Source organism: Scyliorhinus canicula, chromosome 3 (genome assembly GCF_902713615.1).
Source record: "Scyliorhinus canicula chromosome 3, sScyCan1.1, whole genome shotgun sequence".
NCBI lineage: Eukaryota > Metazoa > Chordata > Chondrichthyes > Carcharhiniformes > Scyliorhinidae > Scyliorhinus > Scyliorhinus canicula.
This window is the reverse complement of record NC_052148.1, coordinates 51525862-51670040: the sequence shown is the minus strand read 5'-3', so window position 1 is coordinate 51670040 and position 144179 is coordinate 51525862. Positions and strand designations below refer to the sequence as shown.

At 47.5% G+C, this 144179-nt stretch overlaps 1 long non-coding RNA gene across 1 annotated transcript; it reads right to left on the bottom strand.

The window, feature by feature from the left end:
• Positions 1-53209: 53209 nt before the first annotated feature.
• LOC119962651 lies at positions 53210-135442 on the bottom strand. The gene is made up of 3 exons (XR_005459923.1): positions 133453-135442; positions 65562-65830; positions 53210-55347 (listed from the first exon to the last, which is right to left on the bottom strand). It is a non-coding gene; the product is annotated as an uncharacterized LOC119962651 (long non-coding RNA).
• Between the last annotated feature and the right edge of the window lie 8737 nt (positions 135443-144179).

Genomic DNA, 144179 nt, shown 5'->3' with positions numbered 1-144179 from the left:
CCTGCAGAACTTGGCCTTTAATTTCGGTGGCCCTCGCGTCCCTCAAAGTGGACCCCCCTTCCTTGTTTGCGAACCTCACCCCGGATTGCAAACCCGTCGCCACTAGGAGCAGACGATACAGTGCCCAGGACCGGACCTTCATCAGGTCCGAGGTCCAGAGGCTACTAAAGGAAGGAGTCATCCCTGGCGAGCCCAAGTGCTGGTAGTTCGGACTGGGGAGAAAAACCGAATGGTCATTGACTACAGTCAGACCATCAAAAGGTTTACGCAGCTGGACGCGAAGCCTCTCTCTCGTATTTCCGACCTAGTTAACAGGATCGCAAAGTACAAAGTCTTCTCCATGGTGGACCTTAAGTCCGCCTATCACCAGCTTCCCATCTGCGCGGGTGACCGCAAGTACACCGCGTTCGAGGCAGATGGCCGCCTCTATCACTTTCTCAGGGTTCCATTCCGTGTCACAAATGGGGTCTCGGTCTTCCAACGGGAGATGGACCAAATGGTTGACAAATACGGTTTACGGGCGACCTTCCCGTATCTTGATAACGTCACCATCTGCGGCCACGACTAGCAGGACCATGACATCAACCTCCAAAAATTCCTCCGTACCGCAATACTCCTTAACCTCACATATAATAAGGATAAGTGCGTGTTTCGCACCGACCGTCTAGCCATCCTACGTAGTGCATAACGGAGTGATAGGCCCCGATCCCGAATGCATGCGCCCCCTGATGGAACTCCCTCTCCCCAACTCCCTCAAATCCCTTAAACGCTGTCTGGGCTTCTCTTATTACGCCCAGTGGGTCCCGAACTACGCCGACAAAGCCCGCCCCCTCATCCAATCCAACACTTTTCCACTGTCGATGGAGGCCCGCCAGGCCTTTAGCCGCATCAAAGCAGATATCGCAAAGGCCACGATGCGTGCTATCGATGAGTCCCTCCCATTCCAGGTCGAGAGCGATGCGTCTGACGTAGCTCTGGCGGCCACCCTCAACCAAGCGGGCAGACCCGTGGCCTTCTTCTCCCGGACCCTCCATGCTTCCGAACTCTGCCATTCCTCGGTGGAAAAGGAGGCACAGGCCATAGTAGAAGCTGTGCGATACTGGAGGCACTATCTGGCCGGCAAGAGGTTCACCCTCCTCACAGACCAACGGTCAGTGGCCTTCATGTTTGATAATGCACAGAGGGGCAAGATCAAGAACGACAAGATCTTGCGATGGCGGATCGAGTTGTCCACGTACAACTACGATATCTTGTATCGTCCTGGGAAGCTCAATGAGCCTCCTGATACCCTGTCCCGCGGTACCTGCGCCAGCGTGCAGATTGACCTCCTCCGCACCCTCCACGCGAACCTCTGCCATCCAGGGGTAGCCTGCTTCTATCACTATATCAAGACCCGCAACCTGCCCTACTCCATTGAGGAGGTCAGGACCGTGACCAGGGATTGCCACATTTGCGCAGAGTGCAAACCGCAAGCGCATCTGGTAAAGGCGTCCCGCCCTTTTGAACGTCTCAGTATGGACTTCAAGGGTCCCCTCCCCTCCAACAACCACAACACCTACTTCTTAAGTGTGATTGACGAGTACTCCCGCTTCCCTTTCGCCATCCCCTGCCCCGACATGAACACGACAACCGTCATCAAGGCCCTCCTCTCCATTTTCTCCCTGTTCGGTTACCCCGCGTACATCCACAGCGACCGGGGGTCCTCCTTTATGAGTGACGAACTGCGTCAATTCCTGCTCAGCAGGGGCATCGCCACTAGCAGGACGACCAGTTATAACCCTCGGGGTAACGGGCAGGTCGAGCGGGAGAATGGCACAGTCTGGAAGACCATCCTACTGGCCCTATGGTACAGAGATCTCCCTATGTCCCACTGACAAGAGGTCATCCCCGATGCCCTCCGTTCAATTCGGTCTCTCCTATGCACTGCCACAAACCAAACGCCTCATGAACGTCTTCTTGTTTTCCCTAGGAAGTCGTCCTTCGGATCCCCACTCCCGACTTGACTGGCCACACCCGGGCCCATCCTGCTCCGGAAGCACGTGCAGGTGCACAAGTCCGACCCATTGGTGGAACGAGTCCAGTTACTCCACGCTAACCCGCAGTACGCGTACGTGGAGTATCCCGACGGTCAGCAGGACACGGTCTCCCTTCGAGACCTGGCACCCGCTGGCGTGCGGCCCCAACCCCCCATATCAACACCCTCCGCCCAGTCCCAACCCCCCCCCCCGGCGCCCCCGCAACCCAGCGCACAGGAACCCCCTCCCCCGGCCAGAGCTTCGCTAGCACCGACCAGGGGTATGGACACAGGATCACGACCGCCGCTCCCGGAGCCAAGGACGGCCACCGGCCCGACGTCACCGGCACCGCTGCGACGGTCCAGCAGAACATCGAAGGTGCCCGACAGACTGATCGCGTCGATCTGATGCTCCACTGGACTTTTATCGGACTCCTTGTGTCATTCAGAGTTCCAATGTACAAGTTGCACATATTTATTTTCGTTTCTTTTCTATTTGTGTACTGTTTATTACCGTTCATTGTACCTGCACAGTCGTCGTGAGCCAGTGGGCAGCCGCCATTTACCTCAGTACACCTCGTTCTCTCTAGTCATACTACCAGTTCAACAGCTCACCCCCCCCCCTTCTTACTCCTGCCCCCCCCCCCCCCCGGCTTCTTTCTCCACAAAAGGTAAATGTGTGGTATAACTAGGAGGTTTACGGTACCTATCTGCCATTGGTGCAGAGCACTCGCTGCCCATTGGCTCAGGTCGGTCATGTGCCTCTCTGCTGATTGGTTGAGGCTAGTCATGTGACTGCTCACCCATTGGCCGAGAGGCAAGTAGTCCCACCTACGAGGTGGGGTATAAGAACCCGTAGGACCCGGCAGTAGGCCTTTTTCTGTAAGTCGACTGCCGGGCACACAGTTAGTTGATTAAAGGCTGATATATGGAACTTCTTCACGACTCGAGTCCAATTGATGGTACATCAATAGCACTTGAGGCGAATGGGATCAAAGGCTATGGGGAGAAAGAAGGATTAGCCATTGAGTTGGATGATCAGCCATAATCGTGATAAATGGTGGTGCAGGCTCGAAGGGCCAAAAGGCCTCCTCCTGCTCCTATCTTCTATGTAGCTATGTATCTATATGAGGTACAACACTGCATAGCCGCAGTGTGATGTTGTACGAATTAACTAATGGCATGATGGGAAAACTGGTCAACTACTTGGTACAATGTAAGAAAAGCTGACCTAGCCATTCCAATATACCAGACCCTATTTTAAGAAAAGCTGACCTAGTCATTCCAATATGTCAGACCCCTGTAAGACTGTTAAGGCCGACTCCGCATAACTTAAAACATGAATAAGATCAGAGAAGGTCAAGATATTCCAAAATGCCTGACCTCTGTACATTCTAATAAAGTTAACTCATCATGACCCAGGGCTGTATGAGTAAGACAAGATAAGGTCCGGGAACAAGGAGTAACCAACCTTTTCATGTTCTATCAAAGGACAAGATAATGGTATGAGTGATGAGACAAAGAGTCCTAGGAGGTCAGCAGGTTGTGCCATGTTTTAGGACATTGCTTATGTTTCCACCTCTGATCAAATTCCTGACAAAGCTGTAGTCACGCAATCTTGATAATGATAATGTATAAATATTGAACTGATTCTCTGTGTAAGCGCGGACTTGAGGAGGAATAAGCAGTGGGTACCAACTGCTCTCTGAACTCAAGTTACAGCCATTACTGCATGCAGTCTTTTCGTAAATAAAGACTCCTTATTTTGTCGAAACTAACTTTGTTGAGACTTTCTACCACAGTCCAGAAGCAGGAGAAATATTGCCTTCTTCAGCAGATTGTAGAGACTTTCATGAAGCTGCTGAGTTGTATAAACTGCTCAGCACAAATCTTGCCATGAAGTGCTGATATCAAGCTGTAAAAGATCATTATTACACAAATGTTCAACAAGGGGAGTTTGCCCTCTTCCTCTCGGGGAGAAGGAGAATTGTGTTGTGATGGGACAGTGAGAGACTGAGAAGAGAGCACTAGAAGGCGGGCATATTTCCAGTGCCCGGGGCCAGCATGTGGGCAGAAAGTGTCTCGAGCTACAACTCCTGGAAACCCAGGTTTCAGAGCTGGAGCAGCGTCAGGGGGACACTGGAGCATTCACAAAATGGAGAGTGTCATGGAAAGCACGTACAGAGAGGTGGTCACACCGCAGGCTAAGACTCCACAGACAGGGAGGGAACGGGTGGCCACTAGACAGAACAAGAGGACTAGACAGGCTGTGTAGGAATCTTCTGTGGCCTTTTCACTGTAACACAGATATACCACTTTGTATATTGTAGAGGGGAATTACCTTTTAGGGGAAAGCAGCAACAGCCAAATTCATTGCACCACGTTTGGTCCTGCTGCATAGGGAAGGAGTGTGGAAATGTAATAGTGGATTCAATTGTAAAGGGAATTGATAGATGTTTCTGTGGTTGCAAACTGGATGGTATGTTTCCTCCCTGGTGCTGGTGACGAGGTTGTCTTGGAGCAGCTGCAGGCCATTCTGGAGGTGGAGGGTGAATAGCCAGAGGTTGTGTTACACATTCGCACAAACATCATAATAATAATCGTTCTTAGTGTCACAAGTAGGCTTACATTAACATTGCGATGAAGTAACTGTGAAAATCAACCGGTCACCACACTCCGGCGCCTGTTCGGGTACACTGAGGGAGAATTCAGAATGTCCAATTCACCGAACAACACGTCTTTCAGGACTTGTGGGAGGAAACCAGAGCACCCGGAGGAAACCCACGTAGACGCAGGGAGAATGTGCAGATTCTGCACAGATAGTGACCGAAGACGGGAATCAAACCCAGATCCCTGGCGCTGTGAAGCAACAATATGCAGCTACTGTGCTGCATAGGTAAAAAAGGGATGAGGTCCTAAAAGCAGAATATAAGAACATAAGAACTAGGTGCAGGAGTAGGCCATCTGGCCCCCCGAGCCTGCTCCGCCACTCAATGAGATCATAGCTGATCTTTTGTGGATTCAGCTCCACTTTCCCCGCCCGAACACCATAACTCTTTCTTCCTTTACTCTTAAAAAAACAATCTATCTTTATCTTGAAAACATTTAATGAAGGAGCCTTAACTTTTTCACTGGGCAGGGAATTCCATAGATTCACCTTTGGGTGAAGAAGTTCTTCCTAAGCTCACTCCGAAAACTACTTCCCTTTATTTTGAGGCTATGCCCCCTAGTTTGCTTTCACCCGCTAGTGGAAGCATCTATCCTATCTATTCCCTTCATCAGTTCGGAAGTAAGTTGAAAGTAAGACCTTAAAGGTAGCGATGTCAGGGTTACTACCAGTGCCATGTGCTAGTCAGAGATTGTTCGAAGGGGAAGGTTTCAGATTCCTGGGACATTGTAATCAGTTCTAGGAGGGATTTGACCAGTCCAAATTGGATGGGTTATACTTGGGCAGGACCAGGACTGATGTCCTCAGGGGGCTTTTTTCTAGAGAGATTGAGGAGGGTTTAAAGTAAAATGGCAGGGGGATGGAAACCTATGCAAGGAGTCACAGGAGGGGGAAACACGGACAGGAACAAAGGGCAGAAATGGAAATAAGAAAAACGATAGCACGGTAGCATGGTGGTTAGCATAAATGCTTCACAGCTCCAGGGTCCCAGGTTCGGTTCCCGGCTGGGTCACTGTCTGTGCGGAGTCTGCACGTCCTCCCCGTGTGTACGTGGGTTTCCTCCGGGTGCTCCGGTTTCCTCCCACAGTCCAAAGATGTGCGGGTTAGGTGGATTGGCCATGCTAAATTGCCCGTAGTGTCCTAAAAAGTAAGGTTAAGGGTTGTTGGGTTACGGGTATGGGGTGGATACGTGGGTTTGAGTAGGGTGATCATTGCTCGGCACAACATCGAGGGCCGAAGGGCCTGTTCTGTGCTGTACTGTTCTATGTTCTATGATAGGCCGAGAAATCAAGATTGGCACCAAATCAAACAGGACCACAATGAAAAATAAAGGAACAGGACAAGTAATGTTAAAAAGTGTTATGGGCCAGGGCTTTGAAAACTCCAAAGTATATCATGGAGCTCACCTGACCTACAACTGGCAGCACGATAGCACAGTGGTTAGCACTGTGGCTTCACAGCACCAGAGTCCCAGGTTCGATTCCCCGCTGGGTCACTGTCTGTGCAGAGTCTGCACGTTCTCCCTGTGTCTGCGTGGGTTTCTTCCGGGTGCTCCAGTTTCCTCCCACAGTCCAAAGACGTGTCCAAAGGTTAGGTGAATTGGCCACGCTAAATTGCCCTTAGTGTCCCAAAAGGTTAGGAGGGGTTATTGGGTTACGGGGATAAGTTGGAAGTGAGGGCTTAAGTGGGTCGGTGCAGACTCGATTGGCTGAATGGCCTCCTTCTGCACTGTATGTTCTATGTTCTGTATGTTCTGTGTTCTATCTTTATTGATTTTGGTTACAATGAGCACAAGGGCCTGCCTTTTAGGTGTTCTTCAATAGAGGCCTTAAGGATTTTAAATCAAAAACAAAGTTTGTTCTACGAGTTTAGATAACATATTTATAAATACACACAGTAAGCATTTTTATCAACTACCAACATAAATACTCCACACAGCTGCAGTACTCTATGTATAACCCTTAATAAATTCCACCTTTAGCTGTTCCAATTTAATAATAAGATCCAATAAACCAGAAAACCCTTTTCAAAGGTGTGGCCCAGCACACAGCACTCAAGACCTGGTATGGGTGCTCCTGTTTCCTTTCCAAAACAGCTTTAAATTTGTTCCAGAAAACTGTTATTTCTTTTCAAGTTATCAATCAGTCTGGAAATAGTTTTTAATATGCAGATAGAGAAAAAAACCTTCTTTCAACCTGTGCAGAACAAAACCAGTTCAAACTCAAAGCAAAAGTAAACTCCCAGAGCCACAGCCGAACCCCACCCATACAATGACATCACTGAAGACACGAGATAAGACAAAAACATTTCTAAAGGCACACTCCCATGACACAAGCCTAAAGCCTTTATAACTTAATGCACGGAGCATTTTCAATAAGGTGGATGAACTAATTGCCCAAATAGATGTAAACAGCTGTGATATGGTGGGGATTACAGAGATATGGCTATGGGGTGACTGGGAAGAGAACTGAATACCCTGGGGTATTCAATATTTAGGAACAACAGACAAAAAGGAAAAGGCAGTGGAGTTTCAAAGCTGGTTAAAGAGGAAACTAACGCAATAGTGAGGAAGGATATTAGCTCTGACAATCTGGAATCTGTATGGGTAGAGCTTAGAAACACCAAGTGGCAAAATACCTTAGTGGGGGCTATATATAGACCCCAAACTGTCGTGGAGATGTTGGAAATGGCATTAAACAGGAAATTAGAAATGTATGCGATAAAGGAACAAGGGTAATTATGGGTGACTTTAATTTGGATTTGGATTTGTTTATTGTCACACGCACCAAGGTACAGTGAAAAGTATTATTCTGCTTGCAGTCCAGACAAATCATTCCATACATGAAAAATACTATAGGACGTACATAAATACACAATGTAAAGACATAGACACAAGACATCGGGTGAAGCATACAGAACTGTAGTAATCTGCATATAGATGGGACAAATCAAAATAGTAACAATGCTGGAGAGGAGGAATTCCTAATGTGTAGCCAAGATGGTATTCTGGATCAATATGTTGAGGAACCAACTAGAGAACACTGTAGATTAAGTATTGCATAATGAAAAAGCAATCATTGGCGATTGAGTTGTCCGCAGGCCATTCTGGATGAGCACCATAATATAATAGAATTTTTAATTGTGATGGAAAGTGACATGGTTGATTCTGAGATGAGGTGTTCGACGATCGGCCAGAGAATCAAAGTTCCTGACCAAATTGGGGCGGCACCGCTCTTGCATTGCTCCGCCCCTCCAAAGCGCTGTATCGACGGCCTGAGGACATTGCCTAAAGCCCACCATCCGATGCTCAGCCCCCGACTGGCCGAGTTCCCGACGGCATGGGTCTCTCATGGTCTCACCCGTCGGTAACTCGGTATGGCGGCTGCGGACTCGCGGGCAGGGGGGACTTTATCAGAGGCTGGGGAGCACTGTTGGGGAGAGGTCCGGGGCATGTGAGCCGGCCAAAGGGGGGGCACTATTTCACAGGCCGGGTCCGCAAGTGGCCGGCGCCATGTTGCATGCGCGGCCATGGATCCGGAAATTCTCTGGGCCGTATCGGCAGCGAGAGCTGGGTGCTCTATTCTGCCAGCATGCTATCACTCAGCTACCCGGAGGATCATTGGCCGTTTTGCTCCAATTTTCCAGGCGTAAAATGCCACCGTTCACACGCCATCGTGAGGGGATTGTCAAGGAATGGGTTAAGACACATTCCAATTAGATGTCTCATTGATCCAATAATTGGCACTGATATGGAAAGAGGCTACAGTTGGCCTTGGGAGCATGTGATGTGATGATAGAGATTGGTGCTGAGTGTGTTCAAAGGAAAAATAAAGGTGTTTGGGAAAAGGAGCAGAACTCTTGACTCTTTACTCAACGCAGCCAGAGGCGAACAGACATAGGCCCAGAATCGGAGAATCCAACCCGAGGTGCCTGAATCTAAATAAAGGAAGCTATGATGATATACAGCGCGGGTGGCTGTGATAGATTGCGAAACGTTACTTAAAGGGATGACTGTGGATAGGCAATGCCAAACATTCAAAGAACATACCTGAGACTAAGGGCTGAATTCTCCGATTGCTGATGCTGAAATCGCTTTCGACGATTGGTTGAAGAATCCGTTTTTATGCTGAAATCGGGGGCGACGCCGTTTTGCAGATCCTCCGCCCCCTCAAAAATGGTGTAATCGTTGAGTACATCGCACGCGGTTGGGACAGCCTCAGGGTATCACCTGAGGCCCTTCCACGATGCTCCGGCCCGATGGGCCGCCTTCCCGACTGTGTCGGTCGCATGTGCTCAAAGTTTGTCGAAACCACGCGTGGCATCTGCGGACTGTGTCCAGTGGCGCCACAATCAGGCGGGGGGGGGGGGGGGGGTGCGGGGGGAGCCATTTGGTTGGCCTGGGAGCTTCAGCGGGGGCTGAGGGGACTGGTAGGGGGTGGTCCGGGTATGGAGAGGGGGGGATACAGGGGGGTAACTATCTGGCAGGCCAGGTCCACGTTAGCTGGCGCCATGTTGTACGCCATGGTTCTGGCAATTCTCCATCTGTATACGCAGGTGAATCAGGGGCTTTATGTGGCGCGGCTGCTAGCCCCCCACCGGGCAGAGCATCGGTGCGGGGGCAGCGCCAACGTTTTGGTAGTAAGACTAGATACATGCTCTGGACTAAGCCTCCAAATTAGAGAATCCAGCCCTAAGTGCTCACGCTGGGGCAGGATTTGCTGACTTCTATGACAGCAAAACTGCCGCCACACCTGGGCCAATTTCGCTATTGTTAAGGGGCCAGTGCCATGTGGAACACAGTCAGACTCGCCGGATACACGATTGACACTCAGGAGGCTGACAAGCTGCAGCTGCCTACACACACTTCACTCCCCGCACACACCATCCCGGCCAACAAGATGGCAGTGCTGCAGTGTAGGGGTTCGGACGCCCTCCATGTGGTGGTGGGGAGGGGGTAGTAAGGAGAGCAGCTCCACACCACAGATGCCGAGCTGGAGACCCTCCTGAACACTGTGGAGGAGCGGAGGTTGATCCTGTGCCCCGGCCTGGGAAGGAGTCTGCCAGCCGCAACCATTCGCCGTGTCTGTGGCAGGTCCCAGAGGCCGTCAGCACCACCAGCAACACCGTCCGGACCAGCCAGCAGTGCCAGAAGAAACTGCACAACCTCCTCAGCGTGGCCAGGGTGAGTAGGCAGCACTGTGCCCCTGACACCAACCCCATCCCACACACCCGTAACCCTACCCGCCCCACCACCACCTGGAGGGTGGCCGAACGCTATACTGCGCCATGTGCCGGCACCTATACCAGCCGCATGGCCAGGTGTCCTGGCCACTGAGGCCACCAGCTATCCACCTCCTGGGCTGCATGCGTAGGACTGTCTCACACTGTTGTCCTGTTTCCCCCCTCCCCCGCTCTCAGGAGAAGGCAGCACACAACCGCCAGGCATGTCCAAAGACTGAGGGGGACTGCCAGAGCTGCGGCCCCTCACTGTGGCCGAGCAGAGGGCTCTGGACATGGGCAGCAGTGCGGAAAAAAGGGAGATCGCCAAGATGGAGCTCGGCCCCGGGCGAAGAAGTGAGACTCCTCTTTAGTTGTGGTTTCCCATGAAGCGTGCGTCATACACCACCCCCCCAAAACCACCCACACACCACCCTCACTCGCACATCACCCTCCCTTGACACCGCACGATCCCTACCCTCACCCCCATATCACCACGTGAGCCAGGCACCAACGCTGAGAGCAGCTCGCCCACCAGCCCTCCACCCGAGACTCAGGAGTCCCAAGAGCTCGGGTCGGAGGATGACAGTCATTTCCCATCACAGCTGTTGCCAACACCCTCCACCATCCCAGAGAGGGTCACCTCGGTTAGGCAATGTTCATGAAGAGGCTCCTGGGACACTCTCTGGTGCTCACCACGCAGCTGCTCCGGTACAGCAGGTGGAGGTAAGAACACCTGAGGGGGCAGATGGTCGGAGGGCAGGCTGACCCGAGGAACTAACTGCCGTCCAAATGGGTCTCAAGTTTCTGGATCAGACAGTCCCATCTATAGTGTAGATGCAGTCGCAGAGCGAGGGGCTACTTGGGTGGTTGTCGGCGGGTATCCAGCACTTGCAGGTGCAGTTGGAGGAGTCCAACCACGTACAGTAGCAGGAGGTGGTGCCGACCATGAATGCCACCAAAAGCCAACATCTCACGGGTGGAGTCCGTTGGTGCGACGGTTTTGGCAATAAATCAACATGTCTAAGGCCTGGGGCATTCTGTGCAGGCATTGGCTGAGGCCCAGGACAGGGCTCCCACTTCACCGGGAGCCCTGTGCCAGAGGCACCTAGAAATTGCAGCGGCCCTCCTGAGCATGTCCCAGTCACAGCAGGCCCTGGCTGAGAACGTTGGCGGCATTGCCCAGGCAGGGCCGGCTCAAGGTACCGGCAACTCGGGCAGTCACCCGGGGCGCCATGTGCTCGGGGGCGCCATCAAGGAGTGCGTGACCGGCGTCAGAGACCTGCCGACAGAGAGACCGGCCCGCCGATCGGTGAGCCCCAATCATATACCAGGTCACTCCGGCCCCCCACCCGACCCGACCCACCCCCCCGACCCGACCCCCCCCCTGACCCGACCCCCCCCCCGCCCCGACCCGACCCCCCCCCCCCGCCCCGACCCGACCCCCCCCGCCCCCGACCCCCCCCCGACCCGACTCCCCCGACCCGCCCCCCCCCCCGCCCCGACCCGACCCCCCCCCGACCCGACCCGACCCCCCCCCCCCCGAAGGGCGCCGGAGTTCAGCTTGCCCGGGGCGCCAGCAACCCTAAGGCTGGCGCTGTGCCCAGGCACTGGCCGACGTGGCGCAGACACAGAGGGAGGTTGTCCAGTCCCAGAGGGAGATGGCACAGTCACTGGCTGATGTGACACAAACCTAGACGGTGGTTGCAAAGTCAATGGATAGTGTGGTGCAACCTCAGATGGAAATAGTCCACTCCCTGTGCTCCATGACCACGAGCGTGCCGACCCTGGTTGAGACAAGAGCTGGCCTCCAGGTCTGGCAGCGGCATGTGGCGGAGGAGCCTCAGGGGAAAGATCCGCTCACACCCCCATCCCATGGAGTAGCCCGGAGGCCATCAGGCATCCTGAGGGAGGAGGAGATGATGGGGTCCACGCTATTGACTCCCTCAGGGGAGGTGCTGGAACACTGCAGTATCTCGGAATCCAACACCCCCCCCCCCCCCCCCCCCCCCCCCCCCCCCCTGTCCCTAGTGCATCTAGCGGGCAGCGGGCAGAATTGGGCAGCACTATGACACCCGGGACATCCAAGAAGCACCCGGGCCCATCCAGGCCCAATCGTCCCAGAAGACGTCCACCAACTGGGTCCCAGGTCGCAGGGCAGGAATCACAGCAGGCAGCCTCCACTCTTGCTGTACCATCTGGGGATCCACCTAAGTGTAGCGCTAGGGCCCGTAAGGCCAGAAAGTTAGATACCAGTTAATTTGGCACGGGTTAAGGGAACAGTTTAGTTATAGGGGCTGGGGCTCAAAACTGTAAATATGTGTTCACAGTAAACACCTGTTACCACCGTTACAACCTGCCTCAGTGCTTTGTCTGATGCAAGTGAGAGGTGGGCTGGTCTGGGCTGGTTGGGGGGGCGGGGTGGAATGGACAGACATTTGGGGAATGGGGGTGGAGCATGTGGGTGGCTTGGGCCCCACACCTCCCTGACCGTCCCCACCACTGCCACCCCTGGGAATTCTGTGGGACGTGTGATGAAATGGCAGCTCGCATACAGGAATCACCCAGGTGGACGGTGGAAAGTGCTACCCTGGGCAGGAGTCAATGTTGTCAAATGTTGTCAAATGATATGGAGAGCTGGAGCTCATTGCAAAGCGGTTACCATCATCCTCCATCCCATCGGCCAGTTCTGCTGTTGCTGCTAACCCAAGGCCCCCACCCCATAGTGTAGCAGGTTGTATCACGGAGGGAGTTGCAGGCGAGGGGTGGTCGGCGGGGGGAAGAAGGTGGTGCGAGGATGAGAAGCGGCGTCCATGTCCCTGACCTGTCTGTCCCCCCACCACCACTCTCCAAGTCAGTTGACCTGGAGGCGATCAGAGCGCCCCATGCGCGCTGCCACTGGTGCACATGTCCTGCAGCCTCCCGTGCCTGCCTGGGCTCCATGTCCTGCCCATCCTCCCCTGCATTGTCCTCGCGGACGAGGCCTGGCGTTCCACCCCCTCCACCGGCACATCACCCCTCTGCTGCGCAATGTTATGGAGGAAGCAGCAGGCCCCCATGATGCGGGCGACCCTCTTAGAACCATACTGGAGGGTGTGGTGTTCTTTGTGTTGCTTATTTCAGAATGGTTGGCGTAGTGTTCACAAGACCACAAAGTAGCTTAACTTAAACAAAGTTTTAAATTTATTAACACTACTAACTTGCATTCGACATAAACTCCTGAAGAATATACAGTTGATTATTAACATCTAAACTACACTCTCTACAGTTAATTTAACTCCTGGTTTAAACTATGATCTGCACTCACATACACTATCTGCTCTTCCGACCTTCATTAGCTAGCTCCTGCACACACTGTCCCCCACAAGGCTTAGCATCATTGCCTTATATAGTTGTAACTGTAGCTTCCTCAAGTGGCTACTCTCAACACTATATTAACCCTTACAGTGATGATAGTTATGATAATACCACATCCCCTTTCTCTGTAAAATATAATTATTATAACATTGGTTGTGATTTTTTTCTTTAACCATTACATTTCAGATGTAACTCTGACTTGTAGCTAGTAACTATCATAAACTCACTTTAATCCTGTACATTAATTTGTAAATAACTGTTGTATCCCTTAAATGAGCAAGTGTTTCATTCTACAGTCATCACAAATTAAGCCTTTAGATCATAGAACATAGAACAGTACAGCACAGAACAGGCCCTTCGGCCCTCGATGTTGTGCCGAGCAATGATCACCCTACTCAAACCCACGTATCCACACTATACCCGCAACTCAACAACCCCACCCGCCTTAACCTTACTTTTAAGGACACTATGGGCAATTTAGCATGGCCAATCCACCTAACCCGCACATCTTTGGACTGTGGGAGGAAACCGGAGCACCCGGAGGAAACCCACGCACACACGGGGAGGACGTGCAGACTCCGCACAGACAGTGACCCAGCCGGGAACCAAACCTGGGACCCTGGAGCTGTGAAGCATTTATGCTAACCACTATGCTACCGTGCTGCCCCGTGCTTCACTTTCTGGTGGTCTTCTTGACTCACTTAGTGCTAAAGGTTTGGATGGGGCAGAGTTTGTAAGGTATACCCAGGCAGCCTTCTTGATGCAATATATAGATAGTCCAACTAGGGTAGGGGCAGTACTGTATCTGGTATTGGGGAATGAGCCTGGACAGATTGTTGAGGGAGCAGTGACCCCAATTCCATATGTTTTTGAGTACTTTAGGTCAGGGATGAGGGTAACCCTCGCGTTAAGGTGCTAAACTGGGGAAAGGCAAATTACGATAACATTAGACAGGTATTGAAAATTTGAATTGGGTACAGCTGTTGGATAATGAACATAGAACATAGAACAGTACAGCACAGAACAGGCCCTTTGGCCATGATGTTGTGCCGAGCCTTGTCCGAAACCAATAGCGGCGATTGAGCAGGCCTGGCACACTGCAGCGAAATGTCCCTTCTTGGGGCTGCCGGGGGTGTTTTGTCTGTCCGCAGAAGTATCATTTTGGTCCCCCGGGGTTGGTTGGCTGCCGCATGGCCCAGGCGTGGGGTTGGCTGGGGCGGTCTCTGATGGGGTCCACGATGGGGTGGCTGCCAGTGGTCCACGATGCACGGGGGGGGGGGGCGTGCGGTCGGGGGGCTTAAGCCTGTACGTTGCTTGAAGCGACCGTAAGCGAGAGTGCTAGTTTCTTGGTCGCCGCGAGGTCAAGCGTGGCCCAAGAGGCGCTGGCGGATGTAGTCAGACCCTATGCCCATAACGAACATGTCTCTCATCAGCAGGTTTGAATGTTCAGTGGCCGAAATGGCCTGGCAGTCACAGTCTCTCACCAGGGTGAGCAGGGTACACCAGAAATCTTCCACTGACTCACCGAGAAGTTGGTGCCACATGGACAGGAGGTGCCTGGCGTAGATCTTGTTGGCCCGCTGAGTGTAATTCTCCTTCAGTAGCGCCATGGCCTCTGCGTAGGTCGGCAGAAGCAGAATCTGGAGCTTCTGTGCTTCTGGGATTGGGTCTGGCGCAGACCCGATGTAAGCTTCAAAGCAAGCTAGCCAATGTTCGAAGTCTTTTTTGGCGTTGTCTGCTTGAGGATGCAGCTGCAGTCGATCGGCTTGATGCGGAGGTCCATCTCTGAGAAATCTCTGTGTAATAAATTGATGCACTATCAACTATGACGAGACGAGAGTCGAATGTAATCGAGGCTTTATTACACAGAGCTGCGTGGCCTCCTACAGCAGCTGATGAAATGGCTGCTGTTCGGAGAGCACACATATTTATACTCCGCCTACTGGGCGGAGCCAGCAGGCAGGGATCTACCCCTGTACCTGTAGTACAGGAGCCTTACCGTAAATCCCATATATACAATATAATACAAAAGTGGTGACTACCAGTCTCTGAAAAGAAGCTGCTATAATACCTTGTATTTAATTGGTCTTCCTAGAAGCCACTCTTACTCAGTGTTCAATTCATGACCTGGAGAGGGCCAATCTGATAGTCCCTCTTCGAAAATATTGCATCGATTAACTGTAAAAATGTGGGCCAGTTATTCACAATTCACCTGCTGGTAAACTACTGAAATCATAGATAGGAAGAAGCTACCAAAAACTTGGAAAAAAATAAGACAATAAGGACTAGTTGGCATGGAGTTCTTAAAGAAAATGGTTGTGCTTAACCGCTCTTATAGGATTCTGAAGAAATAAGGGATGATAGAGAAATGAAATGCAATCAATGTGGCCATCAAATGTTTTCAAAGGCATTTGTTAAGCTATGAAAGAAGAGATTATTAAAAGCAAATGGCAATGACAAGGGGAAGTTCCCAGGCTGTAAAAATATAGCATGTGAGATTTGAAAGGATCTGTGTTAGGCTCACTTGTATTGCTATGTTGTGGGAAAATCAACCACTTCGGGAGTCAGACTTGCTGTGTTCAATCAGTGTAGTTTATTGTTACACGAAGCTTCGGGAGAAGTACGTACCCCGCGGTACGGTAGCCAACTGTTCTCGTGGTTTGAATGGCAGTCATTCATTTTATACTTTGAGTTCACAATGAGTCCAGATACAAAACAATTATCACCTTGTTATCTTTAAACATTTTATAGATTGTACATCGCTATTTGTAAGCGTTTTGCCATTTACACATGATTATAGTTAAAGAGGTTTTACAGGTACTTTGGGTTCACAATGAGTCCAGATACAAAACAATTCTCACCTTGTTATCTTTAAACATTTTATAGATTGTACATCGCTATTTGTAAGCGTTTTGCTATTTACACATGGTTATAGTTAAAGAGGTCAAACAGGTTACAGGTAGCAGCAGGAAAAGCAGTATCGATTGTCCCTTTGTTTTAGGAAATGGCCCAAGACATTCGTATTAGCATATCATTGTGTACACCTTGGCTGAAGTCAGCTTTATTCAAGTGGCGTCCTGCATTTATGTATTTCTTAATCTTCCTGTCTGGCTCCCTTTGTCCTGGATCTGGCCCTATCTATCCCACTGGCACCCCGCTGGGCTCCAGGTATCAGTTATGTCTGCTTTATTCTCTGTGTCTCCATCCTGTGTGTCAGGCAGCAATCATCTGTGCCAAGTGCCCTTCTGAACCATGTTCCACCAGCTACATACAAAAATGATCTGCACCTAGGATTTGGGGACCCATGGTCTTGGAATTGACTGATGGCACCAAATTGAGGTACATGACAAATTACAGGACACAGCTTGGCAGAGGGGGCCAGTGTCAGACACGGTTAAATGTAGGTAAAATGTGAAGCAATACATTTTGAAAGAACAAGGAAAGCCAATAAACCTTCAGCTGTGAAGTTAAGTAGATCAGAAGAACGGAGAAGTCCGTGTGTGCAGTACTATAGGTATATTTATACCCAATGGAATACAATGACTCAAGACAGCAGCTCACCACCACCGGCACAAGAGCAATTAAGGATGGGCAACAAATGCTGGCCTTGCTAGCAATATCCAGATCCCAATAAAAAATATAAAAATGCCAGCCATTAAAAGATGTCAGGGCAAGTAGATATGCCATTAAAAAAGGAAATTAAATCAATGTTTCGTATTTAAGAGTACAGAATATTTTTAAAAATTCATTCATAGGTTGTGGGTATCGCAGGCTGTACCAGCATTTATTGCCCATCCCTAATTACCCTTGAAGTGTAGTTAAGAGTCAGCCACATTGCAGTGGAGTCACATATAGGCCAGACCAGGTAAGGTTGGCAGATTTCATTCCCTAAAGGACATTAGTGAACCAGGTGGGTTTTTACGACAATACTTTCATGGTTATCACCAGATGTTTTTTTAAATAGAATTCAAATTTCACCATTTGTGGGATTTGAACCTGGGACCCTAGTTCAATACCACTACGCCACCGCCTCCCCAGTTAGAACTGGAGTTGGTAAACCTGTACAAGACCACCTCTTGTATCTGCATCTGGAGCATGATGTGCGATTTTGTCACATTACAGTAAGGGGATAAATGTAGTGTCATACATTCTTTATCAGTAAAAGCTGTCATATGATCTTCATCACTCCCCCACATATTGATTGCAGATACTCTGAAATCAGCAACTATCCCAGTATTTTCACCATTGAAGGGTGGAAAAGTAAAAATGTGAACTCATCACCTCTGGGGATTATAGACCATCTAAGACCACAAAGTATAATCTCTTTAATGAGACGTCAAGTTAGAGAAAGTGATGTCATGTAGCATATATATTCATTTGTAGAATGACCACGACAAATGAAATGAATTGAAAATCTCTTTGTCACGAGTAGGCTTCACTGAAGTTACTGTGAAAAGCCCCTAGTCGCCACATTCCGGTGCCTGTTCGGGGAGGCTGGTACGGGAATTGAACTGTGCTGCTGGCCTGCTTGGTCCGCTTTAAAAGCCAGCGATTTAGCTCAGTGGGAATCGATGTGGCTATATCACAGCTAACTTGGGTCAAAAGGAGAATGTTTACTGTATTTTGCTTTGGATAAGGACAAAAACAATGAAATGCAAATTGCTTTGTCTGAATAAACAGTTAGAAATCCATCAAGCCTGCTCCTTTCACACCTCTTGTACAAGCTTTCCTGACAATGATTCTGCACTTGCAGTTTAATCTTTTCCAAAATGAATCAAATAAGAATCAGCAAATATATCCCCATCTTCCATATTTAACTTTGGAACTTTGCCCTCCAAATCAACAAACAACAACTCACATTTATACGATGCCTGCAAAATAGAAAAGCACTGCAAGGTGCTCGACAGCAATGTGGGGAGGAGAAAAAGAGACAGGGGAGGGAGAGACAGGGTGGCAATATTAGGTAATGATTAACTTCTTGGTCAAAGAGATAGATTTTAAGGATGGTCTCAATGGACAAGAGAGATGGAGAAGTTGGAATGTTTACCTAAACAATTCCAGAGGAAAGAAGTCAGGATTGTCGTGCTTTTATAATGATATAAAGACACCGATCACTCATAAGGAATTGTGTAAACATGTTGTGGGTTTATTTAAACTCAGTAAGTGAGAACATATGTAGATGTATAGAAAGCTTGAAGACATTAGCAGCAGAGCTCTGTGTGCTGGTTCTGCTCACAGGCCAAAGTAAAACTGAGACTGGATCACATTACATACTTCTCTTCTCATGATCGCATGCTGCTATCCTTTAAAGTATGTTTCAACAAGGGTTTCTTAAACAGTCAAAGTTGGAGGAACAATCTCTTCAAGTTTTATAGGCTACAGAAATAGTGAGGGGTGAAACTATGGAGCATTTGAACATGGGGTTCAAGATATTAAATTTGAAGTGTTGGTACACGGGGAATTAATCTCAATCAGAAAGCACGGGGTTGGTGTATAGTTGCGACTTGGCCCTGGTTAGGATCTAAGTTTCAGGTGAGTTCAATTTGATGATGAATGAAAGATGGGAGAATTGGAATTGTCAAGTCTGGAGGTAGCATAGGACAGAAGAGGGCTGAGACAGGTGCAGAGACAGTGGAAGTAAAGGCTTCTTTCATATTTGTAATGGAGAGGATATGGAATCAACAGTTCAGCTCAAGGTCAAATCAGATACTGAGGAACAAAGTTTGGGTCAATCAGAAACAGGAGAGGGATGGAATCAATGGGAAGGGAAGTTTGTGTCTGGAATCGAGGTCAATTGCATTGATGTTTAATTAGAGAAAATTGCACCTCATTCAGGAACATATATTTGCCCAGTGAGTTGACAACCCAAATGCAATGGAAGGTTGAGAAATGTGCTGGTGAGGTAGAGCTGAGTGTAATCAATGTGCATGTGGAGTATGTTCTGATGTCTTCAGATGATGTGCCTCAGTGACAGCATATACATAGAACCATAGAATGTACAGTGCAGGAGGAGGCCATTCAGCCCAATGAGTCTGCACCAGCCCTTGGAAAGAGCATCCTATTTAAGCCCATGCCTCCACCCTATCCCAGGAACCCGACCTAAGCTTTTGGACACTAAGGGACAATTTAGCATGGCCTATCTACCTAACTTGCACATCTTTGGACTGTGGGAGGAAACTGAGGACCTGGAGGAAACCCACGCAGGCAAGGGGAGAACGTGCAGGCTCCGCACAAACAGTGACCCGAGGCCGGATTTGAACCTGGATCCCTGGATGAGAAAGATGGCGTGATCAGATGAGAAAGATGGCATGATCAGATGGGAAAGATGGCGTGATCAGATGAGAAAGATGGCGTGATCAGATGAGAAAGGTGGCGTGATCAGATGAGAAAGATGGCGTGATCAGATGGGAAAGATGGCGTGATCAGATGGAAAAGATGGTGTGATCAGATGGGAAAGATGATATGATCGGATGTATCAGGGACTGATAATCCACCACAGTCACAGGCCAGTCACAAAGGATGTAATTTGTGACCTTGAATACGTCAGTTTCAGTGCAATGGCAGGGACTGAAAACTGACAGAAGAGATTCAGACATGGAATTACAGGAAAAATCTGGGAGACGATTACAAGTTCAAGAACTTCGGAGAGGAACAGGAGTTTATAGATGGATGATAGTTTGTAGGAGCAGAAGGATCAAGGTTGTAATTTTGAGGAGCGGCTGATAAAGGTTGCTTTGAATGGGAGAGAGACATTCCCTGCAAAAAGGGAGCAATTTTCAATATCAGCTGGCGGAATTGGATGGTCAGCAGTTGTGTGAAAATAAGGTTGAGAGAGCAACAAATGGGTCTTAAGAACAAGGTGAACATGAAAAGAGTGTGAAGGAATACCACTGTCAATCCTATCACATCCACCACTCACAGTATCACACAAACATAAGAACATAACAAGAACTAGGAGCAGGAGTAGGCCATCTGCCCCCTCGAGCCTGCCATTCAATGAGATCATGGCTGATCTTTTGTGGACTCAGCTCCACTTTCCGGCCCAAACACCATAACCCTAATCCCTTTATTCTTCAAAAAACTATCTATCTTTACCTTAAAAACATGTAATGAAGGAGCCTCAACTGCTTCACTGGGCAAGGAATTCCATAGATTCACAACCTTTTGGGTAAAGAAGTTCCTCCTAAACTCAGTCCTAAATCTACTTCCCCTTATTTTGAGGCTATGTCCCCTAGTTCTGCTTTCACCCGCCAGTGGAAACAACCTGCCCGCATCTATCCTATCTATTCCCTTCATAATTTTAAATGTTTCTATAAGATCCCCCCTCATCCTTCTAAATTCCAACGAGTACAGTCCCAGTCTACTCAACCTCTCCTCATAATCCAACCCCTGGCGGAGCAGGCTCGAGGGGCCAGATGGCCTACTCCTGCACACCCTCCAGTGCCAGTATGTCCTTTCTCAAGTAAGGAGACCAGAACTGTACACAATACTCCAGGTGTGGCCTCACTAACACCTTATACAATTGCAACATAACCTCCCTAGTCTTAAACTCCATCCCTCTAGCAATGAAGGACAAAATTCCATTTGCCTTCTTAATCACCTGTTGCACCTGTAAACCAACTTTCTGTGACTCATGCACTAGCACACCCAGGTCTCTCTGCACAGCGGCATGCTTTAATATTTTATCGTTTAAATAATAATCCTGTTTGCTGTTATTCCTACCAAAATGGATAACCTCACATTTGTCAACATTGTATTCCATCTGCCAGACCCTAGCCCATTCACTTAACCTATCCAAATCCCTCTGCAGACTTCCAGTATCCTCTGCACTTTTCGCTTTACCACTCATCTTAGTGTCATCTGCAAACTTGACACATTGCCCTTGGTCCCCAACTCCAAATCATCTATGTAAATTGTGAACAATTGTGGGCCCAACACGGATCCCTGAGGGACACCACTAGCTACTGATTGCCAACCAGAGAAACACCCATTAATCCCCACTCTTTGCTTTCTATTAATTAACCAATCCTCTATCCATGCTACTACTTTACCCTTAATGCCATGCATCTTTATCTTATGCAGCAACCTTTTGTGTGGCACCTTGTCAAAGGCTTTCTGGAAATCCAGATATACCACATCCATTGGCTCCCCGTTATCTACTGCACTGGTAATGTCCTCAAAAAATTCCACTAAATTAGTTAGGCACGACCTGCCCTTTATGAACCCATGCTGCGTCTGCCCAATGGGACAATTTCTATCCAGATGCCTTGCTATTTCTTCCTTGATGATAGATTCCAGCATCTTCCCTACTACCGAAGTTAAGCTCACTGGCCTATAATTTCCTGCTCTCTGCCTACCTCCTTTTTTAAACAGTGGTGTCACGTTTGCTAATTTCCAATCCACCGGGGCCACCCCAGAGTCTAGTGAATTTTGGTAAATCATCATTAGTAAATCAACATATTATGTCTTGTTGGGCTCTTTGGTTGTCTCAGTTTGTACCCAGCCTCATATTGTTTGATCCTGCTCACAAACTATCCTTAACCTAGTTCTTGTTTGAAGGATTTCACCCACAAAATACAGAACAATTTTGATGAACATTTGCTCTACATTCCTTCTACTTATAAGAAAAAAAATACTTGAATCTCTCTTGCTTGAGATTGGCTAAGTTTGAACTTGTGTCCTCTAGATTTGAATGATGGTAGCCAAAAAGAGAGAAGAAATCCCCAATTGCAAACCATTTTAAAGATTGAGTGAAGTTCCAGAATTGCTTTGGTAATTGAGGTTGACCGTAAACAGAGAAACAGCTCCCCAATTGCAGAACTCATCAACTCAGAGAGAACTTTTCATTCAACACAAATCAGCCAGCAAAAACATTACAGAAGTCTGAAGTTCATCACTGAAGTGCAAGGTAATTTCACAACCTCCCGATGCTGGATAATCCTTTATTTAGTATGTGTAGTGTAAGTATTTCCTTATCTCTGACATGCTGTCTTCTGCATTGCTATTGGGGAAGAACAAATACAGGTGCACAGCGTGATTTATCCTGACAACTGTGAGCAAATTCTTATTCCCTATTCTGCAAAATGTGACACATCAATACCTTCAAGACTTTGGACAGTGGATAAGATTATTCATAGAAAATTGCTTTTCACCAATATTTCAAAGGGAAATATAACCAAAGAGGAACTGAAGGAACAAGTCACACAGGTACCCATCATCAGGTTTTGAGTTGAATGCAAGCACCTACTTGAAGGGGAAAAAAACTATCACCACCACCTCCCCCCTCCCCCCAGCCCCGGCCCACCTCCCCTGTCCATACAACAACCACCCCTCCCCACCCATCACACAAACATAGTGGAAACCTGGAACTGAATGATGCAACAGTCTCAGAGGTGAATGGTCTATTTCTACATTTGTATCAGTATATATTTATGATATAGTATTCAGGAAATCAGTAAAAAAAAGGTGCTGAACTAAACATAATTCAACATCTGAAATGCACTATCAATAATACTGAATGAAATTGTATAAACATTCCCCTACATTTGTAAGTGTCTTGTTTTGCACAGCCTGGTGGTTTGTCAGATAAACAGGAACATGATAAGCTGAAATTCCTCTGCCACGTTTTTGGGCAAATTTCTGCAATATGTGACTTGCCCACGCCAGTTCCATTGGAGGTGGGCAGCATACAGATTTAATGCTTCTACCTCATTGCCATGATGATAACATGAGCCCAAATGTGTTCCTCTTCACACTCAGCTGGAGGCCCTGATACCGTTGAGTGTTGATGAAGCTAGCCTACTCTTTCTTTATTCTTTCACGGGGTGTTAGCATTGCTGGCCAAACCAACTTCTCTTGCTCATTCACTAACTGCCGCAGAGAAAGTTGTGGTGAGTCACCTTATTGAACCACTGCACCCATGTGGGGCAGATACACCTGCAGTGCTGTTGGGAAAGAAGTTCCAGCATTGTGACCCACTGGCAGAGAAGTAACAGTGATATAGTTCCAAGACGTGGAGAGGATGTTTCCACGAGTAGGAAAAACTGGAACCCGAGTGCACAGCCTGAGACTGAAGGGATGATCTTTAAAACAGAGATGAGGAAGAATTTCTTCAGCCAGAAGGTGGTGAATCTGTGGAACTCTTTGCTGCAGAAGACTGTGGAGGCCTAATCACTGAATGTCTTTAAGACAGAGACAGATAGGTTCTTGACTAACAAGGGGTTCAGGGGTTATGGGGAGAAGGCAGCAGAATGGGGATGAGAAACATATCAGCCATGATTGAATGGCGGAGCAGGCTCAATGGGCCAAATGGCCTAATTCTGCTCCGATGTCTTATGATCTTAAGTAAGCATGGGGTCTGGATTCTTTGGTCGCCGGCGGCGAAATCGCATTCGGCAATCGGCCGGAGAACCAAAGTTCCCGACCGATTCGAGGACGGTGCCACTTTCATGATGCTCCTCCCCGTCCAAAGTTGACCAACCTTTGCCTGTGGCCCACTCCCGATGCTCCGCCCCCGACCGGCCGAATTCCCGATGGGATGGGTTTCTCATGGTCTCATCCGTTGGGAACTCGGCGTGGCGGCTGCGGACTCAGTCCAGCGCTGCCACAGTCGGGGAAGGGCCGATCCGCGGGCAGGGGGGAACTTTATCAGGGGCTGGGGACACTGTGCGGCTGGTTTGGGGTGCACTAGCCGGCCAAAGAGGGCGTACTATTTTGTGCCGGGTCTGCAAGTGGCCTCCGCCATGTTGCACGGCGCAGCAGCTGCAGGCCGCCATCATGCGCATGTGCGGCCACGGACGCGGCAATTCTAGGTGGTCATGGTCACGAGTTTAGAAGAGACTGTTGTAGGAGCCTTGGAAAGTTTTAAAATTCTTTCATGGGGCTAGGACGTCGCTGGCTGGGCCAGCACCTATTGCCCATTTCTTAATTGCCCTTGAGGGGGCAGTTAAGAGTCAACTACATTGGTGTGGATCTGGAGTCACATGTAGGCTAGGTCAGATAAGGATGGCACTTTAGTGAATGATATGGGTTTTTACACCAATCGATGATTGTGATGGGATTAGCCTGGGCCTTTGCACTACTAGTCCAGTGATATTACCACCATGCCACTGTCTTCCCTGCTGCAACAGGTGACATGAGCAATATCAGTTCATTTTTCTGTCCTTGTGGCATTCAGTCAAATGATTTATGTCCTCTTTGAAAGAAACAACACCTTCCCAAGGTAGACTGCTGATCTGGAGAAGTGAACGGTCAAGTTGGATCACAGGCTTCCTTCAGGTGCACGGCCTGACTGACTACGCACACATTTCCCACTGTTGTGCCTGTCAAGAGCTGGTTACATTTTCTGACCGGAAGGGGTTCCACTTGCTGAATGTTCGATGTGGCCATAAGTGAATAATATAGCTCTGTTACCCCAGTTTCCAGGCAGGAGTCCTGATGCCTTCAACAGTCCCGAACCAATGGTTGCCAAGCTGGCTCTTTGAAGAATTGGATCTCCCCTTTACGTCTGGCTCATGATTCCTGTCAGGAACACGGGTACTGTGGTGAATGTGATTCACACGGTATTATAATTTGTATATATATGTGTCTATATTGTAAGTGCAGTTGCACTACCTGACCACCAGGAGTAGTAGCTGTGGGAATACTCGAGAGTTGTACTGGGCTTCTCCCTTGGCTCCGCCCAGGACTCCTCCCCCGAGAGCTGCTGTTTAAAGATCAGTGCCACAGGGTCAGCCGGCCAGTTCACCGAAAGTTCAACGGCTAACAGGCTGGCTCTGTTGTAAATATATTAAAACCACTATTCTAATCCTACAAGCACGTGTCCGTAGAATTGTTGGTTCCAACAGGTACAATTTCAGATACCAATGCAGTGGAGCCCACAAGAATAAGAACATTAATTGAACAAACCTAAACACCCTCAAGAAAACTTACATGGACTAAACCAAAGGAGTACCATGGTTATAGCCCTGAATCAATGTTGCAATTTGTAGTGGTTCCGCATTCTAAACATCTATACTATAATGTTTCCTGGGCTCTCCTCCTGTGCACTTGTGCTCAGTGAGTCTTCCAGTGCAGACATCTCTATCTTCTTCATCTAAGTACATAAAATAAAATATTTGTGGCAGCTTAATGAGATACTCTGGGAATATGCATGTCCGGATGAATCGTGTTGTTGGTGTGCAAACGGTGACGTATGTGTGAGCAGTTGAAGTCAGGAATAGTGGAGAAAGTAGGAGGTGCAGTGTACAGCAGAAAGATGTGGAGTTAAGTGTACTGCAGTGACTGAAGGAGAATGTCTGATAATTGGGGAAGAGAAGGTTTCAGTGTGCTGGCACTTTAATGCTGCAGGTTCATAGTGTCGGATGAAGCATGTATAGGAGTGAGGAAATTTAAGGCAGCACCCTGGCCAGGTGATTAATTATGTTCCTGCATTTTAGGTATGTCAGGGTGATGTAGGTGATACTTTTGTCACCGACTAACTCTGCCACATATGTCAACTTGGTACCTTCTCTGGCTGTATTCTGCATCTTGACATTTCTCCATGGCATGTTAGAAAAGAAGGTTGCCTGCAGCCAAAGTGCATCTCTCCTTTTAAATATTCAGTGTGGATTTATATTGTCAGGAATCCCTGATAATCACATCTCCAATTAGGCAAGCAAGTCAGGATGGCATATTTTCTCCCTGAAAGAACATTAGTGAATCAGATGGGTTTTTAAGACAATTGACAACGATGATCGTCATCAGACTTTTAATCCTAGATTTTGATTCAGTCCAAATTTCACCATCTTCCGTTGTGGGATTTGAATCCTGCATCTCTGGGCTACTAGTCCAGTGACACTATCACTATACCACCATCACCGCCTTCCCAAAGTTGCTGTGGTGCCTCTTGTATATAGAACACACTGCTGTCACTGTGCACCAGTGGTGGAGGAAATGAATCTTTAAGGTGCCAGTGAATTTTTAAAGGCTATCTGCACTGTTTAAAGGGAGGCTGCATTACTGGAATCTAAAGCATAGAAAATGGAACACAGGGACAAAGAGAGGGTGCCAGGGTGACAGATGTGGCAATGAACACATTAGTATTGGAGGTGGGACAGAAGACCCTGAAGGACCACCTTCAGAAGGGAGTAGGATATGGAGCCAAGGAGGTCAGCTCCCAAACCCAAGGACCTGGCTGCAGTGCCTTAAATAGGGCAGCTTTGCAATAAAATGTCACAAGAATCTCACTTGGATGGCGAAGATCAGTGAATATATTTTGAAGTAACACCTCTGGCCCACCACATCTCCTCACACTACTCAATGAACCAAACCCCAACCAGTCACCCAGCAGTACTCCTTGGCACTCAGGTTTCACGCCTAACGTACAGACGCTCCATCCCATCCATTTTCCAATGCTGCCCGGGGGCCAATTAGCTCGGTTTGCTAAGAGAATGGTGCAGCATAATATTGAGAGCATGTCTTGTACTCTGTGAACTGTGACATTATGTGAACTTTTCAGAATACAAAGGGTCATATCATAATTATCCACTACCCATGGAGCTAGATGTGGAACTATATAGAGCTCTGACTCAAAGGCTTCTGGGAGAAGGCTAGAGAGGGTTGGAGTACGTGTAGAGTATAGTTAAAGATAGAGTGTAGAGACTAGTGTTAGTAGAGTGTAGATTGTAGATTACTAGATTATTATTTGCTATAGGTCAAGGTTTAACAAGTAGTGTATATGAAAGTTGGCTTCGTTAATAAACTTTGTGTTTTTGTGAACACTATGACATCCATCCTGATAACAGAATCACAAAAGAACACCATATGGTACCAGAAGTGTGTTCCTAAAAGTAAGCAGTTAGTTTAGAAAGTGAGTTCAGCTTCTAAGAAGAAAAGAAGAACAATCACGCCGCTACACAGATCTCGAAGACAGCACCAAGCTACTAATCGTAAGATGGAAAGTCTGAAAAAGCCAGAACACTTCAGGACGACCAGTAAACTATATTTAAACTGGAAAAATGTCAAACAGCAATTTTAAGTTTTTTTTATCTGCCTCCGCGTTAGAATTAACTCCTGGTCAGTGAAAAATCACGTTCCTCCTTAATTTGGCTAGGCCGGAGGCATTTAAATTATTTAATTCCTTTGAATTCCGAGAGAGTGATGATAAGAAAACATTTGAATGGGTCATGGATAAATTTGATGTTCATTGCAAAGTGCAGGTGAATGAAATGTACGAGTGCTTCATGTTCAGAAAAAGGCTGCAGCTAAAAGGAGAACCGATAGATTTGTTTATAATGAATTTAAGACTGAGAGCACAATCTTGTAGGGCGCAATTCTCCGGACTTACGAAAAATCGGAGAATAGCGGGCGGCGTAAATTTTTACGGACACGCTGGTCCGACGCCCTCCCGCTATTCTTGCCCCCCCCCCCCCCATGGCCGCCCCCCGACACGAATCGTTGCTCGCCGTTTTTTTACGGCGAGCAGCGATTCTCCCCTGGCCGATGGGCCGATTTCCAAGGCCTTTACGGCCGTTTTTATGAACGTAAAACACACCTGGTCTGACCGTTCATAAAAACGGCCGGAAAGTCCCGATCTGGGGAACCATGGCACCGATTGGCACGGCAGTACCACGGCCGTGCCAAGGGTGCCATGGGCCCGCGATCGGTGGGCACCGATCGCGGGCAGCGGGTACTTACCCCGCGCACTCTTTCTCCCTCCGCCGCCCCGCTGGATCCATTCAAGGGGCGGTTGAGGGGCATACCGGCCCGCGCATGCGTGGGTTTCACACATATGCGTGATGATGTCGCGTCAGCCGTCGCTAACTTTGGCTAGCGGGCTTAACGAAATTCGTTAAGCCCGCGATGCCGGAGTTCACGGCCGCGCGATGCTAGCCCCGACCGGGGAGCAGATTCGATTCCTGGTCGGGGGGGGCGGAGGCTGGCGTCAAACGCGCCCGTTTTTGACGCCAGCTTCCCGATTTTTCGTAACTCGGGAGTATCGCGCCCGTAATTTTCCCTCCATTGCGGATTCAATGTTGCGGGATGAAATAATGTTGGGAGGCATGATGAGAGAATGCGAGCAAGATTACTAAGAAGACCGATTTTGCCGTTAGAAGAAAGCATAAATCTTTGCAAGGCCAGTAAGCAAGCCACTGTTACTATATTTATCTGGTTATAAATACAGCGGTCAATATGGTCACCTTCCTTAATCCTAATTATGTTTGCTCTAGAGTCGGCAGGTATCTTTCGATACTGCCACAAGGTTCAAACCCGAATACTGATCAAAGAACCAATTCACCAGTTAGTTACTTCAAAGTCAATACTATTGATTTACACACACAGTAATATCTACTCATGCACAAAACACTACAGACTAAACTATCTCTAACGCTAATGCCTATACTTAACTTCGGGTGCCCACTCAGTCAGAGGAACAATGACCGTTGTTCGGATCTGATGCTGTTGGGTTTGAAGAGGTGACAGGGGACAGCTAAGGCCGTCCGTCTGATAGAGAGCGTTGACCTTGGACTTATTTGCTTCTGGTGCAGCTGGTGGACGGGTCTCTCCGCTTCGAGAGCCGAGTCCAAGAGAGTGATTCTCTCTCGGGGCCTTCTTCTTATACCCGAAGGGGCTTCGCGCGCTCTTGGGCGGGCCTTGAACTTGGCCCTGCTTAATTGGGCCGCATCTTGATCACTGGTATTGATCTTGACCAATAAAGGGGTGGGTGCCCTGATGGCCGGGCATGTCCTAGGCGGCCGTTGGCCTTGCTTTGTTTACACTTTCGGTTTGGGGAACTGGCGCCGGGGTGTCTGGAGCTAGATCGGTTGCTTGAGTGTCTTTCCTTTGTTCCCGGAGATGGGCCATCAATATGTTAATTGACCTATAGTTTCAGTCTCGTCAGTGAGCTGCCTTCTCCAATATGCATACAGGCTCTGTGTCTGCTTGCTTTCTTAACATTGTTCATATTTCCCTACAGTCATTGCGATCATCCATTTTGTATTCTGGAAGTGGCCATCCCAGATGGCTACACCACAAACAAATATACAAAGTTCAGGGCTAAAGAAAACTCGGGAAATGTGTTGTAAACTCTGTCGCGCAGTTCAGAAGACAGCCCGCCACTGATGATGGTCATTTTGAAATCAGTGTGATGACGTGCACATGCTGTGGCCCCACCCATTATTGAAAGAATTGTCCTGCGAAAGGAAAAGAATGCTTGCGATGCAGCATGCTCAATCATTTGGCCTCACAAAGCCGTTTTACTTCAGCGATACCGGCAAACAATTCTAAAAAATAGTTCCATAGATATAAAAAGTGAATACATGAAGGACATGAAGAAAAAATGTTAACTTCAAATAATGATTCGTCTAAGTTTACACTGCAGGATAATTTCATGGTAGAAGCGATAACCAAAACGAATGCACTGGACACTGATCATAGAACAATATTTCAACTCTCCGATTTAATTAAAGATTGGACTGTAACATTTAATATTAATGGGTCTGATGTTCCATTCCCCGAACAGGCGCCGGAATGTGGTGACTAGGGGCTTTTCACAGTAACTTCATTTGAAGCCTACTTGTGACAATAAGCAATTTTCATTTCATTTCATTTCATTTCAAGCTGGATACGGGTGCACATGCAAACCTAATCACAGAGGCAGATCTAAAACAAGTGAACAAGATTCCAAGAATTAACAAATCAACCTGTAGGTTGACAGACTACAATGGGAATCCAATAGTGACAAAAGGATGCTGCTGCCTCACGGTAAAGAGCAGTAACATATGTGTGCCATTGGAATTTGAAATTGTGGATGACACAAAGTCATCACTAATTGGGGTAGATGCATGCATTAAATTAAATTTGGTGCAAAGAAATCGGACTGCCAACACATGAAGCATGAAGCTGAGGGCAAAGAACTCGTCGTAATAACTGCATTGTCAAGAGCTACAAGTTACAATGATGAGAAAGCATCAAAAATAGTACTCGATGTGAAAGCACATGCTACATTTATCGCAGACATGTTGCCTGTGTCTGATGCAAAGCTAAGTTTAATACAGGGTGAAACTGAAAAAGACATAATACTTCAACGGGTCATCAAAAACCTAAGAGAAGAATGGCCAAATGGGAATTGCAACAGTTTTCAAAGTATCAAGGATGACCTGACTGTTATAAATGGATTCGTGTTGAAAGGACACAGAATTATAATACCATCTTGCCTACGAAGAAGTATTCTGGAAAAGATACCCGGAACCCAGTAACCCCAACTAACCTTTTTGGTCACTAAGGGCAATTTAGCATGGCCATTCTACCTAACCTGCACATCTTTAGACTGTTGGAGGAAACTGGAGCACCCGGAGGAAACCCACACATGCAAGGGAGAATGTGCAGACTCCGCACAGAGTGACCCAAGCCGGGAATCAAGCCTGGGATCCTGGAGCTGCGAAGCTACATTTCTAACCACTGTGCTACCGTGCCGTTCAACCTTATGACATTGTCTGCCATTACAATTCCAAACACAGATGAGCAGTAAATACATGAAAAAATAAAGCAACACCAATGCAAGCAAAAAGCATACAATGACAGGCACGCAAAGCAATTACCACCACTGAAAGGAGGAGATATCGTCAGGATACGAAATCCAGCTAGTGGTTGGTCAGACATTGCAAAGATGTTAAATAAGTTTGCATTATGATTGTATGTGGTACAAACTGCGGCTGGACTGATGTTTTGTAGAAATCGATGAGCATTGTTAAAAGTGAAGAATTCGCAGAAGTTTCTAGAACTAACTATAACAAACCCAGGCACCATGTTTAGTAACATTGGCTTACCAACAGCGTTGTTATCAGATAGAATAAGGAACAGACAAGAGACAATTCCAGTGACACTGCAAGTGCATTGAGAAGGTCAAATAGGACAAGAAAACCACCTAATCGACTAAACGTGTAAGTGGATAGCACTGTGGCTTCACAGCGCCAGGGTCGCAGGTTTGATTCCTCGCTGGGTCACTGTCTGTGCGGAGTCTGCACATTCTCCCTGTGTCTATGTGGATTTCCTCCGGAAGCTCCGGTTTCCTCCCACAGTCCAAAGAAGTGCAGGTTAGGTGGATTGGCCATGATAAATTGCCCTTAGTGACCAAAAAGGTTCGGAGGGGCTGTTGGGTTATGGGATGGGGTGGAAGTGAGGGTTTAAGTGGGTCGGTGCAGACTCGATGCGCCAAATGGCCTCCTTCTGCACTGTATGTTCTATGTTTTATGATTCAGTGATAAAACAAGTTGCTAAATTGTGACATTTCTTTTTTTTATATAATTTTTATTGGAATTTTTTACAGAAAATATAAAACATAACGACAAACAATGAAATGCAACAAAATAACCCATAATAACTGTGACACCCCCAGACCGTATCGGCGCATGTATCACATCCCCCCACCCCCCCAACCCTAATGAACAACAAAAGAACTTAAAAAATATTAAAATTAAATAAACAAGCATAGTCATTGTCGGCCCCCCCCCCCCTTTTCCCTCCCCTTTTCCCTCCCCTTTTCCCTCCCCGGGTTGCTGCTGCTGCTGTCCCCGTACCCTATCGTTGAGCCAGAAAGTCGAGAAAAGGCTGCCACCGCCTAAAGAACCCTTGTACCGACCCTCTCAGGGCGAATTTGACCTTCTCTAGCTTAATGAAACCCGCCATGTCATTGATCCAGGTCTCCACGCTTGGGGGCCTCGCATCCTTCCATTGTAGCAAGATCCTTCGCCGGGCTACTAGGGACGCAAAGGCCAGCACACCGGCCTCAAATTGTGACATTTCTGACTTACATTTACATTCATCACTAAAAGACTGAAAAATAAACACTGTGAGAAGTTTGCTGCTCTGGATCCACTTTAGGGTGACACAGTGGCACAATGGTTAGTACTGCTGCCTCACAGCGCCAGGGACCCCTGGCACTGTGAGGTGCAGACTCGATTGGCCAAATGGCCTTCTTCTGCACTGTATGTTCTATGTTCTATGACTGCAACTCTGTAATTGCAATTATGATATGTAATATAACATTATGCATGAAGTGCATGAACGCACTCTCGTCAATTCATAGAATATACAGTGCAGAAGGAGGCCATTTGGCCCATCGAGTCTGCACCGACCACTTAAGCCTCACTTCCGCCCTAATCCCATAAGCCAATAACCCCTCCTATCCTTTTTGGTCGCAAAGGGCAATTTAGCATGGCCAATCCACCTAACCTGCATGTCTTTGGACTGTGGGAGGAAACCGGAACTCCCGGAGGAAACCCACACAGACGCGGGGAGAACATGCAGACTCCGCACAGACAGTGACCCAGCGGGAAATCAAACTTGGGACCCTGGCGCAGTGAAGCCACAGTGCTATTCACTTGTGCTATTTGTCAATGTTTCTAAAAAATGTTAGAAATAATTTCAAACAATTTTCTCAAAGAAAGGGGGACATGACATTATGTGAAATGTTCAGAATACAAAGGGTTAATTTCAAATCATGATTAAGCACTAGTTAGAGCGAACTGAAGAACTATATGAAACACTGACTCACAGGCTCCTGGGAGAAGGCTGGAGAGAATGCAAAGGAGAGGTCTAGAGAGTGTACATTTATAGATAGAATGTAGAGACTCGTGTTGGTAGAGTGTAGATTATAGATTACTAGATTATTGTTTACTACAGGAGTAAGTGGTCGAGCTTTAATAAGTAATGTAAATACAAGTTAGCTTAGTTAATGAACTTAGCTTCTGGAGGATTGGCATGGTAGCACAGTTGCTTCACAGCTCCAGGGTCCCAGGTTCGATTCCCGGCTTGAGTCACTGTATGTGCGGAGTCTGCATGTTCTCCCTGTGTCTGCGTGGGTTTCCTCCGGGTTCTCCAGTTTCCTCCCACAAGTCCCGAAAGACGTGCTGTCAGGTAATTAAGACATTCTGAATTCTCCCTCTGTGTACCCGACCAGGTGCTGAAGTGTGGCGACTAGGGGCTTTTCACAGTAACTTCATTGCGGTGTTAATGTCGGCCTACTTGTGACAATAAAGATTATTGAAAAATTGGTCTTTGTGAACACTACGACATCCATCCTGATCACAGAATCACAAAGTACACCACATGAACTACCCCTTGTTTGTTATGCTCTTGACGTGGCATAAGCTGCTTCCTTGATGTGCACTCTGACAAAGGAAGGTTCAGACTTGGAGATAGTTTTAACACATTTATTTAAACTGTTAACAATTCTCCTACTTGGATTCGACTCTCCCGTTAATCCTGTTATAGCTACTCAGAACCAGTCTGCTACAATCCAGGTGGTGGGTATGACGTGTTTCAAGTCAAACCTGTGTACTCACTGAGAGTCTCCACTGGAAAGAGGAAGATCATGTGTGCTGTGTCCTTTTTATATGGGTTGGTGTAATGCCCTCATGTGGTGGTGTCACCTCTGTGTGTATCGTGAATGCCCATTGGTCGTATCCTATCTTACTGACCTATTGGTTGAGTGTCTGTGTGTCATGTCTCTGGTGTTCCCTCTAGTGTCTAGCTAGTCTACGTGTATTTACATTAACCCCTTGTGTATCTACAATGATGCATATCACCACACCCCTTGGGGCTTACTGCTTCACCCAGCTTTCCCCATAATAATATTGTGGTATGAGCAGAGGGCTGCAGCACACACCCTCCCTCCACTGTAAATCAATTCCTTAGTGTAGGTTTAGCTGTAAAGAGTGTGACTTTTAAATTCGCTGACACCTTTGACAGCCTCACACCCAACTCCCTCCACCTCCACACATATCAACTAAACACTGTGCGAGAGAATCACTGATATTTTGCCTTTGCTTGCAAGATAAAATAATGTACAACAGAAGGGAACAGAACTGGTGGGAGACAAGAACAGCTAAATTTACAGATTTCACAGAGGAGATGTTGATGTGTCCCTGACCCTTCTCCGCTCCCTGTTCACCCTGACGCTGCAATCTGGCATTATAAGTAAGCTGCAGATAGTGAAGTCGTCTGACTTTTCCCATCCCAACCCCCCTTCCTTCACCGCAACTGATTTCCTGCATTCAGAGCACAAGTACTGCTGTCTGCCAAGGAAAGGAAGGAAGAGAGGGAGGGAGAACCACTAATGTACAAGCCCGAGTCTGATACCCACAGCTCAAATACTGGCACTGGACCCATTTCAAAGGCTATTATAGAGCTGGGATTAGCATGTGCTGAGTAAGCTGGGTGTGAGTGAATTTCAGCCAAGCCAATGTAAAAGAATAGTTCATTTGCTAACCCATCAGTGGGTGAAGTCACAGATCGGTTCTGCAGCAGAGGTCTCAGATGAGGACTTTGATGGGATGGTACACAGGAGGCTGATGGGTATGCACACCTGGATTCTGAGTGCATTAGTCTGGCCCCTTCCCACTGTCAAGAAACATGGTGGGGGGGGGGGGGGGGGTCCGCTACAATTTGATAGAGACCATCGCACAAAGCTTGCCCTCTCCATATATTCTTCTTCTTCTTATAAGCCACAGATCCAGAGGCACTGTAACTGGTGGCACCATTTTGGCTGTATTCTTTGTGTGAAAAGGTCGCCAACTCCTCCACCCTCCCTCTGGGGATGCAGCAAGGCATCTGGCCAAATCCAGCAAGTCTATACAACACTTCCAAAATCACTCAAGAGTACTTCCAAATAGTTTGCAACAGCAAAAATTCTTAAAATTAGAGGGCACCACCAGTTCCCAGTAAAAATATCAAAGCTCAGGGAATCTTGGGTCGTGTTAGCGGAGGAGAGAGATAGCTCACAACTTAAGGACTAGTTTAGATTAGAGAGAAGTAGCACGTGGACTTCATTAGTTAATATTAATCATAGATTATTGTTTAACAGAGTCAGTCATACTTTATTAATAGTTATAGCTCTGTAGAGTGTACAAACTCTATTTAATTTAATCATTATTCAATAAATCAGTTTTGCTTCAAATTAAAGATTGGTGCTTTCTTCTCATCACACCATCAGACCATTCTGGATCATGAGGCAAGGAGTAATGATATATTACCACAAAGTGTAATGTAACAGGTTGGCTCAATAGAGTGTAATGTCTGACCAGATGAGGGAGATTTGAGAATCATCATATCAGTGAAAAGAGGCTGGCTATCAATGCCCACCATGTGTCCAAGCTTGGTGGGATCTTCCAGTCCCACCCGCCAGTGAGATTTACCAAAGTCAACGGACTTTTAGCTGACTCGCCTTTTCCACTACGACGGGGCTGGAAATAATGAATGAGATGTTCCAGGATTTAGATGTTGCACGCGGGATAGAGGGGATGTATGAGGGGTGGCGGAGTTGCGCTACTGGTTAGGGAGAATATCACAGCTGTACTATGGGAGGACACCTCAGAGGGCAGCGAGGCTATATGGGTAGATATCAGAAATAAGAAGGGTGCAGTCACAATGTTGGGGGTTTACTACATGACACCCAACAGCCAGCGGGAGATAGAGGCGGGAGATAGAGGAGCAGATAGTTAGACAGATTTTGGAAAGGAGTAAAAGCAACAGGGTTGTTGTGATGGGAGACTTCAACTTCCCCAATATTAACTGGGACTAACTTAGTGCTAGGGGCTTGGATGGGGCAGAGTTTGTAAGGAGCATCCAGGAGGGCTTCTTAAAACAATATGTAGATAGTCCAACTAGGGAAGGGGCTGTACTGGACCTGGTATTGGGGAATGAGCCCGGCCAGGTGGTAGAAGTTTCAGTAGGAGAGCATTTCGGTAAAGTGACCACAATTCAGTAAGTTTTAAAGTGCTGGAGCAGCACGGTGCCTAGTGGTTAGCATAGCTGCCTCATGGCGTCGAGGTCACAGGTTCGATCCTGGCTGTGGGTCACTGTCCGTGTGGAGTTTGCACATTCTCCCCGTGTCTGCGTGGGTTTCGCCCCCACAACCCAAAAATGTGCAGAGTCGGTGGATTGGCCACACTAAATTGCCCCTTAATTGGAAAACATAATTGGGTAACCTAAAGTTATAAAAAGTAGTTTTAAAGTGCTGGTGGACAAGGATAAGAGTGGTCCGAGGGTGAATGTGCTAAATCGGGGAAGGCTAATTATAACAATATTAGGCGGGAACTGAAGAACCTAGATTGGGGGCGGATGTTTGAGGGTAAATAGACAACTGACATGTGGGTGGCTTTCAAATGTCAGTTGAAAGGAATTCAGGACTGGCATGTTCCTGTGCGGAAGAAGGATAAATACGGCAAATTTTGGGAACCTTGGATAACGAGAGATATTATAGGCCTCATCAAAAAGAAAAAGGAGGCATTTGTCAGGGCTAGAAGGTTGGGATCATGAGGAAAGTAGAAAGGAACTTAAGCAAGGAGTCAGGAGGGCTGAAAGGGTCACGAAAAGTCATTGTCAAATAGGGTTAAGAAAAATTCCAAGGCTTTTTACACGTACATAAAAAGCAAGAGGGTAGCCAGGGAATGGGTTGGCCCACTGAAGGACAGGCAAGGGAATCTATGTGTGGAGCCAGAGGAAATGGGCAAGGTACTAAATTAATACTTTGCTTCAGTATTCACCAAAGAGAAGGAATTGGTGGATGTTGAGTCTGGAGAAGGGTGTGTAGATAGCCTGGGTCACATTTAGATCAAAAAAAGATGAGGTGTTGGGCGTCTTGAAAAATATTAAGGTAGATAAGTCCCCAGGGCCTGATGGGATCTACCCCAGAATATTGAAGGAGGCTAGAGAGGAAATTGCTGAGGCCTTGACAGAAATCTTTGGATCCTTACTGTCTTCAGGTGATGTCCCGGAGGACTGGAGAATAGCCAATGTTGTTTCTTTGTTTAAGAAGAGTAGCAAGGATAATCCAGGGAACTACAGGCCGGTGAGCCTTACACCATTGGTAGGGAAATTACTGGAGAGAATTCTTCGAGACAGGATCTACTCCCATTTGGAAGCAAATGAATGTATTAGCGAGAGGCAGCACGGTTTTGTGAAGAGAAGTCGTGTCTCACTAACTTGATAAAGTTTTTCGAAGAGGTCACAAAGATGATTGATGCAAGTAGGGCAGTGGATGTTGTCTATATGGATTTCAGTAAGGCTTTTGACAAGGTCCCTTATGGTAGACTGGTACAAAAGGTGAAGTCACACGGGATCAGGTGTGATCTGGCAAGGTGGATACAGAACTGGCTAGGTCATAGAAGGCAGAGAGTAGCAATGGAAGGGTGCTTTTCTGATTGGAGGGCTGTGACTAGTGGTGTTCCACAGAGATCAGTACTGGGACATTTGCTGTTCGTAGTATATATAAATGATTTGGAGGGAAATGCAACTGGTCATATTAGTAAGTTTACAGACGGTAGGTGGAATTGCGGATAGCGATGAGGACTGTCAGAGGATAAAGCAGGATTTAAATCGCTTGGAGACTTGGGCTGAGAGATGACAGATGGAGTTTAATCCACACAAATGTGAGGTAATGCATTTTGGAAGGGCTAATGCAGGTACGAATGTACAGTGAATGGTCGAACCCTCAAGCGCATTAACAGTCAGAGAGATCTAGGTGTACAGGTCCACAGGTCACTGAAAGGGGCAACACAGGTGGAGAAGGTAGTCAAGAAGGCATATGGCATGCTTGCCTTCATTGGCCGTGGCATTGAGTATAAGAATTTAAAATTGTTTTTAGAGTACCCAATTATTTTTTCCAATTAAGGGGCAATTTAGCATGGCCAATCCACCTATCCTGCACATCTTTGGGTTGTGGGGGTGAAACCCACGCGGACACGGGGAAAACGTGCAAACTCCACACGGATAGTGCCCCAGGGCCGGGATTCGAACCCAGGTCCGTAGGCAGCAATGCTAACCACTGTGCCACCATGCTGCCCTGTTGAGTATAAGAATTGACAAGTCATGTTGCAGCTGTATAGAACCTTAGTTAGGCCACACTTGGAGTACAGTGTTCAATTCTGGTCACCACACTACCAGAAAGATGTGGAGGCTTTAAAGAGGGTGCAGAAGACATTTACCAGGATGCTGCCTGGTATGGAGGGCATTAGCGATGAGGGGCGGTTGAATAAACTCGGTTTGTTCTCACTGGACCGACGGACGTTGAGGGGTGACCTGATTAAGGTCTACAAAATTATGAGGGGCAGAGACAGAGTGGATCGTCAGAGGCCTTTTCCCAGTGTAGAGGGGTCAATTACTAGGGGGCATAGGTTTAAGGTGCGATGGGCAAGGTTTAGAGGAGATGTACAAGGCAAGTTTTTTACACAGAGGGTAGTGGGTGCCTGGAACTCGCTGCCGGAGGAGGTGGTGGAAGCAGGGACGATAGTGACATTTAAGGGGCATCTTGACAATACATGAATAGGATGGGAATAGAGGGATGCAGACCCAGGAAGTGTAGAAAATTTTAGTTTAGGTGGGCAGCATGGTCGGCACAGGCTTGGAGGGCCGAAGTGCTTGTTCCTGTGCTGTACTTTTCTTTGTTCTTAGTTCTTTTGTTCTTTGAGACAGACAAGACATGCGCTTATGTCCGTTAGCCATAATTAGTTTTCTCCCAGAAGAAGTCCTTAGCCTGTTGCCAGAAGCTAGCTTGAGGGTTCCACTCAGCATCAAACATGGCTGACCAAGCATCTCTTCCACTCTTACTGCCTGTCAGAGGCATAGCGGAAGGATTGGAACATTTTGGCCATGTTATGAATGCACCATCAGTGACCCCTGAAGTCCTGGAGTAGGACTCAAACCCAGAGCTTCTGCTCAGAGGCAGAGACACTTACTCACTGCACCACAAGACCCCTTACCACGTCAAAGAGCACTGATTATAAGCAGTTATTTGTGGTGGCACATAAAGAGAAGTCGCCAATTGTAAGTGTCTGTGCTTAGGAGAAACTCAATCTCGTAGGTAATTGCAATAAGTGAGTATGACATGGGAGTTGGACGATATATTAAGGAATGCAAATATGTACTTCAAGGATTGGGTTGGTTGCCAGGCAAACAGTGGAACAATTGAAAGAAAATTTATCAAATTTGATATTCATTTTCCAGCACCAATCTGCTGAACAATGATAATTACTTCCAGAAGGTCACAGATCCATAGTACTGATCGATTCATATCTAGTGTTCCAAGGAGTACATGCAGGGGCCGTAATGAAAGGATTATAAAATTGGGACATTGTTACTTAAAAAGCCCAGAGGAATCTTACTCCTACAGTGAGGGAGAACTGATTGTGGTGAATGTATAAATACTGTTAATTCACCAGTATACTGTATTACGTTATACTATGTTATTAACCCTGTGGGCTCCATCTATGGACCATTGTGTGGCTTCACCCACATGGGGAGATGTTGGAGCATTTACGGGCTCCGCCCATGCTCCGCCCTTTAGAGGAAGTATAAGAGCAGCAGACCTGCGGGACTGCCTTCAGTATTGTACCGGTCGCAGGCAGGCAAAGTTGTAAGTTGATTAAAACAACTGTTTACTTCGACACGAGTCTTCGAGTGAATTGATGGTTGCATCACTGAGCAAATGAAAGCCTAGATGACTGGGAGATTCAAGTTCACATTTCCTTTGAGGCAATCAATGTGCTGTTTCCTTCTCCCCCTCGTCTTTCTCTGACTGATTCTACTTTTCTCTTTTATGCTCATATCTATGTTTTAATGGCATTTTTAAAACTTCTCACTTCACAGGCTGAAGTTAAGTGTTTTTTTGTTTTCAAATCTTAAACAATTGTCTGTTTCAAAGCACTACCAATATTCTACATAATTGCAGTCCAGAACAATTGCCTCAAAATCTGACCTCCGCACAAAATGGACTCAAATTAGGGTTTGGGTCTTATTTAAATTACAACTGAAACTTGCATTTATATAGCACCTTCAACCTAGTAAACCATCCAATGGCATTTCACAGGGTCATGAGGGGAGACAATTCCAGAGTTTAGGGTCCAGGCAACTGAATTTATTTAAATGCTGCCGTTAAGCTGCTTTTTCGGTAAATAGTGCTCCTTGGCATCTGGCCAGTTGTGGGTGGGTAGAAGGCCGGCTAGCACCCAAGCTGAGCTGGCTGGCAGGTTAGTTCTGTCGAGGAGCTGATCCTGAGATGCCCTTGATCGAGCCAGCAATAAGCCGGCAGTTTTCCTGAGTGCACTCTTGACATCCATGGGGCTCGCAAAAATACAAAATTCAAGATTTCCTGGTGTCCAGGCATCTTCCAGCGGTCTCTTTGAGGACTGCTAGTTAGGATTGAAGCAAATCTTCAAGTGTGTGTTAACCTTGGATGGGGTATGCTGCAGATTCAGCCAATTACACCGGGTCTTGATGGGCTAATAACCAGAGAAAGTTGTTTAAATGTGTCTTGCAGTCCTTTGAGGTGAAGACAATAAGGAGTGATTGAAACGATAGGTGGAATTTCCCATTCTGTTCACAGGGTGCTGGCTGAGGCGAGAAAGTCAGCAACAAGCTCTCCAGCTGCACAGCCCAGTTTTCTCTCCAGATCTGCTGGCACTCCATGCACAGAAAACCTGGGGATGTGGTTTCCGCTGTCACACTAGCAGGGTTGGACCAGCAATGCTGGCTCCGGGAAGATTAAACGGTGCTCCGATCACCGCTGGAGAAAATACTTCTCCCCACAGATAGGGGGGCATGGCCACAAGCATGAGGACGACACCCCCCACACCCTCACAAACACCAAAGCAACCAACCTGCCCACACGCATAAGGGAAATGCCTCCCCAATGGAGCTCCCCAGAGGATGTGCCCAAGCAGTGCCACCCTGACACTGCCACCCTGGCATGTCCCACTTCCCGTGGGGGCTGTACTTACCTTTGTGCTCCCTGGACAGGTTCCCCTCGACTGCTTCACATTTGTTATAGAATCAAGTCACAGGATCCCAAAGTGCAAAAGGAGACCATTCAGCCCATCATACCTCGGCAGGCCCATGCCTCCACCTTATCCCCATAACCCAACATACCCTTTTGGAAACTAAGAGTAATTTTAGTATGGCCAATCCACCTCATCTGTACATCTTTGAACTGTGGGAGTAAACCAGAGCACCTGGATGAAACCTACACAGACATGGGGAGAAAGTGCAAACTCCACATGGACAGTCAACCAAGGCCGGAATCGAACCTGGGTCTCTGGTGTTGTGAGGCGTCGATACTAACTACTGTGCCACCATGCCGCCCCGTTGGTTGATTGTTTGTAATATTATTAGTGTTATTATATAGGACTTTAATGAATATATATTTTAAAACATTTTCCAATTAAGGGCCAATTTAGCATGGCCAATCCACCTACCCTGCACATCTTTGGGTTGTGAAGGTGAGATCCACGCAGCGGGGAGAACTCTACATGGACAATGACCCAGGGTCGGGACCTAATCCAGGTCCATGGCGCTGTAAGCAGCAGTGTTCACCAACATGCCGCCCAGAAATATATATATTTTTTAAGATTCTGTAACACAGTTTTGACAAGGTCTTGTTTAGATTGAAAGGAATGACTCAATTAATTTAAAAAAGGGGGAATCCATGTCCTCCTTTTAGTGTAATAGACCCTGGTGACTGGACTGGTACTGGCATTTCCCAGGCCTGTGACACTGGAGAGTGTTCCAAATTTGCGTGAATTTTTAGCCCCAGGGATTTCTCCCTCAGCCTGCCTTCTATCCGTGGTGTTAGGTGGGATAATGCAAAATCTTCGTGGAAACTGCTGCAGGATCGTGTGCTCTGTGTCTGAAGTCAGACATTTAGGACTGGACCATCGTGTCCTTCTGGAGTCGGGAATGGGGTAGGGAATCGTCAAAACATTGTTTTTCTTTAATTAAAAATTTTAATTTCCTGTATAATGTGGATCCACCCAATCTTCCCGTTGGCAGGAAGTAGTTTGCTAAAGGTCGGATCGTGACCCCATACGTTGAGGGCACCATTGCCAGCTCGAGAGGAATTTGCTTTTGCTGTCCCCCAGTATTTCTGTCATATCAGGTGGGTTTTGGAAGGCTTCTGAAAACCCATCGATGTTGTGTTTGGTGTTCGATGTACAGTAAGGAATCTACCAAACAACTTGACTTGTTCAAACCAGGATCTTTATTGAATCACATGTGGTAAGATAGCGATCTGTTACAGAGCAAGTTATTATGGAGTTTCTTCGTACTCCTCTGGAACAACACCTAGCATGACTGTTCACTTGTACGCCTTACAACCATCTGCTGATGGCCGGATGTGCCCACACTTATATTGCAGTGTCTTGTCACATGACCACTGTCCTGAGACCCCATGATGTGTCTGTACCACCACCTGCTGATTGGAGGTCACATCACCAGCCATCTATGATATTGCTTACAGGCATATCACCATAATCGAGTCTACACCAACCCTCTTCCCCCCCTATCCCCGTAACTTCACCTAACCTGTGCATTTTTTTTGACATTAAGGGGCAATTTAGCATGGCCAATCCACCTAACCTGCACATCTTTGGTCTGTGGGAGGAAACCCGAACACCCGGAGGAAACCCACGCAGACACGGGGAGAAAGTACAAATTCCACACAGTCACCCAAGGCTAGAATAGAACCTGGGTTGCTGGTACAGTGAGGCAGCAGTGCTGACCACTGTGCCACCATGCCACCCCAGCATAAATACCTGCTGTCAACCTCACCGACATGAAATCACGTAGGTGAGGGGGGACGTATGGCGGGGAAGCCCTTTAAGTGTATTTAGATTTATTAAAATGGATTTAACATTACATCACTGCGAGGGGAAGAGAAAATCTGAGAGCGAGGTCTCGCTACCGAGATTCTTGTTCCCTCTGTCTCGGGACATTTTTTGCTGCCGTCGCCAATTTCACCCGTAACAGACAGCAGCAGGAAGCCCCCCCCTCGCCCATCCATCCAGTGCCTTTAAGATGACGTAAAAGCAGGAAATCGTTGAAATACACAGTGGGTCAAGTGAAAAACAGAGTTAATGAACTCAATATTAACCTTTTTCAACTCCTCGCTAGTCCTACCCACAATAGCAAGAAAGGGTGAGAAGGCAATTGTGGTGTTCTTGGCATTGCTAATACTCAGGATGGATTCTGGACATAGTGTCAAAGACCACAAAACTATGTTCCATTGTTTGTGAGAGTGCTTACAGGAGGCAATTCCACAGGTGAATGTCCCATGTCTTGAGAGAGCAATGGGTTAGGGCAATGACAGGGCTCCTCGTTGCTCAAAGATCAGTTTCTTCCCTTTCAGTTATCTGAGTGTGATGATTATGAAGCCAGTGGAGTTGGCTGTACTTCTGATTGCAGTGGACCAGGAGAGAAGACATCAACGTGCATGTGGACAGGACCAGTGGCCTGCAGAGGAGGGGGTGGCAGGGCTGCAGAGTTACAGGGAAAGGACCATAAATGGAGCGGGCTGATAAGAGACACTGCTGGGCCCAAGTCTACTGGAGGAGAATGACAGACTTCCAGATAAGACTATAAGACATAGGAACAGAATTAGGTTACTTGGCCCATTGAGCCTGCTCCGCTATACAATCATGGCTGGTATTTTTCTCATCCCCATTCTCCTGCCTTCTCCCCATAACCCCTGATCCCCTTATTGATCAAAAACCTATCTAGCTCTGTATTAAAGACACTCTGATTTGGCCTCTGCGGCCTTTTGCGGCAAAGAGTGCCATAGATTCACTACCCTCTGGCTGAAAATATTCCTCCTTATCTCTGGTTTAAAGGATCGTCCGTTTAGTCTGAGATGGTGTCCTCTGCTTCTAGTTTTTCCTACAAGTGGAAACATCCTCTCCACATCCACTCTATCCAGCCCTCGCAGTATCCTGGAAGTTTCAATAAGATTCCCCCCTCATCCTTCTAAACTCCAACAAGTACAGACCCAGAATCCTCAGCCGTTCCCCATCCAACAAGCTTTTCATTCCAGATATCATTCTTCCTCTGGACCCTTTCCAAGGCCAGCACATGCTTCCTTAGATACGGGGCCCAAAACTGCTCACAATACTCCAAATGGGTTCTGACAGAGCCTTATATAGCCTCAGAAGTACATCCCAGGTCTTGTATTCTAGCCCTCGCAACGTGAATATTAACATTGCATTTGCCTTCTTATCTGCTGACTGAATCTGCACAGTAACGTCAAGAGAATTGTGAACAAGGACTCCCAAGTCCCTTTGTGCTTCTGATTTCCTAAGCATCTCCCCATTTAAAAAATAGTCTATGCCTCCATTTCTCCTTCCAAAGTGCATAACCTCACTCTTTTCCACATTGTATTCCATCTGCAAAGTTTTTGCGCACTCTCCTAGCCTGTCGAAGTCCTTCTGCAGCCCGTCTGTTTCCTCAATATAACCTGTCCCTCTACAGATCTTTGTACCATCTGCAAACTTAGCAAGTGTGCCTTCAGTTCCTTCTTCCAGATCATTAATGTATGTTGTGAAAAGTTGTGGTCCCAGCACAGACCCCTGAGGTACACTACTAGTCACCGGCTGCCATCCTGAAAAAGACCCCTTTATCCCCACTCTCTGACCTCTGCCAGTCAACCAATCCTCTATCCATGCCAGGATCTTACCCTTAACACCATGGGCTCTTAACTTATTTAACAGTCTCCTAAGCGGCACCTTGTCAAGGCCTTCTGGAAATCTAAATAAATCACATTCTCCTTTATCTAACTTCCTTGTTACTTTCTCAAAGAACTCCAACAGATTTGTCAGACACGACCTCCCTTTGACAAAGCCTTGCTGATTCAGTCCTATTTTATCATGCACTTCCAAGTACTCCGCGATCTCATCTTTAATAATGGACTCTAAAATCTTACCAATGACCAAAGTCAGGCTAATCAGCCAATAATTTCCCGTCTACTGTTCCCCTCCGTTCTTAAAACGCAGTGTTACATTAGCCACTTTCCAGTCCTCTGGGACCCTCCCTGCCTCCAGTGATTCCTGAAAGATCACCACCAATGCCTCCACAATCTCCTCAGCTATCTCTTTTAGAACCCTGGGGTGTAGTCCATCGAGTCCAGGTGATTTATCCACCTTTAGACCTATCAGTTTTCCCAGAATCTTCTCCTTAGTGATGGTCACTGCACTCACCTCTGCCCCCTGATTCTCCTGGAGCTCTGGCATCCCACTGTTGTCTTTGACCGTGAAGACTGATGTAAAGTAATTATTTTGTTTCTCTGCCATTTCTTTGTTTTCTATTATTACTTCTCCAGCCACATTTTCCAGTGGTCCAATGTCTATTTTTCCCTTTCTCTTACCTTTTATATATTGGAAAAAAACTCTTCCTATCTTCCTTTATATTACTAGCTAGCTTGCCCTCATATTTCATCTTCTCCCCCTACACACATTTTTTTAAAAAGTAAAAAAAAAGGGGAGAGATGTCATAATATACACACAAGTATATGATGGTGCACAGACAGACATTGATTGACACACAGGATGACCAATGAACACACAGAACACAGCAGCCAATCACCAGACAGGACACAACCACGATAATGCCAGAGGGCGCTAGTTTTCCCGCTCTCTCGGGATCCAGCCTCTGAGACAGTCAGAGCCCGTGAGAAACAACTATATCTTACACCATGTGGTAGTAAGATAGTCTGGTCAGGTAGCCTCAGGTCTCCAGTCAATTCAGCATAGTGTCAACCCACAGTTTAAGTATGTATGATAGTTAAGAGTTCAATAAAATTGAGTTACATTTCTTCAAGTGTTGGAAGCCTGTCTCTCTCACTGCTGCAGTAAACGCAGTCCTCGCAGACCCAGCTTACCCAAAATATCAAGGGTCTTTTTATCTTTGCAATTTCTCAACTCTACCCAGAGAGATTTTATGCTTTCTGATCCTACATCTCTCCTTGCTGTCTATTTAACTTCATTCTTTACTAACAATGCAACCCCGCCACCTTTTCCCACCTGCTTGTCCCTTTGATAGGACACATATCCTTGTATATTTAGATCCCAGCCCTGATCCCCTTGCAGCCACATCTCTGTGATGCCCACAACATCGTACCGGCCAATTTCAATGTGCGCAACTAGCTCATTTGTCTTGTTCCGTATACTGCGCGCATTTAGGGACAACATCCTCAATCCTGCATTGACCACCTCCCTTCCCACACTTGTCACCTTTGTTTCTCTGCCTGAGGATGATGTTGTTCTCTTATTTTGGTTCTCGATTTCCCCTTCAGTTATTACACCTTTTAAGCTCACATTCTGGTTCAAACCCCCTACCATACTAGTTTAAATCCTCCCGAGTGACTGGAGTAAACCTCCCAGCCAGGATACCGGTGCCCCTCCAGTGTAGATGCAACCAGTCCTTCCTGTACAGGTCACACCTGCCCCGGAAGAGATCCCAATGGTACAGAAATCTGAAACCCTCCCTCCTACACCACTGGTTTAGCCACGTGTTTAGCTGCCCCATCCTCCTATTTCTAGCCTCACTGGCACGTGGCGCAGGGAGTAAGTCTGAGATTGCAACCCTAGAGGTCCTGCTTTTTAGCTTACTGCCTAACTGCTTGAACTCCTTCTGCAGGACCTCCTGCAGGACCTCATGACTTTTCCTGCCTATGTCGTTAATACCTATGTGTACTACGACCTCTGGCTGTTCACCCTCCCCCTTCAGGATGACGGAAAATCAGTGCCAGTGACAACTACATCTGTCCCGAGAGCCATTGGACCACCTGTGCCCGGTCATGCATGAGATAGCTCCAGAGGGGCTGGGCTGTCAATAATTGCCTGTTGCTCTGAAGGTTACAACCATGCTAAACCTTTACTCTAGCGGCTCATTTGAGGGCTGCATAGGTGTCCTCTGTGTCACCTCCCAGTTCGCCGCACATAAGGGGCTGGTTTAGCTCACAAGGCTAAATCGCTGGCTTATAAAGCAGACCAAGCAGGCCAGCAGCACGTTTCGATTCTCGTACCAGCCACCTCGGACAGGCGCCGGAATGTGGCGACTAGGGGCTTTTCACAGTAACTTCATTGAAGCCTACTCGTGACAATAAGCGATTTTCATTTTCATAATGCATAGGAAGGTGACTGATGCATTCTTCACGAGTGCGCAGAACTACATAAACTTTTACCATGACCAGGCTAGTCATGGAATTCGCCCACATTGCCGAACTGCCCCAAGTGCAGGGTCTCATTGATTGTGTACAGTGGCTCTGCGTTCCCCATGGCTTGAGGTGCCCTTCATCAACTGAAAACTGCAAGATATTCCACTCCCTCAACGTGCAGCTCATCTGCGACAGCACCATACGCATTATGCAGATGTCTGCCTATTTCTTGAGGAGCGTTCATGATAGTTACATCCTAGTCTGCTCTCAGATTCCAGCGGTCTTTGAGGGAGAGCAGCAACTGGAGGGATTGCTCCTCGGGGGCAAGGGGTATCAACTCAGGAGTGAATGATGACGCCTCTGCGGAGGCCACAAACATCTGCGGAGACGTGTTTCAATGAGCTAAATGCCGCTACACGTGCGCTGGTGGAGGAGACGGTCAGCTTGCTGAAAATGCAGATCTGGCGCCTGGACTAGTCAGGTGGAGCCCTCCAATAGAATCCCCATAGGGTCTCATGCATCATCGGAGTGCACTGTGGACTCCATAACTTGGCGTTACAATGGAAGAGGAGCTGGCTAAGGAGGAGATGGAGAATCACCATATCTCCTCAGATGAGGATGACATCCAGGAGGACGGTGAGAGTCAACCCAAGGAAGAAGCTGAGGAAGGACCTTGAGCAATGGGCAAGGCCTGAATGGGACATCCTGTTAGCCTCTTGCTTTGGGGCGGACCAGGGACTAGGTTTGGCAGCTATGTACTCCCATGGGAGCTGCTTTTTTCTTACTGGCGTACTGCCAGTGGGACGTTTCCTCGTAAATTACTCCTTACATGGGAAGGGAGTGGAAGCCCAATAACCAGACTATACAGGAGAATGATGATGACTCACAGCAAGGACAGAAAGGACAGATAAATGCTCCTCATATCTCCATCTCCTGCGATGGTCTGGCTCCTGCCTGACAGAAACCTGAGCGTGGGCTGCCACTGAACAGGGTGATCTGTGAGCGATGAGACGTCTCTGCTGATACTGCCTCCTCTGAGGTTAGGAGTGCTAGCATGGGACTGCATCTATTGTGCAGACTTTCACAAACATTCAGCCAATGGCTTTATTGCCACTTTATTATCAAACCACAAGCAGCCAGTATGTTTCTTGTATTGACCAAATGACCACATAATCAGTATGTTAGTTCAAAAGACAGTTTATTATTAAACACAAGACTTACCTCTCTGTGCAATGATACATGAAGCTACGTATTAAGCTAAGGTAACCTTTAATACATTTCTGGATGACCGGCTTTGTGCGGGTAGATAAGGCCTTTATCTGAGTGTCAGCTGGAAATCATCAGGTTCGTCTCAGCTGTGGCTGGTCTGTCTCAGGTAGCGATCGAGGTCTTGAACTTGGCTGGTCGTTATGCTGCAATTGGAGTGGGTACAGGCTGGTCCCAAAAGAGGCAGATCCCTAGTGTTCAGGGCGAAATTAGAATCCAATGGATCAATAGGGTCTTGATCACTCTGATCGATACCGGCTAATAAGGGGCGGGTACTTTGATGGCTCGTTATTGTTCCAAGTGCGTAGGCCTTTCCAAATAAGGGGAGGTGGCGCTGGGGAGTCTGCTACTGTTGCTATTCCTTTATTTGAGTCTATTGTCCTGGGGAAATCGGTGATTGACCTTTAACAGGTGCAAGTTTCAATTCGGTCTGGTTTTCCTTTGCACAATACACAGGGGCTGTGCACTGTCTGTGTCCTGGCTTGACCACAATTCGCTTTCTCCTTTGCGGGCGGCCATTTTAGATGGCCACAGTTTCCTCATGTTGGAAGAATGCTCCCACAGATGCAAGGCTTATATGCAGTGCCCTTGACCAGGATTACATCAGTATGACTGTGTCATTTCATTGGGGGGTGGGAGTGGGGCGGGGGGGGGGGGGGGGGGGGGGGGGGGGGGGGGGGGGGGGGGGGGGGGGGGTGAGACAAGTATTGAGCTGCCATCCTCTCAGAGATGCTTGAGGATGAGCCGACATGGGGGGTTTGCTGTGACATAGGTTCAGGGAGGCACTTTAAGGATGCAAAACGGAGGGGCAGCACGGTGGGGCAGTGGTTAACACTGTTGTCTCTCGGCGCCGACGTCACAGGTTCGATCCCGGCTCTGGGTTATTGTCTTTGTGGAGTTTGCGCATTCTCCCCTGTTTGCGTGAGTTTCACCCCATCAACCTAAAGATGTGCAGGGTAGGTTAATTGGCCACGCTAAATTGCCCCTTATTTGGAAAAAGTGAATTGGGTATTCTAAATTTTTTGTAACAAAGGATGCAAAACTTGATTTTTAATAATGAAGTGGTGCTAACATCGGTGGTTAATATCTTCTCATGCCTGAACTCATCCATGATCACGCTATGAGTAAAATTGCTTTGCCTTCCTCACCCTACTGCTCCGCCTACGTGTTTCCCCAGGATTCACAGCTGAAGATGAAGCGAAAAGATGACTGCCACGCCGTTTGCTGAGGTGAGCTTGGCTAGCCTGTCCTGGAGGGCCAGTACCCTGGAGCTGTGAAGCAACTGTGCTAACCACTGTACTAAACACTGCTGCCAATTGCAATTCAGCTCCGGCGGGAGAGTCTCCCAAAGGGAGAAACCAGCCCCCTGGGCTGAATTCTCCGATTCTGCAGCAAGGTGCCGATGCCGGCGTGGGAACTCTGGTGTTTTACGACGCCAAAATCGGTGCCGAACCCTCACCGATTCCGGGATCAATGAGGGGCTAGCAGCAGAGCCGGGTACAAATCCCGGCTCCCGCGACAGAAATGGCTGGAGAATGACCGGGTCAGTGGCTGCGCATGCGCACGGCGATGACCTGCAGCGGTCACGCGCGGCCCGACCTGCCAGGTAGGGCCCCTAGTCGCCCCCTCACCACCCTTGGACCACCACCCCCACCAATCACCCCAGCCCTCGGCAAAGCCCCCTGGTCAGCAGCATGGCTCCCCTGACTGTGGCGGCGCTGGACACAGCCCACAGCCGCCACGCGAGGTTTACGAAAACTGAGAGCACAAGTGAACTGCGCCTTCGGGAACTCAGCCCATTGGGAGAAGGCATTTAGGTGATGTCCTGAGGCTGTCCCAACGGCGTGCGGCGTACTCGCTGATGGCGCTGTTTTGGATTGGGCAGAGCATCCAAAAACAGGCACCACCCCGATTTGGTGGTAAAAGGGATTCTCCACCAGATCGCCGATTACGGTATCGGCATCGGGCAATGGAGAATCCCGCCCCATATCTCCCAAATGGAGAATCTGGTCCAATATCTTGGATCTAGAAAATGGAAGAACTTGGTCAGTCGGGTCAGGTGATCTTCTCTGGCACCCACATGACTGTATATTCTGATTACAAGGTAATATGATGCTAATATTGGGTGACAAATCTATTGGGTCATTCTTACCTTTTACAGGACATTATTTTATTATATGATGAAGTTACTTCACTGTTTTCTGATTTGCAGCAGCTGGTAGAGTAACCTGCTCCCAGGCTTCAACAAATCCCATTCTGAATCAGGCTGAGAGGTGACTTTCCATACTCAATTTTGCTGCCTTCTGTAATCAACAAGATCAACACAGATTAGGGACTGAATCAGACACTCTCCTGGTCTTGTATGCCTTGGCATCACACCATTTCCCCACAAAGCTGTGTTTGGAGTTAATGCTCTGACTTTGAAGTGAAATCAATATACTTAACTGGGAGGGTTGAGTTTTTCAAAGTCTTTTCAGACACAAAAGTGTCTAAACATAATATGAAGAGATCTTAGTCACAGAGGGGCTTTTTACAAAGTGTTTTGTTCTTATAAAACTGCAGAAGCCTTTCACTAAATGCTGAGACAGTGAAGGAATATTTTCCTGTGGGATCGGATGTGTTGGTTTCCAGCACATACTGAAGGATCTCCACATCTGCAGCTGTCAACTTTAACTCGCAGTTCAAGAATTAGAATCATAGAACCTTGGAATTTTACAGCACAGAAAGAGTCCACTTGCCTCATCGTTTCTGCATCGGCTCCGGAAAGAACTACCGAGCTAGTCCCATTCGTTAGCCCTATCTCCGTAGCTCTCTAAATTAATCAATTTCAAATATATATTCAGCTCTCTTTTGAAACCTCCTATGGAATCAGCCTCCACCACTCTCCCAGGCAGTACGTTACAAACCCCAAAATTCTCTGAGTAAAGGAGTTCCTCCTAAAGCAGTAAAGGAGGCACTTTGGTAGCACTGCTGCCTCACAGCATCAGTGACCCAGGTTCGATTCCAGCCTTGGATGACTGTGCAGAGTTTGCACATTCTCCCCATGTCTGTGTGTGTTTCTTTCAGGTGCCCTCGTTTCCTCCCACTCCAAAGACGTGCAGGTTAGGTGAATTGGCCATGCTAAATTGCCCCTTAGTGTCCAAACTTGTGCAGGTTAGATTGGATTATGGGGATAGGGCAGGCTAGTTAGAGGTGCTCTTTCAGAGGGTCAGTGCAGACTCGATGGGCCAAATGGCCTTTCTGCACTGTAGGAATTCTATGGTTCTAATTGTTTCAACTTGCTGGCCACCTTCAGAAAGTTATGCACTTGAACCCCAAGGTCCCTCTGCTCCTGTATTCCCCTCAAAATTGTACCGTTCAGCCTGTATTGTCTTCCCATATTTCTTCTCCCAAAATGAATTACTTCACATTTCTCTGCATTGAAATTCATCTGCCAGGTATCTGCCCATTTGCCCAACTTGTCAATGTCCCTCTGAAGTTGTTCAGCGTCTTCCTCACAACTCACTCTTCTCCCTGACTTAGTATTGTATGCAAATTTAGAGATTTTCCCTTAACACCAATCTCTAAATCATTTATATAAATCAGAAAAATCAAGGGTCACAACACTAAGCCCTGGGGAACACCACTTTCAACTCATCTCCAGTCTGAGAAATGCCCATCTATACCTACCCTCTGTTTCTTATCTCTTAGCCAACTTCCAATCCATGCTGCCAAAGAACCATCAATCCCAAACACTTCAAATTTACTAACCAACCTTCCATGTGGCACCGCATCAAATGCCTTCTGAACGTCCAAATATATAACATTCAAAACACTACCCTCATCTACTGTCAGTGTCACCACGTCAAAGAACTTAATTCAATTTGTCTGACCTTGACAAAGCCATGTTCACTGTCTAGTATTAACTTATTTATCTTATCCTATATATGGCCTCCATCAGTTTTCCCACTATTGGTCTCAAGCTGACAGGTCTGTAGTTTCCTGTGTTATTGTTGCCACCTTTTTAAACAACGGCGTCACGTTTGCAATCCTCCAGTCCCCTGGGGCTAATCCTGTGTTCAGAGAGGCCTGAAAATTTTTATATCAACGGGTCTGCAATTTTCTCCCTTACCTCTCTCAGCAATCTAGAATGCATCCCTTCCGGGCCTGGTGACGTCTGTACCTGGAGTGCTGCCAGTCTTTTCTGCACCTCTTCTTTATCTATCACTATACTGCTCAGCTTTTCAACACCCACATTTTCAACTGAGCCATTGTCAGAATCTTTTATTTTGACACATAAGACAAAAGCAAACTGCTCAGTTAGTTTCGCCATACTCTGGGTTCAGTGAGCAGTTTACCCTTCTTGTCCCGTATGGCTCCATTCTAACCTTTACTAAGCTTTTACTTTACTTTTGTTTCAGCACAGCCTGCCATCCTGTCTTCATGTTTCCTCTTAGCCTTCCTTATTCAGTTTTAGACTCTCTCCTACATCTGAGATACACTTCCTGAATTCTGTTGCTGTTATTATTCTAGCATGTATCACAATAAATCAAATCAAATCAAATCAAGCTCATATGTTTCTTTTTCTTTCTTATTTTCTCCTCAATAATTTTAGTCATCCAGGATACTCTGGGCGGAATTCTCCCCACCCCCCCATGCCACATGGGAGAATCGCGGGGACGCCGAGCGAGTCCCGCCACGCCGCCCCGGCACCCGCACGCGATTCTCCCACCCCCCCCAAACCGGCGCTACGAGATTCACGGCTGGCCGCTGGGAGAATCGCTGCTCGCTGTTTGTAACGGGCGAGCGGCGATTCGCCTGCCTCATTTCCTAGGACCAGATCCAGCACAGCTTGCTCCCTGGCAGGACTGGAAATGTACTATTCCAGAAAGTTCTCCTGCACAGACTGTAGGAAATTATCCCCTTCTGTGCCCCTACTCTACACTTCTCCCAGTCTACCTTGGGGTAATTTAAATCCCCAACTATCACAATCCTACTTGTCCAGAAGATTTCGTAATCTGCCTAAAAATTCTCTCTTCCACTTCCTCCCCACTATTTGGAGGTCTGTAATAAATACCAAACAAGGTCACCGCTCCCTTCCTGTTTCTGACATCCAACAATATAGATTCTAATTCAGTAACTGCATCTCATTCAAGGGCTATGATACTATCTTTGACCATTACACATCCCCCTTTTTACTCACCCTGTTTCTCTTAAAGAATCTTATAACCCGAGATGTTAAGTATCCAGTCCTATTCTGGCTTGAGTCACATTTCTGTCAATGCTACTACGTCATATTCCTCGAGAACAATTTCTATTTCCAGTTCCCCAATTTTGTTCACTATACTCCATGCATTTATATTTATGCAATGTAACCCAGCCCATATCTCTGAACTTGTTCTTTTTGAGGCGACTATTTCTTTGTTCACCATCAACACTCAAGTCTTCCCCCACTTCCTTTTCCCTGTTCCCTGTCTTCTTTTAAGTTCTCGCGGGTCCTTCTAAAACTAGGCCCATTAGTCAACCCACCCCCCTGTGTGGATAAGCCTTTCCAAATAAGAGGGGGTGGCGCCAGTTAGTCTGCTATTGTTTAACTCCTTGATTCAAACTCTATTGTCCTGGGGGAAATGGTGATTAACTCTTAATGGATACAAGTTTCAGCCAAGTCTGGTTTCTCTGCACAATATACAGAGGCTGTGTACCTGTCTGTGTCCCAAATTGACATTTCCCATGGTCCTTTGCAGGTGGCCATTTTACATGGCTACATTCCATCCTCTTGATCCTGAACGTGAAGCGTGGTGGATCACAGTCTTGATTCCGTGGTCTACCTTATCAAGCCGGCACTGGTCATTCAGTTCAGGTCCTACTCTACTCTGTCCTAAATGTATTGTACAATTTTACCTAATTCATTAATATTACATACATTCATTAAAACAATTCACTATTAATAGCTATTTCATTCCTAAAATTGGATCCATATAAAACATTTTAACTTAAATTAACATACAGAACAGTTGGTTTCTAACTAAACTTTCTAAACTACACTCATGCTGCTGGTTTTACCTAAAGAACTTATCTATAACACAAAGTCTACAAACTTAAACAGCAGCACCACATTCTTTCGTCATATCACATTTCATCGGTACAGAAGTATAAAGAGTCCATTTAGCAGCAGTTATCACAGATTTGTAAGTTGTACATTCTTAGTAGAGTTCTATTGGATTCCAAAGAGGGGGGCTTGAACTGTGTGTATAGGGTGCCGGAAGGCTTTTGCCTTCCATTTACGGAGTTTGAATGTGAGGACTACACAATACATTACTGCAATCAGGAGGAGGGTCTCTGTTATGTATGAGAGTGGGTTCCATTTTGCAATGCCTTCCCACCAGGTGGGGGTTTCGGTCTCTATTTCTAACAGTTGTTGTGTGGTATCCCGACTGGAGGTGGTCTGTGGGGTGGTGTCGCTCGGGGCTGGCCTACTCTAATTGTGTGTATTGCCAAATTACCTTTAGTGGGTGTCCCGGGGCTATTTTGTCCAATCCTTATTGTGTTCCCTGCAATTTTAGTTAAACATCCAATTTTGGGGCACCCTTCATTAGTAAGTTCCCACCAATCTTCTGTTCCGGTTGTGCTAATGTAACATTCTGATGTGGACCCATTGGGCTTTTTGTAAATTGTCCGTTGGTTATTGCACCCAAATATGATGCTTCTGTTCTTGCGCACCCAGAGGGTGCCACTCTCACATTCCCCTGCATCTGGGGGACGGTACCACAGGCTGCCGGGCTGTGGAAAGTCTTGGGTATCTTGTGCTTGGAGTCCAGTAAGTGCGGCAATTATCCAGACGAAGATCATGTGTGCTGGGTTCATCCTACGGTGTCTGGTTTCTGTGTAATCCTAGGGAATCAAGCATAGTATCATGTCAGTATCGTTGGTTCATATCTGTGTGTGTTAGTCTCTCTCTCTCTTAGTTCCAATTTCCCTTTATGATTGTCACCATGTGTGACTCCCCATTTTGTTTTTAAAAGAATAATTTGGAGTGGTACTAATGCAAGTGCCTCAATTCAAGTATTCAAGTGTCTCACAGCGTGATTGGCCGATGCGAGGAGTGGGCGGATGCTTTCTTCGACCATTCTCCATCTTTACTAGCAACCAAGGAGGTTGAGGCTTTGCTTAACCAGCCGAATTTCAGGGCGGCCAGTTTTATAGAGTTTCGTCCCAGGGGCTCAGAGATAGCAGCCGTGATCAGCAACCATTGTGTTTTTATTTGTAAATAGCATTTGGAGGTGACCCGAAGGGGTCTGGATGAACAGTGGAAGAAAGAAGGGTTTAGATTTGGAGTGGAAAGGGAGATTCAAGACCTGCCCAAAGCAACAAAAGTGTGTAGTAAACCATTTCAGAGAGCATGACGTGAAACGTGGGGTGCATATGGGCTGCTGCAGGACAAGAATGGGTAGGATCCCCGGATAGGGTGGGGCTTAATGCCACTACTCTGCTACCCAAGCGTGATTGACTGGTTAATTTTGGGGCCCTCTGGTAGGGCGGGGATCAGTGCCGTGACTCCCTACCTGGGTGACCGGGATGAACGGAAAGAATTTGTAGTCATATTGTAGTGCCTTCAACTGCCATTGGTCAGTAGACCGTGTCTGACGGTTGAATCAGAGGAGTAAATATGACTGCATAACTGAGTATCAGGCTTACATAGATTAAAACCATGTGTTGGAAAGAAGAGGATGTTAAAACAAGAAGAGGGCAGGCTCCATCAGAAAATCGGATACCTTAATTCTTAGACAGTGTCCGTTTCTCATCATCTGGACACCTCAAATATTTCCGTGCATCAGTTCCGTTAAATCATTTCCCAGAAGGGGCTCATCGCTTAAATCATCACCTTCTCCTGGTTGCCAGACCCGTGTCTGCAGTTTCCGAGCGGTAGCCACGTAGGCCTGTGGGTGATCCGATTCGTCATGTCTTACCAACCTGTAGGAATTGTCACGGTGCCAAAAGGGAGTATCGGGGTTGTTGTGTGGCGGTGCGTAGCCGGGAACTGGTGGACTGGAAGTGGAAGCAACATTGTTGGGAGTACGAAAAGTCATTGGGCGGAGACGGCCTTACAAGGGGTCGAGAAAATCCAAGGCGTTGTTCCGGGGCCTAGGATAGCTGATGGTGGGGAGGTCGCTAGGGATGGTAGTCAAATCCAGGAGTATCTCATCAGAGTCCAGTTCGAGGTTGAAACCTGTGAGTATGGGCGGAGTCGAGGGGAGAGTGTCGCCCTGAGGGGGGAGGGAGGGTTGGAGCGGGCATCGGGCTGAATCGTCAGTGGGCAGAGCGTCATCCTCTCCCATTACCAAGACTAAGCGGTGGGCGTGACTACGTTGTGATCTGTAGAGTTTGAGTAGGTTGATGTGGAACCAACCAGTCTTACCGTTGGGGTATGTTATCTTGTACACAGAGGGGCTTACTTTGTCAGAGATAGAGTAGGGGCTTGCGAATTTAGGGGCTAGGAAGGAGCTGGGGTTGTACAATAAGATCATAACTTGCTGGCCGACTGTATACTCTATGGGGTGAACCTTTCTGTCAAAGCTGGCTTTACTCTGCTTTTTCCTAGCGCCTAGTCAGACAGCAGCTGCCAGTTGTGCCGCTTTAATGTTCTCTGTGACCTGTTGGACTGCTTTTTCGTGGGTGAGCGCGGTAACTGCGGGAGTTGCCAAATCGAGCCCTAATAAATATTCAGTTCCTTTCATGGGTCTCCCTGTCATAAGGGTGGGGGGGGGGGGGGGGGGGGGGTGAAACCTGTGGAACTGGAAACTGTTTTCCTGATAATCATGAGAGCAAAGGGTAGTACCGTGTCCCAAGTGGAATTGTTCTGCTGTACCGTCTTCCGAATGGTCGTTTTTAAAGTCCCGTCTCATGCGCTCTACTATGCCGCTGGACTGGTGGTGGTCGGCTATGTGGAATTTCTGTTTGATACCGAAAATGGTTGTAACATTTTGCATTACCGTGCCAGTGAAGTGGGAACCTTGGCCTGACTCAATGCTGCGTGGAAGACCCAAGCGCATAAAGATCTGTTGGGTCAAAATTTTAGCAGAGGCCTTTGCCGTGTTTGAACATGTGGGGAATGCTTCGACCCATTTTTAAAAAACGTATCGGTGACGACTAGCACGTACTTGAAACCATTTCTGCAGGGGGGGAGGGGACCAAAGTAATCAAATTGCAGATTTGTCCAGGGGCCTTCTACAGGTCGGGTGTGTCTTAATTGCCCCTTCTTTGCATAATCTTCCGGATTGTTCTGGGCGCAAATGAGGCAATTGTCTACATAATGTGTGACATCGCTTTTAAATTCGGGCCACCAGCACAAGGCTCTTAAATAGGCAATGGTTGTGTCTATTCCCAGATGTCCGATGTCGCGCGATCCAGCTTTAGCTAAGGCATCGGCCTTGCGATTCCCGGGGGGGGGGGAGGTGTGGTGATGGCTCTTTTCTCTAATGATGCCTATTGTGCGACCGGTGGCTTTCCTAAGAATATGTTTCAGGAGAGGGGCGGATGGGAGGGGTTTTCCGTCGGCGGATGGGAGGGGTTTTCCGTCGGCGGATACAAAACCTCGAGATTCCCATAGGGGAAGGAATTCTGTTAGACTGTTGCAGACATACAAGCTGTCGGAGTGTATGTCCACAGGCATTGGAAAGGAGTCTGGGTGGTCAATTACATAAACTATGGCTGCCAGTTATGGCTGCGAACCCAAGTGGCCGGGTAATTTTAAAGATACCTCTTCTAGTGGGCGTCCCAGTGAGTCCTCCATGTAAATCCTGCATCCTGTGATTCTTACTCCATCCTCAACAGTGGAGGAGCCATTTACATAGACCTTTACTGTGTCCCCTGTGTCTTGGGAACTTTGCGTCTCACTGTTTACATGTGGGTGTAATGATTTGGGAACAAGGGTTCCTGTGGGGTGTGTGGCTGCAATTATCTGGCATTCATGTGGGGTCCCTGCATATTGTAAATTGTCTGCTCAGAACGTATGGGTCTTGGTGCGTTTCACAGAAATATCCCTGCCTTGTAATAAGAGTGTCCAGCGAGCTGCTCTGATCTGGCTAACTAAACCATCCTTTAGTTTGCCGTCTAACAACAGTTGGGTGGGGGTGTGCTCAGTTAATATTATGACTGGGTTGAGGCCTTTAATGCAGGCAAAGTACTGAACTGCCCAAAAGACTGCAAGCAACTGCCGTTCACAGGCAGAAAATCTTTGTTCTACGGGGTCTAAAACTCTAGAGGCGTAGGCTATCGGGCCTAATCGGTCGTGGCGTAACTGTAAGAGCACTGCTGAGAGGGGTCAGTTGGTGGTTGCTACTTCTATGGCGTTGGGCAAGGTGGGGTCGGGAACTTGTAAAGTGGGAGCTGTACCTAGGGTGAGTTTTAATCATCTATGGCGTCTGTGTGCTGGGGAAGCCAATTCCATGGGGTATTCTTTTTCAGAAGCTCTGAGAGCGTAGCGGCCTTGATGGCAAAACCGTCTATATAATTTCTGCAGTATCCCAATAAACCTAAAAATGAGCGGCGTGCACTTAAATTATGGAACGGGGCAAGTTCACGATGGAGTCAATGTGTTTTTGTTCAATTTCACATTTGCCGTGTGTAATAGTGGTGCCTAAACAAAGTACCTTTTCCCTCAATATCTGTGCCTTTTTGGGGTTTACCTGATATCCGATGGACTGGAGCAGGGTTAGCAATTCGGCCAATAGAGCCACGTGGTGTCAGTTTGCAAGAGCAGGTTGTCTACATACTGAATTAGGCATTCGGGTCTGAGAATTTGGAAAGACCAGCAGCTAGCTGTCTGTGGAAAATGGAGGGGGTATTATAGAAGCCTTGGGGGAGACACGTCCATGTGTACTGTTGTCCTTGAAAAGTGAATGTGAATTTGTACTGGCAAGCCCGATCTAGGGGAATGGACCAAAAACCATTGCTGATATTCAGCACAGGGAAATACTTTGTGTGCACTCCCTGCTTAAGCATGGTCGTGGGATTTGTGGCAATGGTGTGTGCTGTTAATGGAGTAACTTTATTTCGTTCGCGGTAGTCAATGGTGAGTCGCAATGAACCGCCTGGTTTCGTTACAGGCCAAATTGGGGCATTATTAATGGAAGCTACGGGTCGAATCACTCCTTGTTTTAACAGACTGTTAATTACCTTAAACATTTCTCCCTCAGCCTGCTGTGGAAATCCATACTGTTTCTGTGGTTTGGGGTCGGGACCTGAGATCATAATCGTACCTGGAATGTGCCCGCAGTCGTAATTGTGTTGGGCAAATGCACCTTTGTGTATGGCTAATACCCATCGAATGGTGTCATCTGTGCTAATTGCCAAAGGGTTAAACTAGTAGTCCCCTACTGAGGAAATCCTGTTTTTGTAATCTCCCACTGAGAGCGTGGCGGGGGCTCCAGCTGTCTTGGACTTCGCCAGACACACTTGTTTACTGGGTCGAAGGAGAGGTTATGTGAGTTCGTAAAGTCTATGCCTAGGATGTGTTCCGCAGTCGGGGGTAAGTCTACTAGAACAACGGGGTGGGTAGTTGTTCTGTTTCCTATTTGGACAGATATAGGGGCTGTGATGTATCCCTCTTGCATGTGGCCTGTGAATTCACAGAGTGTGATGGTATCTGTGGTGGGCCAGGGTGTTTTTTGGAATAGAATTGCAGGGTTTAGTGTGGTTCGGGATCTTCCTGTGTCCTAAAGGAAATCAACTGCTTGTCCCCGGACTGTGCCTGTGACTACCGGTCTTCCGACATTATCCCAGCGCATGACACAGCCCCATATTGGAGACTCTGGACATTGTCAATCTGAGGAGTTATAAGCGAGGTTGTCTGAATGGGCGTTTATGTTATGCATGGGGGGCGAGCGTTGCCTTCTAGCTGTTGCGGCTGGCAATTGTGGTCTGGCCTATTGTTTCTGGGTGGGGGGTTGAGCTGTTGGGGTCGTTGGTGGTGTGGGGGATTGTCCTACTTGTCCACAAGTGTAACATGAACCTCGCGGTGCGTGGGTTGGGCCTTGTGCTCTGGGGTACTGTTCTCATGGGGCAATGTTCCTCTCTTCTGCCCTAATTTATCTATGCGGGTTCCTGGCTCGTTCTGACTGGGTACATTGTGGCTTCTACTGCGTTCTGGTCCATCTGATCCTGAAGTGACTGTTCCCATGCCCTGGATTGGGGTCTCAGCACCCAAATCTCATTATGCATGGTATCTGCCCGGGTCATAATTCACGCAAGCCCTTTTACCTGCTTCAGTGGCATGTGAAACTAATGTGCAGGACCATTTAGTGGTATCCTCCTCATCAAGGTGAGCACGTATACTGCCTTGAAATGTATCCAGAGGCGACCGGCAAAGGCGGTCGGATGTTCCCCTTTCTTTTGCCTGCATTTGTTCGAACCCTCTACCGGATCCCCTTTGTTGTATCCGATAGCATCTAAGGGGCTGGTTTAGCTCACAAGGCTAAATCGCTGGCTTTTAAAGCAGACCAAGCAGGCCAGCAGCACGGTTCGATTCCCGTACCAGCCTCCCCGGACAGGCGCCGGAATGTGGCGACTAGGGGCTTTTCACAGTAACTTCATTGAAGCCTACTTGTGACAATAAGCGATTTTCATTTCATTTCATTATTACGACCTTCATTTCCTCTAGGGTTCCTCCTCCTATGTTTTGGTGGTCTGGCAAAGCTGACTGTACCAACTGGCTGAGGCTCATTACTATCAATTTAACTTCCTCCCTCTCATCTAATCAGTACATGACCTTTTGTTGGTGCACCTCCTCAAAGAAGCTATGTGGGTCTGTGGTGGGCTGAAATGGAGTAATTGTACTGCAAGCGTCCCTCAACTGAGTTACCAGAAGTGGGATGATGTCGGTGATATCTGGACCTGCCTGATCCCTTATCCTTCTTTCCATGGTGACCGGATTCATGGGTATTGGGGCAGCTGTGGGGGTTGGTGCAACCTGTTCAGCCAGTGCTGCCGGTGCCTTTCATTTTGGGATGCATGGCGGCTGCTTTTGACTTTCCGTTCCTTTAGCGTACATTTGCACACTTTCATTTAACTCTTCCCAGTCTGCCATCTCTTCCTCATCTGTCTCATCTGTCCCGAAGGCCTACATAAAACCATTCTGAACTGAAAGTAACGACTGGAGCTTATCTATCATCCGCTGGCATTTAACGTGGTCAATGGTGCTCTGCCATTGTTCTTCAGTGGACTGGTCGAGCGCTCTTAAAGCTGCCTGTAAATCGGTACATTTTTTGTTTACTGGGTGACCTGGTGTTCAGTCACCTTTCTTATCAAGACTGCGCGCTGTGTATCTTGATAGGCCTTGTCGTACTGGGTCTGAAACCTCCTAAGGTGTACGATGCAAGACTGGTGGGCGCGTTTAACATCGGCGATTTTCATGTCTTCAGTGGCTATCTTCTCCCGGACTTCCTCAATAATGTTCTCACTTTCTTTACTGTTTCCCTCATTCTCTTCTTCCTTCTCTGCTAGCTGTCTGTGGAGCGTCCCGACAACCTCCTCGGTGCCTCACAACTGTGCCAAGCAGCACACTATTGCCATTGGCTTTCTAAACTTTGCTGCGTTTTTCTTACATATCTCACAAAGATTCTCCCACCAAGTCTGTCCTATCTTTCCTGGACCTGTCTCGGTGTTTTCACAAAAATTCAACCAAAGGGGCCATCCTTTCCCCTTTAAATACTTTCTCAACGCATCCTCCCATATGGGGCACTGCTCTGATTTATCAACTACTGTAACCTCGGATTGCTGCTGTGGGTTCATCAACTTCTCTATCATCTGTGCTGCCATCTCTTCTCTACTTAAAATTTGGAACAGGGGGGCTAAGGAGTCAGTCAAACAATGGGTTTGGCTTACGGCTATATTCTGGTTCACAAACCCTCTAGATTTGCATGCAAGTCTGACGAGTTTACCCTTCCCTGTTAGTTATGCATGCGGTTAGGGCACACTTCCAAAAATCGGTTATTTGGCCGATATGAAACTTACTCTTGTGGTTTGTTTTCTTTCCCCAATTTAATTCAAAGTTGTGGGATCCCTCGGAGTCGGCAATAAATGTTGCCTTCATTACTTTGGGGTGAACTACAAGCTGTTTCTTATATCGACCAAATGACCACACAACCAATATGTTCATTCAAAAAACAGTTTATTAATAGCACAAGACTTGTATCTCTATGAAATAACTCATGCAGCTCCATACTAAACTACACCTAACGACTAAGATGATCTTTACTTAACTTTGAGTGACCGACACTGTGCGAGATAAGGCCTTTATCCAGGTCCACGTGGTCGGTTTGGAAGATGTTGGGTTCGTCTCAGCTGAGCTCGTCCTTCAGGAATGGCCACGGGTCCTTGAACTTGATTGTTCTGCTGCAGTTGATCGCACACAGGCCGTTCCCAAAAGAGATCGATCTCTAGTGCGCAGGACTTTTTGTCCTTCGTCTCTTTCACGCCCTTTTGGCCGGTCCTTACTCCGGGTCCAATGGATCGTTAGGGTTTTCGACACCCTCATCGATCTTAGCCAATTAGGGGGCAGATACTTCGATAGCTGGGCGGGTCCCAGCTATTATTGTCCCAGGCACGTAGGCCTTTCCAAATAAGAGGGGGTGGCGCCGCTTAGTCTGCTACTGTTGTAACTCCTTGATTCAAACTCTATTGTCCTGGCGGAAATGGTGATCAACACTTAATGGATAGAAGTTTAAGCTAAGTCTGGTTTCTTTGCACAATACACAGAGGCTGTGTACCTGTCTGTGTCCCAAATTTACCACAATTCCCATGGTCCTTTGGAGGTGGCCATTTTACATGGCTACAGAAGTGACCACCCGCTGTTCCAAAAACCTCTCTTCCTGTTTTATGGTGTGCAATGAAGAGAATCGCTGCTCCAAATTAGCCACATATTATTCAAGAACTGCTACCCTCTGGCACTTCATGCAGATGTGACTGTCCTGGAAGTCTTTTGTACCTGAAACATCCCACATCTTGCATGCCACACACATCACAAGCTTTCCCAGAGTCCCTGCCATCTTTTCTGGTCAAGATGTTGCACAATGCTGATGCTCTGCTGTTTCTAAGCTACAAACAATTATCTAATAGCCGCTCTCCTCTGTCTCTTTCACTCTTTTTTGATTCAAGGAAGCGGGGAGGGGTACACTACAGCAATGTAATGTTTGGGGCTTTACCATTCTTGACATTGAATAGTTTGCAATCCCCTTCGAAGTTGTGGTGAGCGAGCCAACTTGCTACTGCATCCAGGGAAAGTTGTCAACAATTTGAAGAATGCCAAAGAATTCAATTTGGGAAAAGACAGATTAAGCAGTGAAGGCAATGTTGCTCAGGTAACTGATATAATTTAGATGTGTTTTTTTCCCCCAAAAGCAGAGTTGCCTTGTTTGACATGGGCAAAAAATGTGAGGGCATTTAATGCAATTTGAAATTTTCTTGCAGGACATTAATTTTTTTTGATATAATTTTGTTTTGCAAAGAACCAGGCTGAAGTACAGAAAAGTGGACAGAAAGTGGTTATGGGCGGCTTCTTGGTCCAAAATTTAAAAAGTGTACACTAGAGTATGTGTCTTCACGAATATAGGCCGGGATTCTCCAATCCTGCGGCCAAGTTCTGACGCCTGCATGAAAAGTGGCGTGAGCCTCTCCAGCTTTAACGAGCCTCACCTGGCAGCTATCCACCCTTCCTTGGGGGCTAGTATGGCGCCGGAGTGGTGTCTGCAGCTCCGGCGCCTGAAGGCCGGTGCGCCATGGCTGGTGCGAGTTCGCACATGCGCGTGGGTTCCCGTCTCTGGGCCGGCCCCTGGGCAATATGGCGGAGCCCTACAGGGGCCCGACGTGGTGGAACATAGGCCCCCACGGAACTATCCTGCCCACCAATCGATAGGCCCCAATCGCGGGCCAGGCCACCGTGGAGGCCCCCCCTGGGGTCGGATGCCCCCGCTCCCCACCCCACCCCCCCAACCAGGCCAGCCCCCGCAGACAACTCTGTGGCCCTGCCAGGTGGGACCATACGTAACCCATGCCAGCGGGACTCGGCCGAACTCGGTGGGCATTCGGCCCGTCGAGGCCTGGAAAATCGCTGGGGGGGGCCACTTTTAACGGCCCCGACCGGCGCGGCAGCGATCCCGCGAGCGCCCGAAAAATGGCGCCGAAAAATTGGCGAGCCGGCATCGGGGTGGCGTGGCGCAATTCTCGCCCCCCCCCCCCCGGTGATTATCCGACCCGGCGCGGGGTTGGAGAATCCCGGCCATAGTGTTCAATTCTGGTCCCCACACTCCCAGAAGTCTGTGGAGGCTTTGGAGAGGATACAGAAGAGGTTTACGAGGATGTTGCCTGGTGTGGAGGGTATTAGCCATGAGGAGAGGTTGGAGAAACTCGGTTTGGTTTCATTGGAACAATGGAGGTTGAGGGCCAACTGAGAGACGTTTACAAGATTATGAGGGACATGGAGTGGATAGTTAGAAACTTATTCCCAGGGTGGAAAGGTCAATTATTTGGGGTTATAGGTTTAAGGTGTGAGGGGCAAAGTTTAGGGGAGATACGCAAGAGACGTTTTTTTACACAGAGAGTATGAGTGCCTGGAATTCACTGCCAAAGGAGGTGGTGGAAGCAGGTATGAAAGTGATGTTTAAGGGGCATCTTGACAAACACATGAATAGGATGGGAACAGAGAGGTTGAGACCCCGGAAGGGCAGAAGGTTTTAGGTTAGATGGGCAGCATGGTCGGCGCAAGTTTAGAGGGCCGAAGGGCCGGTTCCTGTGCTGTACTTTTCTTTCTTCTTTGTTCAATTGATGACTTGCAGATTGTGATGGTTCAGGAGCAATGGTTAGGGAGACAGGAATATACAGATGTCAAGTGTGCAATTGAGAGAACACATACTAACTCTATTGCATACAGAGGGCTCAGATACAGGCTTTGAGGGCCCATACTGCCAAAATAGGATGATGACAATGGAGAGACATTAGCACCAGGATGGACTCCTCCATTCTCCATGCCAGGACATGCATATCCTTTGGAATCTTCATTGCATTTTCACATACCCTTTTCCACCTCATGGATGACTCCAGAGATTTGTTACCTGTCTGGACTTCAGCATCTTCCTGGTAACCCACTCCTCTGAGTGTCAGAGGCTGGAATGTAGCTGGTCCAGTGATTGCGCGATGCTCCAATCAGTAGCTGAAAATGCTTTGGTCAGCGTGTGCATACCCATTGAGGTGCCTATTTCTGAGATAGTGATAGGTCTGGAGTAAGGATTGGACAGCGTGCCTTCTGAAGTCTCCTCCTCTTCCCCAAATATTAGTGCTGGTCCCTTGGGGATGATGTCTGCTGTTGCCGCCGAGTGACCAGCTGAAGGAAGAAGACAGCAAGAATGAGCAGGAAGACTTAGTCAAAGCTTCATCCCAGCCACAGACATGCAACATATGATGCATGACTCAGATGTAGTGAGCTCAATTAATTATTGGAACACACACACTCATCCCATTCCTTGTCCCTTTCACACTTCCTTGCCCATTGCGTAAGGAAGGTCCCGAGGACACTCATCAGCATTAACTTATGGATTCCCTCTACAAAGCAAATGGGCTCCCTGCTGGCTGATCAGGTTTAGGATGCCCTCCTCCAGCTAGGATGGCTGTGCCAAGTTTTGCACTCGATCACAAAACCTATAGCGGTTACCATCTTCTCCTGTGAAGACAATGGGAGATTAATACATCCCATGGGTAGATGGATCAGCCATGCAGATAGGTCACCATAATCTCTGTCCCTTTGGTATTGCGCATCTTGACTCTGCCCTCTTTGTAAGAAACCTTCCCAGTTAACATTTCCAATAACCCTGCTGCGTTCCATAATTCCTTCAGTTGGTATTGTGGATGTGCAGGGACCTTACATCCACACCGCTGAGACACCTTAAATGTGCCCACATGCACAACCTCCCATGGTTAAACAGGCACATTGACAATTGGCGTCCTCACTCACCCATGCAGCATGCGGAAGGTCATTCATCCATTTCTTACATGGCGACCAGGTCCTACAGATGGCCCCATGGCCACTGTTCATCACTGCCAATGCCATCCAAGGAGTCTTTGCCAGATAAGGAGGCCTCTTGCCATCCCACAGGAGAAGAATTTCACGCCACTCAAAGACAACCCAGTAAAGGGTAGGAAGGGAGTCATCATTAAACCTTGGGGCTGTGTGTGCATGCTACTTCTCAGCTTTCAGTGAATCATACTATCTCAGATGTCATGATAGCTGTCAGGAGCATAGTAGCCTCTTTCAATATGAGGCAGCATTTGTAGTATTAGGGGAAACAATGTGATGACATTTGTCATGACTGTTGTCCAGATGTGACACACCGTGCCTCAGAATCTTGGGCGAGTTTTACAAATGGAAATGGTCCCACTCCACGTCAATTTCTTTTTGCACTTTCATGGCACTTATATTGCTAGCAAGACCAGCATTTATTGCTCATCCCTATTTGAATTTGAGAAGGTGCTTGCGAACTGATTTCTTGAACTGCTGCAGTCCATGTGGCGTAGGTACAGCCACAGTGCTTTTAAGAAGGGTGTTCTAGGATTTTGATCCAGCAGCAGTGAAGGAAAGGCAGCGATATACTTCCAAGTTAGGAAGGTGGAACTTGTTGGCGACACCGCCATGCTGCAATGTGCTGCCGGCACATTGGTGAGTTGCTGAACTGCATCTTGTATATAGTACACACTGCTGCCACTGTGCATTGCTGGTGGAGTGATTGAATGTTCAAGTTGGTAGATGGGGTGCCAGTCTTGTCCCCATATTATTTATATGGCTGGTCCAATGAAGTTCCTGGTCAATGGTAACCCCCAGCATATTTATGATGAGGGGTTCAGGGAGAGTAATGTCATTGAATGCCAAGGGGAGATGGTTAAATGGTGGAAGATGATCATTGCTTAGCACTTGTGTGGCACGAATGTTACTTGCCATTTATCAGCTCCGTGTTATCCTGTCTGCATATAGACATGGACTGCTTCAGTATCGAAAGAGTTCTGAATGGTACTGAACATTGTGCAATCATGAGCGAACATCCCCATTTCTGACCTTATGATGGAAGAAGCAGCTGAAGGTGGTTGGGCCTAGGAAACAACCCTGAGAAACCTCTGCAGTGACGTCCTGGGACTGATATGACTGTCCTCTAACAACCACGGCCATTTTCCTTTGTTTCCAGCTGTGGTGAGTTTTCCCCCTGATTCCCGTTCACTTCAGTTTTGCTGGGCTTCTTGATGCCAAATTCGGTCAAATGCTGTCTCGCTATCAAGGACAGTCACTCTCACCTCACTTCCTGAGTTCAGCTCTTTAGTCCGTGTTTGGTTAAAGACTGTATAGAGGTCAGGAACTGATACTGAGCCTCCTGAGCAAGATATTACTGTGTAAGTGTTACTTGAAACCAATGTCAATGATACTATCACTTTGCTGATGATGCACGGGAGGCTGATTGTGTGGTAATTGGCTGAATTGCATTTGTCCTGTTTTTAGTGGATCGGACATACATGGGTAATTTTCCACATTATCGGTGTAATGATCTTGTGGGAGACCAATGTCATTTAAAAATAAATTTGAATTTGAAAGAATAATGCAACATGGTTTCAGATTTTAAATACAAATTATTTGCTCTCCAAGGATGAAACAACTTTTATTTGATTTGATTTATTATTGTCACGTGTATTAGTATACAGTGAAAAGTATTGTTTCTTGCATGCTATGTGTCCGGGGTGCATGGGGTCCTTAATTTTGCTGGCAGCCTTTCCGAGGCAGCAAGTACTACTCACTTAACACTATATTTTTCAAGCCCAAAAATCTCCTCGGGACACTGCCCGCTTTTTAATTCAGCCAAGAGCTCTCGTGTACATTGCATGATCTTGAAGGCTCCTTCACATTTCCTGGGACCAAGCCAAAGGGTGCCACAGCTTTCAGGAGTTCACTTGGTTTCTCCTCCATGTTCCTGCTCTCCTCTCAAGTATGAGATTTCTTGGGGTGCTCTCACTCACATCCGGCTAGGTAACCCTCCAACTATCCTTCAGGACCTCACAATTCTGGTCATACCAGCTCAAAGGTTTCACTCCTTTCTTGTTTAGGTTCCTGAACTCTCATCCACGGCGGGTTTTCAGAGGCCTTCCAAAACCCACCCGGTACAGCAGAAATACTGGGGGACAGCAAAAACAAATTTCTTCTTGAGTTGTAATGGTGACCACGACTGGCGGGGTCAAGACCCGACCTTTGTCTCACCTCCTTACTGCTACAGGAAGATTGATTGGATCCACATTGTACAGGAAACTGAAATTTGTAATTAGAAAGACAATGTTTTGCCTATTCCCAATCCCATTCTCAATTCCAGAAGGACACAAAAATCCACTGCTAAATGTCTGACTTCAGACACAAAGCACATGATCCTGCAGCATTTTCCATTATCTGAGATTTTCCATTATCCTACCTAACACCACAGATAGAAATCGGCTGAGGGAGAAATACCTGGGGCTAGAAATTCACACAAGTTTGGAACACTCTCCAGCATCACAAGCCTGGGAAATGCTGTGAAGGCCTCTCCAGTACCAGTCCAGTCACCAGGGTCTATTACACTAAAAGGTGGACATGGATTTTCAAATTAATTGTGTCATTCCTTTGAATCTAAGCAAGACTTTGTCAAAACTGTGCTGCAGAATCTTATAAAAAATATATATTTATGGGCAGCACGGTAGCGCAGTGGTTAGCATTGCTGCCTTACGGCGCTAAGGACCTGGGTGTTAGATCCTGGCCCCGGGTCATTGTCTGTGTGGAGTTTGCACATTCTCCCCGTGTTTGCATGGATCTCACCTCACAACCCAAAGATGTACAGGGTAGGTGGATTGGCCACACTAAATTAACCCTTAATTGAAGTTTTAGATACAAACAGCGACAATCAACCAACGGGGTGGCACGATGGCACAGTGGTTAGCACTGCCGCCTCACAGCACCAGAGACCAGGTTCGATTTTGGCTTGGGTCACTGTCTGTGTGGAGTTTGCACCCCGTGTCTGCGTGGGTTTTCTCCGGGTACTCTGGTTACTAATGGACATGGTTCTAGAAACTCCCGAAGAATCTCTGATAAAGTATTGAAAAAGGAAACTCATTGGCAAGTTTGAGACAAGATCAAAACTTATGTGTGTGGTTGGCTGGTGTAATCGAACTATGTTGTCTTCATATTTGAAATAAATGATGAGGTAAAATCATTGGTGCTTCAATGGGCACTCTGACTGCAACAGTTCACTTTCTGATGACAGAAGCCCACAATGTTTCCAGTACCCATGGCACATGCATCTGTGACCTGCACTCTTACCTTCATCTGAGACCCTGCCTCAGCATGACCAGAGAAGCAAGCTGGCCAGTGACACTCCAAATCCAGTGCATCATAGAATCCCTAAAGTGTAGAAGGAGACCATTCAGCCCATCAAGTCTGCGCAGACCGTCAGAAAGAGAAATCTATTCGGTCCAATCCTCTGCCCTATCCCCATGACCCCACCTAACTTTTGGATACTAAGGGGCAATTTAGCAAGTGGCCAATCCACCTAATCTGCACATCTTTGGACCATGGGAGAAAACCGGAGCACCCGGGAGGAAACCCACACAGACACGAGGAGAATATAAGCACACTCCACAAGGACACTCATCCGAGGTCAGAATTGAATCCAGGTCCCTGGTGCTATGAGGCACCAGTGCTAACCACTGTGCCACCATGCTACCATTTCATGCTTTGTGATGAGCAGATTTGGAACTCCCTCACCAGTTCTGCGATGATCCACAGTATTATAGCTTTTCTTCTCCTGACAGGGAACAGTAAAAAGCCTCATTAATGTCTTCCTGAAGATCCTTTCCAGCACCCCCACCAGGGTGTTAAGCAGGCAAATTCACTGTGGCATTCTACCTCTCCAATGCACAGAGGCCTATTGTAACGACATTCCAGCTTGGTAGTGTTGGCTTCAGTGCCAATTGGCACACACACTCAGGCACCTGAACACACAGAGTAAAGGGCATCCAACTACACCACTCTGCATAGGTTCATGTCTTCTGTGCCCTTACCTTTGCTGACCAAAGCAGATCTTTGAAACTTTTGTGGCACTGAAGCCACATGCGGCACATCAGGTGCTGCCACTAACCTGAGCAGTGACCTCTGCCCAGGTCGTTTTGGCCAAGTGGAGTGGCCTTCTCTTGCCATCCATTGGCATGTGAATTTGATGCTTGGCACTGGTCTTTTCACCAGGACTCCCAGTCACTCATTAGAGAAACGGGTGGCAGAGTGCCCACCCAACAAACCCTCCTACCTGCCAGGAGCACCAAGGATTGAGACCATGACTGCAGAACAGTAACTGTTATTGGAATCTTTCCAGGCACCTCCCTCAGCCTATCACAAAACTGCTGGCAGCCTTCAGTGAATGTCTCTTCCATTTTCAAGTCCCACAGCAGAGTTCCCATTGGACCATGCTCCCAATGCATTCCCACTTACTGAGGAGTGCAAGCCCAGCTGCCAAAGAAGTTCACAGTTAAGAGGCCTTAATTGGTCACCCAGCGAATTATTGCTTTAACGATTCTCCTTTCTGGGGGACTAAGTCCCCACCCCGGCAGAAGAACCGGAGCCAACCACTCTGGCATCAACAGCCCCGAAAGTGAATTCCGGGGGTTGGGCGCCGCTCCAGCCGGCGGCAAAGGGACTGCACGAGTTCGTACATGCGCCGAAGGGCTGGCGTGATCTCGCACATGCACGGAACCACCGGCGTGGTTCTGTGCATGTGCAGATCAGCCGGCGTATTTTGGCGCATGCGCAGGGAATTCTCTTCTCCGCGCCGGCCATGGCGAAGCCCTACAGGGGCCGCCACGGAAGGAAGAAGTGCTCTCACAGAACAGGCCCGCCCGCAGATTGGCGGTCCCCAATCGCAGGCCAGGCAACTGTGGCACCCCCTCCCCCCAGGGTTGGATAATCCGCCCGGCGCGCGTTCTTGACTGGAGGCGGAGTTTCCATCCGTTTTCAGCCACGCTGAGTCTGGCCCTAATCTGAGGGTAAAATTCAGGCCCTTGTGTTTACTTTGAACTCATTTTCTCAAATAATATTCAAATGGGTTTTGAGTCTTGAAATTATTCTTGTTTCAGGGCCTTGGTAGAACAAAGATTACTTTGGTTCAACTAACATTGCTCGAGATGGAAAATCACATAAACCGCAGTTGGAACACAATTTTGAACTCATTGAAGCAGGATTTTAACTAGCATAGAAAATTGGTTGTGTTTCTGTTTTTAATGTGATATTTGCCAACCATAGCAAATGAGCTTACCAAAATCAGGAACTTAATAAATACAAATGTGTCAGTCTGGAAATGTCATCGACGGATACTGCATTCAGATCAAAAACAAAATCGCACCATCATTGCCCAATATTCAAATTCTTCTGATATCCTCACACCCAGGATTATGGAGATGAATATTCCAATTGATAAAGCTTTAGGATTTAAGATTGAGAGAAATTAACCCCAGTCTCGATGCAGCAAAAAAAAGGACCCAATATTTAGTCTTTAGTGTGAGGAAAGTCCAACTTTTCTTTGGATCTTTCGATATTTCCAGCAATTTGGACCAGGTATAGCTCAGTTGGCTGCACAGCTAGTTTGTGAAGTGGCCAACAGCATGGGTTCAATTCCCGTGCCAGCTGAGGTTACTGGTGAAGGTCCTTCCCTGCCTTCTCAAACTTGACCCTCACCTGAGGTGTGGAGGTCCTCGGGTTAGGGCAGCATGGTAGCACAGTGGTTATCACTGTTGCTTCACAGTACCAGGGTCCCCGGTTCGATTCCTGGTTTGGTTCACTGTCTGTGCGGAGACTGCGTGTTCGCCCTGTGTCTGCGCTGCTTTTCTCCGGGTGCTCTGGTTTCCACCCACAAGTCCCGAAAGTCATGCTGTTAGGTGAATAGGACATTCTGAACTCTCCCTCGGTGTACCCGAACAGGTGCTGGAATGTGGCGACTAGGGGCTTTTAGAACATAGAACATAGAACATTACAGCATAGTACAGGCCCTTCGGCCCTCAATGTTGCACCGACCTGTGAAACCACTCTAAAGCCCATCTACACTATTCCCTTATCATCCATATGCCTATCCAATGACCATTTAAATGCCTTTAACGTTGGCGGGTCCACGACTGTTGCAGGCAGGGCATTCCATGCCCCCACTACTCTCTGAGTAAAGAACCTACCTCTGACATCTGTCCTATATCTATCTCCCCTCAATTTAAAGCTATGTCCCCTCATGCTAGCCATCACCATCCGAGGAAAAAGGCTCTCACTGTCCACCCTATCTAACCCTCTGATCAGCTTGTATGCCTCAATTAAGTCACCTCTTAACCTTCTTCTCTCTAACGAAAACAGCCTTAAGTCCCTCAGCCTTTCCTCATAAGATCTTCCCTCCATACTAGGCAACATCTGCTGAATTAATTTAAACCCTCCCGAAGAGCATTAGTAAATTTCCCCCCTACCCGAGGATATTGGTACACCTCTGGTCCAGGTGTAGACCATCCCATTTGTAGAGGTCCCACCTACCCCAGAATGAGCCCCAATTATCCAGGTATCTGAAACCCTCCCTCCTGCACCATCCCTGTAGCCACGTGTTCAACTGCTCTCTCTCCCGATTCCTCGTCTCGCTAGCACGTGACACGGGTAACAACCCAGAGATAATAACTCTGTTTGTTCTAGCTCTAAGATTCCACCCTAGCTCCCTGAATTCCTGCCTTACATCCCTATCACTTATCCTACCTATGTCGTTGGTGCCTATGTGGACCATGACTTGGGGCTGCTCCCCCTCCCCCTCCCCCTTAAGGATCTCGAAAACACGATCCGAGACATCACGGACCCTGGCACCTGGGAGGCAACAAACCAACCGCGGGTCTCTCTCGTTCCCACAGAATCTCCAATCTATCCCCCTAACTATGGAGTCTCCAATGACTAATGCTCACAATAACTTTATTGCAGTGTTAATGTCAGCCTACTTGTGACAATAATAAAGATTATTATTATTATTACGAGTTTATTTTGTGTATCCTCTACAAATGTGCTCTACAATCCTAGAAGAGTCTCCCTAAGTATGGGAATATTTTGCTCATGGAAAGTCTTGGGATCTATTAAAAGTTATGTTGTTGACAGGAAATAAATGTTGGGCAGAAAGGAAAAAACCAATGTGCTTGAAGGCAGTTCTAGTAATAGAGATGGGAGAGTTAGTGAGAGCATAAATGTCAATAAATGAAAAATGCCCAAGGTCTGCACATTTTTGTTTAGACTTAAGAGATATAACAAAAAATACTGTTTCGAAGAATTGACAAGATGACAATTTTCACTGGTCTATTAAAAAGAACAGGAGAAATGGTAAGGTAGTGATTCAGTCATTACACTCGAGGGGAATGAAGATTTTGTGCACTGAAGCCATGTGAGTTGAAGGAAGTTTATATATGGATTGAATTATCACTAAAATAACTGATAGGATTTGATGCTGTGTGTTGGAGATGATTTATATAAAGGAAAGTTACTTGAGTCCTGTGGAACCCTTAAATTCATGGAATTCATGCGAGAAAAAGGCGCAGAATGAATCATTAACTACTGTTAAAGCTGTATAAGAGAAAACTTAATAGCTATGAATAAGCTTTGATGGCAAGTCATATAATGATAATCTACTTAGAAGTATACAGTGGCAGATCCTGCCTACAGTTTTGGAGATTCCCAAGGCAATGACAGATGATTCGTTGAAGTGTTCAGTAACAGATAACCAGAGGTGTATATTGTATACAACAAGATGAAATATCATACTAAAATTGTACTGGCCAAATTGCACTGCAATATTGCAATTCTGCATTTATTCTCAGGTTACAAACAACTTTTTATGTCCTTGCAAACATTGTAAAACATGCTTTCTGTCAATGACGTAAGACCACAATCCTGGAATTTGATACCTGATGCCATGATGGATGTACAATTAGCAGGAAGATTCAGCAATTCATGAACACGCACAACAACAACAACAAAAAATTGAGTACCTTTACAGAAGCATTACAAGCAAAATTGACACTGGGCCACATGAGGACTTGTTTGACCCGATGACCGAAAGCATAGTTATGGAGATAGGTTTGAAGGAGCATCAGAATGAAAGACAGAAAGGTAAAGAGACAGCGAGATGTACAAAGGGAATTTCGGAGAGTAAAGGGAATTTCGGAGAGTAAGGTCAGTGCGAGCGGAACGGCAAACTTGGGAGAGCCATTGAGTTTTAATTGTTCTCCAAATGTTCCTGCCCACTCACGATGATGCCTGAGGGTGCTGGGGCTAGAGAGTCCTGCCCTAGGTGCCAGGTTACTGAAAGATAAGCCACCAATAGTAGAGCAATTCAAAAATGGGGGTGCTCAAGGGGCCGAAAATAGATGAAAGCTGATACCTCAGAGTGCTGAGGGCTGGAGGAAAGTATAGAAATAGCGAGCGGTGAGGCCATAGAGAGATTTGAAAACAAGGATGATATGTTTCAAATCAGGATGTTGCTTAACCAGGTGTCAGTGCAGGCCAGCAAGCACAGGGGTGATAGTTGAACGGGACTTTGTGCTTGACACAGCCGGCGGAGTTTGGATGACGTTGAGGTTGATGGAGGGTAGGTTACAGGAGTCCAGCCGGCGGCGCACTAGAATAATCAATCCTAGAAGCAAGAAGGCATGAATGAGGATTTTGGCAGCAGATCAGCTGAGAAATGGTTGGACCCGTTGCAAGCGAGAACAAAAAATTTTACGTTCCAGCCATGATGAGACCATCAATTCACGCGACACGTGGTTAGAAGCGAACAGTGGTTTTAATCGTCTTACAACAGAGCCTGCCTGTGACGAGATGAACTCTTGATGAACTGGCAGGCAGGCTTACAACAGCAACCTTAATACTTCCGGTTAGGGGGAGGAGCCATGGGCGGAGCCATGGGCGGAGCCAAGGGTGGAGCCCAGTAGAAGCTCCTCATCTCCCCCTATGGGTAGAGCCGCACAACTACACATGATCTAGTACAAGGTACAGGCTCAACACATGTTGTACAATACAGTGTGGATTATTAGTGTTTATGATTCACCACATTCACTCCCTGTGGAAAAAATCAAGACCGGCGGGGGTGATGGCTTACAAATTGAGTCTGTCCGGTGGCCGGGTTGTCCGTTGTGATCAGCAGAGCACTGGGGTTGCAGCCTCTTCTGGTGGCTGGACGATCATGGTTGGGTGGGGCACGATGGCGGACTCTGGGGGGTGATTCTGTCCGAGCTTCGTACCTGTCTGGTTCAACTGGGGACTGGGGGCGCTGGAAGCTTGTGGGTGCGGATGCGCGGAACATGTGTAGCAACCCGGTAGGTGCGGCGGCATGGGGCGCGATGAGTTGGGTGGGGTGTAGTGTGAGGGGTACCTCAGCGGTGGTAGTGGTGGAATTCGATCCTGCTGGTGCTAGGTCCCGGAGGGATACAATGTCCTGACGGCCGTCAAGGTACTCTATGAAGGCGTATTGGGGGTTTGAGTGTAGTAGAAGCACTTTCTCTACGAGTGGGTCAGTTTTGTGAGCCCTGACGTGCTTCCGGAGGAGTACCGGGCCCGGTGTCTTCAACCATGCTGGGAGAGAAGCCCCTGTGGTAGTGCCCCTGGAAAACACAAAGACCCAACTGCATCCTACGGGTCGAGTTCCAGTCGATCAGGCTTGAGGGCTGATTCCATAGTCGTTCCTTACTGTTTCTTAAGACGATTAAATTGATGAGACCATCAATTCACGCGACACGTGGTTAGAAGTGAACAGTGGTTTTAATCATCTTGTAACAGAGCCTGCCTGTGACGAGATGAACTCTGGATGAACTGGCTGGCAGACTCCGACTGCCAAGCTTTATACAACCAGTGGGGGGGGCAGAGCCGCGCAACTGCTTGTGTGCCGAGCTTACAGAGGCATGGTACAACATGTGTGATAACAGTGTGAATTATGTTATTATGATTCACCACACTCTTAGAACTCCCTCTCCCTCATTTCCCAGGGCCCTCAATATGCGGACAAAGCCCACCCACTCTTTAAGGCCACACGATTTCCCCTGTCAGCTGAGGCCCGTCAGGCCTTCAACTGCATCAAGGAGGACATCGCCAAAGCGGCCATGCGGGCGGTGGATGAATCCGTCCCTTTCCAGGTTGAGAGCGATGCCTCAGAGGTCACTCTTGCAGCCACATTGAATCAGGCAGGGAGACCAGTCGCATTTTTCTCCCGAATCCTCTCCGCTTCGGAACTTCGACACTCCTCGGTCGAAAAGAAAGCACAAGCCATTGTGGAGGCTATTCGTCACTGGAGGCACTACCTCGCAGGTAGAAGGTTCACCCTCATCACCGACCAAAGATCGGTTTCCTTCATGTTTGACAAGTCGCATAGGGGCAAAATTAAAAATGATAAAATTCTGAGGTGGAGGATCGAGCTCTCCACCTACAAATACAATATTATGTATCGACTGGGGAAGCTCAACGAGCCCCCAGATGCCCTGTCCCGCGGCACGTGCGCCAGCGCGCAGAGCGACTGCTTAAAAGCCATCCACAATGACCTCTGCCACCCGGGGGTCACCCGGCTCGCCCACTACATTAAAGCCCGAAATCTTCCTTTCTCCACCGAGGAGGTAAAAGCCGTCACCAGGGACTGCCCGATCTGCGCGGAGTGCAAACCGCACTTCTGCAGACCAGACAGGGCCCACCTGATCAAGGCTTCTAGGCCCTTTGAACTATCGATTTCAAAGGGCCACTCCCCTCGACTAACAGGAATGTGTACTTCCTAAATGTCATCGACGAGTTCTCCCGATTCCCTTTTGCTATCCCGTGCCCGGACATGACCTCCCACACAGTCATCAGGGCCCTGCATCGTATCTTCACCCTGTTTGGTTTCCCCAGCTATGCGCACAGTGACCGGGGTTCGTCCTTCATGAGCGACGAGCTGCGTCAGTACCTGCTCGACAAGAGCATCGCCTCGAGCAGGACTACCAGCTCTAACCCCAGGGGGAACGGGCAGATGGAGAGGGAGAATGCAACGGTCTGGAAGACCGTCCTACTGATCCTCCAGTCCAGGAATCTCCCGATCTCCCATTGGCAAGTAGTCCTCCCAGACGCGCTCCACACTATTAGGTCCCTCTTGTGTACCGCCATCAATCAGACCCCTCACGAGCGGCTCTTTACCTTTTCCAGGCAAACTACCACGGGGGTCTCGCTCCCTGCATGGTTGAAGACACCGGGCCCAGTGCTCCTCAGGAAGCACGTCAGGGCACACAAGACTGACCCGCTTGTGGAAAAAGTGCTCCTACTACACTTGAACCCCCAATACACCTTCATCGAGTTCCCTGACGGCCGTCAGGACACCGTATTCCTCCGGGACCTAGCGCCTGCAAGATCAAACCCCACCACTACCACCGCCGAGGTACCCCTCACACTACATCCCACCCAACCCGCAGCGCCCCACGCCCCCGCGCCTACCAATTCCCCCAAACATGTTCCGCGCGCCCGCACCTGCAAGCTCCCAGCGCCCCCACTCCCCAGTCGAACCAGACGGGTACGAAGCTCGGACAGAATCACCCCCGGAGTCCGCCATCGTACCCCAACCGACCGTGATCATCCAGCCGGCAGAAGAGACTGCAACCCCGGTGCTCCGCCGATCGCAACAGACAACTCGACCACCGGACAGGCTCAATCTGTAAACCATCACCCCCGCCGGACTTGATTTTTTTACAGGGGGTGAATGTGGTGAATCCGAATAACATAATTCACACTGTTATCATACATGTTGTACCATGCCTCTGTAAGCTCGGCACACGAGCAGTTGCGCGGCTCTGACCCCCCCCCCACTGGTTGTATAAAGCTTGGCAGTCGGAGCCTGCCTGCCAGTTCATCTAGAGTTCATCTCATCACAGGCAGGCTCTGTTGTAAGATGATTAAAACCACTGATCACTTCTAACCACGTGTCGCGTGAATTGATGGTCTCATCAGCGCATATGGTCCGGGTCGGGGCCCAGGACTTCGTTTTCCACGACATAGCCGAGGATGGCTTGCCTGGTCGTGCGGAAAACGCATTTCTCCATGTTGTAAGTGAGGTTGAGTTTCTGGGCCGTCTGGAGAAATCGATGGAAGTTGGCATCGTGGTCCTGCTGGTCATAGCCGCAGATGGTGACATTATCCAAGTACGGAAACGTGGCCCGCAGCCCGTACTGGTCCACCATTCGGTCCATTGCTCGTTGGAACACCGAGACCCCATTTGTGACACCAAAGGGAACCCGGAGGAAATGGAAGAGGCTGCCATCGGCCTTGAACGGCGTGTAGTGGCGGTCCTCTGGGCGGATTCAGATCTACCGTGGAGAAAATACGATACTGGGCGATCTGATTCACCATGTCTGCAATCCTGGGGAGGGGGTACGCATCGAGATTAATGGTCTGACTATAGTCCACGACCATGCAGAATGTTTCCCCGGTCTTGACGACCACCACCTGAGCTCTCCAGGGGCTGTTACTGGCCTTTATGATCCCCTCGGACCTCGGTTCTGATAAACACCCTGTCCTGCAGGCTGTACCGCCTGCTGCGAGTGGCTACGGGTTTACAGACCGGAGTGAGATTTGCAAAGAGTGGAGGGGGGGAGATTCGCAGAGTGGCTAGGCTGCAGATAGTGAGTGGGGGTAGGGGTCCACCGAAGCTGAGGGTGAGACTTTTGAGGTTACACTGGAAGTTGTGTCCCAGTAAGAGTGGGGCGCTGAGTTCGGGCAGGACGTATAGTTGAAAATTAGAGTAGCTAGCGCCTTGGATTGTTAGGGTCGCGACGGTGCACTTTTGGAGGTGAACAGAGCGGGAACCCGAAGCGAGGGAGATAGTTTGCCGTGCAGGAAAAACAGGGAGCGAACAGCGTCTTACCAGATCTGGATGTACGAAGCTCTTGGTGCTCTCGGAGTCGAAGAGGCACGGTGTACTGTACCCGTTGATTTTAACGGTCATCATGGAGTTGCAGAGGTGTTTCGGACGCGACTGGTCCAACGTGACTGCGCTGAGTTTTGGGTAGTCGGCAGCTCGATCAGCTGTGCTGGACTGGCCCTGTGATGAATGCCCGCTGAGGTCGCAGTCTGCGATCTGGGTTGCTGAGTTTGGAGAGGATGGAGCCCAAGATGGCCGCCCCCGTGGATCGCACGTGGCGGGCGGCGAGGAAGATGGTGGCCCGCATGAATCGCACGTGGCCGGCCGCGTGGTGGGGGTTTGCCAAGATGGCAGCCCCCATGGGTCGCACGTGGTGGGTGGGGACGGAGTCAGAGTACAGGCCACGGCGTTACGGGGCCTGCGAATTGAGGGAGCGAGTGCTCTGGGCTGCGGCAGGGTTTGAGGCTGGAGCTTTCTTCGCCAGATATACTCTGGCATAGTGTCCGTTGCGACCGCAGCTGCTACAGGTCGCGTTGCGGGCCGGGCAGTGCTGCCGCGGGTGCTGGGGCTGGCCACAAAAGTGGCAGGCTGGAGTAGCATAGTGGCTGGGTGGCCACGCGGCGCAGGCCTGGGGTAGTCACTGGTCGGGGGCCCATGACGGGGTCGCGGAGTCCGCGGGGAACGAGGAGAGGCTGCGGAACAAGACCTCCATAGTAGTGGCGAGTTCTACAGTGTCTTCTAATTTTGGGCCCCCTTCTCAAGCAACCGCTGGCGCACGTAATTGGATCTGAGGCCTGCAACAAATACATCGCGGACAGCGAGTTCCCTATGTTCTGCAGCATTTACAGCTTGGTAATTACAGTCCCAGGATAAGGTTTTTAAGTCTCTTAGGAATTCTTTTAGCGATTCTGTGGGGCACTGGCGGCGAGTATTAAAAACGTGGCGTGCGTAGACCTCATTGACGGGCCTCACGTACATTCTGTCGAGTAGGGCCAGGGCCTCTGTATATGAGCCGGTAGAATTAAGTTGAGTAGATATACAATGGCTCACCCTTGCGTGCAGTAGGCTGAGTTTCTGCTCCTCCGTAGTTTCTGTAGTGCCTGCTTCAGCCAGGTAGGCCTTAAAACATCAGAGCCAGTGTGAAAAGATTTCTTTCGCCTCTGCATCCTGTGGGTCGAGTTCCAGTCGATCAGGTTTGAGGGCTGATTCCATGGTCATTCCTTACTGTTTCTTAAGATGATTAAATTGATGAGACCATCAATTCACGCGACATGTGGTTAGAAGCGAACAGTGGTTTTAATCGTCTTACAACAGAGCCTGCCTGTGACGAGATGAACTCTAGATGAACTGGCAGGCAGGCTCACAACAGCAACCTTTATACTTCCGGTTAGGGGGAGGAGCCATGTGCGGAGCCATGGGCGGAGCCAAGGGTGGATCCCAGTACAAGCTCCTCATCTCCCCCTATGGGTAGAGCCGCGCAACTACACATGATCTAGTACAAGATACAGGCTCAACACATGTTGTACAATACAGTGTGGATTATTAGTGTTTATAATTCACCACAAGCCAAAACTCTATTCCCTGTCAGCAGCACCGGAAAATCCCAGTCACGAGCAAGAACGGAAGATTTCGGCCAATGGCTTCGGCTTCCTGATGTCTAATTGGTGGAAACTCCCGCTCATCTAGTACTGAATCATAAAATCCCCACAGTGCAGAAACAGGCCATTCAGCACATCAAGTCTGTACCGACACTTGAAAAGAGTAGCCTACCTAGACCCACTCCACGATCCTATCCCCCTAACCCAGTAGTCCCACCTAATCTTTTGGACACTAAGGGGCAGTTTATCATAGCCAATCAACCTAACCTGCACATCTTTGGACCATGTGAGGAAACCGGAGCAATCGGAGTAAACCCACGCCGACATGGGGAGAAAGTGGAAACTCCACACAGACAGTCACCCAAGGCCGGAATTGAACAGTGCTAACCATTGTGCCACCATGCCATCACTGATTGTTGGATAAGCAGTCAGTTAGCTACAGTAGTTGGGAGAGGTGGTGTTGAAATAAAGTTGGGTGTCATCAGCCTAGGTGTGAAAATTAATGTTTTGTCTTCAAATTATGTCAATGAGGGACAGCATGAGAAAAAGAAGGGGGCAGAGGTCAGAACCTAAGGAAACACTGGAGATAATAATGCAGCAGCAGGAAGGGAATGCGTTAAATAGATAAGAATGGTACAAGCTAGGAGCAGCCCCATCTAGCTAGTGACAGTGGAGGATGAGGAGGGGGATTTAATAACGGGAAATGAAATGGCAGAGGCATTCAACAGGTATTTTGTGTCAATCTTCACGGTGGAAGACACAAATAACATGCCAATAATTGTTGGCAAGGAGGCTATGGCAGGTGAGGACCAAGAAATTATCATTATCACTAAGAAAGTAGTGTTGGGCAAGCTAATGGTACTAAAGGTAGACAAGTCTTCTGGCTCTGATGGAATGCATCCCAGGGTACTAAAAGAGGTGGCGGGGGAAATAGCAAATGCGCTTGTGGTAATTTACCAAAATTCGCTCAACTATGGGGCAGTTCCAGCAGATTGGAAAACAGCAAATGTGGTGCCACTGTTTAAAATAGGAGGTAGATAAATGGTAGCTAATTATATGCCAGTTAGCTTAATTTCTGTAGTGGGGAAAATGCTTGAACCTGTTGTTAAGGAGGAAATAGAGAGACATCTGTGTAATGTTCTTTTCAGATGGCCTGATTTATATTATAAGAACACTTGTAGCTAAAGCTGTAAATGATTCATTAACATTAACTGTGGGTAAGCTGTATACAAAACAACATGTGAATAACAGTATGATCATGCACAAGAAGCTCTCTTTCCAGCTTGGTCCAGCCAGTCTTCTGTCACTATCTTACTTTTCTTTACAGCTTTTTTCGTAGCTTTCTGTTGACCGCTTTAAATATTTCCCAATCCTCTAGTTTCCCACTAATCTTTGCCACTTTGTCTGCCTTTTCTTTCAATTTGATACCCTCCTTTATTTCCTTAGATATCCATGGCTGATTATCTTTTTCCTACAGTCCTTCCTTTTCATTGGTATTTACTTTTCCTGGGCACTGTGAAAAATCTCTTTGAAAGTCCTCCACTGATCCTCAACTGTCCCACCACAAAATATTTGCCCCCAATCTACCCTAGCCAACTCCTCCCTCATCCCATTGTAGTCTCCTTTGTTTAAGCACGAGACTTTACCTTCTCATACTCCATCTGTATTTTAAATTCAACTATACTATGATCGCTCCTTCCGAGAGGATCGCTAACTGAGATCATTAATTATTCCTGACTTTGGGCAGCACGGTGGCGCAGTTGTAGCACTGCAGTCTCACGGCGCCGAAGTCCCAGGTTCGATCCCGGCTCTGGGTCACTGTCCGTGTGGAGTTTGCACTTTCTCCCAGTGTTTGCGTGGGTTTCGCCCCCACAACCCAAACATGTGCAGGTAGGTGGATTGAACCCGCTAAATTGCCCGTTAATTGGAAAAATGAATTGGGTACTCTAAATTGTTAGAAAAAATAAATAAATATTCATGGCTTGTATACCTTCCCACTAATTTAATTTTAAAAAACTACTTCAAACACAGCTGTCACCTTCGTCTTTTGGATGACCTGCTAGTCTGTAATGACCACATTGTTATTCTCAGGATCCTCAAGCTGGATATTCTCCAACGCTTAGGCCAGGGACACCTGAGCATTATTAAGTACTGGCCATGAACCCACAACTCTGTCTAATGGCCTGGTATATCAAAGGCCATAGAAGACATTGGTCTCTAATTGTCTATAGGCAAGTCAACAAGGAACCCTCAATGGCCTCATCTTTGCATCTTGCCCATGGGAGCACCTCAGGTTCCTCTTAAAGTGTAAAATCTTTCATATTGTTGTTTATTTATACCTGATGGATTGAGGCCAAGCATCTACACTGCCCCGCCTTGATGGTAGTTATCGCTATACTTAAAGAGATTTTCCCCACACAAGGCATCTCGGATATGGTCATTTCAGATAATGGCCTGTAGTTTGCTAATGACTGCTCCAAATACTTCACTGATTTGTACAAGTCACTGAATCACCTAGATAGCCACAGGCCAATGGTGAGACTAAACACTGGGTCTGTACCATCAAGGCCTGGACTGACTGCCCAGAGGAATGGTAAGATTCCATGATCATCATGGTGGACTGTTCACATCCTCCTCAACAGAGTGCTTGTATTATCGTGAGAGTGCATAATCAGTGATGCCAGATCACATGTAACTGGAACCTGAGGGAAGAATGTTCTAGTGGAGTCCTGCTGAAGTCTGTTTCTGTAAATAATGTAAATAGTAAATAAATCACCAGTTTGCAACAATGTAGTTTCCAGCACACTAATATATTAATACAATGATATTGGAAGACTTACTTACTGTATGCCCTAATGCATATTTCTAGTTCCCTTTGGTCTATTCCTCGAATCACACTTTTTGAAAAATTTCTGAGATGTCCTGTAACCTCACCAGTGGCTCACCATTCCTTTCCATGTGCAACAAGGGCAGAATTGTTGGATTTTGATTAATTGTCATGTGTACCGAGGTACAGTGAAAAGTATTGTTCTGCATGCAGTCCAGGCAAATCATCCCATACATGAAAAACATAGGGCATACAATAAATACACAATATAAATACATAGATACAGACAACAGGTGAAGCATAGTGAGACACAACTGAAAATGGAACAAGTTAAGATGTGAGGTGATATCATAGATGTTCTGGAAAGTAATGAAAACAGGTGGGACAGCTTTTGTGGGTTTTTTATGATTCTTGTTCTCAGGATGGATGTTGTAGAGTTTGCAAAGACCGCAGAAGCTAAGTTCATTAACAAAGCTAACATTAATTTTCACAACTTATTAAAGGTCAACTACTTACTCCTATAGTAAACAATAATCTAGTAATCTACAATCTACACTCAACTAACACTAGTCTCTACATTCTATCTACAACTGTACTCTGATCTCTCTCACTATTCCTGTGCTCTACTCTCCAGCCTTCTCCAGTCTGTGAGTCAATGCTCTCTATAGTTCCGTATCAGGCTCCATTTAGTGGTTAATTATGAAATGGCATTAACCATTTGTATTCTGAACATTTCCCATAATGTCATAGCTTTCAACAGAAACCATGGAAAGCTTTGACCCTTTAGGTTGAACTTTCCTAATCCATAACATTCATACTGAGAGGAAAAATGTTGTGTTGAGCTTTGTTGTGTTTCACAATTTCTGACCATTTCTGCACAGATAGCAATTTAGTGTAATTTGTAATGATCTATTTTATGTAAACCCAGTTCTTCAAGAATTAAAATGACTACGGCGAATTGGCCATGCTAAATTGCCCCTAAGGCCCTGGGGTCACGGGGATAGGGTGGGGGAATAGTCCTAGGTAAGGTGCTCTTTCAGAGAGTCGGTGCTGACTCCAGAGACACTGAAATGGAATGTGTCGGACTTTCAGCAGCTTCTTTTCATTCATGCATGGGGATGTGGGCCCCACTGGCTGGGCCAGCATTTTTGGTCCATCCCTAATTGCCCTTGAACTGAGTGGCTTATTCGGCCATTTCAGAGGGCATTTTAAGAGTCAATCACATGACAATGGGTCTGGAGTCACATGTAGGTCAGACCAAATAAGGGTGGCAGATTTCCTCCCCTAAAAGATATTAGTGAACCAGATGGGCTTTTATGACAATTATTTCATGGTCATCACTAATTTCAACTTTTAATTCCAAATTTTTATTAAATTCAAACTTCACCATCTGCCATGTTGGGATTCCAACCGGGTCCCCAGAGCATTACCCTCGGTCACTGGATTACTAGTCCAGCACCCTGCTCGTGACTAGAGAACAGAGTTGTTTAGAAGCAGGATGTATAGCAGGAGTTGAGTGGTCAATGGCCCGATTCTTTTTGATTATGTGTGTCTGTTGATGACAAGCTCACTTTGTGCTTAAAGAGTTGAAACTAGCACCATGACCCATATGCTGATATGCATCACTGTAAATAGACAAGGGGTTAACGTAAATACGCTAAGACTAAGTGAACATTAGAGGGAGCACCGGAGACATCATGACATGCAGACATACAGCTAATGAACACATAGAATAGGACACGACCAATGGGCAGTCAAGACATCCAGAGGTGACACTACCACAAGGGGGCAACCCATATAAAAGGACAGGGCACGCATGCTCTTTCTCTTTCCACATGCGACACTCAGAGAGAAGTACAGGGGCAGATCAGAAGCATCACACCCACCACATGGCTTAGAGCAGACTGGTTAGTTAGACTGAGTTACTATAGCAAGATTAGCAGGAGAGTCGAACTCAAGTAGGAGAATTGTTAACTGTTCAATAAATGTGTTAAACCTATCTCCAAGTCTAAATCTTCCTTTGTCAGAGCATACATCAAGGAAGCAGCTTATGCTACATGAAGAAGCATAGCACAACAACTCATAAATGCAAACAAACTGTAGAAGGTACAGGACGTTAGGGCTGCAGCATGAGAGCCGACATTTTGCGATTGCAAAGATATGTCAAAGCTCTGGCAAATATACCAGTTGCACACTTAGTGGGATTTTCCAGCCTGCCCCTACCCCCGCGCCCTGCAGTGTGTTTTCTGGCGGAGGGAGCGGCTCGCCATTGGCCGCCGGTTGGATCTTCTGGTCCCACCAATGTCAGCACGCGTTTTTCATGTGTCGCCGCTCCAGTCGTTGGGGGAACCCACTGCAGGGGGTCGCCTTTGGCGAGGCCAGAAGATCCCACCCTTAGAAACCAGTGTCATTAAATTGCTCTAAATGATTCCAGCTGGGTTCTTCATCTTTACGACTAAATGCCGGAACGGAGAATTTGCGGGTGTTTTACGATGCACAAATTGCTGCCAACCCCTCACCGATTCTGAGACTGTTGGGTGGCTAGCAGAGGCGCCGGGTGAAACCCCCGGCTCCCACATCGAAAACGGCCGTAGAATGGCCGGGTCCCTGGCTGCGCATTCGCTTGGCAACCACATGCAGCGGTCATGCTGTACAACATGGCACCGGCTGTGCGCAGACGCGACCCGCTAATCGCGATCTCACAGGCCACCCACTAGCCACCCCTCACCAGTCCCCACAGCTCTCATGGGAGAGCTCCCCGGACAGCGGCACGGATCGCGGCAGAGTGTGGTGGCGCTGGACACAGTCCACAGCCGCCGCGCTCTGGATTCCCGACCTTATCCTGACTTTAGAGGCTGGTTTAGCACAGGGCTAAATCGCTGGCTTTTAAAGCAGACCAAGGCAGGCCAGCAGCACAGTTCAATTCCCGTACCAGCCTCCCTGAAAAGGTGCCGGTATGTGGCAACTAGGGGCTTTTCACAGTAACTTCATTTGAAGCCTACTTGTGACAATAAGCGATTTTCATTTCATTTCATTTCTTATCTGCTGAGACCACACGTGTCCCAAGAGGTCGGGAACTTTGGTCAATTTGGGTCGGAGCATTGCGGGAGGGTCTGCCGATGACATGCCAATGCTGTTGCAATGGTGCGTGGTGCGAGGCGCGATGACACCATTTTGGAGGGGGTGGAGGCCCGCAAACTGGCATCAAACCGGCGCAAACTGGCGCCGGCCCCGATTTGGGCATCGGAGCAATGGAGATTCTCGCCCAAGATATCACGTCGGCAACGGAGAATTCCACCCAAAATATATGTAAGGAGGATAGCAAGGCTTCGGGTCAATTTGGAAAAGAGGAGCACATGATATCACTCATTCAGGCTGCTGCTGAAGGGAGAGTAGGCCTCTAAGTTTTTGGGTAAGGCTTCCAGAATTATCTTCCACTTGAAGAATGTGTCCGACCCCACCTTTGGCATTGAAGTGCTATCATGCTTTGAAGTTGGCAAAAGTTGCAAACCCTAGGAAAGTGAGAATACATTTCTGAGCCATTATAGTTGCTGGGAGCTCTTTCAAGGCCTACACAAGTGGGAACTTTTTTGAAAAAAAAGCGAGAGCCTTATTATCCCTCTCACATCATCACTTGACTATAAGAGCCCTGTTAGAGAAATACTTTACTCGAGGGGATACTGCAGATTACACACAAGTGTTATGTGATTATAAACAGTAGAAGATAAATTTTCTCATTATCTGCTCTTTAGAACTGTGAGGGATCTCATTTTCTGTTGTTAATTTGTTACACCTCGAGTGTTTTTCTGTTACTATTCTTGTTTTTAAAATAGGGTGTTGCTTTTGTTTGGAAAATACCAGCAGGACATTTTTCTTTAAGAAATAAGATTTTAAAAAACAGCTATAATCTTTATCATTTCCCAGCTGCTCTTTACAAATGTGTGATTGGGAGCTGTAAAAACAAAACAGCTGCCCGTTCACACTTTGCAATGGTTTATTACTGGTGCTATCACACCAAAGATTACAGAAAATAAACTGTTAATGTTGAAGCTGTATCCAGAACTGGGCAACACTTCAAAAGGATGCAACCATTAACATCTGGCCATTCTATTTGGAATGTGATAACTGCTTTTAGCGGTTGCCTTTTGGCTAGTTTATGATGGTTGCATAGTGGACCATTAATCTTGAGGCCTAGGCTAATGCTCTGAGGACATGGATTCAAATCCCACCAAGATATTTGTGAAATGTAAATTCAATTAATAAAATCTGGGATATAAAGCTCAGTGATGGCAAACTATGATGGTCATAAAAAAAAACATCTGGTTCTTTTGGGGAAGAAAATCTGCCAAACCTACCTGACCTGGCCTCCATGTGGCTCCAGAACTAGAGCAATGTGGTTGATTCTTACCTGATTGATTGATTTATTGTCACATGTACCGAAGTACAATGAAAAGTATTTTTCTGCAGCCAAGGGAATGTACACTGTACAGATACAGCAGACAAAAAGAATAATCGACCGAGTACATTGACAAATAGTGTATCGAGAAATAGGGATTGGTTACAGTGCGGAACAAGCGCCAAACAAAGCAAATACATGATCAAGAGCAGCATAGGGTGTCGTGAATAGTGTTCTTACATGGAACAGATCAGTCCGAGGGACAGTCGTTGAGGAGTCTAATAGCTGTGGGGAAGAAGCTGTTCCAATGTCTGCATGTGCTGCCTTAAGACTTCTGTATCTTCTGCCTGATAGAGGGGTCTGGAAGAGGGTAAAGCCTGGGTGGGATGGGTCTCAATGCTGTCTACCTTCCTGAGGCAGGTGTAGACAGAATCAATGTGCGGGTGACAAGCTTGTGTGATGCATTGGGCTGAGTTCACCACACTATGCAGTTTCTTGCGATCTTGGGCTGAGTAGTTGCCATACCAGGCTGTGATGCAGCCGGATAGGATGCTCTCTATGGCACATCTCTAGAAATTTGTGAGAGTCGATGCAGACATGCCGAATTTCCTTAGCTTCCATTGGACGTAGAGACGTTGTGTGGCTTTTTTGACTGTTGCATCAATGTGAGTGGACCAGGACAGACTGTCGATGATGGTGACTCCCAGGAACTTAAAGCTATCGACCATCTCCACTTCGGAGCCATTGATGCAGACCGGTGGGGGGGGGGGGGGAATTGTGCTATGCTTCCTGAAGTCGATGATCAGTTCCTTGGTCTTGCCGACATTTAGAGAGAGGTTGTTTTCGGTACACCATGCAACCAAGTGATTTATCTCCCTTCTGTAGTCCGATTCGTTGTTGCTTGAGATACGACCCACCACAGTCGTATCATCCGCAAACTTACAGATCAACCTCCAAAATGGCAGGAAGGAATGGGCAACACAGCTGGCCTTTCCAGTGAGATACACATCCCATGAAAGAATAATAGTCTTATGTAATAATTTAGGCAGATACCATGGTCGGGGCAGGCTTAGAGAGCCGAAGGGCCTGTTCCTGTGCTGTATTCTTCTTTGTTCAAGTGATGATGCAAGTTGACAGCATGGTGAAATATAAATTGATTCATACATTTAAGAATCTGATAATCAAAAACCAATGAGATATTATAATGCACACAAAGGAAGAAAGATGCTGCATTTACATGGCATCTAATTTGTCCTCAGGATATCCCCAAAGTGCTTCACAACCAATGACTTACTGAGTTATTGATGCGCAGAACTATTAACCCGTGGCAAAGATCCACAAACACCCAATGAGATGCAAGACTAGTTAAAATAATTTTTCGAGTGATGTTGGTTGAAGGAGGAATGTTAACCAGAACTGTGAGGATTTCTTTACCTTCTTCAAATTGGGCATGAAATCCAATGGCCATGAAACTTCATAAAGCCCAAAATGGGCTCAGGGTTCGCAATAGCAACACCTGTAACTTCAGATACAGGTGCAGTTCAGTAGGTTTCACAAAGAGGTTCTGAGTGCCTAATTTGGCATTAGTTTTGCACCTTGCATGAGATGCAATTTGTCTAGTAAGGTAGATTTTTGATCTATGTCATTTAGTTTTAAATGCATGTGTAGCTTTAAATGCTGTTAGGAAATCCAAGGCTGTCCTGGTGTACGCTTCTTCACGATAATGTTCCCCATGCTTATTCGTTTTGCTGGGTTCCCCAGTAATGGTGTTCATGATTTGTATGTTTTCCTTTTTCAGCAGTGACTTCCTGGATCAACAGTTCTGGGTCTTTCTCATATCACCGGAGGGCTCCCAGGTTTTGAATTGTTGATTCTATGCTTTTGCTGGGATTTAAAATGGTGATTTAAAATTTTCATGCTTGCCTCGACACACATCTCTATCCAGCCCAAGACATCCCTCTAGACCCGGGTCATGTGTTCCTTCACATCACAGTGTAGGCAGTACAGTGCCCAGTACCACATTAACCCTGTCTATTCCAGGCCCTTATACTACAATAATTATACACACTGAAATGCTCAGTGCTTTGGGAATTCTGTCAGAAAGCCTGAGGTCAATGTCAAAGAGCATGGCGGTGTCTTGCACCAACTTGGCAAGTAGCTTTGTGCAGAATATGGAACCCATCCTTTCCAGCATGCAAGTAGTGGCCAACTCCATATAAACATACAAAAAATCTATGAACCTCACGCCTGTCTCAGCTCAACTGCTGCTGAAACCCTCATTTCATTCATGTCACCTTGAAACTCAACCATTTCAATGCCCTCCTGGCCGGGCTTCCACTTTCCACTCACCATAAACTTGAGGCCATCCAAAGTTCTGCTGCCTGTGTCTTAGCTCGCATCAAGCCCAATCCCCCATTGCCCACTTGCTCGCTGGCCTACATTGCCTCCCAGTCAATCAACATTCTCATTTTAAAATTCTCGCCCTTGTTTTCAAATCCCTCCAGCGTCTCATCCCTCCCCATCTCCACAATTTTAATGAACCTACCATCCTCCGAGTTACCTGCACTCCTCTAATTCTAACCTCTAGCATATCCCCAGTTTTAATCGCCCACCATTGGTAGCTGCATCTTCAGTTAACTCGATCCCAATCTTTATAATTCCCTCCCTACATCTCTCTGCCTCTTTTCCTTTCTTTCCTCCTTTAGGACACACATTAAAACCTACCTCGTCTGACCTAACATTTTGTTATGTAACTCAATGCTGTACTTTACTAATGCTACTTTGAAGTGCCTTGGGATGTTACATCACATGATAGATAGGATATAAATGTCATTTATTGTTGTTTAACATTTGCAGAGATAACCATGGTGGCAAATGTTTCAGCTTCCATTGCAGCATGACTTAAAGCTATCCAATGTCAGGCTGATGCAATGGAATGTACGAACATATGAACAAGAAACAGGAATAGGCCATTCGGCCCCCCAAGGCTGCTCCACCTTTTAAAAAGATCATGGCTGATCTGATAGGGACCTCAAATTTACTTTCCGCCTATCCCCGGCAATCAATCACCCCCTACCTCACCAAGAGTCTATCCACTTCTGCCTTAATAATATTCATAGACTCTGCATCCACCGACTTTTCAGGAACAGAGTTGCAAAGACACATGATTCCCGAAGAGAATAAATTCACCTAATCTCCATTTTATATAAACGATGCTTTATTTTTAAACAGTGACCCGTCGTTCTGGATTCACTCACAAGAAAAAAAATCCTCTCCACATCCGTCCTGTCAGGAACCCTCAGGATCTTATATGTTTCAACCAAGTCACCTCTTACTCTTCTAAACTCTTCTAAACGCCTGCGGTACAAGCTCAGCCTGCCCAATCTTTCCTCAGAAAAAGTGAGGAAAACAAAGGTAGTTTCTATGGGTATTAGAAATAAGATAAGTTTTAGGCGGGTTTAATTTAATGTTTCTGTGCCTGGGACGGATCTATAGTTAGATTCAATCTGTATAAATGTGTTTGCATGATTCGGTGTTCCAACTGGGATTCTATCTTGCTTACAGAGGCCAATGGTGTGAAGAATGGCAGCACGGTGGCCTAGTGGTTAGCACAACCGCCTCACGGCGCTGAGGTCCCAGGTTCGATCCCGGCTCTGGGTCACTGTCCGTGTGGAGTTTGCACATTCTCCCCGTGTCTGCGGGGGTTTCGCCCCCTCAACCCAAAAATGTGCAGAGTAGGTGGATTGGCCATGCTAAATTGCCCCTTAATAGAAAAAATAATTGGGTAATCTAAATTTATAAAAAAAAAAAAAAAATGGTGTGAAGAATAAATAAACCAAGAGAGAGCAAGCTCTCTTTTGTTCTTAATTTTCATCGAGAGCTGCAGGAATTGGAGTCACGGATAGAGTGAGATGGCAGCTCTCTTAGCCCTGTTCGAAGCAGGAGAAGTTGTATAAGGGAGTTATATGCAAGAGAGCAAACTCTAGAGGAACTAAAAAATGATTGGCCAGAGAAAACTCGAAATAGAATAGGGTAGTGTTCATGGGCACCCCAGACAAAGCTGAGAAGGAATTGGCTGATGAGAGGATAGGTTTCTAAAATAATCCTAAAGGTATCAATTTAAAGTTCCCCCTTCCCCCTTTCCTCTGGCATCAACACTCCCCGCCAATCTGTTCAACATGCACTCCCCCCACCTCTCTCACTGGGGCTTGTCAGCCCAGACCCGGTGAAAACCCGTACAGACCTGCATTGCTGACTGCGCCCTAGTGTACTTGGTACAACACCAGCATTGGCAACCGCTTCTGGTGGTGCTACCAATTGGCTGGCAGCTCTATCAGGAGGCATTTCCTTCTGGATGGTGGTGGAGGTCTCGTCTCGTAATCAATGAAGGCCCATCAGCTGTAAAATGAAAGCGAGCCAAACTGACTGAACGGAGGGCTCACACTTGATATAGGCACCCTCAGTATCTAATCCAGTCCAGCGTTTCAGGTGTGTGAACTTTCATTAGAAATTAGGAAAGTTGGAAATGTCATTGGTTTTGAACAGATGAAAGGGGTGAGGGTAGGAAACAGAACAAAAGGGAAGGAATGTGATAGATTGGAGGTCAGGAGACACTAAATAACAAAAGGTTTCATGGTTCAAGGCCAAAAAGGATTGGAAATGGGATAAATAAATGAACAGTGGAAGAGTGGAATTTAATGTAGTGTATGGGAGGTCTCGGTCTCCCCTTAGTGGGTCCCCCAGAGTGCCTTTAAATGAGGAGCTCTCGCTGGAAGCCCGCAAGCAACCCTGACAGGGTTTGCTTTTTGGGATTCCCTCATGGCGAGTCCCCCACCCGCTGCTGGGTGAATGCCAGTGGTGGCGGGATAAAGCCCTAACTTGAGCATCAATTGCCTACTCAAGAGCCTCAACTGGCTTTGGGGCAGGAAGGCTGCCAACAAGCCTTTCCATCATGTACTTAACTGGGACAGAGGCAGAAAGATGATGAGGTCCCCACCCTCCACTCTCCTGCCTGATTAAATGCTCCTCCAGTACCAATCTCACCACGGGGGAGGGCACCAACTCACACCAGTGTCTAAATGAGATGTGGCTGGCAGGGTAGCAGCCAATGGAATGAAAAGTAAAAGGGTTAAATCAGAGGCAAGAGAAACAACTGAATCAAAAAAGAAAAGATGAAACCAAATGGGGGCAGAAGTTATGATCTAAAATTGTTGGACTAGCTATTTAGTCTTTTTGTGAGGGTCAGAAAGAATCCAGCATGGGTTTGTTGAGTCAAACAGAAAGTAACTCTTATTTACAATTTTCACACAACACCAGTAGTTCACTACTGCTTCTCTCACTCGTCAGTGCCACACTGGCAGGTTATATTTTTACAGCTAAAAGGTTAACGATTGCCCAGCCCCCTTCATTGTGGGAGCTCATATTCCTCAAGACACGTGGTAACCAATTGTCCCCAGCCAATGGGATCTGGGCAAATTATTACAGCCCAGACGGCTGTAAAGTGTTCAGTTGAAAGATGAGGGCGGAATTCTCCGCAAGGCCCGACGCCGTCGTGAAACCCGGAGAGGTTCACGACGGCATCGGAAGCCTCTCCTGGCCCTCTATTCTCCCCTCCCCGGGGGGATAGGAGGGCCATACCGGGAAACTCGGCCGTCGGGCCTTGTCCCTGGCTTCAAGGCCCGGCGCGCCAAGAATGACGCCGCCGCGGCGCCTAAAGACGTGGCGGCTAGAACTTGCAGGACAGCGGAGGGGAAAGAGTGCGTCCCCTTGAGACGCCAGCCCGACGATCGGTGGGCACCGATCTCGGGCCCGTCCCCTCCCGAGCACAGTCGTGGTGCTCGATCCCCGATCCGCCCCCCACAGGCCCCACACTTACCTGGCGCGCCATGTTCACAACGGCAGCGGCCAGGTGAACAGTTCGGGAACGGCAGGCCGCTTGGCCCATCCGGGCCGGAGAATCGCGAGCCACCGTGCATGTTGCAAAACCGGACACGCCATTTTGGGGGGGGGGGTGCGAGAATAGCAGGCGGTGCGGGAGCGGACCTCCCGCTATTCTCCCACCCATCGTGGTTGCGGAGAATCGCGCCCGAGGTACTGTTCCTCGAGTTTGCATTGAGCATCATTCGAACACTGTAGCATCTCAAGGACAGAAAGGTCAGAGTGGGAGCAAAGTAGAGAATTGAAGTGACAGCATGACCCTGGGCTTCCTGTCATCTGTCATTTCAATTTTCTGCCTTGCTCCTAATCTGACCTTACTGCCCTTGGCCTGCTAGGGATTCCAATGAATCTCAATGCAATCTTACCTTTTGATTAGGCACTTTACAGCTTTTTAGACTAAATATGTGTTGAATAATTAGAATTATATAAATAATCATAACCTCTGCCCACATTTAGCTGCATGTTTATTTTTGTTTCGTTTATTTTGTCAATTCTTTCTCAATTTGATTACTTTGCATTTAGACGCTGCAAGTCTGATATCCACACCTCATCCAGACATATCTATGGGTGTTTCAGCTGCCCCATTATAAAGCTCTTTGGCTTTGTGCCATGAAACCTTTTGTTATTTAATCTCTCCTGCCCATTAACCAATCACAGACCTTCCATTTTGATTTCAGAGAATGATTGCACATATTTTGTTCAGTTGCGAAAGGTGCTATGTGGGTGCATGTTCTTTCTGTCTGTAAAGGACAGAGGCCTGTACATTAATATGTGTAGCTTCCAGTACACAACAATGACCTGCTCATCAATGCTCAGTTTTGATTTTGCACGGACAGCTCAGCTCCAGATGTCACCACATTCTTGCCTCAAACATGAAAAATGAACTCAATTCCAGATGTGAGGCAGTATTTGACTGGGCATCTAGGATCTGTAACAGAATTGAAGTCAATTCAAATTTGAGTATTACTGAAAAAGGACAAGTTGTTGAAACTTTTTGGCTTGCATTTATTATGTAAAGGGAACAACAATTTATACCTCATGAGAAGAGTGAGATGGTTGGTCGGCAAATGGATTCGGATTGGTCGAGGTATTGCCATGAAGAATGCACCAGTTAACTGAGGAACAATTAATTGCCAAGCATTATTTACATTCAAAGCAAGCAGGTTGACTCTGATCGGGCAAGGCATCGCCCTGGGGAATGAGTCAGAGAATGAACATAGAACAGTACAGCACAGAACAGGCCCTCCGGCCCTCGATGTTGTGCCGAGCAATGATCACCCTACTCAAACCCACGTATCCACCCGATATCCGTAACCAAACAACCTCCCCCCTTAACCTTACTTTTTAGGACACTACGGGCAATTTAGCATGGCCAATCTACCTAACCCGCACATCTTTGGACTGTGGGAGGAAACCGGAGCACCCGGAGGAAACCCACGCACACACGGGGAGGACGTGCAGACTCCACACAGACAGTGACCCAGCCGGGAATCGAACCTGGGACCCTGGAGCTGTGAAGCATTTATGCTAACCACCATGCTACCGTGCTGCCCAAATGGTTACACATACTTTGTTTTGTTGAGAAAGGTGTAATGTGGGTACAAATAAATTTATGTCTATAAAGGACAGAAGGCTTTTCAGTAATATGTGAAGTAGGGTTGCAGTACGCAAGTGCGCCACAGTGCGGGGTAGACTGGTAATCTGAAATTAGTTTGTCAGTGCAATTCTTAGCACAATCAGGATTGTTCAGCAAATGCTGTCCAATTGCAGAATCACACCTAATGTCAGACATGTTCGGTGCGATTTAACAGGACCGTTTAGTGGGGTGTTTCTCGGTGCCCATAGCGGGAAGCCAAATCACAGATAGGGGCACTATTTCTAAATGATCTTTTGATCCACCTCAGCAACCCACCACAGCCACCAGACCCCCTACTGCACCCAACCTACCTTGTACGGGGTCATCGAGCCCCCCCTCCCTCAACTCACCTCTTAAGTTGAAGACACCACCGGGCCCAACCCCTAGTACACGCAACCAGGCACCCAGGTAACCTGGCATGGCAGCCTATCATGCTGGATGCGCTGGGGCAGCACTGCCAGGTTGCCCAGGTGGCAGTGCCAAGGTGCCAAGCTGGCAGTGCCATGGTACCTGAGTGCCAGCAAGAATGCCAGGGTACCACCCTGCCCAGACCCCGACCACCCGGGGGCCTGCAATGGCCTAGGAGTCCCCCCAGGTGCCAGTACGCCTGGTCCACATTTATTGGGGCCAGTTAACTCACTTAACTGGACAGCTGGTTCGTGGTGTAAGCAAGATCAGCAGCGAGGGTTCAATTTTCATACTGGCTGAAGATATTCATGAAGGCCCTGCCTTCTTAACCTTGCCCCTCGCCTGAGGTGAGGTGATCCTCAGGTTAAATCATCACCAGTCAGCTCTCCCCTTCAAAGGGGAAAGCAACATAGAACATAGAACATAGAACAGTACAGCACAGAACAGGCCCTTCGGCCCTCGATGTTGTGCCGAGCAATGATCACCCTACTTAAACCCACGTATCCACCCTATACCCGTTACCCAACAATCCCCCCATTAACCTTACACTACGGGCAATTTAGTATGGCCAATCCACCTAACCCGCACATCTTTGGACTGTGGGAGGAAACCGGAGCACCCGGAGGAAACCCACGCACACACGGGGAGGACGTGCAGACTCCACACAGACAGTGACCCAGCCGGGAATCGAACCTGGGACCCTGGAGCTGTGAAGCATTGATGCTAACCACTATGCTACCGTGAGGCCCCCAGGAACCTCTGGTCACCTGGGACTGTGGCGGCTTTGCCTTTACTAAACAGCGCCCTGCGAGGTCTCCCAGGCACGGCCTAATGGCTCATTTAAATATGTACATCTGGATCTCGCCTGACGATAGCGAGATGCTGATTGTGACATCTCGTGAGACTCCATTGAATCTAATGAGATGTTTTGCGTGTCTTGAATCTCACAAGATTCAACGTCACGTCACGAAGTCAGGCGCAGGAAGGCCATTAAATTATGCCCGACATACAGCCTATCTACACCAACACTGAAATTCACATACGACACATTGCTCATTTGTGTGGCAGATAGGCAGAATGTCTTTCCCTTGATGACAGTATCCTGTCAGTGGCAAACCCCACTTGTGTTGCTTCTGCATAGGAGTCATAGTCATAGAATTTACAGTGCAGAGGGAGGCCATTCGGCCTATCTAGACTGCACTGGCCCTTACAAAGAGCACCCGACTGAAGCCCACGTATCTACCCTATTCCCGTAACCCAATAACCGCACACTTAACATTTTTTGGACACTAAGGACAATTTAGCATGGCCAATCCAACTAACTTGCACATCTTTGGACTGTGGGAGGAAACTGGAGCACCTGGAGGAAACCTACACAGACATGGGGAGAACGTGCAGACTCCGCACAGACAGTGACCCAGCCGGGAATCGAACCTGGGACCCTGGAGCGGTGAAGCAATTGTGCTAACCACTGTGCTGCCATGCTGCCTGGTGTGTGCAACAGCGTGCTTCACCTGTTGCTCAAATATTTTGAGTTAACCTATCCCTTCCAGGTAATCAGAGGCAGTCTGGGCACTTATCAGAACCAGAGGTGGCGACCTTCGGCCCATTCATGTGTTTGTTCAATATACAGTGGGCAATGAACTAAGTCGGAATTAGGTGAAAAAAATGTCCCGAGTCACAATCAGCACAAAGGAAGATGAATCCATAGAATCCTTGCAGTGCAGAAGTCATTTGACCCATCGAGTCTGCACTGAGCCTCTGAAACAGCACCACACCCAGGCCGACTTCCCCCAACCTGTCCCCATACCCTACCTACACTGTACATCTTTGGACATTAGGTGGATTGGACATGCTAAATTGCCCCTTAATCTACACATCTTTAGACTGTGGGAGGAAACCGGAGTACCCAGAAGAATCCCACGCAGACATGGGGAGAAAGTACAAACTCCACAGACAGTCACCCAAGGCCGGAATTGAACCCGGGTTCAGGCGCTTTGAGGCAATAGTGCTAACTACTGTGCTACAGTGTGGTTGCTGGAGGTCAATCCTCTCAGTTCCAGGACATCACTACAGGAGAGCCTCTGGGACATGCCCTAGGTCCAACCATCTTCAGCCGCTTTATCGATGGGCACCCTGCAAACATAAGGTCAGAAGTGGGGATGTTCGTTGATAATTGCACAATGTTCTGTGCCATTCACAGCTCCACAGATACTGAAGCAGTCCATACTGGCACGCAGTGAGACACGGACAACACTGAGGTTTTAGTGACAAGTAACATTTGCACTATACAACAGGCAATGACTACTTCCAAGAAGAGAGTCTAGCCACCTCTTGAAATTCAATGGCATTTATCATTGCTGAATCTCCTACTAACGTTGTTTTGGCATTACCATTGACCAGAAACTGAACTGGACCAGCCAAATACGGCTGCCTGAGCAGGTTGGAGGCTTGGAATTCTATGGTGAGTAACTCACCTCCTGACCAAAAGTCTGTCCACCCGTCTACAAAGCATAAGTGAGCAATGTGAAAGAAACAGAGCCATAGAAAATAGAAGCAGGAGAAGATCATTCAAGCCACCTCCGCCATTCAATCTGATCATGGCTGATCATCCAACTCAACAGCCTAATACGGCTTTACCCCCATATCCTTTGATCCGCTTCACCCTAAGTGCTATACCAAACTGCTTCTTGAAAATAAACAATGTTTTGCCCTCAACTCCTTCCTATCGTAATGAATTCCACAGGCTCACTACTCCCTGGGCAAATAAATTTCTCCTAATCTCTGACCTAAATGGTCGACCTGGTATTCTCATACTCTGACCCCTGGGCCGGGATTCTCCGGTATCCGGCGAGTCAGGCCGTACCGGAGCCAAGGAGTGGCGTGAACCATTCCAGCGTCGGGCCGCCCGGAAGGCGCGGAATCCTCCACACCTTCGCAGGCTGGACAGGCGCTGGACTGGTTGGCACCGTGCCAATCGGCACCGAAGGGCCTCCACCGGCCGGCGCACGTTGGTGCATGTGCAGGAGCGCCATCGTGTTCTTGCACATGCGCCGAACCGCTGACTTGTTTCCTGCGCATGCGTAGGGGGTTTCTTCTCCGCGCCGGCCATGGCGGAGCTTTACACAGGCCGGCGCAGAGGGAAAGAGTGCCCCCATGACACAGGCCCGCTCGCAGATCAATGGGCCCCGACCTCCACCGGGGGGGCCGTCCCCGGGGCCGGATCGCCCCCCCCCCCCCCCCCCCACCCCCCGAGGACTCCACAGGCCGCCCTCAAAGCCAGTTCCCGCCGGTACGGACCTGGTCTAATCCACGCCAGGAGGACTGGCCGAAAACGGGCGGACGCTCCGCCCATCGGGGACTGGAGAATCACCAGGGGGGAGACTGCCAACGGCCCCCGACAGGCGCGGCGCGATCTCCGCCAAAAAACCAGTGCCGGAGAATTCATCAGCCGGCATCAGAGTGGGGGAGCAGGATTCACGCCGCCCCCCCCCGGCGATTCTCTGACCCTGTCCAATACTGTTAGAATTTTATAGGTTTCTATGTGATCCCCTCTCATTCTTCTGAACTCCAGTGAATAGAATCCTAACCCATTCAAACTCTCCTCATACGTCAGTCCTGCCATCTCAAGAATCAGTTTGATAAGCCTTCTCTATCCTCTCTCTAGAGCAAGAACATCCTTCCTCAGATAGGAAGACCAAAACTGCAGACGATATTCCAGGTATGGCCTCACCAAGGCCCTGTATAATTGCAGCAAGATATCCCGGCTCCTGCACTCGAATCCTCTCGCTATGAAGGCCAGCAGACTATTTGCCTTCTTTACCGCATGCTGTACCTGCATGCTTACCTCAGTGACTGGTGTACGAGGACACCCAGGTTTCATTGCACATTCTCCTCTCCTAAGTTTTGACAATTTAGATAATATTCTGCCTTCTCAGTTTTGCTACGCAAGTGGATAACCTCATATTTATTGACGAAAATACCCATCACTTGCCTGGATATGTGCAGCACCAATGACAATCTAGACACGTGACACCATCCAGGCCGAAGCTGCACACTTGATTGCCACCCCATCCACTACTTCAAATAGTCACTCCCTCCAACACCTGTGCACAATGAGGACCACTGTGAGAAAGAAGGCAGCAGTTAGCCAAAACTCCTTCAAAATTACTTCTGAAACATATGGGCCGAGATTCTCCTAGCCTGCGCCGGGTCAGTGAATCGGTGTGACGCCGGAAATTCACGCCACTCTGACGCCGGGACGCTCTGGCGACCGGAGAATCGGCGTATGTCGCGTGAGCCGGTCGATGTAGCACCAGTCAGCGGCGTTTCTCCACCATCGACCGGCCGAGTTCCCGTCAAATTCCGCAGGTGTGGTTCCAACCTGGTTCCAGCCGGCGGGAGCTTGGACCCGCGGCCACGTGGGCCGATCTGGTGGGGGGAGGGGCGGGGGGATCAGATTCCAGGGGGTCCTCCATAATGGCCAGGTCCGCGATCGTGGGCTCTCGATCGGCAGCGCGCAATTGGGCTATCGATGGGGGAGGGCCTACCTCCTTCCGCGCCGGGCTGCTGCGTCGCCGCACCATGTTTCACGGCACCAGCGCGGAAATGGCCACCATGCGCATGCGCGAACCCGCGTCGGCAGTGCAGGGCTGCGTATCAGTGCCGGAGCTGCGTGCAGCACGCCGGCGGCCTGCTGGCCCCCTGTGGATCACTGAATCGCTGGGCCAAGAGGCCCGTTGACGGTGGAGTGAAACACTATGGTGTTCATGCCTGCGTCAACACTTAGCTGGGATTTTGGAGAATCTCGGCCATGTTCTCTGTTGGTCAGCAGGACAAGGGCAGCAAGCAGATGGGAACACTGTCACCTGTACATTCACCTCCACATTACATACCATGCTGACCCATAAAAATATCACTATTCCTTCTTCGTCACTCAGTCAAAAACCTGGTTCCCCTTCCCTAACAGGACTCTGGGTGTACATAAACCATATGGACTGCAATGGTTCAAGAAATTATCTCACCGCTGCTACCTTAAGGGCAATTGGTGACGGACAATAAATGTTGGCCTCATCAATGACACCTACATCCCTTGAATGAACAGGAAATAATGCATTATGCATAGTGGATCCATGACTGTATCCATGACTGGGATAACTTCTGAACTGAACTCTTGCAATCAAAGTCAAATCCAAAGCCAAACCACTTCTTGTATATTTCAGCAACATTAAATATCAATACAAATCGCCGAATAATTCAACTGACTCAACAGAGACCAGTAGAAATCAATCACCAATTAATCTGAAAGTAATTGATGATCCTTTTAAATAGCATTGGTGAGAGGTCCTCCCTGATATTGAAATCATTTACAGATGTGTAAGGTTAGGAGAGGGAGATAGTTGGAACAATATGCTGATTGGCATCCCAGTCTTCGTATTCTGCATACTCTGGCCACACATTCCCTGTGTCTACACTAACGCCTGCTATAGTCCACGCAAGGGCTGGGATTTTACAGGATGGCTATGGCCTCCATCCACAGCCTGAAAGTCAGGAGCAATCCTGCCTCTGCTGGTCATGAAAGCCCCAGCTGCATTTTACATTCCTAAAGCAATTAACTGCTTGTAGTCTGAGCTTCTACCCCTTTAAGGTCCGTCATGGAGGAGGTGTTCGGGATGGGAGTGATGGGCATGACACCCCGGCCACTTCACCCAACTTTATGGCATCACTGCCTCCCAGCATACTCCCTGGGGCCAGGCAGAATTCCAGTTCAGAAATGTAGAACTAAAAATACCCACCAAATCTTGTGCCCTTTATATCTATCTGAACCATCAGACAGTTTAGTTAATAGGTGCGTCCGCCTTATCCTAAAAATTCAACATCCTTCAGTAATGCACTGAACTCATAGCCTAGAAGAATGAAGAATACACAAGAGTAAAGTATTAGGACTAGGAATCTTAGAAGGACTGATGTTACCAGTTTATAATTAATTAATCTGAATAGTGAATAATGCAAGAATTGAAAAGATGAATGACCCATTTCCTAACTAGAAAATTGCTGCTGGCTGGTGGCAACAATATTAATATTCCTCACCTTGATGAACATAAACCTCCGTGAATAAATACACAAATATTATTTTATGAGAGGTATTCTGGCGACAAAGCTAAATACTACAAAGATATAAGCTATAACCAAGGCACTGGAGGTCACAATTCAATGGTAACACACTGTATAAAATTCCTTCACACTATTTTAATATTTAAATGATCTGAAGCAGAGTGCAACAAGAAGAAGTTTAATCCATGGTCTGTTCATTGGAGACAGCAGAGAATAAATTCCTATCAGAGACATTTGTATTGGAGCATTTAATGTGCTCAGGTTACATTCCTGCGCACTTTGTTTTCATGGAAGTGTGCACGGCTTTCTTCGACGGATTCTCCCGCTTCAGTTTTTGCTTATAAACCAGGAGGAGGAGTACAGCCTTCTGGTCAGATTTGCCAAAGTGTGGGCGGGCGATAGAGCGGTAGGCATGTTTGATATTTGGGTAGCTGTGGTCCAGGATGCTTGGGCCTCTGGTGGAACAGGTGACGTGTTGGTGGTGACTTGGTAGTACGCTCTTGAGCTTGGCCTGATTGAAGTCTCCGGCCACGATGAACAAGGCCTCGGGATGTTTTGTTTCAAGGCTATTTGTGGTGGTGAATATTTCGTCCAGTGGGATTTTCACGTCTGCATGGGGTGGGAAGTAAACTGCCATCAGGATAATGGAGCTGAACTCCCGCGGAAGGAAGTAGGGGCGGCATTTTAACATCAGGTATTCTCGGTCACTTTGAGAAGGTGGTGGTGAGCTGCCTTATTGAATCGCTACTGTCCATGTGGTGTAGGCACACACATGGTGCTGTTAGAGAGGGATTTCCAGGATTTTGGCCCAGCTACAGTTAAGGATTGGCAATATATCTCCAAATCAGGATGGTGAGTCAGAATGGTGACATCAGCACCGCATGTTTGCCAGCCATTTTAAGCTCGCCATCTGATGTATGATCCTGCACAAATGGCATCCTAATCCCTTAATCCTGAAATTCTCCTTCATCCAGAGTTCTCACAGTCGATCCATCTGTCTTTATACAGGATAAGTTCTCCCACAACCGATGGGAGAGAGTTAAGATGGGGACGGGGGATACACATCCCTGAGCTTAGGGCATCCTCCTCCTCCAAGGAGCAAGTGACAGAGTGCACTGGCGCGGAGAGAGATCACTCCAGTGTGGAAGGCACGATCAGCCTCCTCCGACAAGACAGTGACGATCCAATCAGTATACATCTGCCACATGCAGACAATGACTGTGACTGACCTATTATTTTGGAGCCTGCCTAGTCAATCACCAATCATCTCCTCTCTATTCCAACCACCAGCTTGGAAGGGTGGAGAAAGATGACAAGCACACATCTCAGCTCCAGCTCCCAGGTGACATCAGATCAGGATACAAAGGAAGCATCTGAGGAAGAATGTGAGGGATGGGCTGGGCTGGGCCGGGTGCAGAGGGTGTGATGTGTGGGGGTGACAGCAGGCCATTTGTGTGGGGCGCGGGTGTTGGATGTGGGCACGGGCCAGGATCCTCAGGGTAGTTAGGGCAACCCCCAGTAATGTCCCCAGAGAGGCCAGGGGACAGGGTTAGATATGTGGGGGCACCATGTGGTAGGACCCAACTGGTACATGTCCCACCACCGCACACTACCCCAGTACTCCACCCTGCCCATTGCCGCCCCAGACCCTGTCCCCACCCCGCCGTGTCAGGGGTTCAATGAGACTGCGTAATGGAATGGCCAGGAAGCATGCAGGGGTCAACTGGGCAGATAGTGGGAAGTGCTACTAAGGGGAAGGGGTCAGGCATTGTCATGTGGAGCACCAGAGCTCATTGTGGAGCAGTTTGTCATGATCCTCCATCCCACGGACGAAACCCGCTGATACTGCCTAGCCAGGGCCAGCACCCATAGTGAAGTAGGTAGGAAGCATGGAAGGGGGAGGGGGTTGCCAGGAGAGGGGACAAGGGAGGGAGCGATTGGCCGGTTAGGGTGGGGTTGTTGGGGTGGGACAGGGCATTCGAGCTGCCGCCGGCCAGGATCCCTAGTCAGTGAACCTGGAGGTGATTAGACTGTCCCGTGCGTGGCAGCCCTGGCACGAACATTGTGCGGCCTCCTGTGTCTGCCCGGGCGCCATGGCCTTCACATCCTGGCTCTCCTCTGCATCCTTCTCGTCGGGCATGGCCTGCCGTTATTCATCCTCCAGCATGTCGCACCTCTGCTGTGCAATTTTGAGGAGGAGGCAGCGGGCCACCACAATGTGCGAGACTCTCCTGGAGGGCCCTGCCGGAGCAGTCCAGGCACATGAACCGCATCCTGAGCACGGCGATGCACTGCTCTATCATGCCCCTGGTAGCAGCATGGGCATCGTTGTAGTTGGCCCGCATTGGTCTGTGGCCTCAGATAGGCATCTTCATCCATGACCGCAGCGGATAACCTTTGTTGCCCAACCCCGCAGCCGGAGGGAGCACCGCAAAGGTGTTGTACTGTCGTGTGCGTCAGGATAAAGGCATTTCGGCACTGACGTGCATGATGTACACATCATGGTCACACACTAACTACAGGTTCATGGAATGGCACCCCTTGCGGTTCCTGAATGCACACCCTCATGTGCCGGTGCCCATAGGAGGACATGCATCTCCTCGATCACCCACTGGACCTGGGCATCCTGGCAGTAGCGGCGAACCCTGATGTTCCGACAACTTGTGTGTCTGGGCAATTTCAGGCTGATGGATTGCATCACCCGGGCATACATGACCTCCGTGATGGTGCAGATGCACCTGTGCACTGAAGCCTGGGAGACCTCATGCTGGTCCCCACTCGGCAACTGGAAGGACCCCATTGCGGAAATATTCAGGGTGACCATCACCTTGATGGCCACCAGGGATGGATTTCCTGCTCTAGATCCCCGCAGTTCCAGTTAGCATGATGCAGCGGATATGCTGTACGGTCTCCATGGTAAGCCAAAGTCTTCGATGGCAAGCCCGGCCCGGCAGGTCCTCGAATGTTAGGTGCTGCTGATGCACACAGATCCTTATGCGGCACCGCCTTCCCACTTCCTACTCAGCCAGTTGGTCGGCCGGTTCTCAATCCTCTCTGCTGCTGCAGGGCCCTCCCGAAGCAGCTTCTGCTCACACTACCTCATGGCTTCCGCAAGGGCTGCTGCGGCTAGGCAGATGCCAACCACTCCTGGTTGGATACCAAATTCCATTGTCAGCAGGGTGTGAAAGGCAGACATGTTAGCATAGCAGTTACCCCCCCTGCCCAACCAGGTCCGCCGGGCTGCACATAGACATAGACATAGAACAGTACAGCACAGAACAGGCCCTTCGGCCCTCAATGTTGTGCCGAGCCATGATCACCCTACTCAAACCCACGTATCCACCCTATACCCGTAACCCAACAACCTCCCCCTTAACCCTACTTTTATTAGGACACTACGGGCAATTTAGCATGCCCAATCCACCTAACCCGCACATCTTTGGACTGTGGGAGGAAACCGGAGCACCCGGAGGAAACCCACGCACACAGGGGGAGGACGTGCAGACTCCAGACACAGTGGCCCCAGCCTGCATTGCAGCCCCTGACCCTGCATATCTCCCGCCCACCCTTAGCAAGCAAGTCGAATCTATTTTGTTCTAGTGTAAATAAATTAGCTTTGTTCAAAACTTAGCTTGATTTTCTTTGTGAGACACTACACTTCGAAGCCATCCTATTTCAGAAAGCAAAGAGTACCACACCAGAGACACTACAACTGCAGCCCTCATTGTAGACTCTATAGGGATATAACAAAGAACAATACACACAGGAACGACCCTTCGGCCCTCCAGGCCTGTATCGGTCACAATACCAACCTTTGCCAAAACCCTCAGCACTTCCTTGTGCCGTATCCCTCTACACCCAGCCTATCCATATGGGTGCCAAGATGCCTTTTGAATGCCGTTAATGTATCAGCTTCCACAACCTCCAATAGGTTAGAGAATCCTCTGTCCTCCCTGTGAGAATGCAATAACATTCCCTGACAAATCTAGGAACGCACCATAGCACCATAAAAAAAACACCTGAGTACTCGGAAGTTCCTCGTGGATCTTTTCTGCGCTCTGTCCAATGCCTTCACATCCTCCCTAAACTGCAGCACCTAGACCTGGATGCAAAACTCCAGCTGAGGCTGAATCAGTGTCCCAAACAAGTTCAACATAACCTCTTTTCTCTCATATATTGTGCCCTTATTTATAAAGCCAAGGATACTGGATATTTTATTCACTGCTCTCTCAAATTGTCCTGACACTTTTAGTGATTTATGCACCCGGGTCGCTCTGTTCTTTCAACCGTTTTACAGTTGTATACTTTATTATATTTTGTCTCTCCATTCTCTCTACCAAATTGAATCACTTCACATTTCTCCACATTGAACTTCACCTACCCTCTGTCCACCCATTCCACCAATTTGTTGATGTTCCTTTGAAGTTCTACGCTATCCTCCTGACAGTGCACAAATGTTGTGTCATCTACAAATATTGAGTTTGTGCTTGGTACACCAAGATCTAAGTTATTAATATAAATCAGCAAAGGTAAGCCCAGATTTAACAGTGCATTAAGGCATTTTCATCAAAACTAGTATTGACAAATAAATTCAAACAACTAGCATTGAAATGAATCACTGACAATTTATTTGTAATCCTTGTTCACTTAACCTTTAAACTTCAGTTCTATTACAATATAAATTCAGATCTATTTATTATCTCATAAGCCTCAACCAAGCATCCCTCTGGGTTGATTCTGCAATTGTTCCATCCTCGTCTGGCCTCCTTCTCTGTACTGTTAAAGCCACCTACTACAACACCTTCTGAATGGCTCTAAGGACTTGAAAGCTGATTTATGACTGTCACTTGGATCTGTCTGTGTGGTGAACCACATCACCAGTTCAGTTCTGTAACCAAGGGTGAGATTTAACTTGCTCAAAACCCATTCACTTACACAGTTGAAATTGGATTAAAATGAAGGTTAAGTGAAGGAGAGCCATACTTAAGTGAAATTTTCTTCAGGCTCTTAGATATAAATGATAAAAGGCCTTCTGTGCATTTCAATTTGATTTAAATAAAAATTAATGTTGAACTAAAATTATTTCTGTGGGCGTGAGTGCTTGAAATGGGGCTAATGGTACATGAGTAAATTATTGATGGGAAAGGCTGCCTCTGTCATCAAAATCAAAAGGGAACTGGTTGGATATGCAGCAATGTTATAATTTCACCAGCACTGAGTGGGAGGGAAATGGTAGCGTTGGAATTAAGGGGCTCTCAATGACAACGTCTGCACCTCAAATTGTGCCCCCTGGTGTTTGATACTGGCCATGAATCATAACCTATAAACTGAAGCTTCCAGTTACTAGAGGTTGGATTTTTTTCAACATTTCAAGATGTAACATTTCCCTGTTTGGAAATTGCAGATACTCCATGACTATTATTGATGAGATTTGGAGAAACAGGTCAGCACACATTCTCCTCTGATTTGTCAAGTCTTTGCGTTGCTCCAAGCTTTTAATAAAAATCAGTGTAAATTAGGCATGCACAATTGATTTTTTTTTCATTCTTTGACAGCGCAGCTCCAAATGGCCTCAATCTTCATCAAATTGATCACGTGGTTCAACGGTCCAATTGATAGTGAGGGGTTGATCAGCCAATGTATTCAGCAGATGACAAGAAAATCCCATATTGTTCATCCTTGGGTTTGTTTGTCTCTCTGCTTCATTCTGGATAAGTGGAGCTGTGTAACACAAATTTCTTTGTGTATTTGCACAGCATTTATGTTGAAAAGTCACTAGCTTTTCTTATCTCAATTTGCTGTGACTTATGTGCTGACAACGCTCCCTCATTACATTCTAAATTCCGGCCTCGCAATGTCTGTATTTATAAAATAAATACTCTCTCAATATCCGCTCTCAATAACATTTATATAACCCCCAGCATTTCTAAACATTCTCATGCATTTGGCGAGGATAAGCATTTCTGAAGGGATCTTAATGAGAATGTTTTTAGATTTTTTTTGATGATTCTAATCGGCCAAAGTAAGTTTTATTGATGATCGTAAATGAATTCAGTGCAAACCATTTTGAGAATATCTCACATCGACTGAGCAGTGGCTGCTTTAACCCGGAGACAGATGAAAGTGAGGCGCCAGCAAGGAGAGTCAGTTAGATTCTAACCCGTCACGAGCTTGCATGAGCTCAGGATGAATATCTGAACAACCGTGTGTGTGATGATTCAGGCTTATCAGGGAAACCATCATAGAAATATGCTGCTCGTCGGACCCCTTTGGAGTCTGCATCCCAGATATCAGCAGTTCTGCCAAAACTATAAAAGCCACTGCAGCAACTCGCTTTTTTATGTGACAGCTCCTTTCGACCTGAAACAAATAACACTCAAGACACCATAGCTGTCGACATACAGGGATCACAGATGCATTGAGCTGGAAAGGTGGCAAGTTCATCCATTGGTCTAAAAATGTGCAGAAACACTGAGCCACAATACTGAAGTTTGATTCTCTGGATAGATTTATTTATTGCCTTTCATTTTTTTTTTAAATAGGTCTGTCGCCAAGTGATTCACAGTCCTCCACACATCACCTCAGCTCCTCATGAAGTTTTCTTCATCCACCACTTATGTTCCTTGATTATTTAAACAGGACCGCTATCTTCAAAACACTATGGGCATGGAGGCAAATCATGAGCTTTAAACGGCTCTCAAAGCCTGAACTGGAATTGGAGCTAAGGGTTTGAATTTATCGGGCTGAATTTAATGTTTACGACGGTGCTGGAAAGCCGAGGGTATCCCCTCCATGGGTGTTTTAGGAAGGCCTGACAGGATTAAATCTCGATCAAGGGGGCAGCTAATTGTCTGCTGTCAGGGATTCCATGCCTTTAAATGTGAATATGCCACCTCCAAGAGCTGCCAGTCAGTCAGAGGAACACAGCACGGTAGCACAGTGGTTAGCACAATTGCTTCACAGCTCTATGGTCCCAGGTTCGATTCCCGGCTTGGGTCACTGTCTGTGCGGAGTCTGCACATTCTCCCCGTGTATGTGGGTTTCCCTCCAGATGCTCCAGTTTCCTCCCATAGTCCAAAGATGTGCAGGTTAGGTGGATTGGCTATGCTAAATTGCCCTTAATGTCCAAAATTGCCCTTAGTGTTGGGTGGTGTTGCTGGGTTATGGGGATAGGGTGGAGGTGTGGGCTTGGGTAGGGTGCTCTTCCAAAGAGCCGGTGCAAACACGAAGGGCCGAATAGCCTTCTGCACTGTAAATTCTATGAGTCTGTGGTTCAGCCCCACCAATCCCACCCAGAGCAGTGACTGCTGCGTGGACTGCAGCAGGGCCCAGAGCAGCAATACTGAAGGAAGCCCTAGAAGGAAGGTGAGTAGGTTGGGTTCACTGGGGCCAGTCAGGCAGGTGCTGGAGACATTTGGGGGGGGGAGGTGGGGGGGGGAGGTGGAGAGAGGGGCTGGGGAGAGGAGGAATTTGTAGGATCATTGTAGAAGACAAAGGGAATTCTTTCAGTCGGGATGAACCGTGCCTTCAGAGGGTCTCTCCATGGGCCAAGGGTTCAGTCGCCTCATGTGGCCTGCATGCTTCCCCACTGCCGGGTGCAAACCAGTGGCAGTGGGATTAAGCTGTCAATTAGCCACTTATGGACTGCAATAAGGGGCTAGTTTAGCACAGTGGGCTAAACAGCTGGCCTGTAAAGCATATCAAGGCCAGCAGCACGGGTTCAATTCCCGTACATGCGTCCCCAAACAGGCGCCGGAAGGTGGCGACTCGGGACTTTTCACAGTAACTTCATTTGAAGCCGACTTGTGACAAAAGTGATTTTCATTTTCAATAGGCCTCCAGTCTGGAAGACCATCCTCAAATGACCTTCTTCACTCCTGACTTAATCGGAGGTGAGGTGATTTGAGGCGAGTGACCCTTCAACAACCACACAGCAAAAGAGGGTCAGCTTGAAGGATGAATTGGGACCAAGAGTGGTTACTCACCTCAGGAGGTGAAATCCTGTCTTGGGCAAAAGACCTGTAAAAGACATGTAGAAGTCATGTAGGGAACTGGGACAGCCAGTGGGCTGCAGATGTTTTTAGTTTTTCTTATTCATTAATACCTTCTGTGTTTTTAATGAAGTCTGTGCACGTGCATCGTTACATTTGGCGATGAGGATAAAATGGATTATATGACACTGCCTCAGGCCTGGTAGTTGTGAGCATCCTGTTTTAGTCGGTCTAGAGAAATATATACTCATCCAAATGCTTGTCTTTGGCCGAATAGACCCATTTGAGGTGTTGAGATACTGCCAGACCCTGAGGGGTGGACACGGAGAGGGCCTGGATTGACTGGTGTGGTCAGAAATTTAGAAATGCATAAGAAAAGGGAGAAAATAACCCTCAGAAGCAAAAACTGTGATTTTCAGTTTAAAGAAAAGTGGAACTTAAAAGTTGAAAAAAATGCAAAGAGATGCTGTCAAGTTTTTCTAAAAAGAAAAAAAAAGTTAGAGAGCACAGAAAGCAGTGTTTGAAAAGGAAAGATGCCCTAAGGGGCTGCAGTGTGGTTTCCAGAAGCACAGAAAAATGAAGAGGATGTGATTGCGGGGTTCCCAATCTGAGCACAGCCTGCAAGGCATGGGGGGTGGGGGGTCCAAGGCAGCAATCGCTGCACTGAACAGTGAAATTCTGGAGATTATAGAGGAGGACGAGTACTCAACCTGTTCAAAAAAAAGTTAAAGAGTTTTTTAAATGGCCCTTCAACCTCAAGAGCAGTGAAATCAATAATAGAACGGGCGCATCAAAAGCAGGAGGAAAATAGACTCTCCAAACGGCCAGGAGGAAAGAAAAGCTAGTGATTCCTGCTGTGTTATGCTGCTTCGTGTAGGGCAGCACGGTAGCATTGTGGATAGCACAATTGCTTCACAGCTCCAGGGTCCCAGGGTCGATTCATGCTTGGGTCACTGTCTGTGCGGAGTCTGCACCTCCTCCCCGTGTGTGCGTGGGTTTCCTCCGGGTGCTCCGGTTTCCTCCCACAGTCCAAAGATGTGCAGGTTAGGTGGATTGGCCATGCTAAATTGCCCTTAGTGTCCAAAATTGCCCTTAGTGTTGGGTGGGGTTACTGGGTTATGGGGATAGGGTGGAGGTGTTCACCTTGGGTAGGGTGCTCTTTCCAAGAGTCGGTGCAGACACGATGGGCCGAATGGCCTCCTTCTACACTGTAAATTCTACGATAAACTGCTTCCTTGATGTATGCTTTGACAAAGGAAGCTCCAGACTATGAAATGAGTTCAACTTGTTTACTGAACTATTAACACAGTTCTTAAATGAGTTCAACTCTCTGTGTATCTAACTGTAGTAACTCAGTCTATCTTTACCAGCCTGCTCTGATCCACATTCTGGGTGTGATGCTGCTGATCAACCCTGACATACTCTCTAGATGTCTGTCTGTGGAAAGACACAGAGCATGTGTGCCCTGTCCTTTTATATGGGTTGTGTAATGCCCCCCTGTGGTAATGCCACCTCTGGGTGGCTTGGCTGCTCATTGGTTGTGTCCTATTCTAAGTGTTCATTAGCTGCATGTTTGCATATCATGACATCTCCAGTGCTCCCTCTAGTGTTTACTTAGTTGGAGTGTATTTACATTAACCCCTTGTATATACGATGATGCATATCACCACAATCGCTAGAATGGATTTTAACAGTAGAAGTCAAGTTTATAAAGTTTTTAAAAATTATTCTTTCATGGGATGTGGCCGTTCATGGGACATAGGGATTTATTGCACATCCCTGAGGGCATTTAAGAGTTAACCATATTGCTGTGGGTCTGAAGTCACATGTAGACCAGACCAAGTAAGGACAACAGATTGCCTTCCTTAAAGGAAGTTAGTGAACTAGGTGTGTTTGTCCAGCAATCCACAATGGTTTCATGGTCATCATTAGACTTAAAGGGCAATGGACAGGAAAATTGCAAAAGACCCCCATAAAAAAGTTTCAAAAACAATAAATACCTCAAGGAAGGGGCAATGCGAGACCTTGGAGGAGGCAATGGAGATCTCATAGGAACTTTGGGTGGCACGGTAGCACAGTGGTTAGTACTGTTGCTTCACAGCACCAGGGACACGGGTTCAATTCCCAGCTGCACGTTCTCCCCGTGTCTGCATGGGTTTCCTCCGGGTGCTCCGGTTTCCTCCCACCATCCAAAGACGTGCAGGTTAGGTGGATTGGACATGCTAAATTGCTCTTGCTGCCCAAAAAGGTTAAATGGGGTTATTGGGATAGGGTTGAAGTGAGGGCTTAAGTGGGTCGGTGCAGACTCGATGGGCCGAATAGCCTCCTTCTGCACTGTATGTTCTATGTACCCGGAGAGGCACTGTAGTGTGATGACTAGGAGATTTCCACTAACTTCATTGCAGTGTCAATGTAAGCCTACTTGCGATACTAATATTATTATTATTATACGTGCATACAAACAGGTGTGAATCATAGAATTTACAGTGCAGAGGGAGGCCATTCGGCCCATTGAGTCTGCACCGGCTCTTGGAAAAAGCGCCCTACCCAAGCCCACACCTCCATCCTATCCCCACAACCCAGTTACCCCACCCAACACTAAGGGCAATTTTGAACACTAAGGACAATTTAGCATGGCCAATCCACCTAACCTGCACATCTTTGGACTGTGGGAGGAAACTGGAGCACCTGGAGGAAACCCACGGACATACGGGTAGAACGTGTAGACTCCGCACAGACAGTGATCCAAGCCGGGAATCGAACCTGGGACCTTGGAACTGTGAAGCAATTGTGCTAACCACTATGCTACCGTGCTGCCCATTCTGCTACCGTGTGGGCCATTCAGCTCCTCGAGCCTGCATCATTCAATGAGATCATGGGTGATCTGTGACCTAACTCCATATACCTGATCTTGGCCCATTTCCCTTAATACCTTTCCTTGACAAAAATCTATCTATCTCAGATTTAAAATGAACAACTATTCTAGCTTCAACTGCTGCTTGTGGGAGAGAGTTCCAAATCTCCACCATCTTTTGAGTGACAAAGTTCTTCCTAACATTTGTCCTGAATGGTCTAATCCTAATTTTTAGACTATGCCTCCCAGCTTTAGAATCATAACGATCATAATGAATGACAGAGCAGGCTCAAAGGAACGGCCTCCTCCTGCTTCTATTTTCTTTGTTTCTATGCAAGTTGTGTAATCTTTCCTTGTAACGTAACTTCTGTAGTCCAGGTATAATTGTTTGTGTGAGAGTCCTTCCTGATGATTGCCTTATTTCCCCTTTCTTTATTTTTTCTGTTATCATTTTTATCCATGGACATGCATCTTAATGGACATATAAGTCGAGCAGGGGAACTGAGGAATTCAAAAGTTGCAAAAGAGAATATTCTGTTAGCTTTGGGTATCAAAACTCAGACTTTGTGATACCCGGGAGATGGGATGGGACTCGTGTGGATTGGTTGGTGGCCAATGAACTTGCCAGAAAACTGTATTCTGCCCAGTAACAGGTGGTGATTGGATCCTCTCTGAGTGGGATAATTTCCAGAGACTAAAGGAAAACAAAGTTTGAATCCTGTACACTCAGGGAAGGGTCTGTCTGTCTCTCTATCTGTCTGTCTGTCTCTCTCTCTCTCTGAGTTGCTGTATTTCTGAAACTGCAGAGGCCTGAATGAAACCATTAGAGGTTACAAACAGAGACATGGCTTACTTTGATGGAAGATCTGCTTCAAGACAATCAACTGAAACAAAGGCTTGCTTTCCTTTTACTTATTATTTTCATCCCTCTCCTCCCCTCTATGTTTGTCTGTCTTGTGTGTGTGTGTGTGAAGGGTGGGGCAAGCTGAAGTGGCGAATTAGGAATTAGATGATAGTTAATCAGTTGTATCTGCTGCATATTTCATTTTAGTTTTGTTATAAATAAAAAGTAATTGTGTTTACATTTACAAACCTGGTGAGTGTAATTATTGGGCAGCTAAGGGCCAAAGACTTTGGGTATTTTTCTAAGAATTATTGCAACTCCGGGTCAAGGGAACCTGGAATTAACAGTGCCCTAGCCCAGGGTGTCATTACATTTATGGCATTTTAAATATCTATGCACTGAACTCCCAAATCTCTTTGGACATCCATTTCCATTAACCTCTTTCCATTTAGAAAATATGCTGCTCTATCCATTTTTGGTCTAATTGTTTACATTGAATTTCATCTGCAACAATTTTTCCCATTTACCGAGTCTGTCAACAATATCTTCTTGCAATATAATGCTATCATCTAGACTGTCTACAATGCCGTCTAACTTTGTATTATCAACAAATTTGGATATATGACTTTCTATACCATCATCCAAGTTGTTAATGGATAATGTGAATAATTGAGGCCACAATACAAGGATGGAACTCTCTGTTAATGGGTCTATGCCCCAAGCCCGCAAGAAAATGGGTGCTAATCAGTCTGGACTTTCCTGGAGAAAGTCCAGAGCGATTCTCTGTTTTGCAGAGGGCTAGAAGGGCCGCGGAGAGCTCCACGCAGCTCCGGCTGCTGATACGGGGTCCTGTACTTCCGGCCGCGGGCCCGCGCAACATGAAGACCCACACAGCAAGCCGGCCCCCACAATATAGGCCTCCCCCCCAGATCGGGCGCGCCAGCCGATCGGTGCCCCCGATCGGAACCCTGGCTATCCTGGAGGCCCCCATGAGTGCACACCGGGTGGAACCATGAGGGAACCACACCGGCGGGAACTCGACCAGCTGCCGGCTGAGAATCACCGCGGAGGCCTCTTTCAATGGCCCCCGACAGGTGCTACGTCGACCCCGTGTGCTGACTGGTGGCGATTCTCCGGTCCGCGGAGAATCACGGGAAGGTGTAGGACCCGATCATGGGTCAGACGCCCCATTCTCCGCTCCCACGCCGAGCGCGATTTTGGCGTGGAGGCTCGGAGAATCCCGCCACAGATTCCTGTGGTATACCACTAATCTTAGAGGAGGCGATGGCGTAGAGGTATTGTCACTGGACTAGTAATCCAAAGACCTAGGATAATGGTCTGGGGACCCAGGTTCGACTCCCTCCAAGGCAAGTGATGGAATTTAAACTCAATAAAATATCTAGAAGTAAAAGTCTAATGATGGCCATGAAACCCTTGTCGATTAACGAAAAAAACGATCTGGTTCACAAATGCCCTTTACAGAAGGAAATCTGCCATCCTTACCTGGTCTGGCCTACATGTGATTTCAAATCCACAGCAATGTGGTTGACTCTGAAATGGTCAAGCCACCCAGTTGTACTCAACTGCTGCAAAAACACGATAAAAGGGGGATTCGGGAGAACTGGAGACTGCCGCCTTCTCCTTGGTGGAAAGCACTTCAGAGCCTTCAGAGCTTCCTCATCTTTTACTGTGCATGTAGGGCCTTTGGGAACTCCATGGGATGGAGAGACTGTTGGAGAGAGCTCCAGAGGCCACTGAGTCAACTGACGCTGGCAGTCCTGGCAACTCCCCATTGTCTGCACCATGGTGTCGACCCCAGAATGATGGCCCTCAGTGACTCGGCCACACTCTTCAGTGCCTTGGTAATGTCCACCTGCATCTGGGATAACATGTCCTTCAGCGACTGGGACATACTGTTTTTCTATTTTTTATAAATTTAGAGTATCCAATTTTTTTTTTCCTATTAAGGGGCAACTTAGCATGGCCAACCCACCTACCCTGCACATCTTTTGGGTTGTGGGGGTGAGACCCACGCAAACATGAGGAGAATGTGAAAATTCAACACGGACAGTGACACAAGGCCAGGATTGAACCTGAGACCTCAGCGCCGTCAGGCAGCAGTGATTCCCATTGTGCCACCCTGACTGGGACATGATGTTGAGGTCCTTAGCCATGGCCATCTCAGACTGATCCAAACCTTGGATACCACCACTCAAGGCGCGGATGTCGTGCTTCAGGTTTTCCACCTCAGTCACCACCCTAGCAGTGTGCCATGTGGGCTGTTGGGCAGCACCTGGGTGCCACTCATTGTCGGCTCTATATCCTGTGCCTGAAGGCTTTGGGACTCCTCCAATCGACCTTGCAGTCACTGGAATGTCATTGACATCCCATCTGAATGTCATGGATATGTACTATCATCTGCATGAGCTCTTGGAGAACGTTGCCTTTCGGGTGGGCATCTGGCAGGGACCCAACTATGTCATGGACCTCTGACTGTTGATTCCCTTGGATATTCCTGCCTCCACCCGATGTGCATCAGTAGCTGTGTGGTGCTCACCAGGTTGTGCCCCAGAAGCCTGTCCATTAATGTCGCCCATCAAGGTGTATTTCTCTGCACTAGTAGAAGGTGTGGGTGATAGGTGTGACGCCTCACCGGTGGTCTCCTCGGAGCTCTCTTCCAAGGTGCTTTCTTGGGTGGCGGGGGGATGTACGACTCCAGATGGCCGAACCTCATCAGATGGTGATCCTGCAAAATAATATGCATGTGGTCAGTGAGAAGGAAGGATCATTTTGTCTGGCATGAACAACTCACTTAAGGAAGGCCATCTGGATGAATTGATAGTAGATCCTAACTTCTGTGGTGCAGGCCAACCTCGCTGTCGATGACTGCTCGGTCCTTGAGCTTAGAGAGGTTCGGACTCCCCTCTGACCCTTTCAGTATACTATGGGCTGTCTTCTCCAGCGTGAACAAAGCGAGGGCACTGTGGATTTCAGCCACGGGTGAGGAAGTGAGACCCCACTTTGTTGCGGTTCCCCATGCCACGTGTGCCAACCACCCTCACACCACCCTCACCCCCAACATCAACCCCACACCACCCTCATCCCACACCATCCATCAACTCCTCACTTGGCAGTAACACTAGGTCTGATCTATGGGATGGAGAGTGAGCCGCCCAACAGGCCAAGGAGGAGGTGATGGGTCCCGTGCCGGTGACTCCCGCAGGAACACCACAGCACCTCGGACTTCCTCCCCTATCCCGCCTCTGGTGCATGTGGTGGGCAGTGGGCAAACCAGGGTGGCACCACACCACCTGGGACACCCGAGCAGCAGCTGGGCCTGGTCGCTCCAGAAGACGTCCGCCAACGGGGACCCAGGTCACAGGGCAGGAATCACAGCAGGCCGCCTCCACTCCTGCTGTACTGTCTGGGGAACCATCTAGACATAGCGTTCGGGCCCGTAAGGCCAGAAAGTTAGACACCAGTTAAGTTGACACGAGTGCAGATCACAGTTTAGTTATAGGGGCTAGGGTACAAATCTTTAAATATTCACTCACATTAAGCACCTGTTACCACTGTTACAACCTATCTCGGTGCTTTGTCAGATGGGTGAGTGGTGGGCGGGTGTGGGCTAGTCAAAGAGGTGGGGGGGACCGGGTGGAGGTTATGGGTGACATGGGTCCCCCGCTCTCCACCAGCACCCCCCCCCCTCCTCCCCGACAGTCCCCAGCACTGTCATTCCAGGGGTCCGATGTGTCCGTGTGATGGAATGGCCAGCTCGCATGCTGGTATCACCCAGCTGGATGATGGGAAGGTTACCGTGGGCAGGTGTCAGACATTGTCTGACGATACGGGGCACCAGAGCTCATCGCAGAGCAGGTTGTCATCATCCACCATCCCATGGTGGGTTGGTTTAGCTCATTGAGCTAAATCGCTGGCTTTTAAAGCAGACCAAGCAGGCCAGCAGCACGGTTCGATTCCAGTACCAGCCTCCCCGGACAGGTGCCAGAATGTGGCGACTAGGGGCTTTTCACAGTAACTTCATTGAAGCCTACTCGTGACAATAAGCGATTTTCATTTTCATGGAGAAGACCTAGTATTACTGCCAGCCCAGAGCGCACACTAGTGTGGCAGGTCCATATCGCGGAGGGAGTTGAGGGCTGGCGGGGGGCTGGGGGGGGGGGGGGGGGGGGGGGGGTGGAATGCAGTGTTGTTCCTGCCCAGTCACCCCCATACCCCGCCCCCAATTGGTGAACCTGGTGGCAATCAGAGAGTCCCGTGCGCGTTGGTCCTGGCGCACACGTTGTGCGGACTCCCGTACTTGCCTAGGCCCCATGTCCCACCCATCCTCCCTCTCCCCCGCATCCTGCTCATTGAATGAGGCCTGGTGTCCATCGTCCTCCTCCAGCACATCGCTCCCCTGCTGTGTGATGTTATGGAGGGTGCAGCATGCCGCCATGATGTGGGCGTATTGTGAAGGAGGCCGAAGCACTGTTCAATCACACTCCTGGTCGCTGTATGGACGTCATTGTAGTGGGACTTCAAATCGGTCTATGACCTTTGGATCGTTGCCATGAGCCATGACCGCAGTGGATAACCCCTGTCGTCCAGGAGCCAACCCCCCAATCAGGGGGGACATCTGGAACATGTCAGGAATTGTCGAGTGTGCTGGGATGAAGACATTGTGCACATTGCACGGGGATCGGGTGCAGATGTGTATGATGCAAAGCTGATGGTAGCATATCAGCTGCACGTACATTGCGTGCTACCCCTTTCGATTTGGATAGAGTGGCCTGTCATCTGCAGGTGCTCATAGGAGGGCATGAATCCCGTCGATCACCCCCTGGACCCGCAGCATTCCATCGATGGTGATGAACCACGCCGCCGGGCAGCTTGGTGGGCTCAGTCCACATTGAAATGGATGTATTGAGCATGGCAGCAAGGATGTGTACCAAGCTCTGAGAGATTCCGGACAAGCCCCCACTTGGTGCCTGGAAGGTGGCCAACGTGTAAAAGTTCAGGGCAACCGTGAATTTCACAGCCACCAGGAGCGAGTGACTTCTCCCATACTCCCTCGGTGCCAGGTGCGCTATGATCTGGCAGATATGTCGCACTGTTTCTTTGCTCAGCCAGTGTCTTCGACATAGTGCCTGGGCTGGCGTGTCCTCGAATGACAGGCGATGCCGGTACACATGAAACCTCTTCACATTCGAGCAGCTCATACAGCGGCAGGGCATTGTCCAGGGCTGCGGCGACTAGCAGGAAGGCCACCATTGCTGGTTGAATTACAATATTCATTGTCTGCAGGGTGTGAAAGGCCGACATGTGACCATGGTGTGTACCGCTGTGACCAACCAGGTCCAACGGGCTTCATGGTTGCCCTCGTTTGCACTATGGGCTCTACCTCCGCATGCCCCTCCATCCCCTCTCCCATGACCCCATCAGTGGCTGGCACCATCCCCGCTCCTCTGGCCTTTGCACCTGTCCCTGATGCCAGGGGTACCATTGGCTGCCACTGCCCTCACCGGCGGTATGTATTGCAGGCCCCGTAGGGGCTACTGTGGGCCTTGCATGTGGCAGACTGGTTTGGGGGAGGGATGTGGTGGAGGTTGGGGTGCAGGGGGAAGGGTGCTGGGGGCCCCCATACAGCTGGTCTCATTCTGCAGAACCAAGGGCATGGGTTGGTGGTCAGTGGGTGTGCAGCAAGTTGGCTGACTTGTAGGCCACGGTAATGGCAGTCCATGCCTCGACGCCGCCCCAGTCCTGTGCGGGGTTACCACAGCCACCCGGCTTGTTCCCCCGACAACCCCTACCCCCTGAACCTGGCAAAGCCCACCCGCCCCAGTCAGCCAGGCTAGTGCCCCGCGGGAAGCCCACAGTCACTCCTCTCTGTGTCCTCTCTCTCTCTCCCTCATCAGCCAAGATGCCAATTTCACAATTGAAATTGTGAAACGCGCTGTCGATAACCTCGGCCCATTGGAGGAGGGGAATCGCAGAGGCCCCAGAGAATACCAGGTGGGGCCGGCTAATGATATGCAAACTATGTTTACTGTACAGTGCTGTCGAGGTGACGGGGAATTGCGATTTGGGGTCAAATCGGCACCTGCCGCAATTTTAGAGTCAGAATCTAATCTTCGCCCAGTCGCATTTCACAATTTTGCCGTGATCCAACAGAGAATCCATCCCCATTGCTTTTCAACTCCCCTGTGCAATACACCTGCTGGCTCAGGCAGAGAAAACAGCTCTTGGAAATTCCTAAAATGGGAAAAGCACATCACCTGGCTGTAAACCCCCTCAGACCTTTGATCTGCAATGTTTTCATTCACTTCAATGTGAAATTGATTTTACGAGGCTGCGATTGACACCTGCACACATAGCCAGCTATCTGGATTGTTTCACCTAATTTTCCTTCAAGCTTGAGTGGTTTCAAGGTTGCCTGCTGTTAAATTAACCACAATGTTCATAAAAATCTAGCAATTATTGACAGCTCTGGGACCACATCAAAGCCACTTAAGTGCTCTCACTGTAATGGGGTCTTCAAGCAGGGGTCTCTATTCTGAGGGAATTCCAGGCAGTGGTCTCTGTAATTCGGAGCTTCCACGCAGGGCTCTCTGTTAAGGGGGGGGGGGGCTCTGGTGGCGGTCTCTGTAATGGAGGAGTTTCTGGTGGGGGTCTCTGTCATGGGGGGGCTTCCAAGCAGGGGTCTCTCTTATGGGATCTTCCAGACAGGAGTCTCTGTTATGGGAGGCTTGCAGGCAAGGGTCTCTCTAATGGGGGGGGGGGGGGGGGGTCTCTCTGGTGGTGGTCTCTGTAATGGGAGAGTTTCTGATGAGGGTCTCTGTTATGGGGGTGTTTCTGTTGGTGTTTCGTTTGGGGGTGTTTCTGGTGGGGGTCTCTGTATTGGGGGGGGGTTCCTGCTGGAAGGGAACGGGGATGTGGTGGGAAGCTGTTGCATTGTGGGGGGGTTGCCCTCCAATGGACTTTGGGGGCAACTCCCTAAAAGAATTACATCCTTGACCCACCGTGAGGTGCACTTGCCAGCGCAACCCTGGGAAATACTCGGACCAATTCTTGCCCACGTGATTCCCGGCCCAGAGGACCGGAGATTCAGGCTTGGAGAATCAGGTGTCCCCCCCTGTAAAGAGGGTGCAGATGGGTTAATTTGACCCATTTGCATCCTCCCACTGGAGCGGGGCACGAAACTCAATGTCGCAGCCAGTGGGGGACTGGAGCACTGGAACCGGATCGGCACTCGCTGATCCCATTTTCTGGCCAATCTGGATTCTCCGCTGCTTCAGGAACTCCGCTATTGGCACTGGGTTTGGAGAACCCAGCCTATTAAAACAACAAGATGAAATGCCTGACAGCAAACATTTTAAAAAATTGACAAAATGAAGTTAAGAGAGAGGACAACTTAATGAGATAATGGAGAATAAGCTGAACTCAACGAAAAAGCAGCCAGAAATTGAGATCAAGTCCAGTGAAGAATTGAATCAAGTGAATAAGAACTTGAAGAAGGGAAGCTTGGCAATGAGAAATTAACTGAAGTAATAACATGGAAGTTGACAGCAGAATCAGCAAGTCAGACAGAGAAAGAAACTGAGACTGTGGACCAGAACAAGACTGCAGAAATGATCACACCAATAGAAAAGCACGAGGACCAATATAATAAACTGGTCGATGAATAAAATGCCGTATTGAAATGCTGGAAAGAGAAGAAACTTCATCACACGCCCTAAGTAAACAGAGTACCACGACCATTCCTTCACCCGTAACAATTGTGAAAGAACTGTCAAGACTTAAGATTGTGTTGTATTATGATGATATGTGCCTGCATGCTTGATAATGTAAGGTGCCCGGCAGAGCAACGATTTATAATAATCTTTATTCATGTAACAAGTAGGCTGACATTAACACTGCAATGAGGGCAGCATGGTGGTGTAGTGGTTAGCACTGCTGCCTCATGGCTCCGAGGTCCCAGGTTCAATCCCGGCTCTGGGTCACTGTCTGTGTGGAGTTTGCACATTCTCCCCGTGTTTGCGTGGTTTTGCCCCCACAACCCAAAAGATGTGCAGGGTAGGTGGATGGCCATGCTAAATTGTCCCTTAATTGGAAAAGTGAATTGGGTACTCCAAATTTATTTTACAAAACACTGCAAAAACACTGTGAAAACCCCCTAGTCGTCACACTCCGCCGCCTGTTCGGGTACACTGAGGCAGAATTTACAATGTCCAATTCACCTAACAGCACTTTTTCAGGACTTGTAGGAGGAAACCGGATGATCCAGAGGAAACCCACGCAGACACGGGGATCGTGCAGACTCCATACAGACAGTGACCCAGGTCGGGAAACGAACTGGGATCCTGGCGCTGTGTAGTAACAGTACTAACCAGTGGGATTAACGTGGGACTGGAGAATGGCACAGCCTGCAGAGTAAAATATGTAGTCACATGGCCAGAGAACAGTCTAGGACAGAACTCGCTAAGCAGAAATCCTGAATGGAAGTCCTCCATACAAGACTATAGTTGGAACTGTGCATATTTAAACCCTGTCAGTAAAGTTCTAGATTCTCCGCTTGGGTGATTATTGTTCTCCCTCCGGAGGTGAACTGCAACCTATTCACGATCCCCTTGGGAACCAAACTGGCAAGCAATTCTGTATTCCTTGGCATGCAAATTTCTGCATGGCATGGGCCACCATTTTGAGCGGGCAACTTTATAGCATTGCTCTGCGGCTGTCCATCCCCCAACCCCCACACACTGCAAATCAGCTCCAAATTCCCCCCACCACTGCACAGTAATCTCCACCCCTGGATTGTCTGAGTGCCCCCCCTCCCAACCCTCAAGTACAGGGGTGACCTGACATGCCCTCCCCCCACCCTCCAGGCCCTCTGTAATAGAGAGACTCACCCAGGGACTCCTGTAATAGGGAGACCCCTCCAGTGCCCCCTGTAATAGATCTACACCCCCCGGGACCTTATGGTAGCATTCTTATGGTAACCGGAAAACCGTAACTAAAAACCCATCCAGATCCTGACTACAAGGTGATGCAAGCTGCTCATTCTCCTGCTCTGACTGCATTGACGTATACAGTCAAGATCCTCTGGACTATTGGATTCCATGACAGGCTTGATTAAGACTGCTCCACCTGCACGGACAGACTCCATGATTGGGAAATGAGTCAGTATGCGGCGTTTTGACTGAGAGGGAGGTATGTGGGGACAAATGGGAGCATCTTGCCAAGTTCCTACTATCATGTGTCTTTCTCTATCTTCCCTCTCAAAGAACAAAGAACAACGAATAATACAGCACAGGAACAGGCCCTTCAGCCCTCCAAGCCTGTACTGTTCATGATACCAACCTTTGCCAAATAACTCAGCACTTCCTTGTGCTGCATCTCTCTATACCCACCCTATCCATGTGTTTGTCAAAAGACATCATTTGAACGCCATTAATATATCTGCTTCTACAACCTTCCCTGGCAACGTGTTCCAGGCACTCACCACTCTGAGTAAAAAACCTGTCTCGCACATCTCCTCGAAACTTTGCCCACGGGCCTTAAACCTATGTCCCCTGGTGACTGACCCCTCCACCCTGGGAAAGAGTGCCTGCCCACCTACTCTATCCTTGCCCCTCATAATCTTGTAGGCCTCTATCAGGTTACCCCTCAACCTCTGTCTTTCTAATGAAAACAGTCCGAGTCTATTCAGCCTCTCCGCATAGCTAACACCTTCCAGAGCAGGCAACATCCTGGTAAACCTCCTCTGCCCCCTTTCCAAAGCATCCATATCCTTCTGGTAGTATGGTGACCAAAATTATGCGCAATATTCCAAGTGCGGCCTTACTAAGGTTGTATACAACTGATGAATGACGTGCCAGTTTTTATACTCTATGCCCTGTCCAATGAAGGCAAGCATTTCGTATGCTTTCTTGACTACCTTGTCCACTTGTGTTGCCACCTTCAAAGATCTGTGTACCTGCATGCCCAGGTCTCTCTGACTTTCTGTATTCCTCAGAGTTTTACCATTTACGGTATATTTCCCCTCTATGTTAGACCTACCAAAATGCATTACCTCACATTTGTTCAGATTAAACTCCATTTGCCATTTCGCTGCCCACGTTTCCAACCTATCTATGTCCTGCTGTATCTTCTACCAATCCTCAACACTATCTGGCACTCCACCAGCCTGGTGTCATCTGCGAACTTATTAATCAAACCGGCTACATTTTCCTCCAAATCGTTTACAACAGAGACCCAGCACCGATCCCTGTGGAGCACCACTAGTCACAACCTTCCATTCAGAAGAACACCCTTCTACTGCTACTCTTTTCCTTCTGTGAACGAGCCAATTCTGTATCCATCTTACCAACTCACTTCTGATCCCGTGCGACTTCACCTTTTGTACCATCTGCCATGAGGTACCTTGTTAAAGGCTTTCCTGAAGTCCACGTAAACAACATCCACCACCCTCCCCTCATCAATCATCTTTGTCACCTCCTCAAAAACACGATCAGGTTAGTGAGGCACCATGCTGTCTATCACTTATGAGTCCATTTGTTTCCAAATGGGTATAAATCCTGTCCCTGAGAATTCTCTCCAATAATTTATCTACTACCGACATGAGGCTTACCGGCCTATAGTTTCAAGGATTATCCCTGCTACCTTTCTTTTTTTAAATAAATTTAGAGTACCTAATTATTTTTTTCCAATTAAGGGGCAATTTAGCGTGGCCAATCCACCTAGCCTGCGCATATTTGGGTTGTGAGGGCAAAACCCATGCAAACAGGGGGAGAATGTGCAAACTCCACACGGACAGTGACCCAGAGCCGGGATGAAACCTGGGACGTCGGCGCCGAGAGGCAGCAGGGCTAACCCACTGCGCCACCGTGCTGTCCTCCTGCTACTTTCTTAAACAGCGGTACCGCATTAGCTATTCTCCAGTCCTCTGGCATCTCACCTGTAGCCAATGAGGATACAAAGATGTCAGTCAAGGCCCCAGCAATTTCCTCCTTTGCTTCCTTCAGTATTCTGGGATAAATCCCATCCGGCCCAGGAGACTTATCTACCTTACTGTCTTTTAAAAGACCCAATACCTCCTCCTTTTTGATGTTAACATGATCCAGACTGTCCACACACCCTACCCAAGAATCAACTTCCACAGAATCCTTTTCTTTAGTGAACACTGATGCAAAGTATTTATTTAATACTTCACCCATTTCCTCTGCCTCAACAAATAGATTCCCCCCACTGTTCTTAAGTGGTCCAATCTTTTCCCTGGCCACCATCTTGCTTTTTACAAATGAATAAAAAGCTTTGGTATTCACCTTAATCCTACTGGGCAAGGACTTTTCATGACCCCTCCTAGCCCTCCTAATTTCCTGCTTCAGTACCTTCCTACTTTCTTTATACTCCTCAGGGGTTTCGACTGTTCCCACTCTTCTAGACCATACAAGCCTCCTTTTTCTTTTTGACGAGGTTCACAATATCCCTCGTTATCCAAGGCTCTCTAAAATTCACATACTTACCCTTCATTCTCCCAGGAACGTGACTTTTCTGAATCCTAATCAACTGTTGCTTGAAAGACTCCCACATTTATGATGTTGATTTACTATCCAATAGTTGCACCCAATCCAAATTCCTGTCTAATGTTATCGTAATTTGCCTTGGTGCCATTTGCACTGTCCAGCTAGCAAGATCTGAAGAACACCTTGCTGCACTTTAGTAAGTGCTGAATTGCCACGCTGAGGCTTTCCCTTACCATATTTAAGCTGGCAGACAGGAGTGCAGGCCATTGGTCAGGGACAGCATGTACCCGCTTGCTGTTGTGTCTGATTCATCATGAAAGTGGCCATTCTGTCCATGGCGGTGGACATCAATGCAGATTCTTGGAAAATGATGGCGACGTAATGGAGATAGACTACTTTTATCTCTCTCTAATCATGTGCAGTGTCTTTGGAAATGTGAAAAGAACCCGACATTTTTTGGCTGCTGCTCTTGAATAGTGCTATTCATTGATAACCCTTGAAGCTCAGTTCGTCTGGGTTGAAATTTACCAGTCACTTTGGGACAGGCTGAAAGACAGAAAGGCTGGCAAAATGATGCAGGACTGTGGGGGCAAAAGTCATATCACTGTAGATTCTCAGAATGCATAACTTTCTCTGAGCAGTCTTCTTCCTCCTCCTGCACAAACTCCCGAGGCGGCAGGGTAGCATGGTGGTTAGCATAAATGCTTCACAGCTCCAGGGTCCCAGGTTCGATTCCCGGCTGGGTCACTGTCTGTGTGGAGTCTGCACGTCCTCCCCCTGTGTGCGTGGGTTTCCTCCGGGTGCTCCGGTTTCCTCCCACAGTCTAAAGATGTGCGGGTTAGGTGGATTGGCCATGCTAAATTGCCCGTAGTGTCCTAATAAAAGGAAGGTTAAGGGGGGGGGTTGTTGGGTTACGGGTATAGGGTGGATACGTGGGTTTGAGTAGGGTGATCATGGCTCAGCACAACATTGAGGGCCGAAGGGCCTGTTCTGTGCTGTACTGTTCTATGTTCTATGGAACGCATGAAGGACCTGAGATAGCTGAATGACATGAAATAGAATTGACTGAATAAATCAATATCTGAAGGAACTTCCAGCCCATTGAAACAGTAATGTGTCTGGGTCGGTTTTTGTGGTGTTTTATGTTTATTGCACGTAGTCAAGTACATGTGGTTAAGTATAGCTTGAAGCCAAAACAACACTTAAGCTACATAAAATGCTTGCACGCTTAATATTATAGCCTAGGATTTCTGACGGGCATTCACTGTGAATGTATTAAAACAGCGATTCTAAAATTCGTATCCGTGGATCGCTGAGGATCCAGGAAGACCTTTCAGTGAAATAATGTGAAAGTGCAAATTGAGCAGGGTGAATGATGACCCAAGGTACCATGGTCAGGGTTTGGCTCACATCTTGCCACCACCAGAAGATTGGGAAACTTTCAAACTTAAACAAAGATACTAAAAAAGTAATATAAAGAGCTAAGGTAAATGACAAAAAAAAACTAGCACAGAATATCAAAAAGGATCGCAAAAGCTTTAGAGGTACATTGGGCAGCACGGTAGCATAGTGATGAGCACAATTGCTTCACAGCTCCAGGGTCCCAGGTTCGATTCCTGGCTTGAGTCACTGTCTGTGTGGAGTCTGCATATTCTCCCCATGTGTGCGTGGGTTTCCTCCGGGTGCTCCGGTTTCCTCCCACAGTCCAAACATGTGCAGGTTAGGTGGATTGGCCATGTTAAATCATCCTTAGTGTCCAAAATTGCCCTTAGTGTTGGGTGGGGTAACTGAGTTATGGGGATAGGGTGGAGGTGTGGGCTTGGGTGGGGTGCTCTTTCCAGGAGCCGGTGCAGACTCGATGGGCCGAATGACCTCCTACTGCACTGTAAATTCTATGAATAAAAGGGTCAGTAAGGTGAATGTTGGCCCTTGGAAGATAAAACTGGTGAGTTAATAGTGGGGAACACAGAATTGGCAGAGATGCTAAATCAATACATTCCCTCAGTTTCCACAGTGGAGGACACTAGTACCATTCCTCTAGGAACAGGCAATTCAGAGGTAATAAAGGGTGGAACTTGGAACAATCAGCATCAAAAGGGAAATGGTACTCAACAAACTCTTGAGATTGAGGGCAGACAAGTCCCCAGGGCCTGATTTGAAGTGATTTTCATTTCATTTCAGGTAGGTTAGGAGAATGGGCCCAAATGTGGCAGATGTAGTTTAACGTGGATAAGTGTGTGGTCATGCATTTTGGTCGAAAAAAGGGAAAGGCTCTTTATATAAATGGAGAGACACTTCGGGGTGCTCCGATGCCGAAGGACCTGGGTGTCCTCGTGCATGAGTCACAGAAAATGAGCATGCAGGTGCAGTAGATAATAGGTAAACCAAATGGAATGTTGGCATTTATAGCAAAAAGAATTGAGTATAGAGGTAAGGAGGTGGTGTTGCAACTATACAAAGCATTGATAAGGCTGCACCTGGAGTATTGTGCACAGTTTTGGTCCCCTTATTGAAGGAAAGATGTAGTGGCATTGGAGGCAGTTCAGAGGAGGGTCACTAAATTGATTCCAAAGATGAGGGGGTTGTCAAATGAGGATAGATTGAACAGTTTAGGCCTATACTCTCTGGAGTTTAGTCGATTGAGGAGAGATCTAATTGAGGTATACAATATGCCAAAAGATATGTATAAAGTAGTCGTGGAGCAGTTGCTTCCTCTTGTAGGGCATTCTAAAACGAGAGGTCTTAATGTTAGAATAAGAGGTAGCAAATTTAAAACGGATTTGAGGAGAATCTACTTCTCCCAAAGGGTTGTGAATCTGTGGAATTCACCATCCCAGAGTGTGGTAGATGCTGGGACAGTGAGTAAATTTAAGGAGGAGTTAGACATATTTTTAATTAGCAATGGGTTGAAGGGTTATGGAGAATGGGCAGGGTGATGGCATTGAGGCCAGGATGGGATCAGCCATGATCACATTGAGGGTGTTTAGGCTAAATTCAGGAGCTAAATTGCCTTCTCCTGCTCTCAGTGCATGTGTTATAAGGAGGAGATGATCTGGCTGATTTTGCAATCCAGTTCTTGGTCTGATGATTGTGGGTAGCAGATGAGGAACATATCAGCTATGAACGAATGCGGAGCAGACTCGAATAGCCTAATTCTGCTCCTACATTGTCACTCCGATTGCTGCACCTTTTGGCTCATGGGATGATATGGCAAATATTGGAGGAGTCTATCACCTCTCACAATGGTGCTCAAACCCTCAAAATGTAGAATCATAGAATAGAATCGTAGGATCATAGAATCATAGAATTTCTATAGTGCGGAATGAGGCCATCAACTCATCAAGTCTGCACCGACCTCTGAAAGAGAACCCTACCTTATCCCATTTCCCCCTATCCATGTAACCCCATAACCTCACCTAAACCGCTAAATCTTGGATCGTAAGCAGCAATTTAGCCTGTCTAATTCACCTAACCTGCATATCTTTGGACTGTGGGAGGAACCTGGGGCACCCAGAAGAAACCCATGCAGACACGGGGAGAACGTGTAAACTCCACACAGGCAGTAATCCAAGGTCAGAATTGAACCCAGGTGCCTGGCGCTGGGACCCAGCAGTGCTAACCACTGTGCCACGTGTCGTCAATGTTGTACAAAATTGCTAAACTAGTCTTAGACCACCCTTCAACTGATCATACAGTGGTCCAAAGGCTTTACTGGGCAAAGCCCTAGCTTTGACGAAGAGGTATCCAGACCCGAAACATTAGCTCCCTTCTCTCTTCACAGATGCTGTCAGACTTGCTGAGGTTGTCCAGTATTTTATATTATGGGCCAGGGTTTAGAGAACACCAAAGTATATAATGGAGTTCACTTGACCCACAACTTTTAATAGATTTTGGTTATGGGGAGCACAAGGGCCCACTTTACAGGTGTGATGTAACAGAGATCTAAAGTATTTTTCAAACAAAAACAATGTTTATTCTCTGAATCCAATTAACATTTTTATAAAAACACAGTAAACATCTTATCAACTACCAACACTGATACCCCCCAAAGATACAATACTCTATAGGTAACCCTTAATAACCTTCCTAACAACATCCATAAGTCAAAGACCCTTTTTAACAAAGGCAGTAGGTTTGCAATCCTTACAGAAACAGGCATTACTTTGAAATCATCAAGTGATCTGGAGATATTCTTTAGAGAAAGAGAGAGAGACAAAATACACCTCCTTGGTTTGAATGCAGCTCTCCAACTGAAAACAAAACTAAAACTCAGAGCCAAAAACAACTTCCAGCTCAAACCGTAAGTAAAAAGCAAAGTCAGAGCCCAGCTCTACCCAAACACTGAATTCACTGCAGCCACTTGAGAAGACAAACATTTCTTAAAGTGTCATTCGCATGACATTTCTATATTTGAAGCGAATTATGTTTTAAATTGCAATCGATTAATAATGATGTATTGGGGATTACAGTCTGCATTCCAGCTACTTCAACCTGTAAAATAAGAAATCTTGGCTTTAATGTAGAATGATTGATAAGTGTTGTTGTCAAACATCACACCAAGGATAGCCAGAGTCTTCAGAATGATGCAAACGCAACCAGCTCACTGACATCTGCAAGTAAATGCTTACTTTCTTGAATTCATTATTAAATCACTCTAAATGCAGCAATTTCACATTGAGTTTTCTCATTTAGCTTGGAGGTTTATATCCATTACTACTGATCAATTTGAAAAGAGATCTATTATCCAAAATGTTTGAGAACCACAGCACTAAATAAAAAATGCATTCATTCATGCCGACAGGCAAAAAATAATCCCAAACAGCAATGTTTTGGAGATAATGCACAAGTGTTCACAAAGAAGACTTCTGTCAAGTCATGGAATCAATTTTCAATTGAACCATTTTTGAATAACTTTGTTGAAATCCAAACCTATTAGTACAGGACACCATAGGTGGCAACTCTGGGAACATGGAGCAGCACCTTTTCTGCGATATTAATTGGGGCATACCTCACTCTCAATTTTGATGTTCAGAGTCCATCAGTCTGTGTTTGCAATCTAATGAGCAGATGAAAATTTATTTGCTTCTAAGAACAATGCCCATCAGGTGCTATGGTTCCTTCGGGCATGGTTAATATGAAGCTAATGATGTTAATGTACATTTGTGCTTGCTCTAAAGCCTCAGCTTCCTGGAGTAACTTTAAGTAATGAGCTTAAACCTCATCCTGTTTTCAGACTACACTGAATGCCTTTATTGTTTGAAATTGAAGTTGGCATTTTGTATCTATAACACGGGGGAAATAGTTTAGCAGTGGTGGATAATTTTCAAAATTATAGACATGGCTACTAAATTGAGTGAGAAATACTATTATTCCATCGACAAAAATAACTGCATCCCTGCTCTTCTGTAATGTTCCACACAGATTGAGGTAGATTTAATTTTGGGGAAGAATTAATTAAACATGGAAAGATGAATACTACCTCGGTTTTTGCAAACAATTTCAGGGAAACATCCTTAGGGGCAATTTAACTCCCCCTGTCCAATGGAAACGAGACAGTGCAGACATTAAAATTGATCATGAATCAAGTCAGAGCCTCACCCATTTATTACAACCAAGGTCCAAACTGAGGACAGACCAGCAATCAGCCCTCGGCCTTCTGCCCTATATACCACAGCAGTAAAATTAATGATTTACTTATTATGTAACTAACTCTACTTTCCCAACCATCACCTCACCCATATTTTAATATACACATGATGCCCTAGGGAATTTTCATATTTTACTTTCATCTCCCACAATCTTCTGAGGGCGCGATTCAGAGGGTTCGAGTTAAAGTCCACTGAATGGCATGTAAAGCAAAACAGGGCCTAGAAGTACCCTGCTGTTCAATGGGACTTGGCCATATTCTTGGGCCTCTCCACCAAGGCCATGCTTAGAGGGGTTTCTTGCCAGTTAGCTGAAGCTCACCTGCAGAAAAGGCTCCTCTCAGATCTAGGAGCCATTTTGTTTCGCTGCCCCGAACTTGCCCCCCCCCCCCCCCCCCCCCCCCCCTCCCCCACTTCAGGCCCCACAAGGGTCTGATGGATTCTCTCTTGTTGGAGATGGTCATTGTCTGCCATTTGTGTGGTCCAAATGTTGGTTTCCTACATATCTTGGTGCCATTGTTAAATTTAGTTACGTACATTTGGTTCTGCCATCCAAGTCATTGACATAGATTGTAAATAGTTGAAGCTGTAGCACTGATCCCAATGTCACTCCACTAGTTTATCCCTACTCTCTGCTTGGCTAACCAACCTTTATCCTTAGTAATATGTTATTACCCACATGTGCTCTTAACTTGTATTTCATTGCTAGCCTTTGGAATCCAAATCCACCACTTCAACAGGTCCCCTTTTTCCACCTTGCTTGCTGCTTCCTCAAAGAACTATAATAAATTAGTTAAGCATGATATCCTTTTTATTGTGATCCCATAAGTATCCTCCTTTAAGCTCCTTAATAATGGATTCTAGGAATTTCTCTATGACAGATGTTAGGCTAACTGATCTATTATTTCCTACTTTCCATCTCCCTATTTTCCTCATAAAGTTGTTAGAATTGCCATTTTTCCAACATGGGGGACCTTTGCAGGAATTTTGGAAGATTGCAATCAATGCATCTATCTCTGCAGAAACTTATTTTAAGACCCTAGGGTGCAGGCCATCTGGTCTTGGGACCCTGTCAGTTTTTAGGTCTACTAGTTTTTCTAACACCTTTTCCCTGGTTATGTGGGTTTTTAAGTTCTTCCCTTCCTTTCACCTCTTGATTTTCAATTATCTTTGGGAAGTTTTCTCAATCTTCTCCGGTGAAGACAGGCACAAAATATTTGTTCAACACTTCGGCCCTTGCTCATTTTCCATTAAACTCTCAAAAGGATCAACACTCCCTCTTTTCATGTATCAATACTTGTAAAAACTCTTACTATCTGTTTTCATATCACTAGCTAGCTTTCTCTTTAACTCTTCTTTCTCCCTCTTAAACATGTTTTAGTCACTCTTTGCTGGTTTTTAAAATGGAGGGAGAAGTACTGTATTTAGTGGCGATAGTAAACATAAATTTTTAACTTATTTTTACTTTTGTACATAAACTGTTTGATATGTTTGCCTCATCCTACCTATCTTCAGGAAGGAAGAGTCAACACTGCCTCTGGTAAACTCCCGCAGAAAATTATTTTCCTCAGACTCACCTCGAGCACTTTGCTGAATTGCTGAGAAAGTCTGAACTGCTTTCTAGTGCAGTGCAATAAAATTAATGTACCAAAGGCAAATTTGAAAACACTCTGAGAATCAATAAAAGTAATCCACATTGTATCCTCAATTCCTTCAGATGTTCCACATAAAAGATTTTGGACACTCTTCATTGCTGTAATCATCTCTTCCTGGCCCTGGAATCATCCCCTGGTTTCACCTCTGGTTTGACCTGTTGAACAGAATCGTTTCTCCGGCTCTTATTTAGACATCATTCACTCCTGTTGTATCTGTTCCTTGACATTTAGCTGCCACCTGTCATTTCCCTGGGAAGGAATTTCAGAGTTCCTCATCAAGAGAGGTGCTTTTATTGCTTACTGTTATAAGTTTAACGGTTGGGGAGTCACAATTTACCCAAAATAGGCAGTCGTCAACTCACAAGTAATTTTAAGGTCATTATTAAGTTGATTAAGAAGCAACAGTTTAGATATGATGCAAAAAGCAAAGGAGGTAATCGATGAATAGAGCTTAATAGTCACTTCCAGTGATTATTTAAAGAAACTTGCAAAATTTAGGAACAATTGCAACAAAGGTTCAGCGACCACAGTGGGTATCAGAGAAAGGCTGATTTGCACAGGAAAACTGCATTACTGCAACAGAGTTTAAAAAATAATCCAAGCTGACCTTCAAAGAGTTGAAAACAGCTACGGGCTTTAAGGGCAGGATTCTCCCGCTTTCCAGTCCTGTGTTTCTCGGCAGCGGGCGGTAGCACACCGCTCGCTGGCGGCGGAATTACTCCTGCCACTATCGATAGAAATTCCCATTGAAACCACCCTGCGCTGTCGGGAAAACCACAGGCGGAGGAACACTGCCGACGGGACCAGAGAATCCTCCTCCAGCAAACGGCCTGAGTATTCCGGCCCAAATTCACCTTGTCAGGTCAATTTAGGCAAATGGAAAGGGCGGATCAGGCACAGAATTGGGCATTATGGGGAAAGAGATTTTAAAATTTTGAATTGCATTTGAATTGAACAATAAGTCAGGGGCTAAACAAGTCGATATATCATTGCACTCTTTTGGAGCAATTGCTGATGACGTGATAGCAAGACAAGACATTAATGAAGCAAATTTGAAGATAATTATTATAATTTACAGAGTAACAAGATATTAGAAAAAGCCAAGTTTAACAAAAAGGTCCAGAAAACCGTGATTCAAAAAAACCCACCATGATGATACAGCTCATTGAACAAATGTCAAAAGGACTCCAGGCAAAAAGAGATCTTATGGAACAAGAATTTAAGATGCCAGTAAGCCATGTCAGTGCTGTGACGTCAAAAACTCCAACAGGTGCGAACAGTGTCCACACGCACTGATGATCTAGATTGGAAATTCAGTGTTGATTTTTTCACACTCTTCATTCAGGCCAATAATCCAGCCCCTTTCCAAAGAGATGTCCAGGGCACACATGACAAACCTCTTTTCACCAAAGTGGTAGTGATGAACCAGTTGAACCAATGAGTGCAACCATGATCTCCCATCACTCTGTGAGTCCGAGGAGCAGCTGGAAGACCAAGCTCAAGCGAGAGAATACATTGATACAATATCACATTCATCCGACAGTGGTGACCCCATTACAAGTGCATCCACTCCACATCTATCCAGTCACCAAAATGGTAGCCCAGGATGCAAGCAGCCAAGGAAGTCCAGAGACAGAGCAAAACTATTTAATGTTAACGTCTTCCACATTGGAAGACACTGACCTCTCTGCTACACCAGTGCTACTGGAATTTGAGAGAATTCCAAATGTTGATCAAGTGCCTTCCTCACAGTTTCCTATTCTGCTTAAACAATCAGCTCCTGAAGCAGCAGTCCAGAATCACCCAGGACTTCACAAGCCAGAGGCTACAAGGGTCATCACTCCAGAAGTAAAGAGAGGTGGACAAGACCATCACAAGGAGCCAGGGTCAACCCAGCAAAAAAAATCAGGATCATATAAAATGCAAAGAGAGGGATAAACACACATAAACCAAGAGGCAAAGAGTGAATTTGGAGAGGTATAACAACAGGTAGAGAATAAAGAAGATCAAATGTAGATCCGGCTCAGGCAACCTTCCATTCCACATTTGGTAGGAACAGATGTTGAGAGTCAAACTGACAATGCATCAGATTTGCAATTCTTATCGAGGACCAATCAAGCCAAAGCAAAGTACTCCAAAGGGAGACTGCTGTTCTTCCAAGCCCCACAACGGTGAACAGGTGAGTTGTGAAAACCCCAGACCAATTAAAGCAAGTAAGTCAGAGACTTGGGGGAAGAGGGGGAAGACCTAAATATAAATGTAAAATCTATTTGGACAAGAGTACCACCTATACAATGATGTACGAGGGAGTCACATGACTAAACGCCTGGAAGAAAAACGCTCATGGCTCAGCCTGAGTAACACCTAGTTTTGTATATTTGTAATTAATTAAGTTCCTCCAACAAACCCGCTACATTTCAGATAGATCTATATCTCTGCAATCATTCCTTAGTCAGTAACAAGCAACATACACCAAGTCCTTCAGTCTTCTCCCTTGTATCAGTCTTTCACTAAAAAGAATCCATAGTCCTTCCATAAGGCCATAAGACATAGGAGCAGAATTAGGCCACTAATATGACCTAGGCCTGAAATCTACACATGGCTTGCCATCAATACTGGACAGTTGCTCCCTCATTTCACTCAGGATGATTTTCTCCAAGGAAAAGAGAATGCCCGCATGTCTCCACCTTCTCCAAGGGCCGAGAACGCTATGGGGAGATGGAAACCCTCAGAACAGTGGCTGGAATTTTCCGGCCCCTCCCACCAGTGTGGTCTTCCAGTTCCAACAGTGTTTATGGATTTTTCTGTGCACCTCTGCCACAGGGGGGCCATGCCGCAGGGGGCTGGAAAATCCTATCCTGTAACTTTGGTGGTGGGACGGGGACGGGGGGGGGGGGACGGGGGGTGGTGGCTGGGGTGTGGGGGTGCGGGGGGGGTGATGTAGGAGTCGGGTAGAATATGTAGTAGTCGAAACCCCACAGTGCGGAAGGACTCTACACCGACCCTCTGAAAGAGCACTCGACCAAGGGTCAGGCCCTACCCTATCCCATAACCTAGTAACCCCACCTAATCTTTGGACACTAAAGGACAATTTAGCATGGTCAATCCACCCGACCTGCACATCTTGAACTGTGGGAAGAAACCAGAACACCCGGAAGAAACCTACGTTCGGCCGCATGCCCTTGCATCAGACCGGCCCAATCTGTCCCCCGGCTGTCCATAAGGACCCCACAGGCGCCCGATCCCCCTGCCCCCAAGCTGCTGTGTCCGCAGCCGCCACGCGAGGTTCCTGAACGGCAATAGGTGGTTAGAACCACAGTGGCGGGAATTCGGTCGGTAGGGAGCGGAGGATCGGTGGGCGGACCTCTGGTAATGGCCCGCCAACCACACGGAGTACTCTGCAATCATTCTGCTTCTCGGGTCCCAGAGAATTGCCGGCTAGGCAGGGGGCCCGATTTCAGCGTGAAACTTGATTCTCCGCCCCTGCGTCACAGTTGATGAGAATGATGTAGGCGTTGGTGCTATACTGTTATAAGAAGACCAGAAGAGAATAGAAAGGCCTGTTGGTTATTTTTCAGAAAATGAAATATTAATCAAAAGAAGTATTCGGGAAAGAGACATGTGTTTGGTATTAGAATTGCAACACTTTTTATGTTGCTAGCAATTCATCAGATACAATTGTATATACAGACCATAATCCATCGAAATTTCTGGAGAAGTTTAAAGATCAAAATGCAGGACTGTTTAGATGGAGTTTATTGCTACAACCATGTGACTTGAAAATTATATATGTGACAGGAAGGGAAAGCATGATTCCAGTTGCCTTTATCATGACTGAGATGTGAGAAGGATGGGACATTCTAAGTTGGAAAAGAAAGACTGAAGTGGGTCATACTAACGTTTAAATTTCATGCCGAAATATCATAAGATATAGAGTCCTAGTAGTGCTTAGGCATGAATAGTGTTTAAAGATAAAAATGCTTTCGAAAATTAAGTCACCGTTACATATTTTTGGTTCAATTTTTAAGTGGGGAAGTGTGATGAATGCAGGGAATTTTAGATAGGCTGTACTGTGTAAATATATATAATATATATCTGTTGCGGTAATGTTATTAAAGCCTCAATTAATGTATATATATCTTTTGTAGTAATATTTAAAATAAATAGTTTACCATATAGATAGATGGCATGTCTACAAAAGATGCAATTAAGATGTCATAAAAGTGAGATAATCATTCATTCCAACCATGTACTTTTTGTTACATAGAGATGCCTTATGAAACATTGTTACGGTTGCCAGGTTGAGCAGGAGTCTGACAGAGACAGGAGGATTTGCAGGCTGTGCCTGAAAGGGTCTCTCTCTCTCTCTCTCTCTCCAAGTAGTCTTTCCTGGAAATCTCTACACCAGAGTATAGCAAGTATTCCTGTGTCTTCTGACCTGTAATGCACTCTGCTTGATTCCAGATACAGAGGGTGCAAGTTAGTAGTTGAAGTGTTTCTTTTATTTTAAGAATTGTTTTACTGTTAATTGAAAAACTATTTTCAATTATGTTAATGTATTTAATCCAGTGTTAATTAAAAATTTTGTTTTAATAAAAGAGATCACTATTTGTCAGTGGAATCACTCCTGGGGTGAAGTATCCTTTCCTCACAGTTTACAAATGGAAAAATTGTTGGGGTTTCTTGTCGGTTTCCTGAAACAAATTGAGGTCTGGTCCGGTACCATAACAATTGACTCTTTCATTGTTGTTAATAACCATCACTTCACAACTATTCAACAGTGTATTGCTAATATAACAAATGTCAAAAGGATTAGAAACACAACCCCCTCTTCCAGAAATGTCATAGATTGACATTTCAACCCATAAAATAATAGAAAGTTCCCAGCACAGAAGGGCGCCCAAGCTGCCTTCTCCCTGTAGCCCAGCACATTTTGTTTCTTTTCAGATAATAATCCAATTCCCTTTTGAATGCCTCAGTTGAACCTCCCTCCACGGCAATCTCAAGCATTGCATTCCAGATCCTAATTCGCTGCATGAATTTCTTTCTTCTCACATTGCCTTCGTTTCCTTTGACATTTACTTTAAATATGTGCCTTCTGATTCTTGACCCTTCCACCACTCGGGATAGTTACTCTCTATTTCCCCTGTCCATATCGCTCATGGTTTCAAACATCTCAATCAAGTCTCTCCTTAACTTTCGCTTTCCCGAGGAAAACAGTCCCAGCGTCTCCAATCTACCGACGTAACAGAAGTCTCCCATCTCTGGAAACATTTGCATGAATATTTCCTGCACTCTCTCTAATGTCTCACATCCTTCCTAAAGTGTTCTGCCTAGAACTTAATGCAATACTCCAGTTAAGGCCAAACCAAATTTTATACAGGTTCAACTTCCTTGCTTTTCTATTCTATGCCCCTATTGATGGAGTCCAGGATGCCGTGCACTTAATGAACCACTACCTCAACATGTCTTGCCACCTTTGATGATTTTTAAACATGTACATCCAAGTTCCTCTGCTCATGCATCTTTAGAATTGTACACTTTATTTTATATTGGCCGGGGTTTTCTGGTGTCCACCTGCGGTTTTCCAGCCGCAGACGTGGGCCACCATTGGCAGGCGGGTTTCTTGGCAACATGGCTGGCGAGCAGCACAAATGACTATTGGCTTCAGTGGAAAATAGGGGCTGTTTAGCACAAGGCTAAATCGCTGGCTTTGAAAGCAGACCAAGCAGGCCAGCAGCACGGTTCAATTCCCATAACAGCCTCCCCGAACAGGTGCCGGAATGTGGCGACTAGGGGCTTTTCACAGTAACTTCATTTGAAGCCAACTCGTGACAATAAGCGATTTTCATTTCATTTCATTTCAAAATTCCACCCAATGGGCGCGATTCTCCGCTCTCCAGGCCGGGTGGGAAAATCGCGGGAGGGCCGCTCTGGCACCCCCCACGATTCTCTCACGCCCCCCAAAATGGCATGTCGCAAAACGCGGCATGTCGCTCGGAGAATCGCCGGTCGCCGTTTTTCACGGCGTTGAACAGCGCGCGACAGGTAAGTGTGGGGCCTGTGGGGGGCGGACAGGGGATCGAGCACCACGGGCGTGCTCAGGAGGTGACTGGCCCGCGATCGGTGCCCACCGATCGTCTGGCCGGCGTCTGTAAACGGCACACTCTTTCCCCTCCGCCGCCCCGCAAGATCGAGCCGCCACGTCTTGCAGGGCAGCGGAGGGGAAGACGGCACCCACGCATGCGCGTGTTGGAGCCGGCCAACCTGCGCATGCGCGGCTGATGTCACTTAGGCGCCGCCGGCCGCATCATTCTCGGCGCGCCGCTTTGACGCAAGCGTCAAGGCCCGGTGGCCGGGTTTCCCGCAATGCCGCTCCTAGCCCCCCGGGCGGGGAGAATAGGGGACGAGGAGCGGCCTCCGATGCCGGAATGAAACACTCCGGGTTTCACTCCGGCGTTGGCCGTTGCGGAGCATTTCGCCCATTGTCCCTCTGCATGCTGTATTACTTCCTCCAGTACAAAGAATGACACAAACCACTGCTGTATCCTGTCACGCAGCCAATTTTGTATCATGTTGTTGTCTCCTTTTTACCTCCAGGTACTTCTGCACCCCCATCCCCCCCCTCCTTGCATAGTCATCACTCTGCCTGTGGTGAATGTATTCACCATAATGCATGCATGATACCATAACCTGTGACCTATGACCTGGAAGTGGTGATATGAACTGCTTCCAGGTACTGTACTGTAACCCTGGTATGGCTCCGCCTCTGGCTCCGCCCACACCAGGGCCATATATAGGCCGGCCTCTTGTGGGCGGCATTCATCTGTACCACTAACTCTGGCTAGGTAAGTTAATGACTAATAAAGCCTACTGTTAACTTGCTCTCTGCCTCACTGTGAATTGAAGGTATATCACTGCCCCAGCGTGACGTTACTCTGCCGGGGTGGGGAGGAGCACAGGGGGGAACATTCTGTAGGGCCGGACGTGATGGCGTAAAGCCACTTAATGAGATTTAAACCAATGTAATTTTATGCAAATCAGGTTCACGCCCAGAAAGGGATCACATCACCAGCAGGAGAAGGGTGGTTTGGGTGAGGAACATCGCAAACCGAGACCCCCCCCCCCCCCCCCCCCCCCCCTCCCCACTGGTACAAATCCCATTTTGGCCCTCTCGCGTGATTTAGTGGACATAACGAGATTTGTTCCTTTGGCCAAAGGACCAAAAAAACCTCCATAGTTCCATTCTCACTTTAGTTAGTATCCTCAGGTGAGGACAGCACGGTGGCACAGTGATGAGCACAGCTACCTCACGGCGCCGTGGACCCAGGTTCTATCGAGCCCTGGGTCACTGCCTGCGTGGATGTTTGCACTTTCTCCCCATGTCTGCGTGGGTCTCACCCCCACAACCCAAAGATGTACAGTGTAGGTGAATTAGCCATGCTAAATTGCCCCTTAATTAGAAAAAAAAGGATTGGTTCTCTAAAAATTTTTTAAATTTAATATCCTCAGCTGCAGCCAAGGTGTCATGTCATTTAAATGCTTCTGGATTATGTGGACTAAAGGCCTGTGGTCTGTTTCAACCTTGAACTTTGGCAGCCCATAAACATAGTCATGACACTTGACTATTCCTGTCTGGAGACCCAAGCACTCCTTTTCGATCTGGGCATACCGTTGTTCGGTCGGAGTCATGGCCCTGGAGGCATATGCCACTGGAGCCCAGGACGAGGAGTCGTCTCACTGGAGGAGCACCACCCCAATGCCGTCCTGGCTTGCATCTGTGGATATCTTGGTATCCTTGGTTGGGTCAATGAATGCCAGTACTGGGGCTGTGGTGAGCTTCACCTTCAGCTCAAGCCAGTCCGCTTGGTGTCCGGGAAGCCACTGGAACACTGTTGACTTTTTTACGAGATGCCGTAGTGCCGTGGTGTGGAATGCCATGTTGGGAATGAATTTCCTGAGAAAATTCACCATCCCAAGGAAACAGAGGACCGTCTTTTTGTCCTCTGGGGTCTTCATGGCATTGATCGCCAGCACCTTGTCAGCGTCAGGTTGCACACTCTGCTGTGAAATGTGCTCACCCAGAAACTTGATAGCGGACCTACCAAATGAGCATTTGGCCCTGTTGAGCTGGAGGCCGTTTTCATGAATTCTCTGGAAAACCTGTTTGAGGCGAGCGATGTGATCCTCGGGCGGCATTGACTCGCATCCCCTCGATGCCCTCCATCATTTGCTCCATTATGCGATTAAATACTTCAGAAGCTGAGATGATACCAAAAGGCATGCGATTGTAGCAATACCTGCTGAACGGAGTGTTAAATGTGCATAGCTTCCGACTGGACTCATCCAGCTGTATTTGCCAGAACCCACGGGAGGCGTCCAGCTTGGTAAAGAATTTGGCATGAGCCATCTCACCGGTTAACTCTTCATGCTTCGGGATCGGGTAGTGCTCTCGCATGATGTTGCGATTCAGGTCTTTGGGATCAATGCAATAGCGGAGTTCACCAGAGGGCTTCTTGATGCAGACCATGGAGCTGACCCAGTCTGTTGGTTCCGTGACCTTTGAGATGATACCCTGGTCTTGGAGCTCTCGTAGCTGCGTTTTCAGATGATCCTTGAGAGGAGCCAGCACCCGGAGCGGTGCATGGATGACTGGGATGGCATTCAGTTTGAGCAATATCTTGTAACGATATGGGAGCGTGCCATTCCATCAAACACGTTGTAGTATTGTGTGAAAATGTCATCTATCTCAGCCTGGAGATTTACATTGGGCGAGGCAGTCGCCGGTGTCGAGGACATGGCATGGACGCGCTGGACCAGATTTAGGAGTTTGCTTACGTGAGCACCGAGCAGGGATGCCTTGTCAGGCCGGACGATCTCGAATCGTAACGTCACCTTGATTGCCTTGTGAGATACACCTAGCTGACACGATCCACTGGCAGCTATGGCATTGCCATTGTAGTCAAGGAGCTGGCAGGCTGGTGGAAGAATGCTGGGTTGGACATGGATGCTGTTGAGGTCCGACTGTGATATGAGGTTTGCAGATGCGCCAGTATCCAATTTAAATCGGATGCGAGACTGGTTGACTGTGATGACAGCACACCACTTGTCATCAGGATTCACACTCAGGATTGAAAGGCGGTTTGCAGGCGCGATGGAGCCCAGCTCGAGCATGGTGATTATGCCCACCCAGTATGGAGACTCGAGGCAGTCAGCATCGGGGTCCGTTGGGCTGTCGGGATCCGAATCCTGCATGCCTTGTTGTATGCAGCAGACACGTCTGCACTGCAGCTGGGGAAGCTGGCTGTTGGTCGGTGGAGCAGACCTGCAGAAGGCTGCGTAATGCCCAGGCTTTCCACACTGTAGACATCGCCTTCCTTTAGCTGGACATTGGCACTTTAAATGGGCAGAGCCACAATTTGGATACATCATGACGCTGACGCAGTGCGTTCTGTGCGCCATCGTGCATGCGCAGTGCAGTCAGCCGACATTCGCATGTGCGCATTAGGGTCTTCGGCCTCTTCGTCCACTCGGTCGTGGCGCGCATGCATAGGGACCCAGGAAAAGCACGCAAAACAGCCACTTTCCTCGATGCTTCGGCCTTGCATTTTTGCATGGCCTGCACCCTTTCTGCCTCGTGGGAGGCTAGTTTTGCATTTTCTGCCGCCCTGATGCGGGAGTGACTATTACTGGCATTCTCATGGACAACGCACGTTTCGATGGTGATGGAGAGGGTCAACTGTTTGATTTTGAGGAGCTGCTCCTGCAGGGAGTCGGACTGGACCCCAAAGATGATATGATCCCAGATCATGGAATCAGCCGTCGAGTCATAATTACATGACTGCGCTAGGATGCGGAGATGGGTCAAGAAGGACTGAAAAGGTTCATCCTTACCCTGAAGCCTCTGTTGGAAGATGTACCATTCAAAGCTCTCATTCACCTCAATGTCACAGTGGTTGTCGAATTTCAGCAGAACCGTCTTGAACTTTGTCGTGTCTTCTCCATCGGAAAACGTGAGCGAGTTATAGATGTGGATGGCGTGATCCCCCGCAGCCGACAGGAACAGCGTGATTTTTCTGGCATCCGATGCTGCCTCGAGGTCGGAGGCCTCGATATACAGGAGGAACTTCTGTTTGAAGACTTTCCAGTTGGCGCCGAGGTTGCCGGAGATCCGGAGTTGCGGAGAAGGCTGGATCTTTTCTATGCCGCTGGATGGCTGCGTGCTGGTCGTTGCAGATTCACTCGAGGTAGGTTCATTAGAATTAATAGTTGCCTGGTACCATGATGTGTTATCTGCTTTGGTCTAACATCGACTGCAACAGGATTCAGTGAAATGGGAAACAGGCTTCCGACACAGGAGATGGTCCAACACTGTTTTATTGAACTTGCTGATTGCTGTACATAATCTGCTGTGGGTTGACACTCTATTAGCCGAACTAATAACCTTCTACTGGCCTGACCAGACTAGCTCTCTACCACATGGTGATGATGTTCACTGGCTTGTGCACTGTGACTATCTCAGTAGCTGTGTCCTGTGAGAGAAGGAGAGTCTTAATGCCCTGTGGGCTTTATAGTGGTGGTGTCCTGTCTGGTGATTGGTTGTTCTGTGTCATGTCTGTTCATTCGTTATCCTGTGTCAATCACTGCCTGTCTGCATCTCATGATATACATGAGTGGATATTATGACACAGAGCTTATCCATTATCTCCTCCTTATCAATTTTAAGCTCTTCAAGTGTCTGAACGATCTCATTCTGACTTGCATATCATCTTCTTCCTTGGCAAAGACAGATGCAAAATATTCATTTAATACCTAAGCCATGGACCCTGCCCCCATGTGTAAATCCCCTTTTTGTTCCCTAATCAATCTCGCTCTTCAGTGAGAGGTTCGGAATTTCTCTTCCAAATCTATTTATACAGGGAAGAAGATCAAATCACTGAAAGAAATGGAACTAAATCCAATGTTTCCCTTTCTTATGCAAGGCAAATATTATACAACATTGCATCTGGCAGTCTGATTAATAGCATGCGGAAAAATAAGTCCCATTTCCTGCTGTGTTTCATTTTTATAATCCCTCAGATGGTTTAAAGAAGTGCTTTGAATTCTTTTGTAGTAATCCATCCAGATGGTGATCTCCTTATAATGAAGGGGTATTTTTTCCACTGTCCATTGTTATTTTTTGCACTGCAAGTAAAATGGATGACAGCAGCTTCTAAGGTCATTTGCAAAGAAAATATCCATCCATTCCAGTTTATAAAGGAGAAAATAAAGACTAAATGAGCATTTGCAACCTCATAGAATGACACAGTACAGAAGGAGGCCATTTGGCCTATT